Source organism: Lagenorhynchus albirostris, chromosome 19 (assembly GCF_949774975.1).
Source record: "Lagenorhynchus albirostris chromosome 19, mLagAlb1.1, whole genome shotgun sequence".
NCBI classification, from domain to species: Eukaryota; Metazoa; Chordata; class Mammalia; order Artiodactyla; family Delphinidae; genus Lagenorhynchus; species Lagenorhynchus albirostris.
In genome coordinates, this window is record NC_083113.1 from 40,527,625 (window position 1) to 40,671,803 (window position 144,179).

The 144,179-nt window shown below is 46.0% G+C and overlaps 1 pseudogene; it reads left to right on the forward strand.

Annotated features, from left to right (window-relative positions):
• The first annotated feature begins 18,346 nt into the window (after nt 1–18,346).
• LOC132509164 (ferritin light chain-like) lies at nt 18,347–68,674 on the forward strand (annotated as a pseudogene).
• The last annotated feature ends 75,505 nt before the right edge of the window (nt 68,675–144,179 follow it).

Sequence of the window (144,179 nt, forward strand, 5' to 3'; positions counted from 1 at the left end):
GTAAATAATTTAGCTCCCCAAGTAGTAGATCTAAACAGCCAACACAGCCTGCTGAGAGGAGGGCCGTGGAGGCTCCAGGGAAGAGAGGGCTCTGGACTGAGTCCCACGAGGGCCGGGAGCAGGGCTGCTGGCCGCCGTCAGACCTCCAGCACCTGCAAGGTCCCCGGACCACGGCAGGTACACAGGGGCTTTTTGAGTGGGTCAAACCAAAGGGAACAAAGGAGTACGGCTTATCCTCGGGGAAAACACACACGCACGCAACACATGAGCATAAACATGGTCCAGTTTTGCCACCACTGCCGGCTCCCCTGCCTGTCACCCACAGGTAAAGGAAATCCCTTCCCAGATCCCGGGTTTCTGCAAACATATACTAGGAAGCATCTTGTAGTAGTCACTTATAAATAACAGATAAAACTCAAAACAACAAGAAAAGTGGGGATGGGGGGTGATTTTTTAGTGTATTTCCAGGCTATCTCACTCCTTAGCTTCCTTCTGCAGGTCAATTCCCTCCTCTCTGACTTCCCATGACTCCACCTGCCTGGAAGGGCGGCTGGCTGCATCCAGGATCTTTATTTAACATCCCAGAGGCAGAAAAGAAAACCTCTTCCTTCTCCAGTATATATAAGACCTAGGGAAGAAACTTAATGGTTGGTTTGGGTCACGTGCCCAGCCCTTGGACCAAGCCTTTGTGGCCAGGGGAGGAGTATTCTGATTGGCTAGGCGTGGGTCAGCCATAGGCTCCTGTGGTCAGAGGAGCTGGTTCTGTAACTGACAACCCCACAAGAATTACACGGAATGGGCCAACGGGGTGTACCTCCCAAAGGAAGGAGTCTGCCATCATCATCATTAGCAGCAGGGGGAGGAGGAAGAAGGAAGGGAAGGAAGGTGCGCTAGACAGATAAGACCAATAGATGCCCCCACCCACCATATCCTCCCTACTCACAGAACCCTGCATTACTGCTGCAGGCACTCGGATGAAAGAACAGAAGGGACAATCACTCCGTAGCATCTTAGATAAAATATGCTTTCAACTGTTCTTCTCCTAGCAAGGAGGCCAAGTGCCACAGCAAAGAAAATATAGGCTATGGAGTTGGACAGATCCAAGTTCAAATCTCAGCCTCAAAACATGCTTGCTATGTAATCTTGGGCAAGTTGCTTAAATTCCATGAGCTCCATTTCTTCATCTGCAAAGCAAGCAGCAAGACCCAACACATGATATGTGCTGAGGAGTAAATGAGAAAAAACACATAAAAGACTTGGCGGGGCTTCCCTGGTGGCGCAGTGGTTAAGAATCCGCCTGCCCATGAAGGGGACACGGGTTCGAGCCCTGGTCCGGGAAAATCCCACATGCAGCGGAGCGGCGAAGCCCGTGCACCACAGCTACTGAGCCTGTGCTCTAGAGCCCACGAGCCACAACTACTGAGCCCACATGCCACAGCTAGTGAAGCCTGTGCGCCTAGAGCCCATGCTCCACAACAAGAGAAGCCACCGCGATGAGAAGCCCACGAACTGCAACGAAGAGTAGCCCCTGCTCGCCGAAACTGGAGGAAGCCCGCACACAGCAACGAAGACCCAATGCAGCCAAAAACAAATAAATTAATTTTTTTAAAAGCCTTGGCATACATTGTCTGACACAAAGATGTCAATAAACATTTGCTCAATGCATGAATTAATTAATTTGAACTTCACAGGTCAGAGGGGACTTGGCTGGCCTGTCCTACTTCCATCACTCAGGAGCAGAATGAGTTTTTCTTTTCATAAAAACTGATGGAGGCATAAAGTTCTAGGACAGGAAAAACTCCAAGTGGCCATGTGTGGGTCTTAGATGCTATAACTGTCCCCATTTTATAGATGAAGAAACTAAAGCTCACAAGACAAGAAACGTAATCCTCTAAAAGGAAATCATAGTACTCTGACCAAAAGGAAGGGAGGTAATATTAGAATAAGGGCCTATTTTAAACCGTGGTTACGCTGCCAGGAATTGGCTAATTACTACTCTCCATACACCAGCTGGATGACAAAACTGCCTCTCATCTGTGTGGAAAGCACACCTCCTCCAGACATCACTTGACCTGAGGCTCACCTTAGCACTCTAAGAAGAGAAGATAGGCACTGGGAGATCCTTTACAGATGGGGAAATAAGCTCAGAAAGTTTAAGTCATTCAATCATGGTGACATAACCATCGAATAGTCAAATCCACAGGTCAAAACTGGCTCAGTCTGTGAGAAGAAAGGTAGAACCGAAATAGCCACAGCACTTTCTGTTCATTATATATGGCAGCAAGCGATTGGCACTAATACAAGCATAAAGTCTGAGCACAGGAGTGATCTGGAAGGCAGTGGACACACCCTCTTCCCAACTTGGGAAGGCTCCTTCAGCCTCCCGGAGATGTGAGGTAGAGGCACAAGCAGAGTTACAGACACACCCTACAACCATCCCCAGCGCGGCAAAGAATGGCAAACAGACCACCAAATCGTCAACAAACATATCAACACAGGTGTGATTCTTTCTTTTTTTTTTTGGCTGCATTGGGTCTTCGTTGCTGTGCACGTGCTTTCTCTGGTTGCGGCGAGCGGAGGGCTACTCTTCGTTGTGGTGCGCGGGCTTCTCATTCCAGTGGCTTCTCTTGCTGAGGAGTGCCGGCTCTAGGAGCACAGGCTTCAGTAGTTGTGGCTTGCGGGCTCAGTAGTTGTGGCGCACGGGCTTAGTTGCTCTACGGCATGTGGGATCTTCCCGGACCAGGGCTCGAACCCACGTCCCCTGCATTGGCAGGCAGATTATTAAACACTGTGCCACCAGGGAAGTCCCCAGGTGTGATTCTTAAAAATGAAAAATTTTTGGTCTACAACATGTCTCACACTGTAATAAGGAATTTAAGACTCTAGTATGCTAGAGCAAGACGTGTAAATTGTGATAAATGCATCTGTCAATGAGGAGATGTTTCACAGTTCAAGACCTTGAGGTCTAAGTTTTGGACCATTGCATATGAAAAGGATCTGGCTACAACATCACCTCCTACACCTTCCCGGAGACTGGACCTTTCCCCACATATGTAAACAGAGGGACCATTTAATTTATTGTCCAGATCGAAACACTTTTAAGAGTCGAGGGGGATGTTACTAATCATGATGCCATGACCACAGATAAAAACCAGGACTGTCATGGTCAAACCAAGACAGTCAGCCTAGTTAGAAGGAACAAGTGAAAATCGTTCAGTCACAAAGAGCTAATGTCAAATGTTGTATGCCTTGCTGAAAACATCTCCCCTCTTTCCCAGTCTTTTTTGACCTCGATTTTTCATGTGATTCCTCAACAGAAATTGTTCAGAGGAAAGTGCAGATGAACATATATTCTGAGCAAAGGTCTTACATGATTGCTAATTTAGTTAAAATGGCTTTTGAACATTGTCTTTGGATAATCCAAGTTGCCTACAGAACAACAGCACGCTGGGAGGCTAATGGAGATTTAGCCACCTGCGGCTAGCTGTAGTTTCTTTGGGCTTCCTTTCTAAATCATTTTCTTTTCTGCCTTTGAATCCCTATTTCCATTTATGCCAGGTCTGGCCCAGTCACAGCTCCATCCCAGCCTCCTCTGAGGTCAGAAGGGCCCAGGTGGACAGCAGAGCAGTGGGATCTGGACAGAGCTGGGCCTACAAACCCTGTCACCCATCCAGACAGATAAAGAGCCCCTTGACACAGAATCCTGCAGAAGCAGCTCTTCCGTGGCAAGGATGTAGCCTATTCACATCCAACGCTGGCAAGTCTGACTTTCTAACATTCTCCCCACTGAGGTCTCACAGGAACCTGCAACCTGCAACCTGCAAGTCATTCAATCCCCCAACTCCCTTCCACTCGATGGCCAGAATTCTATTTTCTTGCCCCAAACATCCTTACTTTTTGATGACGGGGGAAAAAGTCAACAGAGGAGAGGAAATCTAAATAAAATGAGCTAAATAACACTGTGGCCACCTCTCAAAGGCGAATTCTGTGATTCAGCAGTGCCAGGCATGTTCCAGAACTGGGGATGACGCTTCCTTCGAAGATGGCCCCGTGGGAACCACGCCAACTTTTGCTGTTCAGAATTTGTATCCTCCTAAGTTCTTAGGTGTAGGGAGGAAAGGTTCATTTAAACAAGGATATCTGAAAGCTGTGGCCTGAGATTCTTCAAGAATTAGTGGCTCTTCCAAAAGTTTTCTGTAAGAATTAGTTAGGTGAACCTTAGAAGTGGGTTTCTGGAGTTGGGCCATAAAGGATAAGTAAAGGAGTGCAGGAGTTAGGCATAAAAATTGGAAAGAGTAAAAAGTCAACCAGGAAAAGAGACGGTGAGTATATCAGAACAAATTTATAAGTCTCTGCCATTTTGAAGGAGCATAAACAATTTCTGAGATGTATGGAACACTGGGTGATGGCAGAAGTTCAGACAGAAGCCAAAGAATCATAGTTTAGTGATCTTTAGTCTATGCTGCCTAGAGCCCCTGGGTTCCAGGAGATGCTCCTGGGCTCCCCTCAGGTGGGGATGTGACTGAGTGATGGGCCAAAGGGGTTCTGAACAGGGCTCTGATGCCCCCGCCCCACTTCATTCCATGTACATCCGAACTCCAGGTAAGATTTCATCTGAGTAAGAGTCAACTGCTGAAAGATTTGGTGATCAAAGATTCTAGTTTAATACCTGACAGAACTAAACCAGGGAGTGAATGGACTTGCCAAGGTCCAACACAAAAGTAATAACACAACCAAAATGCAATCAGATCCTCTGGCTCTGATCCAGTACTTTTTCTATTACACAACTTGATGTGAGGATCTTCCCAGAATCAAATGAAAAAGTGAAAGAGGCCAAAAATAGGACCATAATTTCTCCCATCGTTGGCCAAGAGAACTCTGGTCCTAAACATCACACACACACACACACACACACGCGCACACACACACACACACGCACACACCCTTCACCTAGGAACCTGGGAAACCTGTCACACTAACTTCAGCGCTCAGTGGTACCAAATACATGTGTCTTATAGGCAGGGTGTGCAAAGAATCATTTTGACCTGTTTAATCAACAGGAAATGGACAAAATATTAATGGTTATTTACAACACCCACCACCTTCCTGGTCCCCCAAAGACAGATACATTTATAACAGAACCTTCAATTTTGCCGAGCGTGGTGAAAGAAAGAAAGAAAGATCAATTGGTGAAGATAAAAAAAATTCCTAAATTGCTTGCAGTCAGGAGTCCAAAATCACAGTCTATGGACCAAACCTACTTCACTTCCTGTTTTGTTCTGTTTTGTTTTGTTTTGTTTTTCCAGTACGTGGGCCTCTCACTGTTGTGGCCTCTCCCGTTGCAGAGCACAGGCTCCGGATGCGCAGGCTCAGTGGCCATGGCTCACGGGCCCAGCCGCTCCGCGGCATGTGGGATCTTCCCGGACCGGGACACGAACCCGTGTCTCCTGCACCGGCAGGCGGACTCCCAACCACTGCGCCACCAGGGACGCCCCACTTCCTATTCTTTTAAATAAAGTTTTATTCAAACACAACTATGCCCATTCATTTCCTTATCTCTGGCTGCCTTCGAGTTATAAGGGCAGAGCTGAGCCATTGTGACAAAGAACCTATAGCCCAGAAAGCCTAAAAATATTTGCTACCTGGCCCTTTACAGAAAAGTTTGATGATCCTTTCTCTAAATTAAAGGTCTACAGAAATCAGAAGAGCCCAGGAGAGAGGAGGAAGCTGGAGGAACACAGCCTGAAAGGGAAGAACAAAGAAAGATAGTTGAGAGAGAGAGAGAGGGAAATAGGGGTGGGGTGACTTGGCAGCGGCCGTGGAGAGAAACTGGAAAATGAGATGTGAAGATGGATTTTTAGAGTTTCACTGTGGAATGTGCATAAATGTATTCCTTTGACCCCTGCTGAGAAGAGGGCTTCAGTTAAAACAACTCAGCATTATTTTTCAAAACTTTGAGAATGTATTTGTGATTTTTTACTGATGCCAAGTTCTGTGAGATTTGCCTACAGACAGAAGGTGCTGACTGAATGCAGGGACAACCCGAGGAGGGTTGGTTATGTTTGGGTAAAAAAAAAAAATGTTTCTAAAAAAGGCCTACTAATAAACGTACAGAAATTAATTGAGACTGTATCCCCCCGTCTCTTCTCAGGGCCGCCCCACCCTGGCCGTGAGATGACTACAGATGAGACGAATCCGTGGCGGGCTCAAGGCAGTACTGACAATGACTAACAAAGGAGCCCTGGATATGTTTTCAGATACTTCTGTTTATTGCCTCATTGAACCTGGAAGAGAACCCGAGCAGGACGCACTGTTATTACCCCCATTTTACAGATAGGAAACCGAGGCTCAGAGAAGGCAAGTGGCCACTGATAGAGCCGAAGTAGAGATATAAACCTGACTCCAAGCAGCCAGTGCTCATGGCTGGCCTCCTTCCCCACTTAGAGAGGATTCTGGGCCGCATGTTCAACCCAAAGATGCTAGCCAGATGCCTGCCCTGTTGTCAAAGTCCAACAGCCCTCACAGACCAGCTCCTGGAACGTCCTGAAGGTCTGGGAGGGGAGCCCAGCCCTGTTTTTCATCCTCTAAACCACACATTCCTCCTCCACTATTTTTCCCCTCCTTTTCCAGGGAACCCCTTTGTTTCCTGCACCACACCATGCTGTCCTGGCAATGTTTCTTTAGTTCCTACTCCCTTTCCGTGGCATTATTTTTATGCATTCACTCCCCAAAACTGAAGACTATTTATGAAGACACATATAGCACAATCACAAAATATTAGGGGTCAATGAGAAATGTGTGCTTGCGAGGAACTACAGGACCGGCCCTGATAAAACAAAGCATTCCATAAAGTCTCGTACTGTTGCAAGAGGTCAATCAGGCATGCAGTTTGAGTTTCCTAGCAGCCAGCCCGAAGAGGAAATCTATGTCCACCCAACTGAAGCAGCGTGATTTTTTTTTTTTCCTGAGAGGCACAAGTATTCCCTTTCCTAAAACAAGCAAGTTCCTTCTCCCACGAGTCCCCCTTCAGAGGACACCGTGGTATGGAATGAACATGATGGTCAGCAACATTTTCGAGTAAATCCTCTGAAAATTCTCACCAGGCCCTTCCTTCTTTACTCAACACGTTCAGCAAGATTTAGTCCACATTTAACAGTCATCTGTTGAGTGCCTACTCTGAGCCAGGCACTGCTCTAAGGATCAGGGGTTCATTGATGAACAAGAGAGGCAGTGGCGTTACCCCCATGAGGCGGAGGGTGGTATGGTAGCTGCCATCTAACCAAAGACCCAGTAAAAGCATTCAAACCAGAGGGAGGGCACAGTGTAAACGTCACTGTTCAGATGCGTAGCTTTCAGAGATCTAATGACATTGGGTGTGAGATACTAGAGAGAGGTCACTGGGCTAGGCGTGGCCTGCAGCCTCAGACTTCTGAGCGCTAGTACATACAAATAGGTGTCTGTATACATACGTGATGATACAGACAGACAGACAACATGAAGCATTTTAGAAACCTGCCCCCTCCCTACTGCCTTGCACAAGCCTGCCTGGAACACTTACCAGCCTGCTGGCCTCTGCAGGGTTCTAAGTGCTGACTTAGGGAAGGATGAAGGGACCATTATCCTTCAAGCAATTCCCCAGCAGCATGTAGCAGATTCTTGAACCTTGATTGTGTTATAAAAAGAACCTTTTTTTGAAAAAGAGTAAAATTGTTCCTCAACCATCTGGAACAGATGCTAGGGGCCAGCAAAAATACCTAGAGGAGATTTTTCTCCCCCAGTTTGAGTTTCACAAGGAAAAAAAAATACATCTCAGAATCTTTAAGGTTAAAAAAAAAGTAGGGGACACCATCCTCAGTCATCTTGCTTTAGATCTAAGACTCTGGCTTTCTTCAATTCTCAGGGCGATCGAATGAAATTCATTCTGGCAGGCGAGACGCCAGGAATTCCACAAGTGTCTGCGTCGCCAAAGGATGGACATTTTATCAAATGAACAATACTCTGAAGACTTCAGGCGTCTCAGTTTGCAATCTGTCGATTCGGAACTCGGAAAAGGGTGGGCTGTGGGGGCCTGAAAGCTGAGACCCTGTATCTGAGAAGAGATAAAACTTCAAAGCCATCCCATGGGAAGAGACTTAATTTCATAGTCAGCCAGGGAATGTAAGAGAGAAGGAAAAGGGGGATAGAAAACCTCACGAAGAACACATACTCCTAACGCGCTTCCACGGGAGGTGATGCAGGATCGCATTCCCATGGTGGAGCCGCACTGTATTTGTTTTAAGGCCCAAGTACAGCTGGAGTGTTTGTAAAAGGAATGCTACAAACATGAACCACGATTTCTGTCTGTAACTCCAGGTGTTTGCAGTGCATCAGGACTCTGTGCATTAGAACTCTTGGCTCTGGAAACAATTCGGATGTAAATTTCACCTCTCACCACACCCAAATGAAATATTTATCAAAAAAAAAAAAAAAAAAAACAAGGGAGAATAGGGAGAGCTTGCTTTGGGGAATTCTAATTAGGTCAGAGTCCAGTGTGAGCGCCATCCCTGCAGATGAGCAGAGTCAGGCCACCACGAAGGTCACCATTCCCCTGGGATACGAAAGGAAGAAAGCCAGGGAGAGAGAAAAGGATTATTAACAGAGCATCAGCTCTGTGCCAGACACTGTATTTGTTACCTATCGCTAATAACGAATCATCCTAAAATTTAGCAGCTTCATCACATTGATTTTTCAGTTTCTGAAGGCCAGGCGTGGCTTTGCTGGGTGCCTCCGGCTCAGAGCCCACCACAGTCTGCAATCCAGGTATCAGCAGGGGCCGCCATCGTTATAAGGTTCCACTGGGGACAGAGCTGGTCCCAAGTTCATTACCATGGCTGTTGGCAGGCCTCTGGTGCTCACCGGCTGTCTGCTAGAGACATCAGTTTCTTGCCACATGGGCCTCTTCATAGGACAGCTCATAACACGGCAGGTGGCCTCCATCAGAGCCAGCGAGGGAGAGAGTATAATGGGGTGCCCAAGATGGAGGGCACAATTTTTTGTCACCTAACCTTGGGAATGACATCCCATCATCTTTGCCATATTCTTTTCATTAGAAGCAAATCACTAAGTCTGGCCCCTATTCAAGAAGAGGGGATCACAGAAGGGCACAAACAGAAGGTGGAGATAACTGGGGGCCTCCTTAGAGCCTGCCAACCACGCAGGGCCAGGCTTTTCAGATCTGTTATTGAAAACAAACAAAACATTGAGGAAAGTATCCTTTTCCTAACTGTGCAGACTGCGTAGCTGAGGCCACGGATGCCTGAATAAACTAAGGACAACCTTACAGCTCTGCGTGCAGCAGAGCCAGGATTCAAACTGAAGAACCCATACACTCCCTGTAACATCACACAAAGGGAAGCAGAAAGCTACAAAGGGGATTTTCTTTTACTCACTTCCTTAGCAGTTTCTTCCTCATCATAGAGGAAACCACTTTCAAGGGCAAATTAATACCCAGTGTGGCACAACAGTTTCCCACAGATGTGTTCGTTTGATTTGCCGCTGAAATTCTTTTAAGATATTTTGCAGGGAGAGGTAAACTATTACATAAAGGATGGGTAAACAACAAGGTCCTACTATATGGCACAGGGAACTATATTCAATATCCTGTGATAAACCATAATAGAAAAGAATACCAAGAAAAAAGAATATACGTGTCTAACTGAGTCACTCTGCTGCACAGCAGAGATTCGCACAACACTGTAAATCAGCTATATTTCAATTAAAAAATAAATTTAAAAAAATTTTAAGATATTTTGCAGGAGACTCTATTAAACAGTTAAAAGTTTATCTGCTGTAGTGCAAACAGCAAGTGGGGAGGTGAAGTGGAGTGGGGATGGGATATGTCTCTATCCACTCAACCTCCCTCTAACTCTTAGAGCCCTGAGGATCTGAGAAGCCGGTTTGAAAACACACCAGTACAGTAGAAACTACAGTAAAATCTACGAGTACAGAGCTTTAGAGTCAGAAAATCATCATGTACCAGCTGAGAGGTATTAGGCAAATCTCTCCAATCTCAGCCTCCCTTCCCTCACCTGAACAGTGGGATATGGTAATGCCTACTCCACACTGTGGGATAAAAATCCCAGAGAGCCCTGGGTATGTGCTAGTTAATGCTACTTAACAAATGCTAGTTTGTATGTTCAAACTAAAGCATTAGTAAGTACCAAGATACTATTAGACTTGTCTTCTAGAAAGGGAAAAAAGCAAGCGCCTCAGATGCCAGATAAGATTGATGCTGTGAAACACAAAAGTCATGGGAAGAATATTAAATCCTACACATAAAGAATGAGTGGGATGTTTGCTTTCTAGCCATGAAGGGATAACTGATACCAGATTTTGCTTCTATTGTAAATAACTAGAAAACTGGATAGGACACATTAAATAACTGATTTCAGATGTAGGTAACAGGCAGTACATGACTGCTAGGCTTGAGGGAAGGGAAACAAGTGAGGTGAGGCCCATGGTGGCCCCGACTATCTTCTGCTGGGTGATGCATTAGGACACAGGGTAGAGGCATGGGACCAGGAGAGGGAATCGAAGGAGAACATGATACCTCACTGGGGTGAGACGACAAAGAGTTGAAGGTGACTGAGATCGCTGGAAGTTTTAGGTCAGGTACTGGACAGAATTTATCGAAGGAGAGAAACTCCAAAATCTTGCATAAGAGTCCTCTTGAGTCTTTGGCCAAATACTAAGCTCTGAATGCACAGGGCAAGACCCCAGGAGGCCAAGTAAGGAACTACTAACAGGAGAAAAGAACTTCTGAAAAACTCTGAGCTGACCTCCCCCCCGCCAAAGTCACACAGGGCCAAGAGTTCCAACCAGTGAGGGTGGAGAGACTTTGTTCAACTCTATGGGCATTCAACAAACAGAGTAAAAGGGCCACACTTTAGAAATATGGTTAATCTAGCCCTAGACCCACCCAAGGCTTTTTTTTAAAGCCTTGAGTGAGTTAAGAGCTCCTCAAGTCAATTCACTTTCTGCTGGAAAAACACCACTGTGAAACAGACGTCAAAATCTAGACATCCAAGAACTTAGCATCCATAAAGTAGAGCATACAATAAAAAAAAAAATCTAGACATGCAAAGAAGCAGAAAATGAGAGGCACAGAAGAAAAATCAGTCAAGAGAAACAAAGTCAAAAAAGACAGGACAGAATTAGCAGGAAAAAAATTTTTAAGTAGCTCTTAAATTCAAGGACTTAAAGAAAACCAGAATATAAGAACAAATAGAAAATCTCAGTTGAGTAATGAAAGCTATTTAAAACAAACAGACCAAAAAACCACACTACACACCTATTAGGATGGCTAAAATCCAAAACACTGACCATAAGAAATGCTGATGAGGTGTGGAGCAGCAGGAACTCTCACTCCGTTGCTGGTGGGAATGCAAAACAGTACAGCCACTTTGGAAAACAGTTGGGTGGCTTTTTTACAAAGCTTAAACATAGGCTTTCCATATGATCCAGCTACCCTTTTCTTTGGTATTTACCCAAATGAGTTGAAAACTTACGTCTAAACCAAAACCTGTATATGATTGTTTACAGAAGCTTTATTCATAATTGCCAAAGCTTGGAAGCCACCAAGATGTCCTTCAATAGATGGACGAATAAACAAACAGCATACAATGGACTATCATTCAGCAGGAAGAATACAATCAGCTATCGAGCCACAAAATGACGTGGAGAAATGTTAAATGCACATTGCTAAGTGACAGAAACTAGTCTGAAAAGGCTACATATTATGATTCCAACTCTGGAAGAGGTAAAACTATGGAGACAGTGGTTGCCAGGGGTTTGGAGGAATATCTGAGGGAAGGGATAATAGGTGGGGCATGGGGGGATTTTAGGGTGGTGAAACTATTCTGTATGATACCATAACAGTAGCTGCATGCCATTATGCATTCATCAAAACCTATAGGACCTGGCAACACAAAGAATGAACCCTAATGTAAACTGTGAACTTAGTTAATAATAATGTGTCAATACTGATTTATCAATTGTAATAACATTACACTAATGCAAAGTGTTAATAGAGGAAACTAGGTACTTGGGGGTGGGGGGTAGTATATGAGAACTCTGTATTTTCTGCATAATTTTTCTATAAGCCTAAAACTGCTCCAAAAAATAAAACATTATTTTTTTAAAAAAATGCAAATTCTAAAACTGAAAAATACATTATCTGAAATTGTTTAAATCCACTGAATGAAGTAAGTAGCAGATCAGACCCCTGCAGAAGCAGAGATCAGTAAACTGATACATGAAACAATACAAAGTATCTGAAATGAAGTACAAAGAGATGAAAAGGCTAAATAAAAGAACAGAAGCTCAACCATGAGACCATATAAAGTACTGTAATACACTTGAAGTTAGAGTCCCAAAGGAGAGGAGAGAGATTGGGGTAGAGAAAATATTTGAAGAACTAGCAGATGGAAATTTTCCAAATTTGATGACAAATATTAACTCATAGATTGAAGAAGGTCAATAACCCGCAAGAATTATAAGCAAAGAAAAAAAACACTAAGACTTACAATAATCAAACTGTAATAAACCAAAGATAAAAATCTTAAAAGCAGCCACAGAAGAGACACATAACATGCAGGAGAAAAAATAATAGTTTCCACTGACTTTTCACCAGAAATAATGCAACAGAGAAAATAGAACAATGTCTTTAAGGGGCTGAAATAAAAACAATCATCAATGAAAATTCTATATCCGGGGCAAATACCCTTAAAAATTACGGTAAAATAAAAAAATTATAAAATAGAAAAAACTGAAAAAATCCATAGCTAGAAAATCTATACTATGAGAAATATGGAAGGAAGTTATTCAGGAAGAAGGAAAATGATACCAGATGGAAATTTATATTTACACAAAGAAATGAAGAGCACCACAAACAGAAAATATTAAATATTTTTCCTCTCATTTCTTGATTTTTTAAAAAGATTATTTAAATCCAAATAGTAACAATGTATTTTGGGTTTATAAGGTGTAGAAGTAAAACGTGAGACTACAATAGCACAAAATAATGAGAAAAGAGCCTTATACTGCTGTATGGTTCTTACACTAAGTGTGAGGTAGTAAAATATTAAAAATGTAAGTCATAAGTTAAGGGTGTATACTGTAAATCCCAGAGTGACCACTAAAAATACAGGCCACAGAGTTACAGCTACTAAGCCCATCAAGGAGATATAATTACTAGAATATGTTCAATTAACCCACAAGGAAGCAAGAAGATTAAAAATATGAGAAATATAAATCCAAACACATAATTTAATTAAATGTAAAAGAACTAAACACTCCCGCTAAAAGATAACACTCATTAGATTGGATTTTTTTTAAATATCAGGCACTAACTATATCATGTATAGAAGTGTTCAAACAGGTTAGAAGTCAAAAGATGAAGACACACTGATTAAAAGAAAGCTGGAATAACCACACTAATATTAGTTAATATAGATTTCAAGGTAAGTATTACCAGATATAAAGAGAAACATTTAATAAGGGCAAACATGTCAATTCATGAAGAAGATATAACAATCATAATTGTCTGTAACTGAAGCAAAAATTGACAGAATGGGAGAAATGATAACTTTACAATTAGAGCTGCAAACTTCAATGCAGTTGACCCTTGAACAACATGGGGGTTAATCCAAGGACAACTTATAGTTGGCCCTCCACTTCCTAGGTTCCTCTGTATCCGTGGATTCAGTCAACCATGTACCATGTAGTACTGTAGTATTTATTATTATACTATTGAAAAATATCTGTGTACAAGTGGTAGTTCAAACCTGTCAACTGTACTTAGTTCTGGATAGACAAAGTACCTTAGCCCATTTGGGCTGCTAGAACAGAGTACCATAAACTGGGTGACATATAAACAACAGAAATTCCTTACAGTTCTAGAGGCTGGCAAGTTCAAGACGAAGGCACCAACAGATTTGGTGTCTGGTGAGGACTCATTTCCTGGTTCATAGTCATCTGTCTTCTTGCCATGTCTTCACATGGTGGCAGGGGCAAGGGAGTCTCTGAGGTCTCTTTTATAAGGGCACTAAGCTCATTCTTGAGGGCTCCATCCTCATGAGCTAATTACCTATGAAAGGCCCCACCTCCTAAGACCATCGTACTGAGATAATTTCAACATATGAATCTGGGGGGACACAAATATTCAGTCTATAGCAAGAAGTAAACAAAAAATCAAGAATATACAAAATGTGAACAACATTACAATCAACTCAATCTAATTCATAGTCTATCCAAGCGCACATGGAATAGTCACCAAAATAGACCCTACTGTGGGCCATAAAACAAGTCTCAAACTTAAAACAATTCAAATCCTACAGAGTTTGTTTTCTGCCAAATTAAGTTGAGTTAGAAATTAATAACAAGATTCCAGGAAAATCCATAAATGTTGGAAATCAAGCATTACACTTCTAGATAACCCATAAACCAAAGGAGAAATTGTAAAGTGAATTAGACAATATTTTAAACTAGAAAAATAAAAAACACAATGTACCAAAATTTGTGGGATGCAGCTAACGCAGGGTTTAGAAGTAAACTTACAGGTCTAAAGATTTATATTAGAAGAGAAAAATAAACATTACCTAAGCTTCAACCTAAAAAGATTTTTAAATGAGGAAATTAAACTCAAAGTATGCAGAAGAAAAAATAATAAAGAATGGAAAATGATATAAAAGGAAATAATCAAAACGTCAGGAAAAAAAGGCAACAAAAGTGGGTTCTTGGAGAAATTTAATAAAATTGATAAAACTCCAGCTAGACTGATGAAATAGAGTGAAACACAAATAATCAATATCAGGAATGAAAGAGAACATATCTCTACAGATTCCACATACATTAAAATGATAATGACAAAACATTATTAACTTCATTCTCATACTTTGAAAACCCAGGCTAACTGGATAAATTCCTTGGAACACACAAATTACCAATATTGACTCAAGAAGTAGAAAATCTAAATCACCATATATCTATTAAAGAAAGTGAATTTGTAATTAAGTATCTTCCCACAAAGAAAACTCCAGATCTAGATGGCTGTCCTGATGGTTTCATCAGATATTTAAGGAAGATATAATGCCAATCCTAAATAACCACTCTATAAACCTGGAGGAGGGGAACACAATTTCAGCCTCACTGTATGAGACTAGCATAAACCTAATGTCACAACCAGATAAAAACATCCAAGAAAAGAAAACTGCAGGCTAATATGCCTCATGAACATTTTATGAAAAATCCTTAACACAATATTAGCAAATCAAACTGCACAAAATATTACAAAATACAACACAACATGACCAAGTGAGATTTATCACCAGAATGCAAAGTTGGTTAACATTCAAATACCAACTAATAAAATTTGTCACATTAATAGAATAAGGTGGGTGGGGGAGAGCTATAATAATCTCAACAGGTGCTGAAAAATCTTTTGCCAATTTAGAGAAGAAAAAAAGCTCTCACACTAGAAACAGAGGAAATCTACTTAAACCTAATATTATCTATGAGAAGCTTACAACTAACATTATATTGAATGCTTTCTCACTTAGATCAGGAAAAAGGCTGGAATGTCCACTCTCACCAATTCTAGTACAGTGTTGCATAGAGGTTCTAGGCAGTAGAGTAAGAAAAAGAAATGAAAGGCATATAAAAGGAATTTAAAGTGAAGCTATTTTTATTTACAGACTACACAGCAGTGTACATAGAAAATCCTAAGGAATCCAAAACAAAAACTTATAGAACTAAGTGAATTTATCAGTGTCACGGGATCCGTAGACCTAAACATAAAAGCAAAAACTGTAAGATGTCTAGGGGAAAAGGAGGAACATATTTTTGTGAACTTGGGCTAGATAAACTTTTGTAGATAGGATACAGAATTCAGTAACCATTAGAAAACTGAAAAGTTGAACTTTATCAAATTGCTACTTTAAAAAAGATGTTTGCTTATCAAAAACACATTTTTAAATGATTAAGCAGGCTGTAAACTGAAAATATTCATAAAATCTGACGAAGTGTATATAGAGATATATGTTACATATCTCTAGCTCTGTATCTTCTACAATAAAAAACAACCCACGCAATAAATAATGGCAATTTCTTAAAGTATTAAACATATATTTAGTCCACAGCCAGCAATTCCATTCTAAGGTATTTACCTAAGAAAAATGAAAACACCTATCCACAAAAACTCTTTTACAAAACTTAATCATAGCAGCTTTATTCACAATAGCCAAAAACTGGTAGCCGCCCAGGTGTTCATCAAGAAGTGAAAGAATGAACAAATTGTGTTGTATTCATTCAGTGGAATAATACTCATCAATAAAAATGAACAAACCACTGATAGACACAGCAAAAGTATTATGCTGAGAGAGAAGCCTTCACACAAATGTACACATTGCTTGATTTCCTTTCCAAGAAGTTCTAGAAAAGGCAAAACATGATAGAAATCAGGACAGTAGTTATTTCTGAGAACTCAGAATGACAAGAAGGCCACAATGGAGCTTTCTGGGGTTATCGAAATGTCCTGATAAAAGTGTGGCTTACACGGGTATATATGTTTGTAAGACCTGTGCATTTCAATGTATTTAAACCTTAATTTTACAAAATCTTAACTTTTATTTTTAGAAATGGATGATTTTAAAAACATCTTGGGAACCTAGAAAAGCTAAACAATCTTGAAAAAGAGTAAGATAAGGACTTACACTCACAGATTTCAAGACTTATTATGAAGCCATGGTAATCAAGACACTGTGGTGTTGGTAATGAAAAAAGACACATAAATCAGTGGAACAGAGTCCAGAAAGATTCATACTTATATAACCAACTGATTTGGGGGTCAAGGAACCTAAGCAATTCAATGAGGGAAAACACAGGTTTTTTTCAATAAATAGTACTGCAACAAACAGCCTGGGGTAAATCTATAAGGGGTAAAAATTAACTGTAACTCTTGCCTTACACATACACAAGAGTTAATTCAACGTGGATCATACACATCAGTATAAAAGCTTAGAACAATAAAACTGCCAAAAGAAACCAAATGAGAATATCTTTGCAACTCTGAAGTAGATATGGATTTCTCAGACAGGAATGAAAAAGCATTCATCATAAGAGGAAAATCCGATACACTAGATTTTCTCAAACTTTTAAAAATTTATGAAAAGACATTATTACGCTAGGCACAGATCAGGTGAAAAGTCACAAATATATTCACAAAACATATATCTGACAAGCCTCTGGATCTAAAATATACAAAGAACTTCTCAAACCTCAATCATAAAAAGACAACCCAATTTTTGAAATGAGTAAAAAGTCTAGAACAGGCAGTTCACTAAAGAATACACATGAGGGACTTCCCTGGTGGTCTAGTAGTTAAGACACCGTGCTCCCAATGCAGGGGGCACGGGTTTGATCCCCACACGTCACGTGGCCAAAAAAAATCTATGTTATAAAAATACACATGAGGGCTTCCCTGGTGGCACAGTGGTTGGGGGTCCGCCTGCCGATGCAGGGGACAAGGGTTCGTGTCCCGGTCCGGGAAGATCCCACATGCCGCGAAGCGGCTGGGCCCGTGAGCCGTGGCCACTGAGCCTGCGCGTCCGGAGCCTGCGCTCCGCAACGGGAGAGGCCACAGCAGTGAGAGGCCCGCGTACGGCAAATAAATAAATAAATAAATAAATAAATAAATAAATAAATAAATAAAAAATACACATCAGTGTACGATAAGCACATGGAGAAAAGGCTCAACAGCATTAGTCATCAAGGAAATGCAAATTAAAACAAAGATGATATACAATTATGCACACACCATAATGGCTGACATTTCAAAACTGGCAACATCAAATTCCGAGAAGAATGTGGAGCTACAGGACTCTGGTACAGTAACATCCAGAAGGCAAAATGGCCACTTCGGAAATCCGTCTAGCAGTTCCCCATAACGTTAAGCATTCACCTGCCCTAGGACCCAGAAATTCCACTTCTACCCACAGGCGTACCTCAGAGATATTGCGGGGCCAGTTCCAGACCACCACAATAAAGCCTGTATCTCAGTAAAGCGAGTCATACAAATTTTTGGTTCCCCGGCTCAGGTAAGGCAGTGCACTCAGTGGTCCGCGGATCCGTCTCTTGCTTCAACAATGTTTGGACAGAAGAGGCCCAGGGACACCCCCCCTCCTCCAACTTCCGACCACCCTCCAACCTTTTTTCCAGTAGTCACCTTCAGAACCAACCTCTACACCTATCCTCAGCCTCCGGAACCAGCCAACACCATTTTTTGAGCTTAGCTCCTAATTGCCCGGCAACCATGAGCTCCCAGATTCATCAGAATTATTTCACCCAGGTGGAGGCTGCCATCCACTACCTGGTCTGTGTGCATCTGCGGGGCTCCTGCACCTACCTCTCTCTGGGCTTCTATTTCGAACGCGACAATGTGGCTCCGGACGCGTGGGCCACTTTTGTCCGCGAACAGGCCGAGGAGAAGCTGGAGTGCTCTGAGCGTCTCTTGAAGACCAAACCCAGCGCAGCAGTCGTGCCCTCTTCCAGGGCTGCAAAAGCCGTCCCAGGATGAGTGGGGCAAAACCCAGGACGCTATGGAAGCCGCCATGGTCCTGGAGAACCTGAACCTGGCCCTTTTGGATCTGCATGCCCTGGGTTCTGCCCGGGCAGTTCCCCAGCTCCGTGACTTCCGGGAGAGCCGCTTCCTGGATGAGCAGGTGAAACTCATCAAGAAGATGGGCGATCACATGACGGACCTCCGCAGGCTGCCTGGTCCCTAGGCTGGGCTGCTATCTCTTCCCAAAGGCTCACTCTCAAGCACGAGCAGGAGCCTCCAGAGCCCAGCAGCCTTTGAGGGGCCCCTCTGGCGTCCCCCTGGTGAAGGCTTCTGCCTGAAGTCTTTCTCCGCAGCCACTAGGAGCCCTCTCCCAAGCGGTAGCCCACACGTAAACAATAAAGTTTTTTGCAGTAGCCAAAAAAAAGTTACGTTTATACTATACTGTAGTCTATTAAGTATGCAATACCACTATGTCTAAAAAAACAATGTACATACCTTAGTTTTAAAATACTTTATTGCTAAAAAATGCTAATCATCATCTGAGCCTTCAGTGAGTCATAATATTTTTGCAACAGTAACATCAAAGATCACAGAGCGCAATAGCAAGTATAATAATGAAAAAGTTTAAAATGTTTCAATAATTTTGAAAAATGTGACACAGAGACATGAAGAGAGGAGATGCTGTTGGGAAAATGGCGCCAACAGACTTGCTTGCTGCAGGGCTGCCACAGACCTACTATTTGTAGAAAACCCAGTGCCTGCGAAGCACGATAGAGCTGAGTGCAACAGAATGAAGTCTGCCTGTATTTACTCAAGAGAAATGAAAATGTGCACAATAAGAGCTGAATATCCATAGATATATCCATAGAATATATCCATAGATATAGAATATCCATAGAATATCCATATCAGCTTTGTTCGTAATAGCCAAAAACTAGAAATGACCCAAATGTCCTTCAACAAGTGAGGGAATAAAAAATGGAGTTATAATCATACAACAGAAGTTACCCAGCAATAAAGAGGAAGGAATTACTGATACACGCAACAACACAAATGAGCCTCAAAGACATGATGCTGAGAAAAGCCAGCTACCAAAGAATACATCCTGCACAATTTGATTTACATGGAGTTCTAGAACAGGCAAAATTAATCTCTGTTGAAAGAAATCAGAGCAATGTTTTCCTGAGAGCCAGGAGGAAGTGGGTGGGGGAAGGATGGACCGGGAGCAGGTAGAATGTTTTGGGGGTGATGGAAATGTTCTGTGTCTTGACAGAGATGTGGGTTACGTGGCAACACGCATTTGCAAAAACTCATTAAACTGTAATCTTAAGATCTGTGCATTTCACTGCCTATTAATTATATGTCAATTAAACAAATAAGGGGCTGACATTTTTTAAAGAAGAAGATATGGGGAGAAAAAGCATATACAAGAGCCTGAGAAAATATCAGGGTGCAGTTAAGCAGTGATTAATAATGGGTGGGCATCAATGAAAGGTACCAAATCATGGTGAAATATTTGTTTTCTGTAAAAATGTGGGTTTTGCTAATGATTCATTTTTCAATGTTATCTATGATTGCTTTAAGTAATTTCTCCTCCTTCCCTTTTTTAGGCATGCTTACTTTGAAAAATATGTTAATTTTCTAGTAAGTTTGCAACACTTTCTTAAACATGTACAGTTGGTCAGTCAAGTCATAAGGCCACAGTCTGTCTTTACCACCTACCAAGTAGGCACAGTCACCCACCTGAGGCCCAGGTGGCCAAGGATAGACAGGAGAGCCCCTGAATGCTGAGCTGCAGCTGTAATAGGATGCAATAAACACGACCACAGCACAGATCGTTCTCTGATTCACCCTGAGTTCTTTAGCTCAACAAATTGGGCCTTTTCTGTGCTTTGGGCTCTAGTTTTCCTGAAACCATTTTCAGATGCTTTAAATATGGCAGTGTATCAAGAGGCAATGAAATAAACTTACATCAACTTAATTGGTGGATGGCAAATTTAAGCTAACTGTAGAACATGCATTCAAAAAACAACCAGAATGTTGATTTGATTGTAGGGAGTGAACCATTTTTCTCAGTGCTGTGAGGGGTGGTCTCATCTCTCCCCCATGTCTCTTCCATGGGCCTGGAAATTATCAAAGCAGGATCACAAAACGAGCAGTTGCTAAGGTGGCTCAAATCAGAGATGAGACGGACCATTTTTGCATAGTAACTCCCAAGAAACTTACCATGGAGAGGCCCATATTCACAAGGGGAGACATTGGCTGGTTTCTAAGATACTCCATTAGTGGGATTTGACTCTCCACCCCTCACCATTCTCTCATTCAAAGTGAAGCCAGATGACTGAATGTCACGGGTGATTAAAAGTGGTCGCGTCCTAGAGTAACAGGCGTGAGCATTAAAGGGCTTAACCTCTTGTAGCAACTGCAAGAGGTTGACTCCAAGAGTTCGCCTTCAACCACCCACAGCTGTTGGGAAGCAAGTTAAATAGAGCGGGTAAGTCACACCTGAATCCCTCCCTCCCCCATCAAACTGAAGCACGTAGACCCCGCACTACCCAAAGTATGGCCAAGAGCCAGGAGCATCAGCGTTACCTGGGAGCTTGTTAGAAATACAGGCTCTCGGGCCACACCCCAGACCTACAGAGTCTGCATTACTACAGAATCCCCGTGTGATGCATGTGCACATTGAAATTTGAGAAATGCTGCTGGGAGTTCATCTGTTTATATTTAACAAACACATATATAGCATTGATTATGTGCCAGGCACTGTTCTACATGCGTTAGAAATATTAACAGATTTAACCCTCACAGCAACCTTCTGATTGTCGGTACTACTGTCATCTCCATTTCAAGGAAGAGGAATATGGGGCACAGAGAAGTTAAGCGACGTGCCCAAGGTCACGCAGGTAGTAAGTGGCAGAGCTGGGATTTAAACCCTAGAAGCCTAGCTTCGGTGTCCGTGCTCTTAATCATTGCATTGTGTAGTTGAAATGATTCCAAGGAGAAATACAGGATTTTTTTTTTACATTTTTCTGGGATCCATTTGTATCTCTACTTGTATTTGTATGTCTATAGTTAACTGTACTGTGATTTGATGGTGGACTTTAACACACCAGTTTTTCCACCCTAAAGGGTGCAAGACTGGGGTACACTTATCTGAGGTGCTCCCCCCAAAAGGATACATTTCTCCCATATTCTGTGAAATGGTACTGCTTGCCTAGTTTCCCCATTGAGGGTTAGAGAACTTGGACACATATTCAGCTAAGCTTACTAGTCAAATATCCATCTTTACAAACCTGGAGGGATTCCTTTACTAATAACATAATGACAGGAAATGACTGAATCCACAATACGGAAAGCATTAAAAGAGTTTAGTATCTGATGTATGTCAACAACTATGCATCAGACAAACTACAACTAATAGCCAACATCACTGCCGTACATTTCTAGTACCAATTCCCCCCACCAAAGAATTAGTGGAACCCTCAGGTACATGGAGCTCACGGAAATTAATCTGAAACAATATCAAAATTGTCCATGTCTCACATACAAAGGAACAGACTATAGACCAATTACTTCCTGTAAGTAGATCTGTCTGTTCATCTCAATAAAGGGAATTGCTAAACTTTCTAGTGTGGGATCTTCAAAATGCACACAATATCCTCCTGGATGGAACTGTGATCCTCTGCAGTGGTGGATCTCAAGTGCAGATCTTAAGGTTTTGGCACCTTGAACACAACTCTTAGGCTGTGTGCTACATGAAAACTCTCCCTTGTTATATGGGAAAGCTATTCATGCTAGACTTCCTTCCTGAAATGTCCCCCGGGTATTACCACTGTTAGCACTCCAGGTTCCCTTATGTTTGGGCAAAAGGCTCAAAGAGTATTTTTGACTGACTAGATTATTCCCTGAAGAACCTACTTGTTCTTGCCTGAGAACAAAGTTATGACCACAACCAATGGCCTCACTCCAAGTACACTTTCATCCTCGTCATCATTTATATTGATGGCTCCTAAAAGTCTCCGAAAGATACTTTCTGACAGGCAGCCTGGTGTAAGGCAGTAATTTAAAACTTTGCCTGCATATTAGAATGGCCTGGAGCACTTTTCAAAACTACCAATGTCTAGATCCCACCCTGAGTTTCTGATTTAACTGGTCAGGGTGAAGCCTGATCTTTGAATTCCCACAACCACGGTCACTGTAAGGATTAAATGGGACACCAAAAATGAGGCAACAAACGCAGTGATTGACACAGCTATCTACTTGAAAATGCCAACTGTCCTCTGCCACCCGTGCCCTCCCAGTTTCTGCCGAAACAAAGGGAATCCCTAAAATATGGCTCTACTTCAGGGGTAGCCGAGCACATTGGAACAACTCATTATGGGAGAAAATGAGAGTCGGGGGCGGGGGGGGGGAGTAGCCAGCCACTGACAGGGGACCGAGACACAGAAAGATTTTTTTTTTAAATAAATTTATTTATTTATTTATCTTTGGCTGCATTGGGTCCTTGCTGCTGCGCGCGGGCTTTCTCTAGTTGCGGTGAGAGGGGGCTCCTCTTCGTTGCAGCGCGCGAGTTTCTCATTGCGGTGGCTTCTCTTGTTGCAGAGCACGGGCTCTAGGCACGCAAGCTTCAGTAGTTGTGGCTCGCGGGCTCAGGAGTTGTGGCCCACGGGCTTAGTTGCTCCGTGGCATGTGGGATCTTCCTGGACCCGTGTCCCCTGCATTGACAGGCGGATTCTTAACCACTGAGCCACCAGGGAAGCCCCAAAGATTTTGTCTAATGCAGGGCAAGAGGTCAGGAGAATGAAGCAAGAAAAAGTCAGATTTAGTGAAATCTGATCACCTGGAAATTTTTAAAGGGGTCATTGCCAACTCTCACGTGGCTGCATGGAGTACATTTCACTCAGAAAAATTTAGGGGTGGAGGAGGCTCCCTTTCGCTTATAATCTATATTTAAATAGAAAGTTCAAAGCTGAAGTTGGGGGCGAGAAAGAGGAGCTAATGGAAGTTAGGGAATCTTCTTGGGAGGAAACAGCTCCTCTCAAGCCTTAGACAATGTCCTGTCCTCTCTACACATCCCTCAGGGAAGAAAAATAGAGAGAGAAACAACTAACACATGACAAGCAACTTCATCACTTTCAATACTTTCAACAATAAAAACTGCTAGGGAAATACTCATGCATCTGTTCAACATACATTTATTGAGCACCTACTATGTGTCAGTCTCTGTGCTAAGAATAGTCTGATTTCATAAATGACGAACTAAAACTAAGTAACTTGTCTAAGAAGAGGAAATCACAAAACTGGGGCTCCATTTGAGGTCTGACCCCAACGAACATGTAGAGATAATTAGGTCCCCAGCCTTCGCTGGGAAATTTAGATGTGATATCCCTGGTTTGCAGCTCTTACGTCTGATACTCCCTTCCTCCCCACCAACCCCAGCAAGTTTCCTGCTGTCTTACTTCGGATTTTACTTCAAGGATCAGCTAGTACATCCGCTTTTTCTACAGGCCTTTCCTGACTCCACACGAGTTGACTCTCCATTTGTAGACCTCTGGCAGCTTGTGAGTGCCTGTGTCATGGCAAAATTATTCCGCATTATGATCAATCACTTGTCTGTCTTCTCCACTGGCCCACGAGATCCTCAGAGACAGGGGTTACTCATGATCCCTATTTCCTTTCATAGGGCCTAGCACAATGCCTGATGAAGAATCGGAAAGGAAGGGAGGGTGGAAGGAAGGAAGGGATTCAGTGAAGTCTTTCTAGAAGAGGTGAGCAACTGAGCTGGATATAGATTCGAATCAACGTGGGAGGGACTGAATGTTGGCTTCCACTTGCTGGAGGACTTGTTCAAGGGAAATCACCAGGAAAGGAATGTGGTGCTGTGTGGAGAGCACATCGGGACCTACTACCCTCCCCGGACGCAGGGTTTCAGGCCGAGCGGCGAAGCTAAGAATGTAAGGTCCGAGGAGGTCTTGCGGGACTGACAAACACTCAGCCATCAGCCACGGAACGGGTATGAACTGAGCACCTACTATGAGCCAGGGGTTCTGCCCAGCAGAGTGAGAGAGACCAGCACAGGCCCTGCTGTCACGGAGCTCAGGGCCCCACAGGCCAAACCTGTTCTGAGAGAAGAAAAAAGAATCAATCAAGGTCCTCACCCAGGCAGTGATGTAATTTAAGTGGAGTCTGAGGGCAACTTATCTTGTTCAGAGTGAAGCATGATCTGAGAGGAGGAAGGGAGGGCGAGAGAGAGAAGAGGGAGAGAACATGGGAAGAAAATGATGAGAAGCTCCAAATTAGACTCTTAGCTCTGTGGGGGCAAAGTTGGATTCTGTATGGCCCCGTCTCATGCGTTTTGTGTATTCCAGCACCCAGGACAGTACCTGGCCATGACAGGTGCTCAAGAAATATTCGTGGAATTTTACTGTATTGAAGCGAATTAAGGGAGAGCAGTAGAGGAGCCCTTAACTGGGTGTCATGGTCCCTGGTGTCCAGTCCTTCCTGGCTCTGCCACTGACCAGCCAAGTGAGCAGGCACTTTGATAGCTTCCCTGTTGTTTGTTGCCTCATCTGTTGGAGGTACAGGGGATTTCAATTTGTACCCTAGTTTTCCATAGCATTTGACTATTTCATATGGTCAAATTAAAGCCTGCAGAGCCAGCTAACTTGGGACAATGTTAAGTTAAATAAATATAAACAAGTCTCTTGACCATGGGACATCTCAGAGCCTTGAACATGCCTGGGTGAATTGGAAGCCCCGAGAGGAAGATAACATATGCTGTGGTTCCCAATTCCTTTGACTACAGAACCACAACCTTCATTTTTTGTTTTTCATTTTCAATCTTACAGAACCTCTCCAGCCCTAATGGCGTCGTCCGATGATGTCATCTAATGATGTCATCCAACTTCACCAAGACAGGGATGGCCATGTGGATTTGGGGATTAGTGAACAACCAGATTTAGCTGATGCAGTGAGTCTAGGTAGGAGGAGAGGAATCTCTTGTCTGTGGGATGGGGAAAGGGTGGCTGCAGGAGACCTGAAGGTCCAGTGAAGAAGTCCTTGATTTCCATGCGGGCTGAGACTTGGAATCTCACTCAAGAAAAGCAAGCCATCCTCTGTGTGAGGCATTGATATTCTGGCGTGGTTTTTAATTTCCCGTCCCTGGGATTAGCTGTGTCAGGGAGGAATCCTTTGGCCGCCTTCTCTCAATACATCCCGGAGCTTTTATTTTATTACCAATTTCCCTACATTGTATGCTTTCTTTGAGAATCATAACCGTGCGAATATTTGACAACTGAGTGGTATGAACATCTTGAAATATACAGTTTTCCCCAGAGTTGCATTTCGTACTATAATCCGAGGTGATCTTGGTTGCCAGAAACACTCACGCCGTTAATGGATTTGGAGGGAAGATGCTAGTAATGAGATTTTCAAATGCGAATTGTTTTGCTTTCAAATATGGGGTGAAATCCAATGAAATATTACCTTCGACACGCTGGTGCAGTAAGTCCAGCTGATCAAATGAACGCTCGGTGTGTGCTCCGTGTCGGCCTTTTCTGTTCCAAACAAGAGCTAGAAGGGGATCCGTCTTATTTTCTCCTGGTAAGATGGATCCTTGATCCCCAAAGTTGTCTTCTGTATTTGAGGGTACACACTTGGCCTCTTCACATCTACAATCTTGAGAGGTTTATTTATTTCACTCACTCATTCAATAAAAACTGACGGGGAACCTACTATGTGCCAGGCAGCTTTGTACACTGAGCGGTACAGCAGTGAACAGTATTTTACAATATTTACAGATGTTTCTGTCATCACAGGGCCTACAACCTGGTGAGACACATACACATGATAGACAAGTAAACACAAACATTTAAATGTCAGGTGGCAGTAACAGCCTTGGAGAAGAATAAGCAAGGTGAGGGTTAGAGTATGATGGGACGGCTCCTGTGTTAGCTAGGGTGCCAGGGGCTGCCCTTCCGCGGAGGTGACTACGGAGCAGAGACCCTGGAGAGAAGAGGAAACTGGAGGCCCACGGCTGCTCCAGACTCCAGAACTCTGGAGCGATAGCGCGGAGCTTTGGGCGCAGCTTTGCCTGGTTCCAGATTGGATGTTCCTTTCATAGTGTCATCCAGCCTCACTGGGAACCAGATAGAGAACCATCAGGGCGAGGCAAGAAGTTGGAGATGATGCCAGGATCTGAAGGAGGTGATGCCATGATACAAAGAAAGGAAATTCAGGCAGCTGGCAGGCAGGGCACAAGGAAGATGGGCAGCTGTGCTGGACCCCATCTGTCTGGCCTGCCTCTCCCTGACACCCCACACTCAGCAGGTCAAAGCTGGGCTCCTCGTCCTTGCCCCAGAGTCAGCCCCTCTCCCTGACTTCTCCAGCTCCATGAAAGGTACCCAGCATCTGCCTGGTCATCCAAGTGTGGCTGGCTCATCAAACTCCCCTGCCACCCCCGTTCCCTCCATGCTCCTCTTGTCACACCCTCCAGGCCTCCACAAATGACACTTGGGACACCTCCCCCAGCCCTCCACCCTGGAAGTCTAGAGGCTATGTCAGAACACTTACGGAACCATTCTGAGAGCACAGTCTTCTTGAATTTATAGTACAATCTCCTTTAAAGGGGCCAGCAGAAGAGAACCCAGAAAGGTGCCACTTCCAAATGGGGCCACTTGAGAAATGATAGCGATTGCTCCAGAAATACTTCTCCACCCCGCTGCTGTGCCGTCAGCTCACCCGGGATTCTCTGAAGCAATGGGATGCAGAGATCTGGGAGATGGAGCCGTCCTTTCAACAGAAAGGAAAGCTGGCCGAGGAACCCTTTCATCGTGGTTTCTGCGAGACTCTGCCTTTCATCTGGGTGAGTGGTGAGTCCGAAGGAGGAGAAGTGGCTCTATTGAAGTGACGCCTCCGAAATGGATGCTGGGTACCAACGGAGCAAACGCCTCTTGGAAAGGAGGTGAAAGCTCAACCAGGAGAGCACTTTGCATTTGGGTGGGCGAGGGCAGAACATGCTGGAGCCCACAGGAGGGGAGGCCTGGAGAGGAAAGGGCTTGGTGCAACGGGCCCTGCGGGCGCCGCTCCAGAGCCCCTCGGCCCACCCTGGGGGTCACTGCCAACACTCCTACACACGGCAACATCTCCCTGCATCTCTCTGCCCGAGGGTTTCTGCTGGCTGCAGGAGGGTGCTTGGCCCACGTACAAAATAAGCCAGAGTGCAGGGGAGTTACAAATGAGACCCTCAGCCAGTGAGGGGTAAGAGCCGGTGGATCAATGCCTCAGTTCCCTTGCCCCTTGGTGAGACAATCCTAGGTGTGTTCCAGACTCTCCAGAGGGTCCCCAGTGAGAATGAACCCAGTTATTAGCTTTGCTCTCTTCCCCGTCTGGCCTCCCCACTCGCTCACAGTGCATTTTGGGATCGCATCACAGATAAACCTCATGTACCCATCTCTGTCGTAGGATCTGCTTTTAGGAAGAACCAAGCTAAGACAATGGGGAAACCGGCCCAGTGGTAAGGAAGCCCCCAGCAGTCTGAGGTGTCCAAATGGGCTTCCTTCTGGCAGGCATCAGCACCAAAGGACAGCCAATTCCAAGGCTGTGGGGAGAAAGGTAATGAGCCTCTATGAGAAAGAATTAAATAGCCTCTAGAGAAGGTGCCTTGCCAATGTAACACTGTCAATAAAGTTTGGGTGCCCCAAAGCTTCCCAGGAGACACATGCACTCAAGAACCCTGTATTAGTAAGCTAGGGCCGCCCCTGGAGGCTAGAAATCTGAAAGCAAAGTACTGGTAGAGTCAAATTCTTCTGAGACCTCTCTCTTTCGCTTGAAGATGGCCATCTCCTCCCCGTGTCTTCATATGGTCTTTCCTCTGTGTGTGTCTGTGGCCTAATCTCCCCTTCTGATAAAGCCACCAGTCCTATTGGATTAGGGCCCACCCATATGTTTTACCTTAATCCCGTCTTTAAAGGCCTTATCTATTGGGCTGGCCAAAAGATTCTTTCAGTTTTTTCCATAAGATGCCTCTAGTGACATTTAATTGTCTTTAACTTCATTCAAAACAATTTTGTTAGATTGTATGTGACAGCTGTCATATCAGCATGCATTTTTTAAAAGACTTATCAAAATTGTTGAAATTTGTGTAGCCATTTAAAAAAATATATTTTTAATTTTATTTATTTTTGGCTGCACTGGGTCTTTGTTGCTGCGCGAGGGCTTTCTCTAGTTGTGGCGCATGGGCTTCTCATTGCAGTGGCTTCTCTTGTTGCAGAGCACAGGCTCTAGGCACACGGGCTTCAGTAGTTGTGGCTCACGGGCTCAGTAGTTGTGGCTCACAGGCTCTAGAGCTCAGGCTCAGTAGTTGTGGCACACGGGCTTAGCTGCTCCACGGCATGTGGGATCTTCCTGGACCAGGGCTTGAAACCGTGTCTCCTGCGTTGGCAGGCGGATTCTTAATCACTGCATCACCAGAGAAGTCCCCTGTGTAGCCATTTTAATATTGAAGATGGAAGAAAAAAAAGCAACTTTTTCGGCATATTATGCTTTATTATTTCAAGAAAGGTAAAAACATAACCGAAACACACAAAAAAGATTTGTGCAGTGTATGGAGAAGGTGCTGTGACTGATCAAACGTGTCAGAAGTGGTTTGTGAAGTTTCGTGCTGGAGATTTCTCGCCGGGCGACGCTCCACGGTCACGTAGACCAGTTGAAGTTGATGTCGATCAAATCGAGACATTCACTGAGAACAATCAACGTTATACCATGAGGGAGGATAGCCGACATACTCAGAATATCCAAATCAACCGCTGAAAATCATTTGCACCAGCTTGGTTATGTGAATTGCTTTGATGTTTGGGTTCCACATAAGTTAAGCAAAAAAAACTTTCTTGACCATATTTCCACATGCGATCCTCTACTTACACGTAATGAAAATGTTCCGTTTTTAAAACAAACTGTGACGGGTGATGAAAAGTGGATACTGTACAACAATGTGGAACGGAAGAGACCGTGGGGCAAACGAAATGAACCACCACCAACCACACCAGAGGCCGGTCTTCACCCAAAGAAGGTGATGTTGTGTATATGGTGGGATTGGAAGGGAGTCCTCTATTATGAGCTCCTTCTGGAAAACCAAACGATTAATTCCAACAAGTACTGCTCCCAGTTAGACCAACTGAAAGCAGCACTCGAAGAAAAGCGTCCAGAATTAGTCAACAGAGAACGCATAATCTTCCATCAGGATAAGGCAAGACTGAATGTTTCTTTTATGACCAGGCAAAAACGGTTACAGCTTGGCTGGGAAGTTCTGATTCACCCGTCATATTCACCAGACATTGCACCTTTGGATTTCCATTTATTTTAGTCTTTACAAAATTCTCTTACTGGAAAAAATTTCAATTCCCTGGAAGACTGTAAAAGGCACCTAGAACAGTTCTTTGCTCAAAAAGATTAAAAGTTTTGGAAAGATGGAATTATGAAGTTGCCTGAAAAATGGCACAAGGTAGTGGAACAAAAGGTGAATACATTGTACAATGAAGTTCTTGGTGAAAATGAAAAATGTGTCTTTTATTTTGACTTTAAAACCGAAGGCACTTTTTGGCCAACGCATACAAACACTGTCACATTCTGACGTACTAGGGTTAGGACTTCAACTCACGGACTGTGTATGAGAGGCGACACAATTCAGCTCACGACAGACTCAGGAGATGCCCACTTCCCAGCCGAACAGAGAAGGACTCTGAATCCACCATCTGTGAGGTTCCTGGATGTGACAGCTCTTGGTTAGAGCGCAAAGCGACAAAGCATAATGAGGCCTGAAATGAGCCTGTCAGAAACGAGGAGGGGGCAGGAAGGGAGGCTGTGAAGTCTAAGCCACAGCAACTATTTGACCCACCAGTGGGTTGGGTCCTATTTCTAGGGAAATGAGCTCATTATGCTTAAATCTTTTTCCAGCTCCTGGTTGATTCATGAAGTGGTTTTGAATGTTGATAATCACTTCATGAATCACTGACAAACACGACAGCCAAATACCTGGCACTTGGATTGCTATCTCTCCTGATGAGCATTTCTGTCATGACGTGGGTGTCCCCCCTCCCGGCAACCAGGTGTGCAGATGAGAAGAGTCCTCGTTCATGTGCCGAAGTCTCCTGCTTCAGTCATTCCGCCCCAGCCATTCTGTCAGGCACTGACTCACCCCAAATATTTAATGATCATTAATGAGTTAATTCTGCAAGGTTCACTTTGAAACCCTCATGACATCGGGCATGAAGGGATCAGGCATTAAGTCCTGCAACACCGTTTCCGGGGAAGTAAAATGGTGTCTCTCAGAGCGTGTCACGGTGTCCAAAGGAGGATCTGCTTCAGCCCAGACTGCGAAGGAGACACGGCCACTGCCTCAGGCAAAGTGAGAATACCTCTCTCTCAGGCAGACCACAGTCCTCAAAGAAACAGAAACTGAGGGATCAGACTGGAGAGAGATACAAGAGAGCCACCATGTTGCATTTGGCTATTAGAGAGGATATTGGAGAGACACAAAAGATGCAGCCTCCAAACCTAAAATCTTCTTGAACACTTGAGACATAAAGACCAGCAGCTCATTAGCAGAGGCAGACAGATGTTCCTCCCAGACACCTGCCCAGTTCACTCTCTCACTTCATTCTCCTCACCTCACCTGCCTGGCCACCCCTCAGAAGAGCTTCTGCAGGGACCTCTGTTGCCCCTTCCTGATAGCCTGTCCTCCACAGCACTTATCACCACCCGCCACCTTCTAGATACGTCTATTGGCTTATCTTCTGTCTCCCCCAGCAGTAAGTAAGCTCCACAAGGCAGGGATCTCGGTCTGTTCTGTTCTCTGCTGCAGTCCCACAACCTAAAAGAGTGCTCGGGATACAGATTAGGTGCTTAATAAACATTTGCGGAAAAAGTGAGTGTGACAAGAACTGTGTTGGGCGTAAAGAAGAGAATCTGTAGAACTTGAAAGAAGAGGAATGTTGTCTGAGTGATCGCTTCTATCTCTACGCCCGCTGCATATTTATGGTCTTTTGAAATCCTTGGTGAGGAGGAAGGGGTTCTTTGTACCCAAGTTGGTATCCAGTTCTCACACCCATGCGGACTCAGGCACCCTCAACGTATCATGTCAAAGCCTTCACTAAGGCTGAGGAGAAGATCTCCCTCAGATGCTGTGACAGAACCATGTTCGGGTAGATCCCAAATGACTTCTGGAGTCCGGACCCCCCTGGGTCCCTCTTCTTTATCTGTGTTTTGCTGTGCTGTGCAAGAATCTCTACATGCCATTCAAAATCCAATAATGGTTTTGCTGAAAAAGCCCATCTAGACTATCTACTTCCTCTTCACCGGAAAAGGAACTCCAAAGGCTCAGAGAGGGAAAGTAGTTAACCCATGTTCACACAGATTGCAGTAGAATCAGGACAGAAACCAAAGCCTTCTAATCCCCATGGTAGAGTGTATGCTTCCACCCTAAGCCATCCGCCTACCTTCCAGAGTTGAAGAATTTAACTGTGAGGAAGGAAATAACTGAGCATCCCAACTCAGCTGGTATGTAGACTAGAAGAAACCAGGTGGGTTAGATCACAGATTTCTGGGGCCTCTGGTTTGCCTTAAAGCACCATATATTTGACATAGAAGGTGTCCTGGAGGACATCTCACCCAAGTGCCCTGTTGTAAGATGGGCAAATAGGAGTTCAGAAAGTCACACAGGAAGGGAGTTCAAAGAGTTAGGGCCAGACCTCCAGCCCCCGCCCTCAGTTTAGGCCATTTTTAATCTCATCTTACCAACCTGATCAGCAACTACAGATGTGGGAAGAAAAAACCTTAAGTGTCATTTTGCCCAAATGCCCATTTTCCAGATGAGGGGACTGAGGTTGAAAGGAGCAGGTGAGTGTCAAAGTCTGGAGCCTAGGTCTACACTTCTTTTCCCCACTGCCATCCTCACTGGGGGAAGAAGCGGGGCCTCCAGACCATACTCTCAGGGCTGCTGAGGACACTACCTAATGTCCACGGGCCTTGGAGTCTGGAACATGTGGATTCCAGTCCCAGCCCTGCTCCATGCCAGCTGGGTGACCTCAAGTGGGTCACTTCACCACCTGGGCCCACAGTTTCCTCGAGTTCTTAAGTGTCTTAGAAATGTCAAAATATGACCAGCTCTGTGAATTGCCAAGCACAGAATAGTCACTCTGTGTCCGTGTCCTTTTTTCCTATGCCTTTTGCTCTCCACCTTTTATCCCATTGGGTAGTGAGATCTTCATTCCTTTAACGTAACTATTTCTGTTCGTGTTAAAATGGGAACAAAGAAGTGTCTGTAAATCAGGGGGCGTTGGAACCAGGCCTTGAAGGATGAGTGGGAATTTTCTACGTAGACAAGCGGGGGAGAGAATTCCAGGATGATAGAATCACTTATACAAAAGCATATAGGTCCGAGAAAAGGAAACCCTCACAGGAGCCTGAAGGGGAGGAAACCTGGGGTGGGGTGACTTGGCTGAGATGAGAAAAAGAAAGGTCCCTGTGGAATAGCTGTGGGAGGCCTGGAACGCCACACCCAAGAGACTTCGTGGTGGGGAAGGATGGGGAAGGATGTGATGTGTTTCAGTGGAGAAATGATGAATTTCTTTGAAAGGTCACTCACTCGGGGCAGCAGCTAGAAAGATGAAGGGTTGGAAAGAGAGAAGGAGGTGAAGCAACCACTGAAGAGAGTCGTGGCAAAAGCCCAGCTGGTATACAAAGAGCCCAGGGCTTAGAAGGCCCGGGTGGAGGGGGCATGGCTGAGGCAGATGGATGGCGCCTCCCGCAGGCTGCCTGTCCCCTCTGCACGCCCCCTCAGCGTGACCTCAGAGGTGATGTCTCAAGCAGAGGGCTGTGCCCCGCTCCCCACGCCAGCAGGAGATGCCCCACAAGTGCCCTCCTTCCCTCATCACCCTCTCCCCTCGCGCTTCCTGGTACCTGGCAGCCAGCCTTCCCTAGCTTTATTTATTTTCTTTTCCTGCAACATATCTAGCATCTCTTCTTTGTTATTTCAAAGTACCGTCCAACAGAGCTCAGACTGGCATCCCTCATCCTCCCACCAGCCTCCCGAGCTCCTCCATCGTCCCTCCAGAAACCACGGCACAAGCACTCTTTACACACAGCCTCCTCATCAACGGAGCCCGTATCTCCCTCTGGTTTTCAGCTTAAAAGAAGTTTCTAAAAACCCTCATCTACAAACAGCCCCCCCTCTTTGCAATAATATCCAGGTTGTATTTTCAGCCATTGTCTCTTTAGACCAGGGACTGCATTTGATTAAATCACGTGGTACGTGTATTGCCGACCCCCTCCCAGCCTGCATCAGCCTTTGATGGGAACTATCTTATCTGTAATCAGTTTACTGGGTTATGGACCCAAATTTCCTCTGCAAAACATCAGGCTGGGAGGCTTCGCCCACCCCTCCTCCTAGGAATGCAGCTCGGCTTTGATAAACCTGAGATTCCATTCCCTAGAACTTCAGAGTCCAACAGAGCCTTGGTTCCAATCCAACACTCACCATCCCAGGGCAAAGCTAATTTTAAGTTTTATTTCAACACACTGTAAGGTGACCACGGTGTTCAGCAAGACGAAAGAGATGATTTCAACAAACAATGATTGTAAACCTACAATGTTCCAGCTGTTTCAGATAAGCATAGACTGACTTCCTGGGGCTCACATCTGGGTGGGGGCCAGGAGAAAGACTGAACACTAAATCGTTTACCATTTGATGTGATAAGTGCAATATTATGAGTATGGGAAAGGTATTCAGCTGACTTGGTGATACCCGCTCTGTGTTTTTTGTTAAAATGCTAGGGCTTCCCTGGTGGCGCAGTGGTTGAGAGTCCGCCTGCCGATGCAGGGGACACAGGTTCGTGCCCCGGTCTGGAAAGATCCCACATGACGCGGAGCGGCTGGGCCCGTGAGCCATGGTCGCTGAGCCTGCGCATCCGGAGCCTGTGCTCCGCAACGGGAGAGGCCACCACAGTGAGAGGCCCGCGTACCGCAAAAAAAAAAAAAAAAAAAAAAAAAAGACAATGCTAGTGAAGTTATGGTAAGATTTATAAGAGAGCAATGAGAAAACACACTCAAAGAATCAGAATAGCGAGCATAACATCCCCTCCACCCACCCCCATAATCACGCTCCTAGGAATTTATCCTAAGTTACAACTAAAAAAAAAAAAAAAGATACTTAAGGATGTTCAATATATTGTTTTCTAATAGAAATGATAATTGAGATACATCAGCTCAAGGATATAGTATGTAGTTATTTAAATAAATTATGGAGACTAGTCATCAGAACTCTATTTGGGATCTAATTTCAAGCAAAAGGAGGAACACACAAAGTTACCTTCAATAACTGCCTGTGGGGACTTCCCTGGTGGTTCAGTGGTTAAGACTCCACACTTCCAATGCAGGGGGCACAGGTTCGATCCCTGGTCAGGGCACTAAGATTCCACATGCCACGGGGTGTGGCCAAAAAGTGTGCAAAAAAACCCCCAAACCTGCCTGTGGATTCTGCACTCAATGTCCTCACCTTCTACTGGGTTTCGCTTTGAACACCGGTAGTCTGAAGGGTCCTTCTCTCCATGCTCCCGTTCAACTCTCAGAACAACCCTGTGACCTTGATATTGTGCTCCCCATCTTATAGATAAGGTAATAAGGCTCAGAGAGGCTTAAATGACAGGCACGCAACATCTAAATCAAGGAGCTCTAACCTAGGTCTCCTAACTCCACATCCAGGGCTCTTTCCTGATTTCCATCATCTAGCCAGGTCTGAGGACCAGGAAGAACCACTAATGCTATGGGTGGGCAGTGAGACACTGGGACCATCTGTCTGCTGCTGGAAAACGCCATGAAGAAGGCCACAACTCCTCACAAGAACACCTGGATGTGTCTTTGTCCCAAGACGTCTGAGCCGGCCAGTGGGGATGGAGAGGGCGCCTTTTCCAGCCAAACCGCAGCTGCTGAAGACGAGCTTGCTGAGAGGAAAAGCATGTAACCAACATGCACCAATTTATGCAACTATATCAGGGCTAGGCAATGGGAGGCAGGGACAGAGGGACAGAAATAACCATCTTTGCTGCCCCGTTGCTGAGTAACCACCAAAAGCAGGCATTTAAGAGTGTGTTCATCCATTCATCCGTTGATGGACGCTTAGATCGTTTCTACATCTTGGCTATTGTGAATAACGCTGTAATGAACACTTAGGAGCACAGATATATCTTTGAGATCCTGATTTCCATTCTTTGGGACAAATAGCCAGGAGTGGACTTGCTGGATCATATGTAGTTCTATTTTTAATTTTTTGAAGAACCTCCATACTATTTTTCATAGCAGCTGCACCATGTTACATTCCCAACCACAAGGGTTCCAATTTCTACATGCATACAAAGGAATATTATTCGGCCTTGAAAAATAAGGAAATCCTGCCATGTGAGACAAAATGAACACAACTGAGGTTGTGCTAATAAGCGAGCCACAGGAAGACAAATACTGTATAATTCCACTTATATGAGGCATCTAAAATAGTCAAACTCAGAGAAGCAGAGAGCAGAAGGGTGGTTTCCAGAGGCTGGGGGAGAGGGAAATGGGGAGTTGCCATTCAACAGGTACAAGGCTTCAGTTAAGCAAGACAAATAACTTCTAGAGCTCTGCCATACGACATCGTGCCCATAGTTAACAATAACATATTATACACTTCAAACTTTAAGAGAGTAGATCTCATGTTGTGTTCTTATCATACACACATAAAAACCACAGTACGTACATCTGAGTTAGGTAGACATCTAGACACCTGAGCTTACCTCTGTTTTCCCCTTCACTTGCTGTGGTGACCTTGGGCAAGTCCATCAATCGCTCTGTGTCTCTGTCTCCTCATCTGTAAAATAAGGAGAATAATAGTACTTACCTCATAGAATTATCATGAAGTTCAATGTTTTTCTGATATTAATAAGCTTAGAACAGTTCCTAGAATATACTAGGACAGACATCATCTTAAGTGCTGGCTATCCACTTCTCAACTTATCCTCAAGACTCCCTGTAAGGAAGAAACTGGGATTTCCATCTTACAGGTGAGGAGACTGAGGCTGTGGGAGCTTAAGGTTATATGCAGCAGCACATGCATGAGGGACCAGCGAATGGCATCAACGGTAGGCCCTGCCAAAGTATGGAGAAGGAAGAGATTCCGCTGGTTATGTAAACCTGGAAGGCTTCCTGAAGGAGATGGCATGGCATCTGAGCTTTAAAGAACATGGAAGATGCGAACCAATGTTTTGAGTTGCTGATGGTGGGGACAAAGCACAGTGTTGAGAGGATGGATGGAAGTTCAAGAATAAAGAGACCGGTAGAATAGGCCTATTCTGTCCTGGGCCTCGAATGCCTGGCCAAGGTGTCTGAAGATGCTTCCTTGGCAGTGGTGAGTCAGAAAGGCTGTGGGGCAGGAGTGGGAACAGTGTGTAAGGACGATCATCCGTTCACCTGGTCACCATGGGCCCATCAGGAACCCACTTCAAGTGCCAGTTTGTACCCCTGGCCTCTCTCTCCACCATTCCCTCCTCTGAACAGGCTCTGAGTGAGGCTGAAGGCAGAAACCAATGAGACACAGTCCCAGGAGTCAAGGCTGTCCTGCTCTAGCCCAGCACTTCTTAGACTTTTAATGTGCATCTGAATCCCCCCCCCACCGAGTTGATTACAAACAGATTCTGATTCATTAAGTCCGGGGCGGGGCCTGAGAATCTGAATTTCTAACAAGCTCCCAGGTGATGCTGATCACTGGACCATGCTTGGAGTAATAAGAGTCTAACGTGTTTGCTCCCTTTCTAGTTTCACAGTTGTAATCCCAACAAGTAGCACAATGCCTGGTCCAAAGCGGGTGCTTCATAAAACGTGTTAAACTGAAAAATCTTAATCACTTTTACTCCTGTTACCACTGAGTTTGATTAAGGAGACCACTTCCTCCACACACACACACACACACACACACACACACACACACACACACACACACACACACACACACATCAGTGGCCATTTCGTCTTCTTTGGCACATCATCCCACAACCTAACTAGTAGAATTCAACATCCCTTTTCCAATCTATCACACTGTCTTTTTTTTTTTTTTTTTTTTTTTTGCGGTACGCGGGCCTCTCACTGTTGTGGCCTCTCCCGTTGTGGAGCACAGGCTCGGGACGCGCAGGCTCAGCGGCCATGGCTCATGGGCCCAGCTGCTCCACGGCACGTGGGATCCTCCCGGACGGGGGCACGAACCCGTGTCCCCTGCACCAGCAGGCGGACTCTCAACCACTGCACCACCAGGGAAGCCCCTATCACACTGTCTTTATGAATGACTTTAAACCCTTGGGCTCTTTTCTTTCTGTTACAAAAATGATGCATGTTTATTGAAAAAAACAGAGGAAAAATGAGCAAAAAGAAGAAGAAGCTGCGACCTGATACACACCCTTTCTGACTCTGTGCGTGTTACAGAATGGAACATTCATTCCATTGGGATTTTAATTATCTTAAACTATGAAGGATAACTTCCCATGTCAAAAATATCATTTTAATGGTTACATAACATTTCATTATTTTAAATTTTCATAAAGCACACGTTTCACCGATGTAAAATATAGTGACGTTAAAAAATAGGACACAAGCTCCATACTGAACGACCAAATGAAGAATGTAAGACGAAATGTTACAATGCCTATGGTTTGCTCTAAAATCATCCAGTGAGTGGGAAAGCGGGAGACGACGGAGCCAGAGCAGGATGAGCCATATGTAGGCCATCGTTAAACTGGCCTGCATTATACAGCCCTCTCACTTTTGCATGTGTTGGTAACTTTCCATAATAAAAGTTTTAAAATAAAAGCAAGGTCCAAATGAGGTCTAGGAACATGTACACGCTGTTATATTTAAAAAGGATAACCAACAAGGACCTACTGTATAGCACAGGGAACTCTCCTCAGTGTTATGTGGCAGCCTGGATGGGAGGGGAGTCTGGGGGAGAATGGATACATGCATACGTATGGCTGAGTCACTGTGCTGTGCACGTGAAACTATCACAACATTGTTAATTGGCTATACTCCAATAAAAAAGGTTTTTAAAAAAGTACATAACTTCCATGATATTTTTTAGTCACTAAGATTTAAAACTCAAATTTATCTAGATTATTTGTATTAATTTTTTTAATACATCTTTATTGGAGTATAATTGCTTCACGATACCGTGTTAGTTTCTGTTGCACAACAAAGCGAATCAGCCACATGCATACACATGTCCCCATGTCCCCTCCCTCTTGAGCCTCCCTCCCACCCTCCCTATCCCACCCCTCTAGGTCATCGCAAAGCACCGAGCCAATCTCCCTGTGCTATGCCGCTGCTTCCCACCAGCCAACTATTTTACATTCGGTAGTGTATATACGTCAATGCTACTCTCACTTCGCCCCAGCTTCACCCTCCCACCCCATGTAATCAAGTCCTTTCTCTATATCTACCTCTTTATTCCTGCCCTGCAACTAGGTTCATCAGTACCATTTTGGTTTTTTTTTTTTTTTAGATTCCATATATATGTGTTAGCATACGGTATTTGTTTTTCTCTTTCTGACTTACTTCACTCGGTATGACAGACTCTAGGTCCAGCCACCTCACTACAAGTAACTCAATTTCATTTCTTTTTATGGCTGAGTAATATTCCATTGTATATACGTGCCACATCTTCTTTATCCATTCATCTGTTGATGGACACTTAGGTTGCTTCCATATCCTGGCTATTGTAAATACTGCTGCAATGAACATTGCGGTGCATGTCTCTTTTTGAATTATGGTTTTTTCGGGCTATATGCCCAGTAGTGGGATTGCAGGGTCATATGGTAGTTCTATTTTTAGTTTTTTAAGGAAACTCCATACTGTTTTCCATAGTGGTTATATCAATTTACATTCCCACCAACAGTGTAGGAGGGTTCCCTTTTTTCCACACCCTTTCCAGCATTTATTGTTTCTAGCTCTTTTGATAATGGTCATTCTGACCAGCATGAGGTGATACCTCTTTGTAGTTTTCATTTGCATTTCTCTAATAATTAGTGACGGTGGAGCATCTTTTCATGTGCCTCTTGGCCATCTGTTTGTCTTCCTTGGTAGGCTAACTCACTGTTTGTTTTTTTGATATTGAGCTCCATGAGCTGTTTGTATATTTTGGAGATTAATCCTTTGTCTGCTGTTTCATTTGCAAATATTTTCTCCCATTCTGAGGGTTGTCTTTTTGTCTTATTTATGGTTTCTTTTGCTGTGCAAAAGCTTTTAAGTCCCATTTGTTTATTTTAGTTTTTATTTCTATTACTCTAGGAGGTGGGTCAAAAAAGATCTTGCTGTGGTTTATGTCAAAGAGTGTTTTTCCTATGTTTTCCTCTAAAAGTTTTATAGTGTCTGGTCTTACAGTTAAGTCTTTAATCCATTTGGAGTTTATTTTTGTGTATGGTGTTAGGTAGTGTTCTAATTTCAGTCTTTTACATGTAGCTATCCAGTTTCCAAAGCACCACTCATTGAAGAGGCTGTCTTTTCTCCATTGTATGTTCTTGCCTCCTTTGTCATAAATTAGGTGCCCATATGTGTGTAGGTTTATCTCTGGTCATTCTATACTGTACCATTGATCTATATATCTGTTTTTGTGCCAGTACCATACTGTCTTGATTACTGTAGCTTTGTGGTATAGTTTGAAGTCAGGGACCCTGATTCCTCCAACTCCATTTCTCTTTCTCAAGATCGCGTTGGCTATTCAGGGTCTTTTGTGTTTTCATACGAATTGTAAGATTTTTTGTTCTAATTCTGTGAAGAATTCCATTGGTAGTTTGATAGGGATTGCACTGAATCTGTAGATTGCCTTGGGTAATATAGTCATTTTCACAATATTGATTCTTCCAATCCAAGAACATGGTATATTTCTCCATCTGTTTATGTCATCTTTGATTTCTTTCATCAGTGTTTTATAGTTTTCTGAGTACAAGTCTTTTGCCTCCTTAGGGAGGTTTATTCTGAAGTATTTTCTTCTTTTTGTTGCAATGGTAAATGGGAGTGTTTCCTTAATTTCTCTTTCTGATTTTTCGTTGTTGGTGTATAGGAATGTCAGAGATTTCTGTGCATTAATTTTGTATCCTGCAACCTTACCAAATTCATTGATTAGTTCTAGTAGTCTTCTGGTGGCATCTTTAGGATTTTCTATGTATAGTATCATGTCATTGGCAAATAGTGACAGTTTTACTTCTTCTTTTCCAATTTGTATTCCTTTTATTTCTTTTTCTTCTCTGATTGCCATGGCTAGGACTTCCAAAACTATGTTGAATAAGAGTGGCAAGAGTGGAGATCCTTGTCTTGTTCCTGATCCTAGTGGAAATGCTTTCAGTTTTTCACCATTGAATATGATGCTTGCTGTGAGTTTGTCATATATGGTCTTTATTATGTTGAGGGATGTTCCCTCTCTGCCAATTTTCTGGTGAGTTTTTATCATAAATAAGTGTTGAATTTTGTCAAAAGCTTTTTCTGCATCTATTGCGGTGACCATATGGTTTTTATTCCTTAGTTAATGTGGTGTATCACATTGATTGATTTGCGTATACTGAAGAATCCTTGGGATTCTGGGATATCCCTGGGATAAATCCCACTTGATCATGGTGTACGATCCTTTTAATGTGCTGTTGGATTCTGTTTGCTAGTATTTTGTTCAGGATTTTTGCATTTAAGTTCATCAGTGATATTGGTCTATAATTTTCTTTTTTTGTGATATCTTTTTCTGGTTTCAGTATCAGGGTGATGGTGGCTTCGTAGAATAAGTTTGGGAGTGTTTCTCCCTCTGCAATTTTTTGGAAGAGTTTGAGAAGGATCGGTGTTAGCTCTTCTCTAAATATTTAAGAAAATTCACCTGTGAAGCCATCTGGTCCTGGACTTTTGTTTGTTGGAAGATTTTTAATTATGGTTTCAATTTCATTACTTGTGATAGGTCTGTTTATATTTTCTAATTCTTCCTAGTTCAGTCTTGGAAAATTGTACCTTTCCAAGAATTTGTTCATTTCTTCGTGGTTGTCCATTTTATTGGCATAGAGCTGGTTTTAGTAGTCTCTTATAATCCTTTGTATTTCTGCAGTGTCAGTCGTGATTTCTCCTTTTTTATTTCCAATTTTATTGATTTGCGTCCTCTCCCTTTTTTTCTTGATGAGTCTGGTTAAGGGTTTATCAATTTTGTTTATCTTCCCAAAGAACCAGCTTTTAGTTTTATTGATCTTTGCTACTGTTTTCTTCGTTCCTATTTCATTTATTTCTGCTCTGATCTTTATGATTTCTTTCCTTCTGCTGACTTTGGGTTTTCTTTGTTCTTCTTTCTCTAGTTGTTTTAAGTGTATGGTTAGACTGTTTATTTGAGATTTTTCTTGTTTCTTGAGGTGAGATTGAATTGCTATGAACTTCCCTCTTAGAACTGCCTTTGCTACGTCCCATAGGTTTGTGGTCATCATGTTTTCATTGTCATTTGTTGCTATGTATTTTTTTATTTCTTCTTTGATTTCTTCAGTGAGCTCTTGGTTATTTAGTAGCACACTGTTTAGCCTCTATGTATTTGTGTTTTTTACAGTTTTTTTCCTGTAATTGATTTCCAATCTCATAGTGTTGTGGTTAGAAAAGATGTTTGATATGATTTCAATTTTATTAAATTTTCCACGGCTTGATTTGTGACCCAAGATGTGATCTATCCTGGAGAATGTTCCATGTGCACTTGAGAAGAAAGTGTATTCTGCCACTTTTGGGTGGAATGTTCTATAAATATCAATTAGATCTATCTAGTCTATTGTGTCATTTAAAGCTTGTGTTTCCTTACTTATTTTCTCTTTGGATGATCTGTCCATTGTTGTGAGTGGGGTGTTAAAGTTCCCTAGTATTATTGTGTTACTGTCGATTTCTCCTTTCATGTTTGTTAGCATGTGCCTTATATATTGAGGTGCTCCTATGTTGGGTGCATAAACATTTATAATTGTTATATATTCTTCTTGATTTGATCATTATGTAGTGTCTCTCCTTATCTCTTGTAACAGTCTTTATTTTAAACTCTATTTTAGCTGATACGAGTATTGCTACTCCAGCTTTCTTTTGATTTCCATTTGCATGGAATATCTTTTCCCATCCCTTCACTTTCAGTCTGTATGTGTCCCTAGGTCTGAAGTGGGTCTCTTGTAGACAGCATATATATGGGTCTTGTATTTGTACCCATTCAGCCAGTCTGTGTCTTTTGGTTGGGGCATTTAATCCCTTTACATTCAACGTTATTATCAATATGTATGTTCCTATTACCATTTTCTTAACTGTTCTGGGTTTGTTTTTATGGGTCTTTTTCTTCTCCTGTGTTTCCTGCTCAGAGAAGTTTCTTTAGCATTTGTTGTAAAGCTGGTTTGGTGGTGTTGAATTCTCTTAGCTTTTGCTTGTCTCAAAAGCTTTTGACTTCTCTATTGAATCTGAATGAGATCCTTGCTGGGTAGAGTAATCTTGCTTGTAGGTTTTTCTCTTTCATCACTTTAAGTATATCCTGCCACTCCCTTCTGGCCTGCAGAGTTTCCACTGAAAAATCAGCTGATAACCTTACGAGGATTCCTTTGTATGTTATTTTTTGTTTTCCCCTTGCTGCTTTTAATGTTTTTTCTTTGAATTTAATTTTTGTTAGTTTGATTAATATGTGTCTCGGTGTGTATTTCCTAGGGTTTATCTGTATGGGACTCTCTGTGCTTCCTGGTGATTATTTCCTTTCCCATGTTAGGGAAGTTTTCCCCTATAATATCTTCAAATATTCTCTCAGACTCTTTCTTTTTCTCTTCTTCTTCTGGGACCCCTATAATTCGAATGTTGGTGCATATAATGTTGTCCCAGAGGTCTCTGAGATTGTCTTCAATTCTTTTCATTCTTTTTTCTTTATTCTGCTCTTCAGCAGTTATTTCCACCATTTTGTCTTCCAGCTCACTTATTCGTTCTTCTGCCTCAGTTATTGATTCCTTCCAGTATATTTTTCATTTCAGTTATTGTGTTGTTCATCTCTGTTTGTTCTTTAGTTCTTCTAGATCTTTGTTAAAGATTTTTTGTATTTTCTCAATCCGTGCTTCCATTCTATTTCCAAGATTCTGGATCATCTTTAGTATCATTACTCTGAATTCTTTTTCAGGTAAATTGCCTTTTTCCTCTTCATTTATTTGATCTTGTAGGCTTTTTACCTTGCTCCTTCATCTGTGACATCTTTTTTTGCCTTTTTTTTTTTTTTTTTTAATGAGTGGGATTGTGTTCCTGTTTTACTGGTTGTTTGGCCTGAGGCTTCCAACACTGGAGTTTGTAGGCTATTGGGTAGAGCTGGGTCTTAGTGCTGAGATGAGGAACTCTGTGAGACCTCACTCCGATGAATAGTCCCTGGGGTCTAAGGTTCTCTGTTAGTCCAGTGGTTTGGACTTGGAGCTCCCACTGCAGGAGCTTCCACCTGACCCTGGGCTTGTGAATGAAGATCCTACAAGCTGCATGGGGCAACAGAAAAAAAAAGAGAGAGAGAACAATAACAAAGTAAAAAGTAAAATTAGACTAGGAAACTAACAGATATGTTAGAAAGAAGGTAAAAATAAAAATACAGATGAATCAACAACTGGAAGATACATCAGTACCACAATATTAAAAAAGTGGAGGAGGAAAGAAGGGTGGGGCGGGGGGGGGGGGCCTTGGCTGTGGAGGGCGGGGCCAATGCTCAGGACCCACAGGGCTGGAAAAGGCCCTGGGGGCTGTGAGGGGCGGTGCTTAGGCTCAAGGAACAGAAGGGGCCCAGGCCTGCCCACCACCCCTGGTCTCAGAGGGCAGGGGACCTCACCTGGGAGCCCAGTAGGCTTCCTGGGCTCCAGTTGGTGGGGTAAACGCCCTCCTCTCCTCTCCTGCTCTTCCGGTCTGGGGTCTGGGAGGGCCCCTCTCACCTGCCTCTCCTGATCTCCTGGGTCTCCCTCCTATGTCCCCAGGACCAATGTGCATGGGGGGTGGGGGGGGGAAGGGGGGCCCTTGGAGGGCAGGGGAATGGCCTGGGAGCTCAGCAGACTCCTCGTGTCCGCGTGGTAGGGGCAATCGCCCTCCGCTCCTCTCCCGGTCTTCCCAGAGGCCCCCTCCCGCCTGCTTCTCCTGATCTCCCCAGCCTCCCTCCTATGCGTCCAGCACCCACGTGACCTGGATGGGGCTTTGGAGCAGGGGAACCGGGGGGAGCTCAGCAGGCTCCCCGGCCCCAGTGAGCCAGGCAATCGCCCTCCGCTCCTCTCCCGCTCTTCCCGGAGAGCCCCTCCCACCTGCCTCTCCTGATCTCCCCGGCCTCAGGGGCACCGGTCTTGTCTGGCCTCCACTTCTCCTCCCTCCTCCATCCCCCTACGTCCTACCGGTTCACTCTGGGGTTCCTCCCCTCTCCTTGGGGATTAGAGTTCCCCAGCAGCAGCTGGCAGGCACCCTAGTTGTGAGGAGACGCTAACTCCACGTCTTCCCACACCGCCATCTTGACTCCTTCCCTTTTTTCCATCTTCTGTATTAATTTTAAATTATTTTCTCTTCAAAATTTCTTAGGAGCTAATTACTGTCTTTGTTACAAAACAAAAAAAGAAGAGGTCTAGGAAGAGGATTCTGAGACAGGGATAGAGATGCAAAGTGTTAGAAGTTAGATTTTCACCCTCCAAGAAGGAACAATGTTTCATTAAGGACCATTTAGCCTGTGGCTTCAAAATTCCAAGATCCTAGAGCTATTGAATTGCACTAGAATAATCCGCCTTTCTTATTTCTGGTCCTGTCAGGATGGATTTGCATTTTAAGTGCATACTTGATGTCATGTCTAAATTGGAACTAATTGAGACGTGCAGGAATGTGGACACGTGCAGGAATGTGGACGCGTGCTCCAGCCTCGATGGGGACCACAGGGGGTTTGCCCATTTAGAGCCCTGCAGACAGATGGGGGTTCTGGGAAGCAGGGGGCACAGCCTGCCCTATCTCTAGCTTGTATGAATCTTAGATCAGTTCGCCTCTCCGAGCCTCAGTTTCCTAATCTGTAAGAGGAAAGGATTTGAACCACCTTTAATTTACAACCTCTCTCTGCTCAAAAGTAATGAGGTTCCACTATGGGAACACCTTCACCACTCTGCTGTGCAATATGCAAATCAGCTAAACTTGGTAACTGGACAAAGCTGATGAGAACAATTTAATAAACTTTGATAACATTGCACAAAGTAATTGTTCAATTTTCTCAAAGGGAAACTCCGGGGGGTGGGGAGCAGGGGAGCCTTAGCAATTACCTGTTTGTTAATCACCTCATCCAGTAGAAGCCAAATAAGAATGAAGACTGTGTATGTGGGGGGAGGGGGGTGTTTGTTTTCATTCTGCTTAACTGTACTTTCATCTGAACACTTTTAAGCGTTGCTTTTGTCTTCCTCATCTGGATGTTGACTGAGTCCTCTTATCAGGATTTTAATTAACACCAGGTAGAGAAGGGGAAGCGGGATGATACACTATGACTTCTGTGTGATTTAACGTCAATGCTGGAGACTCTTCTTCGAGGAGCTGTTGAAAGTGTCTTATCTCATGCATTCCAAGGATGGCTGTTTCATGTAAATGTCATTTCTGCTGTCCAAAATGTTACAACACACGCAAGCACAACAGAACTACTGTCTTGTTCTAAGAGACACTCGGGAGCTAGCAAGCTTTTGATCAAAGGCACGATTCGAACATCAAAGTAACACCTCTTCTGTTAAATTCAGGAATCAAGACTCAGAATAAAGGGATGGAGCCTCTGGCTTTAGTGATAGCCTAGCCTCCTATGCTGGAAAATGCTTAAATTTCCAAGGTTTAATCCATTTGCAGACAACTGGCCGGGAAGGGGCACTTGGAGGTACGAGCACATTTACTGCATCCTGTAGTCTACGTGCTTGTATTCAGTCTGTACATGTTCACCTGCTCCTGTGTAGGCTTCTCTCCTGGGACTAGAAAACTGGAGCTGCCATGACCCTCCCCACACAGAGGCAGTGGCTAAAAGCCCTTGGAGCAGGATGGAGCTCGGCTCAAAACCACGCTGTACCACTGGCCAGCTGTGTGACCTTATGTAACTTACCTTGACTTCCAGACCACCATGTCTATATACAGATGGTCCCCAACTTAGATGGTTCCACTTAAGGTTCTTCAACTTTACAATGATGCAAAAGCAACATGCAATCAGTGGAAACCGGACTTGGAATTTGGAATTTTGCTCTTTTCTCGGGCTAGATATATGTGGTACGATACTCTCTCAAGATGCTGGGCAGCGGCAGAGAGCTCACAGCCCACCCCCCCCACCTCAGCCACGCAATCACAAGGGTAAATAACCCATCCACGTATAACCATTCTGTACCCAGGCAGCCATTCTGTTTTTCACTTTAAGTACCACATTCAATAAATTACATGAGATATTCAAAACTTTATTAGAAAATAGGCTTTGTGTTAGATGATTTTGCCCAACTGTAGGCTTATATAAGTGTTCTGAGTACATTTAAGGTAGGCTAGGCTAGGCTAGGCTATGATGTTTGTAGGTTAGGTGTATTCAATGTCTTTTCAACTTACAATATTTTCAACTTATGATGGGTTTGTCATGATGTAACTCCATATATGTATATATAAACACACACACATATATATATAAATAATATGAATGTCAAAAACATTATGTTGCAAGAAAGAAGCTATAGTCTTAGAACAATGATCATTTCAACGGGGGACATGGGGCATGGGAGAACTTTGTGTGGGATGGGAATGCTCTATCTTAATCAGGGTGGTGGTAACATGGGTGTACACATGTGAAAAAGTCACCAAAACATACTCTGTGAAATGTATACCTCAGTTAAAAAGGTTACATCAAAATACCATCATATCTGATGCACAGAATTGTTGTGAAGATAAAATGAAGATAGTCCATGGAAAGTACCTCTCCTGTTGGCCGGACTGAGTAAGTACAGTGAAGAATGGTTATGATGACTGCTTATGTTGTACTCATCATTAATGTTATCCTTTTAGTGGAGTCACATCTGACACAGAAATTGGCGTCTACAGTTCGGCACATAAGTCTTTTCTGTTAAAATCGTCCCCTGAGAAACCCTTAAATTGTCCCTAAACTACAGTTTGCCTCATTTGGTACATACAGCCCTGCCCAGTAAAAGATGCTTCTATGTATAATGGAGTCAGTAATGGGCAGCAGGTAATAAAGACGGCTGGATGTAAGAAGCTCACCTCTGTAGACAGTGAGACCACAACCAGGGGCTCAACCTGGAAGAGGCTCACGGGTACCGAGAGCAAGGGCAGACTAGCCTCATGGTCACGTCCCACCCCTGCCTGGAAATGGGCTCATTGAGACTGGCAGGTATAACCACCAGACCAGGCAAATTGCTAACTGCTCGCTCGCTCTCCCCCTCTCTCTGTCTCTCTCCCTTCCCCTCTCTGCCTCTCTCCCTCCCTCCCTCTCTCTGTCTCTATCTCTACCTGGATCTTTCTATTTTCCTTTCTCTCTCTCATTGAATTTGCATTAGTTAACGAAGCATAAGATACCACTTCACTGTACCGTATTTCCAGGCCTCCATCCCCAGTGCTGAAACACTGAAAGCTTTGTCTGGTCTGACTCAGGGGATTCTTCCCAGTTCCCAGAAGGAAAGAGATAAGAGGTTAACATTACACCAAACTGCATATTACTTTGCTTGAAAATAGAACAGCCGTCGCAGTACTGTTGGGTAAATCCACCATACTTCATATTTTGGGCTGTCTTTCTCAGCGAATCATTTTGCAAGCTTTACACAATCTCGGGTACCCTTGCACAACAGATGCCTAGACCTGGGAGACCATGTAGACAATTGCATCTCGGATCCAGTGCTCACTGTGGACAGACCCAGGAAGCAGCCGCCCACTGCCATGCCCTCGAGCACTGCCCTACACTGTGGAGCCCGCAGGGAACCACAGAGGAGGTGTGTTATTACCAGAGGAATCAGACCAGCCAGGGCTGCCCTGTGAATAGAAACCAAGGAGGGGGCCGGGCCCGTGGCTGGAGGGGCTTGGACTCTAATACTGGTGGGCTCCAGCCCCTCTCTTAGCGCGGTGCCTGACATCCCATTAGCCCACTTGGAGAGCCTCTATGGAGGCCTGGACAGGTGTTAAATTACCTTTCGTCACCCCACGGTGTGTGAGATATGCTGCAGAAGCAAATGTCACATCTCCTGAAGCAGGAGGCCCTGCCAGGGATTTTCTCTGAGCACAGGGATCCAGAGACTCTTTCACTTTTGACTTAGAAATGACCTGGATCAAGCACCCGGCTTTCTAAACATGACAGGATGATAAAAATATTCTCTGACAGCGTCTCCGTGTGAGACAGAAGGCTCCGAGCTGAGCTCCAAAGCTAGAAGAGTGAATGTCATCCCTTCTCTTATCCAATGGCCACTTATCATGCACAAGGACCTGCCCAGGCTGGCAAAGGGGCCATGGGAGATCAATAATGATTAGAAAAAGAATCTAATGTCTGTCTATAGAGCATTAGCCTTATTTTTATTATTTATTCATGTATTTACCTCCCCTCACCCCACCCCTATCAAGCACACTCTGAGCAACTTGAGGGCAGGAGACCACGTCTTTTTATCCTCATAACTCTACAGCCAGCAAAGCATCTTTAATAAAACAGTTTCTTGCTTTAAAAAAAAAAGAATCTGAAATAAATCACACCTACTCTCTAGGTGTTTAAGGCTTATGTGAAAAGATGGAACATGTGAACATGAAAAAGTAAAGTTCAAGGACATCCAATTATTTTCCACAAACCTACACTAGGTGTCCGTCATGCGCCAGGCACTGCGCACCCTTTGGAAAATCAGAATGAGTCTGACATGGTGACCCCTGCAGCGAGTCACATCCCAACAGTGGAGCTGGGCAATTAAACACATCATTATGCAGAGTGACAGGGAGTAAGAGAGGTGTATCAACAGCCTGTCCAAGCAAAAAGAAGTGTTAATCATTTACACCTGGGTGTGTCCGAAAAACATTTGAATTCTGGCGTGCTGAGTAAGTAGGACTTAGCCGAGGAGGCAACGTGAGGAAGGGCATTCCAGGCACAGAGAATAGCATGAACAGTGGCAGGGCGGCTGGACAGACACAAAGTGCCATGGCGGGAAGGCTGGAAAAGGTCATGAAGGGCCTTGCGCCCAGGTTTAGAGCTTGAACTTGGCCCAGGCGGGAGGAGGAATGGGGAGATGAGAGGGCAGCCCGGCATCAGTGTCAGGTGTGGCTGGGAGGGTAGGAGGCAGGAGGTGCGGAAGCCCGCGTGAGCGCAGTGCGGCTGAAGGGGATGAACAGGGCTCACGGGCAGCTTCCCGGTGGCATTTGGAGCAGAAGAATTCTCAGTCCGATTCCATGATGGAATCAGCACCGATTCCCTACAGAAGCTCCCTCAGCACTCACTCCCCCGGAACCTCAAGAAAAGTGTTAAACCCTTTCCCTGCGTCACGGAAGCTTTCTGCTTCCCTTCCTCCCAAAGCCACAAACTGAAGACAAGAGATTCTTAATCACACACCTTCTGATTTCCCAGTGTACTTTTCCAACCAGTGAGAAAATGTTCCTCACTGAAGGGTTTGCTTTGTTCTTAAAAGAATCAGGCCATTTTTCTCTCCAGAATCTTAAGAACAATTACAAACGTGAAAAGACATGGTTTTCCAATAAGGGGATAAAAAAGAAGCGGAAGATACAGTTCTTGCCCTTGAAAGATGAACAAGGCAGGTTCTCTTTACCCCACTGAGGAGCAGCAAAATCTCTGGATTGCACCAAACAAGGGACGGAGCAAATCCAGAGGCTGCCCCGTCTTCCTCAGGCCCCTCGGGCTTAGGACTCATATTCAAAGTCACCCATCTTTAAGCCAACAGCAAGAGAAGTAGTTTCCCTTTCTTACCACCTCATCTGATGATGTTTGTCATTCATCATGGAAAATGAAAAGTCATTCACATGGCTCCCCAGTGCCTCCCTCCATTCATCAGAGGAGGCCAAGTTGGCCAGAAGGTGTCTTGTCCTCTTCCCAAAGGACCTTAGTTTGAGTCCAAGTGAAGCAGAAGCAGACCCTGAGGCAAAGAATCAGGCTCAAGAGCGTCATCGGTATCATACAATAAACACAGAAATGGAAACAGAGCAGGTGACTCCACTAAGGTCTCACCCAACATGATGGTTAATGTGCATGTTTTTAACTAGGAAACTTCAATGGAATGGGATACTATCAAATATATGTTTTTCTGAGTTGGTTGCAACCACAGGAGGATTCTTTCCATTTCACACACACACGCACACACACACACACTGAATTGCAGGTGGAAAAGAAAGAAACTCTCTGTTAACAAGTTCCACAACCTGAAGTAATGACAAATGTCACAATATCAAGCTTTTCGATATCCAGGGGGATGGAGCAGAGTCTAGTCTTCCCGGGGTTGCTCACGATCCATCTGATAGCAAGCCCATGACTCACCTGGCTCCTCCCAACCTCTTCCTCCAATCACTACACACCCACCATGTGCCGGACGCTTCAAGCATTGTCACAAGCCCTCACGGTAGCCCTGGAAAGAAGAAAATGCCGTCTGCGTTTTACAAACTGTGACTCATCGGCTACTGGTGGAGCCATGATCGAAACCCAGACCTGTGTGAGTCAAAGCCACCCTCTTGACAACACAACACATTCCTCATTAAGAAGGAATTGTTCTAACGTTAGTGCTGCCTGCCTTCTTCATTCATTCATTCAGGAATCTCTACGGAGCATCTCTTTTGGACAGGTCCCCCCTTGGAGGAGGTCAGCAGTGGGGAAATCATAAAGAAATTATAAAACTCCCAGCGTTCCTATGGGACAGGAATTGAACTTAGCTCCAGACGGGCATCGGGCATTAGAGCAGAAATCACGCAGGGCTGCCGTGACTGTGCATGTGTCTGCCTTTGCATGTTGGATGATGTCCACAGTACTGATCAATGCTGATCAATCCTCATATCTGACAGATGAGGAAACTGCAAGTCACTGAGTGGATGTGACTTGCCTGTGCTTCACACTGAGTCAATGACAGAAAGTCAAAAAGGAAACTCAGGCCTGCTGACTCCCAGTCCAGTGCTCTTTCTGGGACCAGGGGATGAGCCGCCTTGGGGAGATCTTGCCAGCTGCCTCGTCATGTCTACTTCCAGCTGTGCCGCTCTGACTCATCCCTCAGACTCACCTCCCCTCTCTCCGTCTAACCCACAGACGCCCTCCCCTCTCCAGGCCTCCCAGGCAGCCCCCCTCCCCTCCACAGCCTGTCCCTTGATTCGGCTCAGGGGTGGGTCTCATCCTGTTCAGTGATGACCAGGATAACTAATGCCCATCAAGCACATACAGACCCTCTGAGCAGCCTGGCCAACAGTCTCACTTTAGGGAGCAAATAAATCCCACACCTGTGAGAGACTGATGGAGGGCAACGCATCCCCAAGAAGCCACTCGGGAGACATGCCGTGTTCTAGGACTTTGCTGTGACAACTTTGCAATGTACTTGGGCCATGTGAACAAAGGCAGGTCCGTAACAGGCAGGCTGCCCTGCCCTCTGGAATGAGAAACCACCCAAGCTCAATAGAGGTTCTTTTTTTTTTTTTACATCTTTATTGGAGTATAATTGCTTTACAATGGTGTGCTAGTTTTTGCTTTATATCAAAGTGAATCAGTTATACATATACATATGTCCCCATATCGCCTCCCTCTTGCGTCTCCCTCCCACCCTCCCTATCCCACCCCTCTAGGTGGTCACAAAGCACCGAGCTGACCTCCCTGTGCTATGCGGCTGCTTCCCACTAGCTATCTATTTTACATTTGGTAGTGTATATACGTCCATGCCACTCTCTCGCTTTCTTAAAATAAGAACAAACTTGAACACCCGGTTGATGGGGGCGGGTTAATGGGAAAGGAAGAGCATGGTGAGGCAGGGAGGGAAAGGAAGAGAAAGGAAGGGAGTTTTGCTCAAGATCTATTGATTTTTTTTAACTCATAATGATAAAAAGATTTTTAAGGATATTTTTGGAATTTAAATGCTATGCACTAATTATAGCTTTCTCCCTTTGATGCTAACCAGGGGATTGGAAACTTTGAACACTTCGGGGGTTATTTTGCCCCAGACTTGATGCCTAGTGGTGTGTAGGAGGTAGAAGACAGTGGGCTTCAATGACTCTCTGCAGTGGGTGGTACGGGACGGTGAGCCGTACATCCTATAGAGGAGAGGTGGGACCCAGCCTCAAGGATTCAATTACTGTTGGTTAACTCGATGTCGGTTTTCTCAGGGAAAAGGACCGGGAGAGAGGGTGGAAGGGCTCTGCCAGCCAGGACTAAGAGTTTGAACTTCACCCTGTAAGCAAAGGTGGCACATGACCATTTAACCAAGGGAATACCATGAACAAACCTGTGTTTTGGAAAGCTTGCAACGTGGAGCCTGATAGGGGGGCAACATACCCTAATGGTCACCTAGCCTCAGAGAACACTGGCTCTGAGGCCACACCCAGTGTGCATCCGACTCTAGCTCTTCCTCCTATCAGTGGCGTCACTCCGGGCAAGTTATTTAACCTCTCCGGACCTTTGTTTCTCGTAAGTAAAATGAGCATATCAACTACACCTATCTCAGTGGCTTGACCTAGTGGGATAATCTATCTAAAGACCTGTCACATATATACATCTCCATAAATGGTCCCTAGAGTTTTCTGTATTCTCTTCCTAAGTCATAAATGTACAGAGAGAAATTAGAGTGGCTGCTTCTCAGTGACTGCCCCCAAGGCCAAGCCTGTGTCATCCACACTTCTAGGAGCCACTCTCCTCCCTACAGCCCTGTCTTCTGTTCTGAGTAGGAGCTGTTATTTTCCCAGCCCTACCTCTCAGCCACAGTGATTGGCCCAGGGCTTGGACATGGGACCCCTAGTCTGACCAAGCAGACTCTTTTCCTCAAAGAGCATTAACTGAGACTGGAGAGAAGATCCCTTTTCCTCTCACTGGCGAACTTTTGAGATGTGAGTCTGGAAGCTGCAGGTGACCCTGCAGGTATGGAGGGAATTGACAAGGAGAGAGTAAAGGTGAGGACAGAGATGAGACACAGAGGGACAGTCTCTGTGGCATCTGAAGACCTATTTCTCTGCATGGACTTGCCCTGGTTTTCCGTGGCCTGATTTCTCATTTTGTCCTTTGATTCTATGAGCTGTTCTAAAAGCCTTCTAATCAATACTATTCTTTGCTTAAACTAGTTCAACTTTGGTGTCCACGATTTGTTACCAAACCCTCTGATTTAATGTGACCATTGACTGATCTTAGCTTCAGCACATCCCATTAGACCTCTGTAGTTACCCATATTTCCCCAAACCACCTCTAACAAATATTTTGTTTCCTTATGATTTGAAGTACATTAATCTCTAAAGACAAAACATATCAAAATGAAATCAAATTTCATTGTAGTACACTTAATGAACCAACTCTATTAAAGACTAAAGCGACAAAAGTAGTTCTGTCCCAGGATATCCGGGTTATTTGTCAGAACCTCCAGCATCCCGGTTGACCAGCCCACTTGAGTGTAGTTAATCTCCAAAGGCTGATAATCATCGAATATTCTTTACTTATATTTATTGTCCATTCCCAAACTGACATTCCCCATTGAACATTTAATCATGGATTGCTTAGTTAAGCATTTTCTCTGTTCAGAGGAGCACATCAGAAATTGATTCCCTGATAGAATGAAGCAGGAGACGAAGCACACATTCAACAACAAGCACTTAGACCTCTCCTCTCCTTTCACCTCTGTGGTTTGGACACTTCATTCACCAAAGTAAAAGGTAAGGACTTTCAGACAGAAAACCAATTTGGAGGCTGGAATCCAACCAACAACCGTGTCCCAGGGCAAAAGGCCAGTCCAAAGGGGCCCAAAATCCATCTCTCAGCACCTTCCAAACACTACAGCCCACCCAGGTCAGCGTCAAAGAAGCTGGTTCTTTGTTCTCAAGGCCCATGAGGCTGACAGGTGAAAAAGTTTCACTGGGGCAGAGGAAATGAAATTGAATTCAAGTTGGAGGTTATTTGTCTTCCCCATGACCTACGGTGGTCTCAAGCGTCAGCACAAGTGCCAGTGGTCAAACTCACATCTGTGAGTCAATTACTGGGGACCTGAGTTCAAAAACAGTTCTGACGCATTAGATTTAAAATGGTTTAAACGTATTGAACAGAAAGGAGAAAGAAGAGGGAACCAAACCCCTTCAGGGATTTTGTTTGAATCTACAAAAAGGCTGGATTGAAACCTGCAGAGTATTTATAAAGAAGCTGTAAAATCTTTTATTCGTTTGAAAGGAGTTGGAAGAGAGACACAGGAAGTGAGGCAGGAGAGACACTGCCGCAGCAGCGGGGGGAGGGGGAAACAACATTGTAACGTTGGCCAAAATGATCATTTTCGCCAGTTGGGAGGGCGTTCACCCTTGCCATCACTGGTTCGTGGACAGATCTGAGTAAGAGTCCCACCGCCACCACTCACTAGTTCTATAAAATGTCACTTCCATTCTAGGAACCTCAGTGTCCTTACCTGTAAATTGGAAATAAACTCCACACACAGGGTTTTGTGATGATCCAAATGAAATAATAAATGTGAAAGTCCTTTATAAGCTATTGAGAGCCACGCAGATTCTAGTTATACTTATGATTGGTTTACTTTAAGTCACAGGATATACCACCCATGGAATGGAAATCCTGACAAAGAGCCCAGGGCAAAATTCGGATGAGAACAGCCAAGACTGGAAAAGATAAGGTCCAGGCAAAAAGCAATTTCCATTAGAGTCATTTGTTAAAGTCTCAAGCCGTTAATCTTGTGCCAAGTTCTGAGGCCCACAGATCCGCAGGCTTGCCTTAGCTGAGTAAGACAGGTGGCTGATATTAGATGATCACCTATGAGTGATTTCTCAGTTCTACTGCAAGTTCTAATTATACTAGATCTTAGTGGCCAGAGCCAGTTGGAGTTATCCAGATAGCCGTTCCTAATAGTTCTGCCTCTTGTGCATACCCTAACTAGTGCCACTGCCTCCTAGTGGTGTGTTTTTAAATTGCAGGCATAATCTGAATCAGAACCATGGCAGCCTCTCTAGCACTGCTTCTTAACCTTGGTTGCATGTCAGAATCACCTGAGGATTTAAAAAATACTGATGACTGAAGCCAACCTCCAGAGATTATGATTTAATTGGTTTTGGTGCATCCTGGGCATTGAGATGTTTAAAGCTTCCCCAGGTATTTCTACTGTATGGCCAAGTTCAAGAACCATTACTCTAGAGCAGAGGTAAGCAAACTTTTCTGTAAAGGGCCAGATAGTGATTTTTTCAGGCTGTTCAGGTCATATGGTCTCTGTCACAACTACACAACTCTGCCCTCATAGTGTAAATGTGCCATAGACAATATATAAACAGATGGGCATGGCTGTGCTCCAACAAAATTTTACTCACAAAAGTAAGTAGCAGGCCATAGTTTGCCAACACCTTCTCTAGAGATTCGTTAAAGTGAGGTCTGAGGACCCGCACCATGGACAGTACCTGGGAGCTTGTTAGAAATGCAGAACCTCAGGCCTCAGCAAGATCCCCAGATGATACGTATGCACAGCCAAGCTTGCGAGGCACTGCTGCAGAGGGTACACTCTGTGAATCCAGCCCTGCCAGCATCACAGCACTGAAGTGCAGAGTTCCCATCTCTGTCAGCATCTCCCGTGCCTGTCACCTCTATCAGCCTGGCTGTCTCCTAGCTGCCACATTTCTGCAGCATCCTTTCCTTGGTGACTCAGACAATCTGAGTAGCTGTCTATATTTGATTATGGTGTTTCCAAAGGGTCAACACAGCCACACATTCAGTTTCTATTTTTCATAATAATACATGGAGAGGACGTGGCTGTGGAGCCATGCCAGGTGATATGCCCCTTCTCTCAGGAACTATCCATTTAAACTTGTCAAATGTCATACAGCTCCCCAAACACCCCCTGCTGCTTCAAGCCTCTGTGCCTTATATATGGTATTGTGCTTTTGGGGAAAGTCGTGTGAGTCATCTTGCCACCACGCAAATTTACCCAACCTTAAAACAAACAGACGCGGGTGAGACCTTCTGACCACTCCCGTCCAGACTGAATCACTTCTTCCCCGTGCTAGCCCCATGCCCTGTATACACCTTTGCTCTAACCCTTAGCACATCTATGGTATAATGAGCTCACCAGTCTGTCTCTCCAGATGATGCTGAGCCCCTTCTGGCCAGGCTCGTGTATCATTCCCTTCTGCATCCATGTGCCTCAAGCTGGGCTTTGCTATGATAAATGCTTGATAAATTGATGTTGGTTTTAATTCAACTGACCTAAAAGTGAGTTAACATTTCTTTTGTAACTGGCATGCTAACCTAATCACCACAGAAGCCTTTTAGTGAGGAATATGGTTCACAAAAATGTTGCTCTCTAGCACCAACTTTGGGAAATGTTGCCTCTTAGACAATAGCCCTGGTGCAGATCACACACTCGATAGCTTGTGATATCCCCTAGAACTTGAATTATGGCTCCGGCCCTTGCCCAGCAATAAGGAAGAGGTGGGAGAGGGGCTGACAGGATGAATTTGGTTCCTACCAGCCTGAGCCATCTTTCCTGAAAGATAGTTGCAGGACTGTCTCAGGGACACATTAGAATTCCCACCTGACAGAGGAGGAAACTGGCTTAACATGTTAGGGCTTTGCCACTGAGTTAGTGACACAGCCAGGGCCAAAATCCAAATCCAGAATTGTGTCCAGCACAGCCAGGCAGCCTCCTTTACAAGGAGTTTCTCAGGAGGTCACCATCTGTCATCGTGTCAGATTATTTTCCCACCTGGCCCACCTAAACCAGACCTGGATAGGAGGGCACAGAGAGAAGTCTGTATCTTCAGGAGAACTTCGCATCTACATCAGAGCCACAGAGTGGTCAGCAATGAGATGTTTTTCCATTATAGGCACCAGTCCAACTTTTGGCTGAATGAGAAGTCGCTCCAAAATGCTCACCTGTCTCATCCCTCAGTCTGTTTGGAGCTGACATTTTGGCAAGCCTTCCGCCCAAGAATCCTGCCGTTTGGACAAAGCAGCACAGCCAGGGTAGAGTCTTGGCAGCAAATACGACATTGGGGACCTTACTCCTGACTCCCTGCCCTGTCCTCTCTCTGGTCTACTCGGGGAAGCCCCACCCTCCCATGTGCCAACGCCCCCGTTGGACAGTCAAGATTTGTGCACAAGCACACGCGCACCTGGATGAATCCCTGCACGTGTGAACAAAGGGGAGGCCTGACTAGTGACCCCATCACACTTATCGTGCAACAGCTTGAGGAAAGCAAGGAGGGAGCGAGCCGGAGGTCTGTCTGCCTTTGGCATCGCCTACCCTGGGCTCAGCCAAAAGTGAGGAACCCATGCTAAGCCATGAAGTGGCGCTGAAAAAGCTGCCTCTCCTTGCCGGGCTTCAGTTACCACGCCTCTCAGAGGAACACGTTAGACGCGGAAGGAGTAACAGCTGCTACTGATTCACACTTGCTGTGCGCTCTGTGCTTCACGTGCGAAGCCATCCTCCAAAAGGGAAGCCCTGAGTCGGCTGGGTTGGTGTTGCCCAGAAGCAGACCCTGAGACAAAACTGAAAAGCACATGGCTGATCTGAGAGGTGATCAGTAGGGAAGTGGGGAAGTAACACAAGAAAGGTACCCAGGCAATCAACGGTGCGCTATTAAGCCAGCTACACGGTGATGACTGGATCAATCCGATGGGGACGCTCTGTGGAGTAACAAGCCTGCTGCTTCTACCAACAATCCCACCCAAGGGACAAGGGAGCCGCAGTACTTATACTAGACTGAACCGACAAAATCGCCATTATCCGATCATGTCTGACCTACAGGAATGGCAATTTCATGTGGTTCAACATAATGTTAATTCCAAGTGTTGCTGGTTGAGAACTGCTGGGCAGGGGAAGGGAAGTGTTGATTACATGGCACTCCCCCCACCACCCTCCATCACAGAGGAGCTTTTGGAGTTCTAGGGGAAATCCCTTAGGCGTGGAGATGCAGATACTGCCAGTGGGATGGGAACGCACTGAACAGTCTTGGTGGGCCATGACCGGGGCCCTGACAGCGCATACTGCCCTGACCTGGAGAACTGGGATCCAGTCGGGATTCAAACCCAGGGTGTCTGTCTCTGTAGCTCATGTATGTAGCCCACATACTGCCTCCACTCAATTTCTAAGACTCTATCATTTCCCTGAATTACAGAGTCCTATGCTAAGATTCTAGAAGTCTTCAACTACAAAGTCTTCAACTCAAAGACACAAAGTCTTAAACAGCAGGAGAAGCCAAGCCTATTAGCCACGGTTGGGTATTCACTGATCTGTTACACAGGCACTCCGCAAGTATACACGACGTTCCAGCTTCTGCGCTGGGCTCAAAGGCTCCATGGCGAGGAATACTGCCCTGAGAAGACGGATTAACACCAACATATATAAAGAGATGGAGTCAGAGCAGTGCTAGAGCTGGTGCTGGAGGCCAGAGGAGGGCGTGGCTTTTGGAGGGAAAGAAGTGGCCTCCTGCATGAACGTACACGGTCTGAGCTGGAAAGAGAGCAAGCCAGGCCAGTGTATGCGCATCTCCCCCGAACAGTCATTCCAAGCGGATGACAAATGCGCTTTGTAGAATCGGCTTTACAGAGTTGCTCAGGACCCCAATTCTTTCAGTGTTGCCTATTAACTTGTGTTTCAAACTTTTAGGAATGAGTTATGACATACCACCTTGAAAATTCAATTACCTCAGCAAGACATTCAGCATAAATCAAAGGTATCTACAGCGTGGAGATGCATTAGAACTCGTGCACAGAGGGGAAGCGACTCGCCCAAGGTCGCAATGCAAAGTGTAGGATCGGCTGAGATAGATTCCTAACCCATAACGTTGCCCAAATTGGCATGTGTTGGGAAACAGAGCACTTGCCTTTTCAACAGATGCTCTCCATCACTATCATCAGAGTACAAGAGAGAAAAGCCCTGCGCAGGGAATCAGAGACCCTGACGTGGACTCGGAGCTCCCCAACAGCCTCAATGTCTGATCAGTAACATGCGAATCACTGTGACTGTCCTGGAGAACTAAATGAGGTCATGTCAGAAGACATTAGATTAAATGGTACATAGTCCTGCAAATGCAAGGGGTTGGTCATAATCTTTACTATTCCTGATTAGGGGTTATTATTGTTTGTTGTACCCGGAATGATGACAGCTAACTTGATTCCTGTTTTTAAGGTATTTTTGTTCAACTTAAGAACGTTTAACAAATTTTTGTTATACTTCATAAAGTATATTTGAAAAATTCAAACACCACAGAGAGTTTAAAATGAAAAGTAGAAGTCCCCCCCATAGCAACCCCTGTTGATGTAACAGTTTCTGATAGACTCTTCCAGAAAATGATTTCTGCATATAACACTATGCATGTGTGTGTGTGCTTTCCATTGTTCTGCACATTGCTTTTTTTTTTTTTTTCATGTAACAATACACCTTGGACAGGTGTTCATGTAACAATACACCTTGGGCTGCTTTTCCTAAGCAGGAAAGAGCGTGCCATTAATGGATAAACCAGAAATCATTTAACCAGACCCCTGTTGATGGTCATTTGTGGTCTAGTTGGGGATTTTTTTATTACAATAGAGGTGCCATGAGCACCTCATACACGCATTAAGAGCATGGCCAGGATCAGAGCTCACACCTGAGCACATGTTCTTAGACCCGAAATTGCTGGCCAGACACCATGTGCATTTAAAGTCTTGAAAGATGTAGTTAAACTGTAGTTCAGACAGGTCACACTAGCAACCCCCCACACACCCTTCTCCCATTTTAACTGTACGTGGAAGTGTCCCTTTTCTGAATCTCTAGTCAACCCTGGAAAAGACAAAACTTCCTAATATTTGTCAGTCTGAGAAGTTGAAAAATGGCATCTTTTTACTATTTTGATCTGTATTCTCTTTTATCACGACTAACAGTGAACGTCTTTTTATATGTTGATTGGCAATTATTGTGCAGTGTTGTTTTCTCTAGAAGAAGTGTGTGTGTGTGTGTGTGTGTGTGTGTGTGTGTGTGTCAGAGAGAGAGAGAGAGAGAGAGGAGGTGGGAGTTCCCGTATTAACTGACTGTTTATAGAGCCCTTGCCCTTCTTAAACTTTTATTTTTCATATCACTTTATATAACCCTCTTATAATTCAGAAGAGCAGCCTTGGGTGAAAAGGCAGAAACTGTTTCTTTCCTGATACACTGTTACTTTTATTTCTTTATCATGTTTTTGCCGTGGATTTTTTTAATGTATAAAATAGCCTTCTAACTGATCCTCCCACTTCCACACTTGCCACAACTGTGATCATTTTAAAACTGAAGACAGATCACGTTGCTTCTTTGCTTACAACCTTGCTGTTCTTTTCCATCATTCTTAGAATAAATTCCACAGTTCTGCCTTGACCTAGGAGGCCCCTCCTGGTGTAGACGCTGCCTGTATCTGCGGCTTCACTACGCTGTCCTCCTCATTCCAAGCATACTTGCGCTCTTTCCCATATCAGTTCTTTCTACCTTGCTTTCTCCCCTTCTGGAATGTTCTTTCCTCCTCCCATTCTTCAAGGTCACAGCTTAAATGTCCCCTCTCACGCAGACTGTAAGTGATCCCCCCAATTAAAGGCACGTCTTCCTCTGCTATTTTCTACCTCAGCTCCTTGTTTGCCTCTCTGGTTGCATTTATCACAACATATAGATACCTATTTGTTTGCTTCCTTCTGCTTTCCTCTCCAGAATATAAGCTCCATGAGGGCAGGGCCTTGTGGGTCTTGCTCACCACTGCATCCCCAGCGCCTCCATCAGTGCCTGAAACAATGTGGGTCCTCGCCACCTATTTATTTAATGCATTAATTAATGTCTAGTCAGATTTATCATTCCCTTCCTTTATAGCTTTTCACTTTTTCTGGGCAGCTTGGGAAGGTACTTATCTCTCCTTTCGTTTTCAGGCTTAAAATCATTCATTGAGACTCAGGTTTATTCTGTTACAGGAACTGTTTATATGCACTGGGTTACTGGGGTGAACAAGACGAGGCAACACAGCTGCCCTCCAAGGGCTCGAATCCCAGTACAGGGATGGCAGACCAACCACAAATTGCGACTGGAGGAAGAAATAATTTTAGAGGATGGCAAGAGCTATGGAGAAAATAAGGCAGGAGAATATGAAAGAGGATGGAGGTGGCCGGGTCTCGTGAGAAGGAGGAAGCCATGGAAAGAGCCGAGGAGGAGCCTGCAAGCGGGATAGCAGCAGGTGCAGCTTCGGTGCACGAAGGAGCTTGCTGAGTCCGGAGAACAGACAGGAGAGAGCCGCGCATCCTCAGAGCAGAGAGCAGGGCAAGGGAGGTGGGGCATCGCTCACAGAGGTGGGAGGGGCCTCCGCTGTACATCACGGAGGCGCTCTTCTAAAGGCAACGGGCAGCCACTGCGGGGCTCCAAACCAGGGACGGGCATCCGACTTTGGTGTTTAGAAAAAAATCACCCTCTGATCCATCTAGTGAAAGAAACAAGGAACTGGAAACTTAGCTTTATAATTTTTTTTTTCTCCAAATGACTGGTCAGTTGTCCCATTTATTAAATAATCCATACTTCCCTCCCCTGGATTTAAGTGGAAGTGCTTTTTAACATATACTAAAATTCCCTTGGGTATTTAGTATATATGGGGATGGGGGGAGAGGGTGGTCCCTTCTGTTCATTTGTTTCCTGAAACCAAACATATTGCTTATTGTACAACAGCTTCAGGATACATTTTGAGATCTGTTGGTACCATCCCTCCCTTTATTACTATTTTTTACAGAATTGCCCTATTTTTGCACATTTTCCCCCAGGTGACTTTTGAATCCTTTTGACAAATTTTGAAAGTGAAATCCTCTTAGTGTCTTAATTGGGATTCATTGGGTTTATAGATTAACTTATTAATAAATAGAGTAAAGAGAAGTTACACCTTTACAATATTATGATTTTCTACTAATAAGCACGACCTATATCTACTTGTTCCCACAGTGTTTTCAGTTTTTTCATGCACCAACTTAACAGGTATTGATTTATTAAAATAACATATAGGGCTTCCCTGGTGGCGCAGTGGTTGAGAGTCCGCCTACTGATGCAGGGGACACGGGTTCGTGCCCTGGTCCGGGAAGATCCCACACGCCGCGGAGCGGCTGGGCCCGTGCGCCATGGCCGCTGAGCCTGCGCGTCCAGAGCCTGTGCTCCACAACGGGAGAGGCCGCAACAGTGAGAGGCCCGTGTACCGCAAAAAAAATAAAAATAAAAAAAATAACATATAACTTGCTTGCATAAGCTCATTATAGAAATTTAGAAAACAGAAACATAAAATATAAAAGAAAATACAGAAGCAAATAAAAATTCCATATAATTGCATCACATACAGAGCTCCATTGTTAACGGGCTCTTGTGTGTGCAGCAGGCATGTGGGGACGGGGGCATTCTCATACGCATACTGAGTTTTCCATTGTTTAAAAATGAAACTTCACATTTGGTCCCATGAGAGTAGATAATCTCTCAAGCACAATTATAATGACTGCCCAAAATGACATCACATAAATATGCTATCATTTATTCAACCACTCTTCAATTGTTAAACATTTCAGGGATTTTTTTGCAATGTTTTGTTCTAAGCGGTACTGCAGTGAACACACTTGTAAATAGGTATTTGTTCTCCTGATTATTTCTTAAAGATGGCTTCTTTGACTTCACCAGTGGGTTCATGTCCCTTGCTAGTTTTCCCCGTTGTGCAAGATCTCTTTGTCTAGTAAAGATTCGGACCCTTTTGTCTGCCAAACATCTGCTGAAGTTTACCTAGCTTGTGGTCAGCTTCTTTTTTTTTGTCAATCAAACACTAAACTAGGTATAATACTTCTGTGAGGGACTCTGCAGATGCAATTAAAGCCCCATGTCAACTGACCTTAAAAAGTAGAGATTATCCAGATGCGCCTGGCCCAAACAGCTGAGCATTTAAAAGCAGAGAGTTTTCTCTGGCTGGCATCAGCAGAGGAAGTCAGAGAGTGTCAAAGCATGAGGGGGATTTGATGTGCCTTTGCTGGTTTGATGTTGGAGGCAACCACACGAGAAGAAACGCCTACAGCCCTAAATTGCTCAGAGAAACCCCAAGTGATGACCAGCAAGGAAACGGGACCCCAGTCCTCCACCCACAAGGAACCGAATTCTGCCAATACCCTGAATGTGCCTGGAAGCAGGTTCCTCCCCAGAGCTCCCAGAATATGGGTCAGCCAAGCCGTCCCCTTGGAATCAGCCTTGTAACGTGCTAAGCAGAGAACCCGCCACACCGCGCCAGACTTCTCAGCTACAGAACCACGAGCTAATAAATGGGTGTTGTTTCAAGTCACTACAAAGCCACAGAAAATGAACACACCATCCAATGGCAACAAAATGCCCCTCTTGCCACAGGCCTCACTGTGCTAAGCAGGGCAGCCAGGATTACAGGCTCCACTCTGTCTGCATCTTTGCAGGAAACTCCCCGTCAAAGATCAAAAGTTAGCACAGCGTGGCTCATGACAGGAAAACCAACTGCTCCCCGCCTGGCCCTATGCCGCCTGATCTGAGGGGAAAGGGAGCGCTATCTGCCCATAGAATAGCGTCCCTGGGAGCAGGGACGGCAGTGCAGCGAGTGTGACCCATTAACACATCAAGAGGACGCCAGGGGAATGGCGTCGCAAAGGCCCCACTTTGATTTTTGCAGGCATCTCGGGGAGGAAGGAGGCAACAGAGGCTGTGTTCTGAATCCAAAGCCATCTATTTCTATGCCTTCAAAAGGGAAAATCGTCTAAGCCCTCACAAGGGGAAGAAAAGAGAATGCAAGTTCCCGAATCCAGGCAGCCGCAAAGAGGGAGTATGGGACCAGGGAGCCAGGCAGCGGGTACCACCATCCGCCCCCTGAATGTTGAAATGCTCTCCCCACAGACCTGACAACCACCGGCGCTGCATACCCGACCATGTGAGATTTAGACATATTCAAGTTTTCTGAGCCTCAGATTAGCCCTTGTAAGAGCTCCTCTTCTTCAGAAGCTGGGAAATATTTTAAGTTAATCAGGCCCTAAATTCAGGCATCTGGGGAACGCCGCAGCACCGGTAGCTCCTCCTGTTTGCCACACTTGTCCCATCTCCTGCTGTCCTCTCTCTTCCCCTCACAGTGCTGGTGAAATGCTTGGTAAACTTGTCCCACAAGTGAAAGGGAGATTGAGAGAGAACGGAACAGTTAACATGACACATCACAGCAATATTATAAAACACTTTTCCTGACAGTGGCAGGCAAATACTCCATCTATCCAACCACAGCCTTTTAAAAATTCCCTACCCTCCCCCCAAAAACTTTTAGTAAGTTCTTAGAATATATGGAACACTTGGCTTGGTTCCTGCCCTACAAGAACTCCCAGCGCTAGGGAGAACTAGTTCTGAACCCCAACTAGGATGACAGAGGCTTGAATTCCAATAATAATTACTAACACGTGATGAGCACTCAGGACGGCCTCCACGCCAAGTGTTTTCCGTATGCAAACTCATTCATGCCTCATGAGTCCTTTACTGTCAACACCATTAACTACTCCCACCTTACAGATGAGGAATCTGTGCATTAGCGAGGCTAAGGCATTTCACCCCAAGGAGGTCCTTCTGGCTCATCCTCTATGTTACTGGGAATTGGGTCTACGCAGAAATTCCAAGCTGGATGTTTCCCACACTCACAGTCCAGTTTAGGGAGATATGCTGACCACATGGAACAAGGGACAAGGCTGCAGGGCCTCCAGGAAGGGCAGGCAGGGGTCAAATATACATCTGTGACTTAGGTCAGGTGGCCCAGAAGCAGACCTGGTGAGGAGAATTTGTGTGCAAGAGATTTATTAAGGAAGAAGGAAAGGAAACAGGGGAGTGAGAGGAGGACTTGATGAGAAAGGGAAGAAGCCAAGCAAGGGTGTGATTCAAGGCCAGCTCCCAGCTTCCGCCTGATCCCATGGGGGACTCCGGAGCACAAATTACATCTGGGGTCTGTCCTGCTTCCCGGCAGGGACCTGGCCTTTTATACTCCAGCAATGGATTCTCATTGGCTGCAGGATGCCCAGGAGGCAGTGGGACTGCCAGTAGCTCAAGGGAAGACCTCCTGGGAGAGTTAGAAACAGGAACGTGCAGAGCCCTGACAGTGTCCACTACAACCTATTGGGTTGGCCAAAAGGTTCGTTCAGGTTTTTCCATAACATCTCACAGAAAAACCCGAACAAACATTTTGGCCAACCCAATATTTGAATCCTGATCCTTCTCTCTAGCTGTGTTGCCTCAGACAAGTTACCTAACCTCTCTGAGTCTTAGGATCTGCATCTGCAATAAGAATAAAGATTCCTACCCCTCCCTCGCAGAGTTATCACAAGGATTTGATTCAACAAAATGAGGGTGCACGGTCTAAAATCAGCACCAATCCCCCATGATGTGGCACTGGGCAAATGGCAATAAAAATACTCATGTAGACCCAGGAAAAGACAAAAGTCCACTGAACAGCTATGAGTAACTCACAAAGACTTGCACACACTGTCCTCGGCACCAGCCCCCATCCTTCTCCACCAGTGAGAAGGCTGTTTGGTAAAACTGCCTTAGCTGTGCCCACACGAGCCGAATTGTCTTCTCATCAAACCCACACCCTTCTCCCCTGAAAAAGAAGCTCCCTCCTAAGAGTTTAGAGCCGCCCCATGCAGAGCCAACTACCCTACCGCCCACCAAGTGTCTGTGACCTGCATCTTTGTTACCACCCAGAGGACAGGACCGGTAACGTTTACAAAAAGGGCCCCATTTACAAGGGGGAGCGCAGAGAAATCTGTCCAGGGCTGGCAACTGCTGGGGCTCCCTAACTAGCTCCATTGTTTTAGTTCTCTAATTAAGTGGCTCTGCTCACACCGCCAGCTCCCCTTCCCAAGAATCCCAGCTATATTGAGCAGACACATAGAAGCCAACAATTAAATTGTCTTATCAAATTTTCACAGCTTAAGTTGTTCAATTGCATGGGAAATGATTAGTGTCTGTAAATAGAGGAAGAGAGTGGCAGGCCCAGAGGCTGCAGGCTGGAGCTGGGGGGAGTGGAGGGCAGCCCCCTAGAAGGCGTGGGGTGCGCAGACCACACCAAACTCTGAGCAGGGCCTCCTGTGAATCCTCAAAGGGCCCAACAGGCCTTGTCTTGAGCACCCAGGAAGCGAGGAGCAGCAGAGATTGACTGACCTCTCTGAGATCCCCAAGACAGCCCTGGACTTGGAGACAGCAGGCAGTGTCCAAGTTCAAGGCCCCACGGCCAACCAGCTGGAGGTAACAGGCAGAGCCACTTACACGACCGAGCCTCAATTTACTAACTCCGTCTAGACTAGGGCGGAGACCTGATTCCTGGTCACACCTGGTGCTTCCTCAGTGCTCCACTGGGGGTGGCCTGGTCCTCAGAGAGAGTTCTCCGTGTAGCTGTGTCTAACACACCTTCTGCTTTGGACTGGTAAGCGGTCTGCTATACAGATCAGACCCAAAACGGGCCCCATTCCTTCCTGCCCAGGACGGTAGGCGCCCCCCTGCTGTTACCCGGAGTTTGATTCTAACCTTCTGAATCGGTGCCTGACCATTGGAGGCTGTGGGCCTACTGGCAATAAGACATTCTTGTGGTTGCTGGAAGAATTGTTTTTTCTGTTTGAGATATTAAAGGAGAAAGCCTAATGCGTCTCATTTTCCTGGAATGTCTCATTTAGATTCGCTATTTGGATGGTGATGGTCCAGCCTGCCCGCCCCAACACACACAAAAATCTACAAATTACACAGTCACATGAACAAAACATTCAGCCCCATTTTGACCTTTGGCTTGGATTCTGACAACCATCACTCCCTTTGTATGAGATTTCGTCCCTCTGGTTATTAAAAACAAAATCCATTATTTGTTTTAGCTCAGTCTCCTGAAAGCATGGAGGAACTCTTACAGGGACCCAGGAGCGGGGTAGGGGTAGGAAACTGGGAGAAAGGCCTTTGGGGGTGGGAATCTCCTCTCTATCAGATCAAGATGTTCGATAAAACCTGAGGAAGCAGAGTTTAGAAGCAGCCTTGCCCAGGTCCAGCCGGGCAAAGACAGCCAGTGGCCAAGACACACGATCACTAGACGCATGATCTGAGGCCAAAAGCAGGAGAAAGCAGAACTCCCAGGACAGATGCGCCCTGGATGGTGGGAACGGGTGGAGGCTTAGAGTCAGTCTCTGTCCAGCCCAAGTCCACGTCCCTTGAAGCAGCACCTATCCCATCACTCCTCAGCCAGCTGGACGGATCACAGTGCATCGGCCACAAGAACCACAACCCTCTAGAGTTTTACACAGATTTCTTCATCACTTCAGGGCACTGTCGCAGTCACCATACCTGTGACCCTCTTGGTGCCCCTGAGAGGTAGGTAGGGTGGCTTCTCACCAACCCTACTTGGTCTCACAGGAAGCATCCGAGTTCAGAAGTTCTACCTCTGCGTAATCCATCCTTCAGATACAGAATTCAAGTCTTAACAGGCTTCACCGAGGTGATGACAAAGCTCTAGATACTCCAGGAGTAGAATTCAGGGTTTCTAACTCTGAATACACCCTTTTGCTCCGTTTCAAAACACTTTGGGGAAAGACCCACGTAAAGCTCACAGGCCACCCAAAATCCGTTACACCCAGGTTGGAAACTTAGGAACAGACTCTGGGCACATGTACCCTGGAGAAGGGTGAAAAGCATGATGTTTTCCTTTCTTCCTGTGTATTATTTATTGAGTTATTTATTGAGTTCCTCCTATGTGTAAAGACTCTCCTTTTCTCAGCTTTAACAAAGTGATGCATTGATGTCTATATTTTGGTAAAGTGTCTGAAAGCTCTGCTCACATGTCCCTCCCTCCTTTTCCACTCATTTCCCTTTTGCGTAGGTGCTGCCCTAACGCAGGATGACGGACACATGGCAGTGATGGCATCAGGGGGAGAAAGGGAAAGAAAATATAATTTTCTTCTAAACATACACAAATTTACAACGTGAGGATCTTCTACTTTTTGATGGATTAATCATGTGTATTCCACACAATGAGTAGCTAAGTTAGAAAGATCAATGTGTTTGACCGACAGTGCAACATCTTTGATTACTGACCCCATGCTGCTGGGGACGGGTCACCAGAGAAGCAACATCTGCACCGACTGGGACTCAGAGATGAACAAGAGCACAGAACACGACCTTGGGCAGATTTGCTTAGCTGTGGAACAGCCAGACACAGAGGGGAGAAAACCCACCGGACAAAGAACGTGCACAAGTGTCAAGCTCAAAGCTAATGGAAACCCCGGCATCTTATCAAGCCAACATCTTCCCCCCCCCACCCCGGCCATTCAAAGACAACAAGCTGAGAATCTCCTGGGGGTCATGGGTGAATCAGAAAGAAAACTGAGCAGAGAAAGAGGCTAGAAACAAAAGATGGAGAGTTGAGGGAGGAAGACTCAAGTGGGAGGTGTGATACGGAAGAACCCTTCCCAAGGTCATGTGGTGCAGTGCGCCTTCATCAACTAAAGAAAAAGCCAACCCAGGCATAAGGTCAGGGAGGGCACACAAGGCTGCCCAGTGACACGTGTCCCAGGGAGTAGGAACTTCCCAAACTTGATCCCAGATCCCCCACTCACTGTCATGGGACCCTGGCTGAGCACCAGAGACTTTATCCACGTCCCAGAGTTTCCGTGCGTATCGGCGGGCTGACACAGGAAAGCACCTATCATGGGTCCTGGGACAGAGTGGGCATCCTTGGTCCTCACCACAGCCCTGGCACTGCTGAGTTGCTGATAAAGAGCCTGACCTGGCCGTTGCAGGGCTCACTCCACTCTGCCATCAGCTGCTGGGATACTTTAGAGCAGCAAGTGCTTCTGTCAAATTCAATACGCTATGGATCGCTCACACAGGAAACCCATGTGAGTGGAGCTTCCCTAGTCGAAATCAGAAGACAGAGTTCAGCCTCGTACTGAAGCCCTGCCCACCCCACACCCCCAACCCTGGCCCCGGCAGTCCCTCGGATCCAGGGCTCTCCACACTCAGCTGAGAAACCTTGAATTTATGATATACAGGCAGACCTCGGAGATATTGCAGGTTCAGTCCCAGACCAGCTCATTAAAGCAAATATTGCAATAAAGCAAGTCACAGGAATCTTTTGGTTTCCGAATGCGTACAAAAGTTATGTTTACACTATACTGTAGTCTATTAAGTGTAAAATAGAATTATGCCTTTAAAAAACAGTGTACATATCTTAATTTAAAAATACTTTATTGGGACTTCCCTGGGGGCGCAGTGGTTAAGAAGCCGCCTGCCAATGCAGGAGACACGGGTTCGAGCCCTGGTCTGGGAAGATTCCCACATGCTACCGAGCAACTAAGCCCGTGCACCACAACTACTGAGGCTGCGCTCTAGAGCCGGCGAGGCACTACTACTGAGCTCGCGTACCACAACGACCGAAGCCCGCGTGCCTAGAGCCCGTGCTCCACAAGAGAAACTACCGCCATGAGAAGCCCGCGCACAGCAATGAAGAGTAGCCCCCGCTCGCCACAACTAGAGAAAGCCCGCGTGCAGCAATGAAGACCCAACACAGCCAAAAATAAGTTAATTAATTAACTTTTAAAAACACTTCATTGCTAAAAAATGCTAAGCATCATCTGAGCCTTCATGGCGTCGTACTCCTTCTGCCGGTGGAGGGTCTTACCTCATCACTGATGGCTGCTAACTGATCACGGTGGAGGATGCTGACGGTCGGGTGGCTGCAACAATTTCTTAAAAGAAGACAACAGTGAAATCTGCCACACGATTGACTCTTCCTTTCACGAACAATTTCTCTGTAACACGCAATGCTATTTGATAGCATTTTACCCACAACAGAACTTCTTTCAAAATTGGAGACAATCCTCTTAAACCTTGCCACTGCTTTATCAACTAAGTTTATGTAATATAGAAATCCTTCGTTGTCAGTTCAACAATAGATTAAGTTCTCCGTCTTATATGGGTGCAGTGTGAGGTGTCCCCAAACAATCACAATAGTAGCATCAAAGATCACTGATCACAGATCACCATAACAAATATAATAATAATGTAAAAGTTTGAAATATTGTGAGAATTACCAAAATGTAACACGGACACACAAAGACAGCAAATGCTGTTAGAAAAATGGCATCGATACACGTGCTTGATGCAGGGTTGCCACAAACCTTCACCTGCGGAAAACACAGTATCTGCAAAGTGCAATAAAGCAAAACGCAATAAAACAAGGTATGCCTGTAACTCTTCACAAGGCAGTGTGCTCATTCAAAAATGACAGAATAACTTAAGTTAAACAATATTTGTGCAGCTACTATTCAGAACTTTGTCAGGTCCATCTCACAGACGGTAAAACTGAGCCTCAAAGAGGCTCATCAGCTTGTCCAAGGACACACGTACAATGGGTGATAGAAGTGGGACTCAACCTCAGATGCCCACACTGTGAATGCATTATTCTCTCTGATGCCAAAATTCCTTACTAGCCCTTCTCAGCCTCCTGAAGAGGAAATGGGGCTGAATTGACAAAGAGTAGCTCATTTCCCCAGCTCCCCCAACCTTTCGCCTCCAGCTGACACCACCATCTGGTTTCCTTCGGCATCAGAGACTGGAGCTCACAGACGGCCTGGAGTATCGTTCACACAGAACGTCACTGTGGGCCCTCAGCCTTGACCCCGGCAGAAGCACGCAGGCTAGAACTGTTAGTCCCTTCCTGGGGCCTCACCTCATCCATCAGCAGCTCTCTGGGCACCCGTCCCTCCACCCTCCATGCAAGGCAGAGCCAAGATGGAGAGGAATGCCCTCAGCAGGCCATCCAACACACTCAGCTGTTCCCAAGCTGCCACGCCTTTGCAGAAAAATCTCCCCGACCTTGTCTGCAAACATGTCTTTTCCAGTGCAGGGCTTGGCCCAGGACTCAAGGATCCTAAGAAATGCTGTGAAATTCAGTTCTCAGTGGGTCAGAGCTATAACGGATGCTGGGGAAGAGGCAGATGTGTTCACACACGTAAGAAGACCCACTGTGTGGTATTCACCATGCTACACTAGGTTCCGGGGACACAAAATGGAAGGACACATCTCCCACAGAACATGAGGACCCAGTGAATCTTCACACATCATTTAGTCTCACCTATCTATTCAAGATATGAGAAAACGGAGACCCAAGGATGAGGGATGGACCCGAGATGTTCATGTGATCCAAGCCAATAGGGTCCCAGGCTGAGACGGTTGAAGCTGGAGCTAGAGGAGAAGGCTGTGCAGATGTGGCTTCTGGCCAAGGTGAGGACTACAGTGAAAGAGTCGGGGGCCTCGTGCAAGATGCAAGGAGGCATCCCTGTCAGGGCCTTTCTACACAAGTGTATCTATGGGAGGAGAGATGTATGGGGAGAAACTCTTTCTTCAAATCTGTGGCTACTCCAGTGCTTTCCAGTAAACCCCTCAATCCCTTAAACCAGATGGAGTTGGGTTTCTGTCACTTGCCACCAGCGTGTTCTGGCTAACTATGAGACCTTGCTGTGCCCATCCCCCCCCACATCTGCTTCTGCTCTGTGACTCAGCTCAACCTTTCTGTCCCTCACCTCTGGCCACTGGCACTAGGCTCTCTCCCATGCTGTGGGGCTGGGGTTCCCTCCTCCAGTTCCCATCTCTCCCGGGATCTCCAGAGCTGCTGAGTGGAGCCTCCTCGAAGCTTGGTGCCCAGGCCCCACCATCGAGGGTTTGATGACCTATGGTGAGTTGAGTGGGAAAGAGGGAGAACACAGAAATATGCATGAGTTCAGCTCAGGAGGAGGTGGACCGTGCTGGAATGCTGGAATAGCCAAATGTCGTCTGAGCAGAGGGACGGTGTCCTTCACGCTGAGTGATCAAGGAAGGCCATGGAAAGGATGAAGAGCTAAAGGGCACTGAGAATGAGCAGATAAGAGTCTAGAGTTCACTCTGACATGACCAGTAAACCAAAGTGCATTCAGGGGCTCTGCCTGCAGACCCCACATTCTGTTCCACCATGGTCTCTTCTGCCTGCCTGCCCAGATGCACAGGGCTGCTGTGACGTCCTTGACTAAGCTAAAGATTCTGCCAGGATGCCCACTGCCTCATCTCCAGACCTGGAGGCACCCGGCCCCAGGGCACCGACACTGAGCCCATCACTGAACCTGAGCATGGGGCCCCGCCCACCTTCTCCACGTTGGGAGGAAGGGATGTGAGAGCCCGTTTCCTGCCATCGGGCCTCCCCTCTTCCATCTGACGGGATGAGATAAGGTGGAGATGGGAGGCCTGTGATGGCAGCCGTGGGGGAAGCAGCCTTGGAGGCCAAGCAGATTATCTGGGGAGTTTGGACAAACTATTTGCCAACATGGCTTCCACCTTGAGCTGATGCTGGCAGAAGCCCAGCGTCTCAGACTGCAAGAAACTGGAAAGGAGCATTTGTCAACTCCGTTCTACTTAAAAGGATGGTTCTTCCTCAATCAGGCACACGTGACACAGCCGTGGGGGCAGAGAACTAGCCAGCAGCGACCAGAGGCGGGACAGAGCTTGGAGCCCAGGAGGAGTTTAGTGTTGCACATCACACATCACAAATTATGTTCCCTGCACATTCCTTGGAAGTTTGGAGGCATAAACTTTCCCCCTTGCCTTTCCTCAAGTGGATTCCAGGAGCTGGCCCTAGTGATGTCTACATTTAAGCAACCGTGAGACTAGGTGTCCGCAGCCCCTGGGGTCCTGATGAGATGAAGAAATGGAGTGGGCTGTCTCCAGGCAAGGAGAGAAATGGAGAACTGGGATGGCATGGGGTGAGCAGCAAGGAATCGCAGCAGAAAAGGGAAACGGGATCTGGTAGAGCTGGATCAAGTTAGGGTTTGCAAAGCTAACCCCAGGCAGTGGTGCCTATGAGTGTGGGCTCCGGAGTCTCGTCAGCAGGGTACGAACCCCAGTGTGCCCTTCAGTTACTCTGTGACCGTGTGTGAGTTCCTCAACCTCTCTGAACTATGTTTCTTCAACACATTGGTATCAGGAGTCTTCGTGTGTGTGTGTGTGTGTGTGTGTGTGTGTGTGTGTGTGTGAAAACTATAAAAACAAAAACTTTTTTTTAAAGGGAATTTACTGGAGGGTTACAAGATCACTCACAGAATCAAAGGCAAAACCAAAAAATGTATCGTGCCTTGGGAAGGACAGGAGCTAGGTGGCTCCTGAGTGCCAGCTGGTGGCTTATCTTTCCATTTTTTTAAATTTATTTGTTTTTGGCTGCATTGGGTCTTCACTGTTGGGTCTTCGTTGTTGCGCACGGGCTTTCTCTAGTTGTGGTGAGCGGGGGCTACTCTTCGTTGCAGTGCGCAACCTTCTCTTTGCGGTGGCTTCTCTTGTTGCAGAGCACTGGCTCTAGGCACGCAGACTTCAGTAGTTGTGGCGCGTGGGCTCAGTAGTTGTGGCTCACGGGCTCTAGAGCGCAGCCTCAGTAGCTGTGGCTCATGGGCTTAGTTGTTCCACGGCATGTGGGATCTTCCCGGACCAGGGCTCAAACCCGTGTCCCCTGCCTTGGCAGGCGGATTCTTAACCACTGCGCCACCAGGGAAGTCCCTGGCTTATCTTTCTAGAATGTTGGAAGATACGGTTGGTTTTATTCCCCTCCCCCTCCCTCAACCTTGGGCAGAGTGACTGACAGTTCCCCACAAACGTATCAAATGAAGTGGAGGTAATTCAATTCCTCCAATGGGAAAAATCACACTTATGTTTTGACAATTTACATTCATGTGTCTTTCTTCATGTAAGAAAAGTATTCAAACAAAGCTTTTAGTCAAACTCCCAAACTGTGGGGAAAAGCTGGGCATTCTACCGAAACAACAGTGGACGGGGTTGGCAGAGGTTTTTTTTCTTTTTTTATACATCTCATTCCATCTTAATACAGACTCTGGATTAGATGCTGATTAATTTGGCACTAAGGGCTGCTGTTAATCAGTTGTCTGTCAGCAATCGTTTCTGGCCACCTTTAAATTATAAAGCATGGTGGGATTAACTGTACTTTTGCAAAGTACCTCTTTACAAAAGTATAAGTAAACTCCAGGTGTACTCCGGGAGTGACATCACCCCTGTTCATACTCACTGTGATTCTGGGGGTTATGACAAGGCTGGGCTCAAGCTGATGAACTTGGATGGAATCTGCCTTGTTTAACAAGGATGGAATCTGCCTTGTTTAACAAGGCATTTTGAGACCTGGGATTTCCTGAGCCAGTTTCCAGAGGGACAACAAAGCACTTGGTAGGGTCATACCAGGCAGGAACCTTGGCTGAAGCTGGGGATGGGCTTGGCCTTCTGCCCCACTGGAGAGTGATCAGGTGAGCGGGGCCCACAGCCGCCCCCCCTGCAGGACTCGCAGCCCAGGACAGCACAGCCCGGGCCTCCACTGTCTGGGAGGTCTCAGCTCATCTATCTGCCCATTCACTGGGGATACCAAGAAGGTGCGGGTGACGACAGGAAGGGGAACTGACCGCCATCGGGTTCCTAACAGGCGCCAGAAATTGTCTGGCGCTTTTCTGGGGCTTCCCTCTTGATTATAGAAACATTAATAGAAAAAATATACATATATTGGAAAATTTTGAAGAAAATAGAGTAGAAAAACAAAATTACCTACAACTCTCAGGGACAGTCATGAGCATTTTTTTTTTTTTTTTTTTTTTGCGGTACGCGGGCTTCTCACTGTTGTGGCCTCTCCCGTGGCGGAGCGCAGGCTCCGGACGCGCAGGCTCAGCGGCCATGGCTCACGGGCCCAGCCGCTCCGCGGCATGTGGGATCTTCCTGGACCGGGACGTGAACCCGTGTCCCCTGCATCGGCAGGCGGACTCTCAACCACTACGCCACCAGGGAAGCCCAATCATGAGCATTTTTAAATATCTGCTTCAAGGTTCCCCAGGTGGGGATGGGGAGGGTGTGCAGGTGTGTTTATCCATATTGTTTCCAATACCTTCCATGAAATAAACAGGGAATAAATAACTAAATTTATGTGCATAATTAGGGTCATAATATATGCATATTTTTGCATTCTGCATTTTTCACTTAACGTGATACTGTATTTCCCCCTGTCATTCTAGTCTTCAAAAACAACATTTTAATAGCGTGTGCTTTGAGTATAAAAGGGATATAGACCCCTGGTGAAAAACTTTGCAGCGTACGGATCGGGATTTTGCCCTACCTATCTCACCAACAGACCATTATCACTGTTTACCATTTTCTTACAGTCCATCCACTCTTTCCTATTCATAGATCAATTTACATGTGCCTGTACACGGATGCATATATTCATGTACTTTTACATATATGTGTTTATACAACTTTGCATCCTCCTTTGTCACTTACATTATGTGGCGAGTTGTTCTTGTGACTTATATGTTATTTTTAAAACCTTATCTTGATGACAAATTAATATTACATTATGTAGCGATGCCGCAATGTGCCTCGCTAACATCCAATTTGGGGACATTTGGGTTGTTTCTAATGTTTAATATGACAAATAGTTCTGGGAAGAACATCTTTCCACATGAAACTTTATGTCTGTCTCTAATGTTTCCTGGAAATTTGGGAAATTAATTAATTAATTAAAACTTTGGCTTAGTTTTATGTTAGGCTTAAAAGCCTGTCTTTCCTGCCCACCCCCAGTGCTAAGTGCTAAGTGCTAAGTGCTAAGTACTGAAATTCTCATTAAATAAGGCAAGTGGTTTCTGTTTTGATAGAATGCTTCCAGGGACGGGGCACTCACTACCATATGAGTCAGGTCCTCCCACATTTGGGCATCACAGTCATATAAAGGTCCTTCCTTATACCAAACAGACGTCGGCAGCATGGGACAGCTACACATTGGGGACATGGGGCACTAGCTAATTCCTTCTGAGTTCTTCAAAGAGTTTCAGATATTTCTCTACCCTCTCCCTCCTCTAGGCTAGTAAGCTCAAGTCATTTGAGTTTCCTTCCAAATCCTGGTAGTCTGCGGCCCCTCCCCACCATGGGTCTTTCCTCTGGTACCCCCTGGTGCCCTCATTCCTCTTCCAGAGAGGCCCAGCCTTTACAGGGTGTCCCCCTCACTCTTTCTCCAGCTCACAGGTATTTAGGGAAATGACTCTTAATACCCCTATAACTGATAAGGTGTAGACATGTCACAGCCACATCCTGGGGACAGTAACTGCACCAGGGTTCAGCTCACCAACCTCCTTTGCAGCCGGACTGTCCCGTTTCTCGGTCCTGCTCCATCAGCTGTGTGACTCTGAGCGTGTTCCTGAACCTCTCTGGGTCACCAAGGTTGTGGGAAGGATGAAGTGAGATGACGATACATGTGCAGAGCTCACATGAGCTCTGGGACAGCGTCTGTGCTCAGTGCTGTGCGGTCTACCCTGTTTGGTGACAGATTCTCCACCTGGGCAAGCTCAGAGCAACATTCAGGGAGCATGCCATTCAATGGCCCCCTTAGAGTTTACAGCGGCAAACTCTCTGGTCCCAGGGAGTCTGTGAGCCCAGGAGTCTGGGTGAAGTACCCTGTGGTTTCCAATGTGCCCACAGGCTGCTGTACACAGTGGGGAAGACTGGGATGGGGAGCTGACCAGGCAGGACTGATGTGCTCAGGCCTGCTTATCTAGAGCATCCGTACTGGGGACACAGGGCCTGTAAGTCAGACATGCCCAGTAAGTGGCGAGGCTTCAGGCATGGCTGGTTCCAGGTCACCCACTCAGCTCTGCTTCTCAGGAGCTGAGCAGTCTGTGCAGAGTCATGTGTGTATATATGCACACACACATGCGCGAGTGTGCATGAGTGCACACACACACACACACACACACACACACACACACACACACAAAACACTCTTCGGAAGGAAGCTCCCAGACTCGGGATCTCAAGATGTACAATCAGCTCCAGAAATGGAACAAATGAAAATTCAAATACAAAAATGGAAGAAAACGGGCTTTGGTTTAGCATTCCAAAAGAAATGGCACTTTTGTGCTTTGGCGATTGGGTCAGAAATGAACATATTTGTAAAGTTTGATTAAAATGTACTTTTAGGAGAGGAATGAAAGCGTGGTTGGAACTGCTCTGGCAGCTGTGATGATGCGTCCTGCTGCTGCCCACCCACCTCCAGTTCTGATCCAGGTCGGATAACAACCATAAAAGAGGCAGCTCAGAGGGAGATCAGAGGGCCTGAGATGTTCCTGCTCTCTGGGAAGTCATCAGACCCACAGCTCGGGTGACATCGGGGACAAGCCATGTCAGGAGGGAGGCTAACTGCTTAAATTTCATTAACTTGGGGCCTCTGGATGGAGCTCACGAGACATCAGTCAACAAAGACACTAAAATGTCTTTCGAACACTGTTTAAAGCATTGATTTTCATTTTCTCCCTGCTATTTTCATGGTTGTTATTGCTGCTAAGATGCCTGTTTCATTATTCTCTGTGCTGTACCGGGGCAACCGAAGTCCAACAGAAGATGCCTATCACACGGCCATTCATTCTGTGCAGAGGGCTATCCCTCCCCTACCCACTGGGTAAACTCCTATTCATCCTTTGAAACCCATGTGAAGAAACCTGGGAGTCATTCATCTCTGAGAGCTCCCCCTCTCACAGCCTACCGCCAGGTCTAATTTCTTTCACATCTTGAATCCTTCCCATCTCCCTCCATCCCCACTGCCCCACGGATAGCCCTCATCATGTCTCCCCAAGATACAGCCACCTCTCTGTACCAGATAAATACTGAACGATGGATGTCACAAATGTAACCCCATTTCATCCTCCCAGCCATCCTGTGGTTGTCACTGGAGACGTGAGTAAACCACGGGTGTGCAGATCCACCACTAACTGTCCAGTGACCTTGGGCCTCAGTTTTCTCATGTACAAAGTTGGGTTACATTGTCTCTAAGATCCCTTGTAGTTCTAAAACTCCACACCTCACAGTTTCTCGCTTTAAAAAAAAAAAAAATGTTCCCAGTGGGATCGTGTTTTCAGTTTTATATTTGGAACGGGGAACATTTTCAGACGAATGTGGATCAAACGGATGACATGATAGGAGAGTGAAAAGCCCAGCGGGAAACAGATGAAGGAGTAGGTGTCAGCCAGTTTTTGAGAGGGGAACCGTGGGAGTGGAAGGGGGCAAACAGCACAATGGCCTGCACCCCTTTGAAAGAACGTCATGTGCGAGAGGCCGCACATGCCTCCTCTGCCTTCAGAAAGCAGATTTGAACTGATCGCAGGAACTTTTCAAGAGGCATGTTTCAACTGAATTTACAAAATGACTTTCTAGGTCTGCACTCCTGAGAGATGAAACGGCACGAGGCTTAGAAATAAAAAGACCAGGTTAAAAAAAAATGGCTCTGCCGCCTCCAAGCCCCATCTTCCTGAAATTCCTGAGCCTCAGTTTCCTCAGCTGTAAAATGGGGCTAAAAGTAAACCTACCGCAGGGGACTGTGGTGAGAATTAGAATACACAATATTTGTGATGTGCTTAGCACAGTGCTGGTAATTATAATTAGCTGCAGTTATTATTATTACTACTATCATTATAATTATTGTTATTTTTAGCAAAACAACAAGAAAACCAGTCTTTTTCTTTTTTTAGACCGTTTTTTTTCTCGTGGTCCCTAAAATGTCCACACTGAGGTGAGTCCTTCCTTCACGAGCAGGTGGAGGTTGCCCCTTCCCACGTGAAGCCCCTTTGGTGATACCAGACACGACCTCTCAACAGAGCCCAGAGGAGCATTCAGCAGCACGGCCGGCACTCATCGCCAAGCCAGACCTGCTTCGAGTCCCCATTCACGGAACGCACCCAAGCAGTTCACCCACGTTTTGAAACCACAACCCTCCACGCCTGGTCCTGGACGCAGCCTGTGCTCCCCACTTCCTTGAAGGCATCAATACCAAGAGCACACGGCTTCTCTGAGAAGCAGGGACAAGTCTGTTCACGCGCTGCAGGATGTGTCATGGAGACAGACAAGCCGGGAGAGCTTGGGAACGCGGGTCAAGCGGGTCATCTATTAACCGGCGCGGCACGTAGGCCTCACAGAGGGCGGACACCATGCCGAGACCGGCGCCCAGCTCCACTCGGAAGAGCACCGGCCCCAAGATACAGAAGCAACCGCCTGGCAGATTTCCACATTACAAATTATCTTCCACACTCATCCCCTTAATTCTGAAGCACTGAAAGTCAAAGTTCCCTTCCCGGCATCTCCGAGAGCCCTGGGAGAGCGGTTCTTTTCTCAGAGTGGAAGAATGAAGACGAAAAGTTGTTTTGCGCTCTCCTGTTAAAGCCCACACTTCCCACCATTCAGGAACCCCCCAATTCATATTCTTTTCAATATCCTTAGAAAATAAAGTTCGTTGTGTTGGCGGGGGATGACAGCAACTTGACAGGTGAGTAAGAGCGATTTTTGCCCTGGGCACTTCTATTAATGTACCAATATATCTAAATTTTTGAAAAACCTCTTTCCCCATGCACTTTTTTTTTTAACAATAGTAGTAGCAGTATGATTCAAACTTTATTTTATTTGAAGCCAGTCTGTTTATCGAACAAAGATCTAGGTTTGGGAAACCATGAACACCCTGAATGGAGAAGTACATGGCTTCTTTTAATTTTAAAATCTTGGTTAAGAATGTGAACTTGAGATTTGGGACTTCCCTGGTGGCACAGTGGTTAAGAATCCGCCTGCCAATGCAGAAGACACGGGTTCGAGCCCTGGTCCGGGAAGATCCCACATGCCACGGAGCAACTGAGCCCGTGCGCCACAACTACTGAGCCTGCGCTCTAGAGCCCATGAGCCACAACTACTGAGCCCACGTGCCACAACTACTGAAGCCTGCACTCCTAGAGCCCGTGCTCTGCAACAAGAGAAGCCACCGCAATGAGAAGCCCTCTCACCGCAACGAAGAGTAGCCCCCACTCACCGCAACTAGAGAAAGCCCATGCACAGAAACAAAGACCCAAGGCAGCCATCAATCAATCAATCGAACAATCGCTCGCAATCTTTAAAACAAAAGAATATGAGCTTTGCCACCAGGCCAGCAGGGTCTCAGCCCCAGCTACGCATCAGAATCACCCAGGTAGCTTTTTCAAATGCCAATATCTGACTCCACCCCAGACAATAAAATCAAAATCTTTGGGCATGTGACACAGTGCAGATAAATCAACCCAACCCTGGCTCTCCCGACATCAGCTGTCATAGGAACAGGCACTGGCTTCACCAGCCACAGAATGCGAGGAGGAATACGCTAATCTCGCAGGGCTGTTGCAAAGTCTAAAGAGGTAAGCTCATGTGAAGTGCTTACTTATAGCATGTGCCCGGCTTCGCACAAGACTACATAGATAGTGAACACTGATTCTGGACCGTGTGTGACACTGTGACATAACTGCATAGATGGAAAGTTCTCATGCTGAGCAGCGCAAAGCAGGGGCCCATGCCTGAGCCCCAGTGTCCTCATCTGTTAAATGGGATAATAACAGCGGCTACCCCGGAAAGTCACGTTGAAGATTCAGCGATGCAAGTTACATAAAGCTTAGCACAACTCACGATGTAACACACACCAATACAGGTTGGCCCTCATTAGAGGCAGACCTCAGAGACATTGTAAATTCAGTTCCAGACCACTGCAATAAAGTGAATAAATATCACCATAAAGTGAGTCACATGAATTTTTTGGTTTCCCAGTGCATATAAAAGTTGTGTTTACACTATACTGCAGTCTATTAAGTGTGCAATGGCATTGTGTCTATAAAAACAATGTACATACCTTAATTTAAAAATACTTTATTGCTGGATCATATGGTGACTCTATTTTTAGTTTCTTAGGGAACCTCCATACTGTTCTCCATAGTGGCTGCACCAATTTTCATTCCCACCAACAGTGCAGGAGGGTTCCCTTTTCTCCACACCCTCTCCAGCATTTCTTTGTAGTCTTTTTGATGATGGCCATTCTGACCAGTGTGAGGTGATACTTCAGTGTAGTTTTGATTTGCATTTCTCTAATAATTAGCAATGTTGAGCATCTTTTCATGTGCCTGCTGGCCATCTGCATGTTTTCTTTGGAGACGTGTGTATTTAGGTCTCCTGCCCATTTTTTGATTGATTTTTTTTAATATTGAGCTATATGAACTATTTGTACCTTTTGGAGATTTAAGTCCTCGTCTGTCACATTGTTTGCAAGTATTTTCTCCCAGTCCACAGGTTGTCTTTTTGTTTTGTTTATGGTTTCCTTTGCTGTGCAAAAGCTTATAAGTTTGGTTAGGTCCCATTTGCTTATTTTTGCTTTTATTTCTTTTGCCTTGGGAGACTGATCTAAGAAAATATTGCTACGATTTATGTCAGAGAATGTTTTGCCTATATTCTCTTCTAAGAGTTTTATGGTGTCCTGTCTTATATTAAGTCTTTAAGCCATTTTGATTTTATTTTTGTGTATAGTGTGAGGAAGTGTTCTGACATCACTGATTTACATGAGGCTGTTCAGCTTTCCCAACACCACTTGTCCAAGAGACTGTCTTTTCCCCATTGTATATTCTTGCCTCCTTTGTTGAAGATTGATTGACCATAGGTGTGTGGGTTTATTTCTGGGCTCTCTATTCTGTTCCATTGATCCATGTGTCTGTTTTTGTGCCAATACTATGCTGTTTTTATTACTTTGTAGTATAGTCTGAAGTCTGGAAGGGTTACGCCTCCAGCTTTGCTTGTTTTCCTCAGGATTGCTTTGGCAATTCTGGGTCTTTTGTGATTCCATATAAATTTTATGATTATTCTAGTTCTGTGAGAAATGGCATGGGTAATTTGGTAGGGATCACATTAAATCTGTAGATTGCTTTGGGTAGCATGGCCACTTCTTATTTTTTAAATTTATTTATGGCTGCGTTGGGTCTTTGTTGCTGCACATGGGCTCTCTAGTTGCGGAGAGCAGTGGCTACTCTTCGTTGTGGTGCGCAGGCTTCTCATTTTGGTGGCTTCTCTTGTTGCGGAGCACAGGCTCTAGGCGCACGGGCTTCAGTAGTTGCGGCACATGGGCTCAGTAGTTGTGGCACATTAACTCAGTTGTTGTGCCTCACAGGCTCTAGAGCGCAGGCTCAGTAGCTGTGGCACATGGCCTTAGTTGCTCCACAGCATGTGGGATCTTCCCGGACCAGGGCTCGAACCCATGTCCCCTGCATTGGCAGGTGGATTCTTAACCACCGCACCACCAGGAAAGCCCAACCATTTTAACCATGTTCATTCTTCTGGTCTGAGAGCATGGGATATCTTTTCATTTCTTTGAATCACCCTCAGTTTCCTTTATCAGTGTTTTATAGCTCTCAGTGTAGGTCTTTCACCTCCTTGGTTAGGTTTATTCCTACGTTTGTTTGTTTTGACGCGATTTTAAGCAGGATTTTTTTTTTTTTTTTACTTTCTCTTTCTGATATGATCCCACAATCTCACTCCTGGGCATATATCCTGAAAAGATGAAACTCTAATTCAAAAAGATACATGCACCCCAATGTTCGTAGCAGCACTATTTGCAATAGCCAAGACATGGAAGCAACATAAGTGTTCATCAACAGAGGAATGGGTAAAGAAGATGTAGTGTATACATATATATAACGGAATATTACTCAGCCATAAAAAGGAACGAAATACTGCCATTTGCAGCAAAGTGGATGGACCTAGAGATTATCATACTAAGTGAAGTAAAAGACAAACATAATATGATACCACTTATATGTGGAATCTAAAAACTAATACAAATGAACTTATTTATAAAACAGAAACAAACTCACAAACATAGAAAACAAACTTATGGTTACCAACGGGGAAGGGCGGGAGCGGGTGTAAATTAGGAGTATGGGATTAACAGAGACACATCACTAGTTATAAAATAGAAAAACAACAAGGATTTACTGTAGAGCACAGGGAACTATATTCAGTATCTTGCAATAACCTATAATGAAAAAGAATCTGAAAAAGAATATATATATATATTATATATATGAGAATCACTTTGCCGTACACCTGAAACTAATACAATATTGGAAATCAACTATAGTTCAATAAAAAATATAAATAAATATCAAAAAAATAAAGAAATCCATTATCCAACAAAATGCTGTATTGCTAAAAAACGCTAACCATCATCTGACAACACAGGGTTGCCACAAACCTTCAATCTGCAGAAATACGGTATCTGCAAAGCACAATAAGGTGAAGCACTATAAAACAAGGTATGCCTATATTGCGAAAAGTGATACGTAACCTAGAACTCTCCCGCAAGCAGAGGTCAGTGCCCCACTAGAGAGATGGCGTTAAGTGACTTGCCAAGGGTTACCATCTGGTAAGCAGAATCCTCAAAATTTGCGTCTTTTCTCCCAAATCCATGTTTCTCCCTCTTCATCGATCGCCGTTGTTACAGGGGCTGGGTTGCTTCCTCAGTGAGGGCTGAAGGCCTTAGCCTGCCATTCGAGCCCTTTACAGATGGGCTCCAAGCAGGCTTTTCAATTGTATCTCCACTTCTATCCACCACTCCTCAAATGTGCGCCATTTATTCTCTCACCTCTGAGCCTCAAGGCACACTTCTGCACGCGCTCCAATCCTTCCCCGCCTCCAGAGCCTGGTCCAGATGCCTCCCTGCCATGATCTGCCTGCCAGAAGCGCACCCCCTTCTGCTGAGGCCCCGTAGCACTTTGTCAATTATCTTAGTCGTTCTGATAGCCCATCCTGCTTACGAGGCATATCTGTCCTAATGGACTGTGGGCTCTTAGGAGGTGGGATTTCTCCTAATCGTGTCTGTTCCGGCCTGCTGCCTTCAGTAATTCAATCTAACACCTTCTGTTTTTAAGTGGGGGTTAGGGGAACACATGTTTGCCATAAATCAACCCGTTTGACTCCTATGAGATGTCACAGACACACTTAACATTATTAATTTTCCATGAGGCTCAGCTGTGAACTGTTTGGCAAACTGTCCGTGATGAGATTTTGACAGTCACTCGTGTTGGAAATTCAGAGCAGCAGATGGGTGTGGTAACCCGCATTTGGCTTAAAGTGTAGTTCAGTGTTTGTGCGTTTTCACAAACTGCAACTTTAGATTCATGCATAAAGGAGAGAAAGAATACAAAATCAAGTTGTGCATTTCAAGGAGCTGTGTTAATGCTTTTAAACGGGAAGCAAAGAGAGAGCCCTGCAGAGGGGGGCCGGAGCCATGGGATTAAGTCCCCATCTCTGCACCACCTGGGCTGAAGCAGTAAGTCCTCTTCCAGTCCTCTTCAGTGACCTGAAGCAGTAAGTCCTCTTCCAGGGCCTCTATCTGCTCAACTGTCAAGTGGGGAAGTTGGACCAGAAGACGTCTGGCTCTTGTTCTAGGTCCCACATTCCAGGACTCGTTGGATACCAGCTCAATGGAATTTGTTGACTCTGGGATTTGTTTTGTGGGACCAGCAGGGATTGAGAAAGCTTTGAGGGTTCTTGGCCCTAGAATGACCTCTGTTGCTGACCAGAGGCCTGAACCTGAAGTCCCTTTGTTTTCTGGATTCATTTGCAGACAAACAGATTCTAAACTGTCTCTGCAATAAGGAAAATGCTGCCCCATAGGAGCAGGGCTTTAGGGAAATAGATCAGGTTCTATTTGTTTTGCAGAAATACATCCAGGCCTTAATAGCTCTTAACTCCCAGCGGGATTACTAAACCTTCGCTCTCGGGGATCAGCCCATCCAACTGCCTTATTTTATAAATGGGGAAAGTGAGGCCCAGGGAGGAGAAGTGACTTGCCCAAGGCCGTAAAGGGCAATGGGGCAGAGCTGAGGCAAGGATCCTGTTCTCCTGGTTCAGGGACTTCCTTTCCTACTGGCCCTGTGCTGTGGAACTTAATGCAGGTGTGGCTGGGCTGGGGAGCCCTCCTGAGCCCTCCTGGAAGGAGGGGCTGCATACGTGGAGCCACGTGAACCCCTTATCTCATCTCTCCTGGGGTCGAGCAGGTCAGAGCTGGAGGGGCCCCTGGAGAATGTGTAGTCCTGTGGTCTCCATCCCGGGAGGAGCAGGCAGCAATCCTGGGGTAGGAAAATCTCCATCGCCAACGTGATGGTAGGGTTACATGAGGTCAAGAGGGTGGGACCTCTGCGACGGGATTATAATGCCCTTATAAAAAAGGATCTCACCTCTCCACCACAGGAGGACACAGTAAGAAAATGGACACCTACAAACCAGGAAGGACGCCCCCCCCAGATACCGAGTGTACCAGCGCCTTGATCTTGGGCTCCCACATGCAGAGCTGTGAGAAATCAGCATTTGTTACTTAAACCCCCAAGTAATTTGTTACAGCAGCCCAAGCTGAGGCACTAATCTTACACACCCTCTTCATTTTATAAATGAATAGACTGGATCCTCAAGAGGGCAAGTGATTTGCTTAAGGCCACGTGAGACCCAGGACATTCTGCTAAACCATGATCCGTTTGTCTTTCCGTCTCACTCCCTTTCTAAAGGGTCAGAAAATTGTCCACCCTTATGGGCACGTCCGGAGAAGGCTCCAGCCACTCCAGTCCTCTGCCGAGCCGCTGGAAGGCTCAGTCAGGAGGACTCGAAAGGTTTCGTGTTTTCAAAAAGCTGAAATCGAAAGGTGCTATCATTTTCTTGAAATACATTCTTTTGAATAAAATGTCTATTCTGGATGCCAGCAGCAAGCTTTGAAACATGTTCAGGATGACATGATTGATAACAAGAAGGCTTTTCCAAGGTGTTTCTAATTTCATCTTCCTGGTTAAAGAATGTGAACTTTCTAACATGATGTACGGCCTAATAAGAAGGTGTGCTCCGACCAAAGTTATTTATTTATGCTTCCATCTTTGACAGAAGAATATTAACTACTGAGAAAATCATAAAGCCAATTAGCAAAAGCTGAATAATGTCCATGTGAGAACGTGAGCGTAGAAACACAAGATACTTCTCATCCGAATGGCAGATCACAGACATTTTCTGCCCTCCTCCGGGAAGCCATGGCCAGGGCACAGCGGCTCCTTTCTCTCCAAGGTGCCCTCAGGTTGGCCTTGATGAAGTCCTGTCTGGGAGCTGATTCTGGGATGCTCAAGAGAGAGTCACCCTGGCCGTTGAATTCCCTCCCTGTGGGACCTGCAGAAAAATGCGTTTCTGGGGCTTCCCTGGTGGCGCAGTGGTTGAGAATCCGCCTGCCAATGCAGGGGATGCGGGTTCGAGCCCTGGTCCGGGAGGATCCCACATGCCGCAGAGCAACTAAGCCCGTGCGCCACAACTACTGAAGCCCGCGCGCCTAGAGCCCGGTGCTCCGCCACGAGAGAAGCCACTGCAATGAGTAGCCTGCGCACCGCAACGAAGGGTAGCCCCCGCTTGCCACAACTAGAGAAAAGACCGCGCGCAGCAACGAAGACCCAACGCAGCCAAAAATAAATAAATTAATAAATTTACAAAAAAACCCCGCATTTCTGCCCATCCTGCTACTCAGCCAGCTGCCCTCCAGCACTGAGCGCAGATGAGGAGAACAACAGGGAGAGGCGGAGCTCCAAAGATGGGCGCTCCTCTCCTCTGCTTCCAGAGGGAGTCTGCTGCTGCCAGGGAAATGGGGGTAACAGCCCCCGCCCCCTGCCCCACGCCCCCTCATCTCCTCCTACTCGTCTGCTCTTCCTGACAATGTTGCTCCCAGGAGCTGCAGAGTGAACAAATCTTCAGTGAGCACCTACCATGTGCCAGACACCAGCAATACAAAACACACACAGTCCCTGCTCTCCTGGGGCTCCCAGGCCACAAGGCATCACGGCAGGACGCCCCTGGGGACTCGGGAGTGAGCTCATAGGCTGAGATGATGCTGTTCCCCGCTCCTCCAGTCTACCTTGTCTCTGAAGCTGAGGAAAGGAAGTGGGGATGGGGCCTGACAACAGCTTCCAAAATTAACAAGAGGTTAATTTCCCCAACACAAGCTGCAAATCTCCTGTTATGCTTCCAGAAAGGAACAACAAACAACCTGAGATTTCACTTGGAGGCTGTAAATTAGTCTTTTCCCCAGCACCCTGGGCACCAATCTGTCACCTTGCATTCTGCAGCCCAGTGCTAATTTTTAATAATTTCTTGACAACCGCTCACTCCACATTAAATACATGACACTACCACGGTGCAGTTCAAGAAAGCAATGGTCTTCCAGGCAGAGAAAGACGTCCCTCATCACCCTACTCCCCACCTACATAATTAGCCAATGGTCAGATCTTCCTGGAAACTGACCTGTATGTTTTTTCCATCACAAATAACTGGTCTTTCAAGAAAATGGCCCCTCTCCAACCTGAACCACCAATGGTAACGAAAAACCCAAGCAGGGCTCTCATTGCCCTCTGTCCACTGACCCCCTCACCTTGTCTACGGGCCTCACTAAAGCGTGGGAATAGGTTTTTCATTAAGACTCCCCTGCCCGGAATTCTGAAGATTCCCAGCTGATAAAGCTGGTTGCAAGAACGAACAGAGGTCAGACCTAGGGTTGTAGAATCCTAGCCTGTCTGAGCTGAAAGGAACCTTGGAGACAGTCCCACACCAGCCCTTGATTTCTCCTTTTCCAGAGAAAGAAACTGCCTCTGCCCACACAGCAATCAATAACAGGGCTGGGGCGGGACCCCCACCCCACCCCCGCTCTGGGCCACTAGATCATTTCCACCAAACCACAGCACACTCCACATTCAAGTTTGCTCATTTCCTGGCCCCAATTTATCATCCTGGGATTTAACACCCTAAATAAACTGTGCAGAATTCCCAGGAACTCTGTAAGAGTCCAGTCCCACGTGTGTGATGAAAACCATCAGAAACTGCAGACAAGATGTTCACACATGTGACTGTGGATAGCACATCTCTAAGCCCCTCCAGACTGAAATCTTTGATGTCACTGGTAATCTCTTCTTCCAGGATAGAGTACACAGAATTTCCATTTCTCCCCAATGACAAGTAGGAGTTTGCAAAGTTATAAACTGTTTTTCATGACCAAAAGGATTAGTCTCTCTATATCCCTACCTCATGAAATGCAAGAGGTCCAAGAGATCATTTTCAGCCCAAGGAATCAACCACGAAGTTGAACGCAAACATCGTTATTCATTACTCAGCTGGATCTTCTTTGAGAGGGATTTCATCATAACACGATTTGGACAAACTCGCAGAATAATATTAAAACCATAAACTATGTAGAAGTACACATGGTGGCAGGCACAGGATCTAAGTTGGGAACGCTGAAAATTATTATCACGTTCCAAATTTAGTGTCACAATGTCTAAGCACAGCTCATAATGTTACCTATCAGACTGTTTAGGCATCTTTATTTCTTGTCGGGAAAAAAAAGTTGTCTCCTGTCTTGTTGGACAGTCTGAGTATCTATCTTACATCAAAGACAACAGAATATGTAATTTTACGTATTCCTGTACCCATAATTTTAGTACAAAAGGACTTTGAACTCAAACTGAATACTCTTTTTTTTTTTTTTTTTTGTGGTACGCGGGCCTCTCACTGTTGTGGCCTCTCCCGTTGCGGAGCACAGGCTCCGGACGCGCAGGCTCAGCGACCATGGCTCACGGGCCCAGCCGCTCCGCGGCATGTGGGATCCTCCCAGACTGGGGCACGAACCCGCATCCCCCGCATCAGCAGGCGGACTCTCAACCACTGCGCCGCCACGGAAGCCATCAAACTGAATACTCTTGTTCAGAAGTCCATTTGTGAAAGTCACAGCAGAGCAGCAAATGAAGAACATTATATGTTACATGCAACTTATCTTGCCTTTTTTTTTTCCAGTAAGACTGAAGAAGAGAAAAAAAGTGTCAGTGTTTATAAGTAACTTCCTAAAGTCTGAAGAATTACCCCTTTCGTCATTGTAATTTGGTGATCAGCTCCTTAAATGTGTAATAAACTGTTCGTGGGAAATGGGACTTTTTATTTGTCACGGAATTTGCAGAGAATATATCAGCCCACTGGAGTTCTTGGCACCATGTGGGTTTTCTGGGTTTGAACTTTGATGGTGCACCAGGACCAAAGAAATGGGGCAACGGTGCAATAAGCCACACAGAGAAAGACAAATACTATATAATCTCACTATATGAGACATCAAACTCCTAGAAACAGAGAGGAGAATGGTGGTTGCCAGGGGCTGGGGGAACTGGGGAGATGTTGGCCAAAGGGTACCAACTCCCAGTTATAAAATGAATGAATAAGCCCTGGGGACCTATGTACAGCAGGATGATGACAGGTAACAATACTGTATCATAAACTGAAAGTAGCTCAAATGGTAGATCTTAAATATTCTCATCACAAAAAAAAAAAAGAAATGGCAATTATGTGAGGTGATGGAGATATTAACTAACCTTACTGTGGCCCTCATTTTATGACATATACATGTATCAAATCATCCCATTGTACACCTTAAAATTACACAGTTATATGTCAATTTTATCTCAACAGAGCTGGGAAAAAAGATAGCTAGATGGAGATGAGCATCAGATGACAGGGCTAAGATATGTGGGTACCACCTAAGCACTAGAACTAGGAGAACATCTTCTCTTGGTCCTGCCACTTACTGGGCCTATAACTTGTAGCAAGTTACTTAATAACCCAGATTGCTTCCACTTTCTCGTTTCTAAAACCAGGATAACAATAATAATACCTCCTTCATAGAACTGTGGAAGTACTGGGTTGGCCAAAAATTTCATATTACAGAAAAACTCAAACCAACCCAACAAATGACTAAGAGATCTTAGCTGGGCTTCCCTGCTGGCGCAGTGGTTGAGAGTCCGCCTGCCGATGCAGGAGACACGGGTTCGTGTCCCGGTCCAGGAAGATCCCACATGCCGCGGAGCAGCTGGGCCCGTGAGCCATGGCCACTGAGCCTGCGCTCCGCAACGGGAGAGGCCACAACAGTGAGAGGCCTGAGTACAGCAAAAAAAAAAAAAAAAAAAAAAAAAGATCTTAGCCAACGGGTCCTGGATCATAGTAAACCCTCAAAAATGTTAGCTGTTTCTCTCCTCCTAACACCCAAAGAATCCTTTTCTCCCGGTTCCTAACTTGCCTTTGATATCTTCTCCTTTGGCTTTTCAAACATTTAAGTGTCAAATTTCAGGAAACTGTTGGGTCAAAATCTACACGCACTGTTAAGACTGCTAATGATTCCAAATTGCCCTTCAAAAATACTAGTACATTTTACACTACATGTGCACACAAAGTTGACAGGCGAAACCAATAAGTAATTTCAAAGACCATGAGAAACTTACTAAGTGCACGGAAGCATCTGCTGTGTATTTATTTTCAATGAAAGAAGCTGCAATTATTTTGATAGCTGTGAGAAGTGTTTCTATATAAAAAGACATAAACTATCTTGCTTACTCCACTCCAAAAAAAGAAGAGAAATGGGGCGACCATATCATGCCCCTCCCACCCCTCTTCCTTCATCCATTTGTCTTGACCTCACCGTATTTCCGTGAAAGAACAGAAGGCATTAATCGAGTCCCTTCATGGTTCCTTACCAAACCCAGCTTCAGCTGGTCCCACTTCTCCCTTCTTGCCTCTGCTCACAGAAGAGGCTCTGTCCTTCCCACAGACCAGTCACTGCACGTGTGTCAGGACCTAGCTCCCTCTCGCCTCTGACCTGCCTTCAAATCTTCAATGTCCAGACATTCCTCCCTGGATTCCGCATCCTGCATCACCCACCACTCCCTCACCCCCACTCCCAGCATCCCCACCAGTACAAAAGCACGCACCTGAGCCTCCCATCTTGAGCCAAGAACACACTCTCTTTTTTTGGGGGGGGGGCATGCCCTGTGCCTTGTGGGATCTCAGTTTCCTGACCAGGGACTGAACCCAGGCCACAGCAGTGAAAGCACCGAGTCCTAACCACTAGGCCCCCAGGGAACTCCTGAGAACACTCTCCCTTGACCCCACGCCCCCATCTTCACTCAGGAGGCAGCCTCACACCAGCCCTGCTCCTTCACCACCTGTTCATGAACAACCCACTCCCCTGGGGCTTCTGCACCCACAACTCCATGGAAACTGCCCCTCCTAAAGTTACCACGGTACCTCCTTCTTTGCTCGGATTTGAATGACGGCACCCCCCAGCATTCAGCCCTCAGACCCACTGGCAGACTTCCGCAGCCCCGTGCCCACGTTCCCTCAGCACTGACCATACCTGAGCGTGCAGTCCCCACGGCTTCAACCACAGGCAACCGCACCCTGCCCGAGGGCCTTTCCTGGTCACTGGAGTGTGCTCAGCTCACACGGGCAAACCAGAAGGGCCGGGGGTCAGTACCTCCTGGAAGCAGCTCTCAACCCATGGCTGACGGGATCGGTGGATGAATACCCCAGCCCCCTCACTGTTTTGGAGGGATAACCTTGAGGCATGTACTACAATACCTACCAGAGTTCCCACACTGGGTTGAGCCCCACTGTGATTATTTAATGCTCTCTTGTCTGGAGTTGCTATGGACCCGAGTCATGCCCCCCCACACACACAAATTCATATGTTGAAGTCCTAACCCCAATGTGATGTTATTTAGAGATGGGGTCCTTTGGGAGGTAATGAGGTTTAGATGAGGTCATGAGGGTGGGGCCCTCATGATGGGATTAGTGTCCTTATAAGAAGAGACACCAGAGATATCGCTCTCCCCCACACTCGCCCCCTTTCCCTCCCTCCCCACCTTGTAAGGACACAGTGAGGAAGTGATAATCTGCAAACCAGGAGGAGAACCTTCAACAGAACCCAATCATGCTGGCACCCTGATCTCAGACTTTCCACCTCCAGAACTGTGAGAAATAAATTACTGTGGTTTAAGCCACCCATTCTACAGTATTTTGTTATGGCAGCCTGCACTAAGACAGGGTTAGAAGAAACAGACTGAAGCCAGCTGGTTCAAGTGGCAACAACCCAGGAGATACGAACCCAGGAGGCCTCGGCAGATAGACAAGTTGATGAAACAATAAAAGGGGGATAAGGTACTTTCTATCTCACAGGGTGGTTGTGAGGACTGAAGCAGATGCCTCACACCCTCCGCTCAGCTCGCATGAGGGCACATATCAAAGGCTGGGTAAGTGGGACAGTTCTTACTGTTCTTATTGCAGGTCACACAAGGAAACATTCTTAGAATCATAAAATCTCGGAGAGATCATCCAGCTCCTTTGCAGGTAGGGAAACTAAGGCCAAGGCAGGAAAACTGACCTGCCTGGCATTTTTCCACCATTAAACTTTGTTTTTATAAGATTTACAGACCCAGCAGTAAAGAAGGAAGGTGAGATTTAACTGTACCTTGACAGTCAATGAGACAGGAGCGCACCAATAAACCTTCTCAATGCCAAGGCTGATGAGCTTTGGTCCTGATTCTGTGACTGCTTCCCTCGTCTGATGCCGCTGGTCTCTCCTCCTATTGAAACTCTCCTGACTTGGTTTCCATAAAACGACGCTCTCCTGATTTCCTAGGAAAGAAGAGTAATAAGAAAAAATTAAAAGGCAGAAGGGAAAGTGACTTAGGGTGGGTTCCCTAGAAGCAGAGCCCATGGCAGGATTGGGGTAGCCCTGAGTCCGTGAGGAGGGCTCTCAGGACGCGGGGAGTGAGGGAAGCGGGACAGAGGAGGAGCTAAGAAGGATGCAACCTTGAGCAGAGGCTAGCCTGATCCCGTGGGGAGCCCTGGAGCATGAACTGCACCAAAAGTTTGCCCTACCTGGCAAAGGAAACCAGCATTGTGTGCCTCAAGTTAGTCAGTGCCCTGAACGGGCAGCCATGGCAGGAACAGGGGGCGTTCCAGGGCAGCTGCTCACCCGGCAGCCCCCTTTTGGCTGAGGGCAAGTCTGCAAAGAAGGGGGCAGCTGGGAGTCATTAGCACCCAACCTCACAGCCGCTGGTCGAGCCCCAATTGCATCAAAAGGAAGGGAGGGAGGAATGAGGGAACGAAGGAAGGATGCATTAAGTGATCACCAGAGAAGTGCTCTAGAGGCAATAACAATTCTCATTATTGCAATCTTCCTGAAAACCCAACCAAGTCAGGAGGTAGGTGTTACCAGCTTCAGTTTACTGATGTGGAAAATTTGGGGGGGGGGGTGTTTCCGAGATTTTGAAGGAACAATGAAGTGACCCCCAGCCCCAGAAAACGACCAACCAATGTGAGAAAGTGTCAGATTATTCACTTTTAAAGAGCAGCCCACAGAGCCCAAAAGGACCTCAACAAGCCCTAGTCCTAGAATTAAGAAGCAGGTATCCAAGACCTGAATTCCCTGTACTCCTTAACCTTTCCAGGCCTCAGGTTCCAAGTCTGTGAAATGGGCAGGACGTGAACTGACTGTGGCAGCCTGAGGGTGGTCTCCAACAACCTCGACACCGTAATCTCTGGACCCTGTGAATGTCCCCTCGCATGGCAAAAGGGACTTTGCAGATGTGATGAAATGAAGGATCTTGAGATGGGGAGATGATCTTGGATTATCCAAGCTCTAGGTGAGCTCTAGATGTCATCACAAATACCCGTACAGAGAGAAGCAGAGGGAGATTTGACACAGAAGAGAAGGCTGAGTGAGGACAGACGATTCAGAGGAGGAAGATGCTAAGCGACTGACTGAAGGAAAAGGCCACAAGCCAAAAACTACAGGAGCCTCCAGAAGCCAGAAAGGCGAGGAAGCAGATTCTCTCTGGAGCCTCCCCAGAAGGAAGCGGCCCCGCCAACGTGCTGATTCTCAGCCCCGAAGACTCTCCTGGAGCTCCTGACTTCCAGACCTGAGGATAACTTTGTATTCTTTTAAGCCACTGAGTTTGTGGTCATTTGTTACGGCAGCGACAAGAAAATGAATACTGAACATCATTTCACTCTTAGGAAAATTGTGAAACAAGCTAATGTTCCCAAGGCCCGGGGTGAGGCCCGGGGTCAGTGGAGACCTTGGGGGGAGTGGGGATGGGGATTACAGCTCGAGTTGCCCAAATCACAGCTGCTGGAATCCACCGCCTGCCCTGGAGGCTTCCTGCGCGGTGCCACAGCACAACTTCCCGCTCCGTCAGGACCAGGGCAGGAGAAGGATGGAGTTCAGGAAATGTCTGATTGGCTTTGAGTTTTGGGGTTTGCAAATCAGGCATCCTGAGCGTGAATAAGGCTGACTCTCAAGCTGGGTACTGATGGGGGTGGTGACCTACAGAAAGACCTGCAGGCCTGGAAAACGTGTGCAGCCCCGATGAACAAACACCTGGAACACTCAGGGTACTTCTTGGGGCTCCAGGGCCCCAGCTGAGAGCAGGATGTGGAGTCAAGGGAGGAGAGCTGTCCCCCCACCTCTGCCACCAGTTTGCCCTGTGACTTTAGACGGGTCCCCCGACCCTGCTCTCTGGGCCTCCATCTCCAGTCTGAGACAGCAGGGGGGTGACGCGGGTGAGCGCCGGGGAGCCTGCCTTCTCTGATGCTGGGTCATTTCACATTCTTGGTCAGGCCCGCAGCCAGGAAGGTTGACCCCACTGGACGCTCAAGATTTAGAGGATCACAGAGCCAAAGGCTCAGGAAAAGCAAATCCCAGGGCCTCCCAAAGACAGTTAGAGAGGCAAGACGGAGGACGGACTGTCAAAATATTTTGTCTAAAAACAGGCCGAGGCAGCCTGCAAAACGCATATTGCCCATGCATCCCACACAGACAGAAACGGAAAGGAGGGTGCAGCCCTAAAACAGATACATTCTCAGAAACAGGAGAAAGTCTTCCTCTGGTGGCCTGTTTTAGCCAAAAAACACATAAATCGATTCCCAGGGGAGTACGGCGATTGAAAAGGGATCGGCGCTCTGGAAGCGTCTCGATGACAGCACTGCCCAACGAGCTTCCAAAACTCCATCTCAAGGGTGTGGGAAGAGAGAAGCCTCTTAACCAGAGTGGAGGGAGCTGGGGGTGTTGTTTGCACCCTGTAACTCCTATGACAGGAGGAGGAAGCTGAACTTGAAGAGGAAAGTCACATGCTCAAAGTCAGAAAGCTACAAAGCAGCTGAGATGGGATTCAAAATCAGGACTGTTGAATCCCAAGTCCCCCAAGTTCTGAGCCGCTAGGAAAACTGTGGAGATGAAATCAGATGAATTCCTTATAGTAGGCCAACCTCAGTCATTAACGGAAAGTTCTGGAGGTTCTGGGTGCATGCCTAAACTTTGTGATGCTTGTGGTAAAAGGAAGTTATCATGCTGGTCTACAAGCCAAGTGTCCATCACTCTAACAAGGACAAAAACAAGGATGGAAGGCTCAAGCACGGCCTAGGTTGGTCCTCCAGGCCCCTCCAAGGCCAACAGGCACTGGCTTGCTCTCAGGAAGGACTTTTTATAAGTCAGAGCAGACGGTGGAATGGGTTACCCTAGAGGTAGTGAGCTTCCCATCACAAGGGGTATTCAAACAGAAGATCTTTCCAAACCACAGACTTGACAATATCAACCTCAAGGTTTCAGGCCTTTCCCATCTGCCCTGCCCCAACCCCAGTCTCATGCACACCCCTTTTCCACCAGCATCTTCTCTACACACCTGAACTTCTCACCTCTCAGTCATCAACCACACCGCCCCCTCTGCTGAAATGTCCATGAGCCTTTTCTATACCTGGGGATTCTAAAACGCTTTTGCAGATCTGCTCCAATGCCTCTCTTTGGCCAGCCACACCCTCAAGCCATTTTGGGGACCTTTCCTCTGCATTCCCCTGCAATTGACTTTATTTACATCCCTCCCCATCTCTTTGGGGATCAGCTAACAACCATGCCTTTGTTCCCCTCATTACCAGCACCATGCCTAACTCTAAGTAGGCCCCCGTGCATGGGTTTTGCACGAGAGCACCCAGCTTGTGTGGTTTGCGCTCTCCAGCCAAGCTTGCTGCCTTTCCACCTTCCCAGAGGGAAAACCCAGGCCCTGACACACCCACAGCCCTGCCCTGGCTGACCCGGAAAGCTCTAGGCCCACGGGGGGAAGCGGGGAAGCTTGTGGTCAACCTTGAAGCTAAGACCATAACAATTTTATTTTTAAAAATTTTAAAACTCAGGGAAGAAACAATCGGGAAGCTCAATTAGGGGCCTCTGGCCTCAGAAATCATAAAAGTCAGTGGTATTTTAAAAATAATACCTTCCTGACGCTCAGGGGGCTCATGGAGGTTCGCTGGTCCCCAGCCATTTGCACTGCCTCCCCCTCACACATTATAACGGGTCTCCCCAGCCTCGCTCTCAATTTCTGCTGTTCCGACACTGAAGACAATTCTCTGGCACACAGCCGTGCAGACCGGACAGTGAGTACAGTCCCTCTCCTTCCTCAGAACAGGAATGCAGGGGACTGGCTCTCGGTAAAGAACCCACGGACGGACGGAAGTCACGGCCCTTCTCTTCACATAAATTGAACACGGGGAGCTGCCCAGGGCCCCCTGAGGCAAACCAAGTCCAGTGGAATGTCTCCTATCAGGTCATCCCGTGGAAAACCCCAGCAAGCTCTCACGGGGCCTCAAGGACACAATCAGGGGTGACCTCCAAGTGGACACCAGTGGATTTGATAAGAATGAAAACACCCTACACTGTGTAGCACTTAGTTATTGCAAATGGGTATCACACACACCCCTCTCATCTAGTCCTTCCAGGACGTGTCAGAGGAGACGCCATCGGTCTCTCCCGTGTGACACATGGAGCCTGCATCCCGGAGAAGGAGAAACAATTCTCCCAGACCAGTTTTACTGATTTCTAACCCCGAGCTCTCCCTTCGTTGTCTTGAGAGTTACCACCAGCAGCATCCTTTTCTCAACTCTCCCTCCACAATACCCAGCCCAGGGTCTGCACATAGTAAGAACTCAGTGCAGTTAACCCTTGAACGACACGGGTTTGAACTGCGTGGGGCCACTTACACGTGGATGTGTTGCACTAGTAAATACCGCAGGACTACACTACCCACCATCGGTTGAATCCGCGGATACCAAGAAACTGTGGACAAGGGTGGCCGTTATGAATGATAAGCGGATTTTCAACCGCACAGAGGGCCGGCATCCTTAAACCCCTCCTTGTTCGAGGGTCAACTGTAAAGTTTAACTGAGCTCATGTAATTGTGTCCCTGTAGTGAAACAGAAAGGCTGGCACTCGGCTTTGGCACCGATACATTTTAAGGCGCACAGGAAAAGGCATTCAGATTGGGGGGTGGGGGTGACACTGAGTGCTCCACTTACAACCCAGCACAGGCATTCACGGAGCTCATGAACGGAGCCAACTGTACTCTCCTGACCTCAGAACGATCCACCATTTCCCTGGAAGGTCACACAGTGGCCAAGTGGCAGGAGCAGGTTTTGAATCCAGGCCACCTGACCTCAAAGTCCCTGCATCAACTCCCAGAGGGAGTCTGACTGCCTGCCCATCCCAGCCCCCACTCTTCTCTTTCAATGCCACTGTTCACCCCTGTCATCTCCATCTCTTGACTTTTAGGTATTTACATCTTGTTGCTCACCTCCACTGAGATGGTCTGGGTTGAATAGCTTTATATCCATCATTTATACCTTAAAAGAAATGAGAGTGAGTGGAAATATTAGCCCTTCAGGAGGACCTGGGTTTTCAACCATCTCTTCCTACGATCCCCAGCACAGAGATTCAGAGGGTCGCGGGGGGGTGGTATTTCAGACAGGCCCTGCCCAGGAAGGCTGCTCGTGGATTTGGCAGGGAGCAAGTGCAGGGGAGTTTTGCCAGGGCTGCCCCAAGGGAGTGCAGTTTTTAAATCCTCATGAGTGGTGATCCTTGGAAGTCGCCTGGAAGTTAACAGAGCAAGAAGCACAAACAGCCCGCTCTTTGCAGAGACATAGGTGGGGCAAGTTCAGTCAGAGGACCGAAGAGGAAATGCAGAGCTGCAGTCTGGTCCCCCACCTGATCAGTCGCCCACATGCACCCCAATTCTCCCAGTCAGAGGGAGGAGGACGCCAGGCCTGCTAGCTTGAAGCACTCCATTGGGAAAAAAAAGCTTTCCATGTGAGGGACTGCACAAACTCCTCTGCCTCTCTCTTCTACCTCTTCACGTGACAAGGCAGAAGGCCATTTATCACCCACGGTCTCGCCATGCTGGGGTCGGCCCACGTGTATCAGTCAGGAGAGACCAAGGTTAGCTGCTGTAACAACTGCCCCACGCTCAGTGGCTCACCCCCACAAAGGGTTTGTCATTTCTACATTCAGGGCAGGAGAAGGGAAGGTAGCAAATCACACACTAGCCCTTAAAACTGCCCAGAGTGACACCATAAGCACTTCATTGGCCCCAAGCAAGTCAGAGGCCCTGCCTAACTTTAACCGGTCAGAGAAGTACAATCCTACCGTTTGCCCAGAGGTAAACAAAATATTTGGTGAGGGGCTTCCCTGGTGGCGCGGTGGTTGAGAGTTCGCCTGCCGATGCAGGGGACACGGGTTCGTGCCCCGGTCCGGGAAGATCCCACATGCCGCGGAGCGGCTGGACCCGTGGGCCATGGCCGCTGAGCCTGCGCGTCCCGAGCCTGTTGCTCCGCAACGGGAGAGGCCACAGCAGTGAGAGGCCCGCGTACCGCAAAAATAATAATAATAATAATAATATTTGGTGAATAGCGTGAAGGACTATAGCACTGTAACAGTAATAATAACTATGATAAAATATTCAAAGAAGCTGACGTTTACTGATACTTACCACATACCAGGCACTGGGTAAAGTGCTTTCTATCCTTTATTCCATTTAATACTGGAATGGATGCTGGTGAAGTGAAGGGAAAATACAAACAAGGTAGATGCTAATATTAGCCTGAATTTATGGATGAGGAAATGTAGGCTCATGAATTCAAGGGACTTGCTTGAGGTCAGATAGTTGGAAAGTGGTGGATCTGGGACTCGAACCCAGGACTCCTGAGACCATGCCTGCTAATTACGGCCCTGCTCCCAAATACATATTTAGGGCCCTCCAGAATGGTGGAAAGGCAACTACACCAACTTTGAGATAGAAACACTGCTTTCTTATCCTAGCCCCCATCATATGTAGCAGGTGGTCTCCAGGTCCAGGAACAAAGTGCCTTCCTTTAATGAAACCGATTCAGGTCTGTCTCTCATCCACCCAGCTGCCCGTGGTGTGCCAGCCCCCACACAGGCAGGTGTAACCTCTATCTGCCTTGATTCTCAACATGCGCCTGGCAGGTAGGTCCCTCTGTCCCCATTTTGCAGCTAAGTAACTCGAGGCACACAACTGATTAGAGCAGTTTTGAACCCAGCTCTAGCTGGCTCGGAGGCTTGTGACGACCTCTCCATGGGGAGGTCAGCCCAGGCAGGTGTGTGACTGTAGAGGACCGGCCGGGCATGGGGGTGGGGGTGAGAGCAGGGGAGTCCCTGAGTTCATATAAATGTGGGTGTACTTCTTCAGCCCAGCCCCTCCCTTCCTCACTTCAAAGGGAGTGAACCCTAGACAGGGTGGCCTCTGCCAGGTTGTTAAAAGCCCCCACTGGTGACTCCTTTCTCTTGGCGTAAGGCACCTCTGCCTCTAGAAGTCTTCTCGGGAAGACAAAACATTAAGTCCCTGTCAGGCAGTGCAGTCAGTACAAGGAAAGCACGTGGCTTTGGAGCTCAGTGCAAATAACATCTATACCACCTGGAAGCTGTGTGACTTTGGGCAAGTCACTTAACCTCTCTGGGCCCTGGTTGCCACAAAATGACAGAGTTGGGCTGCATCTTCCTGAGGATTTCATCCCTGATCATGTTTTAGGAACTAACGATACTCTGATGAACTCAAGCAAAGGCCAGGGGGTGAAAAAAGGTTCATGGGCGAGTCAGGGGATGAAACTCCATGCGACAGTGGAAAGCAGCTAACGGTTACAAGCCACTCCTCTGTTAGGGGTGGCTGCATTGAGCGCATGACCCTCATTACTGCATGTGGTTCCCTCTACCGCCCCGTGAGAAAAGAGCTCTTATTATCCACCGTTTACCAGGCAGAAATCAATAGAGCAGGACTAGTCCCCAGGCCTGCAAAGACCCAAGTATGTGCTCAACAGCAGATAGCTAAGTGCGTTTGTAGGGGAAGGACTGTGAAGGGATCTCTTTGCCACTTCTTTTGGTTTTTAGTCTAGTAATTGCAAAAATAATACAAGCTCATCCTAAATTCTAACAATATTTATATTTTAAGTGAGCATCTTATCCCCTGCCGGCTAATTCTACTCCAAACAGGGGTAAGCTCTAGTAATGTTTTCGCGAGGTTCCTTCCAAGTTTTCTCGATGCCTCTACATAGGATTATACAAAGTAGGATTTGTTCATCATTTACTTAGGGCCTGCCGACAATAGTTATAATAGTCACATTTACAGAGCCCTTCCTGGGGCCAGGTTCTATACCAGGTGCTGAGGACAGCTGTGAACAAGAGACACTTCCCCCACTCTGGGGGGCCGTCAGAAATACTCTGCAGCTTACCCTGTCCCCCACTTACCAAATTACGAATCACCCCACTTATCCCACTTACATCCTGGGCCGTCATGCAAATCACGAGATCTACCACATTTTTTAAAACGGAAAATCTCCTTGTGTTTTTTTTTGTTGTTTTTTTTTTGCGGTACGCGGGCCTCTCACTGTTGTGGCCTCTCCCGTTGCGGAGCACAGGCTCCGGAGGCGCAGGCTCAGCGGCCATGGCTCATGGGCCCAGCCGCTCCGCGGCATGTGGGATCCTCCCGGACTGGGGCACGAACCCGTGTCCCCTGCATCGGCAGGCGGACTCTCAACCACTGCGCCACCAGGGAAGCCCTCTCCTTGTGTTTTATAAGTGTATTGCACTTGATTCAACCAACCCTGTACTGATGAATATTTAGGTTATTTCCAATTTTTTGCTCTCACACAAAAAAAATAATCCACATTTTTAATGCACTCATGCTAGCACTTACATAAAGTTTATAGATTCCTCGAACGTAAATGTTTATTTTATCTAGACGATAGTCTTTTCATGGTGGGAAGCTTTGGAGTGGACAGCAGGTTCCAAGCAGGACTGGGGGGCACCATCTACCCCTTAGGGGATTGGGCAGGAAAAGCTGCCACCCAGCTTCTCTCCTTCATTACAGAACTGAACTCTCAATAGAAAGGGCACATCCTGACCTTGAAAATCCCCCTTCAGCCCTTGCTGATTTCCCATTATGGGCACATCACCTGCTCATCACAATAAATGCCTCCATCTACTGCGGGGATAGGGAAAGCATAACCGGAAGAAGGATCAGGTTCAGGCGGAGGATAAACAGCCGTTGCTCGTCACCACAAAGCGCTGGAGCTGCTGACCCGCGGCTTGCATCCCCTGATGCTCACGAAACCCAAAGCCAGCTCTCTGGTCCCTGAGGGCAGGGCTCAAGGCGGACACTTCTCTTTCCCCCACCAGTGGTTACACCGGAGCCTGACTACATCGTTAGTGCTGTATCAATACTCCCTTGCAACGGCCTGATTACTGACAAGTGTTAATTACACCTGGAATGCACACGTGGTGGCTGGGCGTCTGAAAGAGACCATCCTCCTGCGATCCTGCTAGGTAGGAAGAGAGGGCAAATGCGGTGTTATAGGAGTACTTCCAACTATTCCAGCAATGGGGGTGGGTCTGGGAAGGCATCCTGGAGCGAGAGAGGCTGGAAGTGGGACGGAGGAGTGGGGAGAATTTGGATAAACACAGATAGGAGGAGAGGGCGTGCCAGGCAGGGGAAGGACCCAGACAAAGATAAAAAGCCTTAAGCAGTGCCCTGCGCCTCATCAGCGCTATGCAGGGATGTGCTAGGGCCAACTCCTGCCACCAGAGGAAAGCTTGCGTGTTGCCAGCCCAAACATTACCGCTTGAAAGAGCGGGAGTCCGTACACCAAGGCAATCAGCAAACACTGTAAATCAGGACTTTCCTTCTTCAGCCGGTTCACCAGCACGCGACTCTACATACGTGTACTCTATCATTACAGAAAGCCACAAAAGCATTTAAGCAGGAGGGTGACACGGTCAGGTGTGCATTTGTAAAAGGGTCACTCTGGGGCCAGTGTGGGAGGGACAGTTTGGGACAGGAGTGGAAGTAAGGAGACGGCCGGGAGGTCCCTTCAGTTGTCCAGGAGAGTGATGTGGAAAGGAGGCAAGGGACAGAGTCTATTTAAGAGGGAGGACTGATGCCTTGGTGACTGGTGGGATGTGCAATGTGGGGGAGGGGGAAGGGAGGTACCAAGGCCATCTGAGCTTTAAATGATGAAAAACCTTTCTCCACTTGGCAAATGCCTGGCCTTCTCCACCTGATCTCCCACCTCCCCAAAGGAGAAAGAAGATATGTGAGGCTGTTTCTAGAAAACTGCGAGGGGCTGGTCTGGTGCAGGCTGGCAGGAGAAGGGAGACTTCTTACTCTTAGCCTAAGGGAAGCAGTTTCCTCCTTCATCACCTCTTCCCCTTCCCTACCTCCTCCTCACTCTGCAACAAAGCCCTCGTAAATCTGAGGCATAGATATGCCTCATCACTGCTGGTCCAGCCCCCCATCTGCATCTCTGCTTGGAACTCTGAGCCCCACAGATACAAACACCCAAAGTTTATGAGCAGTGCCTGCCATTAAATCTTCGCCAGACATGTTTCTGATATAATCCTCTCCCTGCACTGTCTGCCTTGGGGTATAAAATCCAGGAAAGTTGAGGAAAAAGGAAAGGGCTGGCTGTAGAGAAAGCACACTGGCTGCAGAGATGGACCCGGGGTGGAGCTTGGCTCTGTCTCTGGAACCTCTCAGAACCTCAGTCTCCTCTTCTGAAAAATGGAGCTGCGGGACCTCCCTGATGGCGTGCAGGGGACACGGGTTCGATCTCTGGTCTGTGAAGATCCCACCTGCCACGGAGCAACTAAGCCCATGCACCACAACTACTGAGCCTGCGCTCTAGAGCCCGCGAGCCAAAACTACTGAGCCCGTGTGCCACAAATACTGAAGCCTGGGCGCCTAGAGCCCGTGCTCCGCAACGAGAAGTGCGCGCAGCACAATGAAGGGCGGCCCCCACTCACCGCAACTAGAGAAAGCCCGCATGCAGAAACAAAGACCCAACACAGCCAAAAACAATAAATAAATAAATTTATTTTTTAAAAAAACAAATGGAGCTGCACTCTCCAGCTCAGAGGACTGTTGTGAGAAGGAAGTGAGGAGTGGTAGGGTGGGCCCCGCACACGGAGCCTGACAACAGCAGGTCCCCACTCTGTGCAGCTGGTCAGGGGAGAGAATGTGGATTCTGGAGACAAACAAGCCTGGGGTCTGGCCAGCTCTCCAGCTGGCTCTGTGCTGTGTGCCTCTGGGCCATTTACCTAACCTCTCTGGACTGCAATCTCCACCTTTATGGTTATTGTCTTGGGCCAGCCAATCAGCATCCACGCCTCAAGTAGCCTTATCTGTAAAATGGGGCAATGCTGTCTGCTCATCACAGAGCTTAGGTGAGACCCAGCCTCACATAAAAGTGCTTTAAGAAACCCTCACACTACACAGATGCAAGATCTTATTCCAAAAAAATCTTTTACACATTTTGGCCGAGGGAGGAAGAATCTGTAAAGCACAGAAGACACTATCTGCTGCTGCTTCCAAGCCCAGACGCTAACACTCGCAAGTGTCCATCATGTCGGCACCCTGAACACACACTGTTGAACCCGTACTCTCCAGTCACTGGCTACACAGATACGAATGCACAGCCCTCGATACTGAGGGCCCCATGCCCTGGGCCACACAGACAAGTTGACAGGTTATGTCGGCAAGCAAGTTCGCCAGAGGACAGAGCCAGATGCCTTGAGAGCACAGAGCAGGGCAGCTAACTTTCGGGAAGCACAAAGAGAGGATGAAACGCCCCCCCACTGCTCACCCTCCACACCTGAATGGCGGCCTGGTGCAGACAGGTGAGGCGAGCTGCTCGGATGGTCACGAGTGTAGACAAGGTTCTAACTCAGCCCGAAGGACCTCTCGCACCCCAAACCTGAAGTGAGGGAAGCCCCCACTCCTGGGAATGCTTAAAGGTAAAACGTCCCTGCTGCGTGGAGCATGTGTTATTTTTGTCACCAGTATAAGGGACCAAGCCCTTCCCAGGTGCGAGGTGCTGTGCTACCTTGGAAAGCCCCGGCTCCTGCTTCAGTGCCCTTTCCCATGGAGTCACGAAGCATCCTGTGAGGCCAGCCTGGGCTGCAGTGGGGGAAGACTGGCCTGGCAGGGGGCTGACCTGACCTGACCTGCGAGGCCACACCAGCTGGGAAGCCCCTCCTGCCCGGCCTCCCAGGTCCTGACCTTGTCTGTCAGGTCAGGGCCCCGTGCACATGCCCAAGGGCCTCCACCCGCCTCGTCCTCTCCCAGCACCTCCTGCAGAGAGGCAAGACCCCACCTTCCTCACAGGTGTCCGCAGAACCCCTCACTCTGCCGGGGAAGCCGCGTTTCTCTCTTACCATGAGAGTCGCGCCTTGCTTTTTATCCTTTAATAAGGTTACAGTAGGGCTCCGGGGAGACGGATTTTGGCCTCAGGCTACATCTGCCCTTCATTTAAAACCACCCTGACTACCGCCAGGATGGAAAACAAGTCTCCGAGCCTCTCTTTTATAGTCTTTGTTAGATCCAAATCCAGAGTTATTTTTGCCCGTAGATCGTATCAGCCTGGAGCCCATTTGCCTCCAGAAACTGACCCTCTTGCTTAAAAAGCAAAACTCCACCCGCGGCACGTCAACCAGTCCAACTCTCGCCCATCCCAGGCTCCTGGGAGCAGCCTCCAACTTACAAATGCCATTTAAGAACATCTTTTCTCTCCTCCAGGAAGCCTCAGGCTCCCTCCACTGCCCCCCAGACCTGCAGCATCCACATTCTCTTCATTCTCAGGCGGGCATGCGGTTTCGGATTAGAGAATGTGTTTTTATTTTCCACTAAAAATATACGGAGGGGGAGCTTGTTGTCTTTCATTACACCGGGTCGCCTGACAAAGAGCATCTGGACAGAGGCGAGGCACGTTGAAAGGGGAAACCGTCGTTTCCAACAGAATAAAAGACAAAGTAAGAAAAGCACCTCCAACCCAGCAGCGCTCAGAGGGAGCCTTCCTCCCCTCTCCCGGCGCTATCTGGGCCCTGACAGTCTTGTGCTGCTATTAATTTACCAGGCTGGGCCCAGACCCCAAGGCCAGGCCTGCCTGCTGAGAGGCAGAGCTAAAAACAGCTCCAGCCTCTGAAAGGGGCCGGCTGAGCGTCTAATCGCTCAGCTTTCTCCTTGCCCTCCCTGCAGACTCCACTCGGGAGACAGGCCGCCTGGAGCGCAAAGGCGTGCTTTGATTTGGAGAGGAAGAAAAAACGAAGGTTGTGAGGTGTGGAGACAAAATCGTCCAGGCAACCGACGGGAAAATGCCTCTTGGCTGCCACCGGTGCAGGTGTGGCTCCTTTTACCACGGGGCACAGGCGGCGCGACCAGAGGAGGAGTTTGTGGGTGCGGTGAGGGGTGCCGCTTGCATTGGGAGCCTGGGAGCAGCGGAGTGGGATGTTCTCACCCATCCCCGTGTCCCGGTCACAGAGGAGCCCTGGCCACAGCTGTGAGAGGTTTCCTGTTATAAAAGAAAGTTAGCAGGTGGCTGACGGAGTTCCTTAGGTCCTTTGTATATTTCATTTGGGCCAGGATGGGGAGGGAATAAGCATCAATCATGTGCATTTGGCAGAAAGTTGCCAGACCTTCATTCATCTATGCATTCCCTTAGCCTACATTTATTATTAATAATCGTGGCACCATTAGCGGGTTTCCATTGTGGACCAGGAGCTGTGCTAAGCACTTTCCCTTGGGTATCTGATTCAGGCCTCACAGCTTCCCTGTAACACGGACATTATTACCCCCATTTTACTGATCATGAAGCAGGCTCAGGAAAAAGACAGTGGCTTGCCCCAGTCCGTAAAAGCAGAGATCCAAAGCCAGACCTGACCAACTCCGAAGTCCAAGCTCTTTACCATGAGGATCTCCTGCGTCCCTGTGTGCTCTCTTTACCTGGCCTTGTGGTAGTGCTGGAATAAATGTCTGATGCAAGAAAGATTTCTGGAATGACATATTACAGGTCCAGCCTGGACGTATGGGTACTAAAAACTGGATTCTGTTCTCACCTCTCACTGCAAGACTCTCCTGGGCAGAGGGTAGCAGAGAATTCAGGCTGAGTGAACTTCCAACCAGGCCAAGAAGAGGGCTGGCCAAGGGGACTCTGTTAGCAAAAATGGTCCAGTTCTCTACCCCTCTCGTGACCGCATCCTTTGCAAAGTGATTTAGCAGTTCATCTGATCTGGAGACAGTGTCTCTTTTCCCATCCTTGAATCTGGGCTGGTCTTGCGACTTGCTTCGGTTAACGGAATGCAGAGAAAGTGATGCGCAGAGCCTAGGCCTCGAGAGGCTTGCGGCTTCCGCTCTCTCTTTCTCTGAATCTCGCCATTATCACGTGACAGCCCTACTGGCCTGAGGCAGGATTAGAGGCCTGGGTCCCAGTCACCCCCATGACCCTAAGCCACAGCCTTCCAACCACCACATAATGAGGCCCCTGTAGACCAGTCTAACCTCCAGCCAACCTGGCACCTAACCACAGACAGATAAGTGAGTCCTGCCAAGGCCAGAACTGCCCGATGGACGCCACAGTGCCGACCTGCAGAACTGTGAGCTAAATAAATGTTGGCTGTTTAAGGCACCAGGTTTGGGGGTGGCTTGTTACCCACTGAAAGGTAACTGGTACATTGCTCCTCTGTTTTCTAAAGCCACAGGACATGTGAGCAGAGGCGAGAATAGCCCGGATGCCCCAGGACCCACCAGAGTTGGGCTGTTAAACCAAGGATGTTTCTGGACCCCTGGGTCTCACCTGTAACCTCTTGTTTATCTCTTTGCTACCTCTTCCCCTATTGGATCTAATTTTGAAAGAAAGAAAAGATCGCAGATGGAAGGCAGCGAAGGGAGGCCAAGATCTATCGGGGGTCAGTGTGGAGGGAAGGAACGTGACACCATGAGCTGGGCGTCCCTACCGCTCTAACACCCACATGTCACAGTCTGTGCCCCAGTGTTTTTCACCCGTGTGACATCAGACTTTTGTAGTGTACATATATCAGAGAAGACAGTGTGTGGGGAAGCTCTGGACCATGGGGAGAGGAGTTTCCTAGGGCTGCCGTAACGAATTAGCACAGACTTGGTGGCCTCAAACAACGTAACTTTTCTCTCATAGGCCTGGAGGGCAGAAGTGCACAGTCAGGTGTCAGCAGGACGGGATTCTGCTGGAGACTCTGAGGAAGGACCCTTCCATGTCTCTTCCTGGCTTCCGGGGGTTCTTGGCATCCTTGGCCTGTAACTGTACCACTCTGCCTCCACCCTCTCATGGCCTTCTTCCTGTGTCTCTGTGGGTCCTCTCCTATTCCTACAAGAACACTAGGAATTGGGGTTAGTGCCCACCCTAGATCCAGGATGACTTCACCTGGAGATTCTTACCTAATTATACTTGCAAAGGTCCTATTTCCAAATAAGGTCACGTTCCGAGGTTCTGGGTGGACATGGATTTCGGGGAGACGCCATAGCGCCACTGCCTGCCCCTCATTGCTCCTGGAGGAGCACGGCCTGCAGGGACGTTGTTCGAGGAGCCACCCCCACTCCAACCAGTCCACATCCATTCTTGGGGTGGTGCTTATTATGCTCCAGAGTTTGTCCTTTTCCAGCACAAGCCTGAGATACTGGGGATGCAGTCCCATCCCGAGTGCTCCCTTGTGGCTGCCCTGTTGCAGAAGGGCAGCGCTCACACCCTGAGCTTCCCTCCCAGATACGCCACTGGCAGAAATGAGGGCTTGCCTCACAGTTCTCTTATTTCTAAGGAAAATGCAAACAAAGATGAAAGCTGAAAACAGAGCTTTTGTTCCTCAAATCCCAGAACGGCCTAGTCGACCACCTGGAGGAGCCACAGGAAAAGCCCTGCCGGCTCCCCCTGGGAGGAAAAGCCCTGCCGGCTCCCCCTGGGAGGAAAAGCCCTGCCGGCTCCCCCTGGGAGGAACGGCCCCAAAGCCTGCACGGTGAGGACGGGCCCACAGCCTGGCCTGCAGCCAAGCCGGCATTTAGCCGTCCTCCCACTTATTCTCCATCATGTATGCACAGGGCTGGGCGCTGGGACATTGTTCCTGCCTTTCTGGAGCCCAAGTTCCAGCAGTAGGAACAGACAGGACCACTCAGGATAGGGTAGGTAGGGGCTAGCCCAGGAGGGAAAGGCTTCTCATGGAGACAACATCTGAGCTCGTGCCTGCGGGACCCTGAGAGCACACAGCAGGCGGCGAGGGGACAGAGCAGTCACAGCAGGAGGCCTAGCTGGTGCGCACGCGCGGTAGGGCCCATGGGGACCGTGCACCCCAGAACGGCGTGCTCCTGCAGCAGAGGGTGCGAGCGTCGATGGGCAGAAGCAGGAGGCCATAGTGGGAAGGAAGTTTAGTGCAAGCGTTATCCTAGACTGGGTACCCTGGGACCTGGCAGTGGACAGTGACAGTAGCCAGGACCCACACCCTGTTCAGCCCTGCCCCTGGGGTCCCGGGAAGATGCGGATTCAGAGAGAGGCTTAAATTACGAGATGACACCAAGGTGTGTGATTCGCCCCGCAGGAGCCAGGTCACTAATTCCCTGGTTCGTCTTTCCCCAGGAAAGACGCATTCAGAAAACATCAGAAGCAGCAACATTACAGCTTCCCAAGTGCTTCCCTCGAGGCCCATCTGCCTCCCAACCCAACTCCCGCTTCGGGGAGGGAAGGCGGACAGCAGGAGGAGAGAAGTCTTAGGAAACTTCACCAGGGGAAGTAGTCTGGCCCTTGATTCTGCCCGTTCTTATCTCATCCCTTGACATTCCAAACAGGCCATAACCAGACTTCTTGGAGCCTGAAACAAACCTCAAAAATCCCAAATTCTGGACTCGACCCACACACAGAGTCCATCAGGCTTGCTCTGCCTGTCTCCCCATCTTGACCTCTGCTGCTGGGACTTAACATCTCCAAAGCCTGAGGCCTGCTTTCTTAGGAGGCTGCTAAGGTTAGCTAGGGAGATCCCACCCACCTTAAGTGCTATCAGCTCCTGGAGAGGTAAACAGAACTTGGAGAAAAATCTGGACGCCCGTCTGCCTCCCCACCCTCAAGTTCTTTTTCACATTATACTTGCTTGAGATTGATAATGTCACACCCCAGCTATGGGATCTTTGTTTAAGAAGCTTTGCTACTACTTGGCATCATTCCCTACAAGCTCCAAGACTCTCTCGGCTCTAGACCTTGAACACAAGCCTTGAACTAGTAATGAGGGAGTGGGAGTTGGTAATTGGCCAGGCCTGAAATGCAAGGCTTGGGGACCTCCTGGATGGAGGGGGACCCACAGTGGAAGGCAGGTCCCTACAGGCAGGTTAGAGCTGCACCATAAGAGGGCAACACCTCAGAGAAGGAAAAGGAGGATGACGGGGATGCCCCAATCTTGCCATCACGGCCAGCCTTGGTGACCAACATAGAAAATGATCAGATTTGTCCAGTATGTCCTCTGCCTGTGCACATGCTAGACCCTCTGCCAGGCACATCACCCCCTCTTCTCTGCTTAGAAATCTCTTCTTCCAAGATGTAGCTCAAAGGTCACTTCCATGAGAAGCTCTCATGACTCCCCCAGACCCAGTTATCTGTCCCCTCCTCTGCACTCACACACCACATGCAGCCTCCTCTACAGAATTCATCCTCGATTTAGATGTCTGACCTTTACCTCCTCCAAACTGGGCTGTACACTCCTCCCTACAGGGTCCCAGACTTACTCACTGTTGCATCCTTAAGACTTCTCATGGAGGCTTGCCTTTAGCTGGTACTCAGCAAGTTCGGGGGGAGGGAAGGAGAGAGGGAGAGAGAGAGGGAGCGAGGGAGGGAGGAAGAAGGGAGAAATTCATTCAAATGATGAATATTTGTAATTTAAAAGAAAAAGCATAGGAGCTGCATCTTTCACCTCACTGTCAACATTCCAGTAGGAAATAATATCTTTATCACTGCTGACCTCGATCTCCAGCATCTAGGAGATGCTCAAGGGCTCCCCTGACACCTGCCTCCCCAGAGGAAGGGCACTGGTGAAAGCCAGGGTCTCCGCAGTGTTGACCAGGAGGTTGTCTGTGTATAAGGAGAGAAGTTAAGACCTTGGAGGAGGCCCCTCCTGCCCCTTCGAAGGCAAAGAGGAGGCAGAGGGAGGCGCATGGAAGAGAGCGCAGCTCACAACCAGCTGCCTCTGTGCTTAGCAAAATCACCCTTCCACACTCACTGGGCCCCACCTCCAAGGTATTGAGACCAGGGCCCGATATCACCATGACAGGGACTCCCCTTCCAGCATCTGTGGCCCCTGAGATCACCAGGGTAATGGAATGAAGCAAAGGTAAGTCTGGCTCTCAGCAGCTGGGAAGTATTCTTGGTCCCACCTGCCCACCTGTCAAGCAGGGAAAGGCAACCACTGCCTGAAGTCCAGCTCTGGGGGAAATTGGGACAAAGCTTGCATTATGTCAAATTTCTCTCTCTAGTAATTTTACCCCTCCCCAGGTTTTCTCCCAGCTTAGCTCCCCTCCCGTCACCATAGCAACTCACATCCCCTGACAAGGGTCAAGGGCATCGGCAGGAACTATGGGAGAGGGGAACACGTACACACAGTCTCCACAACCAGCTCCCATGTTCACCCTCAGAGGGCCCAGCTGGCGATCCGACCTTTTTCAGTGGGTTCTTGGCACCTTGGATCACATAGCACCTGCCCATGAACTGGGAAGCTGTCCCCAGTCCTTGATGTCCCCAGAAATCTGTTGAGGGTGACTTGTACAGGACCAGGGGAAGCTGTTCAGGACTGCTGCATAGATAAGTGCTAGAAGCTGGAGGTCAAGTTGCTCTAATTAACACTTCTTCTCCATCTGTCCTCTCCCACCAGATGAGGCCTCCCCGCTTTGTCAAAATGCACGTCCTGATTTCTTCAGCAGCATGACCCAGCGAGAACTGCACTCCCTCGGGGTCTCAGAACACAGTCCCGCTTGGCACGGAGGTCTCCATAGTTCAGAAATATTTCTGACTCATTGATCCTGGATATGGGGAAATTCCCAAGAAATAATCCTTCGCTAAGATTTTAGGTAAAGCTGGATGCTTTTAAGGGGCCCCTCGAATGACAAAATTCACACCAGGCGGAAAATCCTGAGGCCCAGCATGAGAAAATGATGGGTCAGTGACAGTTATAAACCGATTCCACCCTGGCAAGCACCCCGGGTTGCCCTGGTGATAGGAAGGACAGAAACAAGATGAGGGTATGAACTGTTGCAGTGGGTGAAAAGGTTTCTTAGATAAACTTTAGTGAGACATCCAAAACTGATCTTTCATGCCGCTGCCAACATCCCGAGATAGCAGTTGTCCTAAGGCTGTGAGATCACCCCCCTCCCCAGGCCTCTTTCTTCTGCATTTAACTCAAGGACCACAGAAGACACGGTCTCACTATAATAGGGCCCTGGAACACATGTGAGGTCCACAGTGGCTCTCTTTGATGGGTATCAATAGATAAGGCAAATCCCAAAATTCTCAGAGGTGTCCTTGTAGATCTGGGGGAGATTGCAGGAGCCCTGTTCTGTGGCTGCCAAGTTTCTGAGACCGGTTGGACTGCAGGGTATTACTGCGGAAAGCGGTGGCTCTCTACAGCAAGAAGGCAGGTCTGGGCTGACCTGGAGAACACAGGGAGCGGGTACGGGACAGTGGGTCACAGGCCTTCCCAGACCCCACTCTCGAGCAGGTGCTCCGCGGGGCCGCAGCATTTCTGCTGAGTGAGAATCCGCATGCCGTGGCTCCCCCAGGCACCCAGGTCCCCATCACAGAGGACCACTCAGGGATGCGGTCCAGGCCTCCATTTCTCTTTCCATCAGAGACAAGGCTAAGAGTCACTTCTCCATCAACTGCTGTGATACTGAAAAGCTGCCGGGGTTCAGGGCCCAGGATCTCGCTGGAGGGGGACCCCCTGGAGAAAAGTGAGCTGGCATTGTTCTCTGAGGTCAGTGGTTTTCAAACTGCTCTAAAGTGCCCCCCACTCCAGACAGGCTGAAAAGGCAGAGCTGACAGCCCCCATCCCCCCTTCCACTGCTCACCTCACTTTTCTGCATTTTACACATTGAGTGTGTCTGCAGGGGATTTTTGTTTCAAAACGAGATTCCACTACCTTAAAAAAAGTTCGGAAACCCCAGTTTTGGATTTCCAAGGCAAAACAATGAGCCATTTCTGGTTTTTACTGTCCCTTGAGCATTAGGGTTTTGTAATTGCATTGCCTTTTTATTATTTTTAAAAATTATGAAAACTGGGCCATCAGACCAGGCTCTTCAGACAGTCGCAAACTCGGTCCTGGGCTCTGCAGGCTGATTTATGGTCACACGGTTATTTGTATGCAGAACACCTGCCCTCAGCAATTGTGGCTTAGCTCTCCTGAGGCGCAAGGGATGTACAAACTGGGAGATATTCCTAACACCTGTGTGTGTGTGTGTGTGTGTGTGTGTGTGTGTGTGTGTGTGCATGTGTGCGTGCATGTGCACGTGTGTATGTAGGCATGTGTGTACAGTGGTGGCAGGGAGTGCATACTTTAGGAGTATCTGTTTGGACCTTCTCCCCTGCATTTCCCTAAGCTGTTCCCTGAATTCCAACTCTCTGCATTCCAGGAATCAGCCTACCTAATTCATGGAGCCAGTCCTGGTTTGGGAAACAATGAGGAGGGTCCCCTGCCCATTGACCTTGAGGGCCCACAAGGCAGAACTAGGGCCACCTAGAAAGTTAGAGAGAGGTCCACCGAGTCCCGTGGAAGGAAGACCCCATGGCAATGAGAGCTGTCGGGGAAACAAAGGCAGGAGGCTTGCCTACTCCCGGCTCCTGACCCAGGGCCCCATCTCCCCCCACCACGCCTGGCCAGAAGCAGGGAAGGGTTCAGGGCATCCGCTGACAGTGTAGTGAGCGAGGCAAGGATGGGTTTGAGGGGATCCATGCCTTCTTCAAAGAGGCAGGGGGTTCTGCCTTTGCAGCTCAGGCTCCTGTCGACAAGAGAGACGCCAGACTCCCCCAAGAGACAGAAGAGGCACTGAGGGGGGGCTCAGCCCAGGAAGATGCAGGAGCCAGATGACACTTCCTACCACGCTGTCGTGAACCCACTGCTGCCGGGACTGCTCAGCAAAGAGCTCTGCACCCTGGCTCCTGGCCAGGTGCTCAGCCCCATCCAGAGGCAGGTGCAGGCTCCCCAGGAGCGCCAGCCTTCAGGGGGGATCCTGTATGGGAGAGGAGGTGCGAATTTCGGCAGCACTGCTCTTGTGTGTGTATGCGTCTATGTCTCCCCAAACACACAGGGTAAACGCACCAGGATAAAAACAGATGGCGGCTCTGAAACGGGAGTGGCGCTGCCTCACGACTGTACTGCCGGTTACCCCTCAGAAAACAGAGCAAATGCTTCCCCACGAGGGACTGATCAGGGGGAGGGGCCAGCACTGCCACAGCCTGGCCTCTGACGCTGGGGAAGCTCCTCCAGGCAGGGGAGCGTGTGGGTGCCACATAGGCACCGTGCCCTTGGTCACCAACGAAACCTGTCCCCACCTGGGGCCCCGCCTCAGGCAGCACCGCTGGGACCCTGCAATTTCCTAGGCAGGCTGGAGTCTCCTGTTCCCCCAGGCACTGGTGAGGAGGACTCCACGGGCCTTTTCGATTCCTAACCTAGAGGCCCTTTGTCAAATCAGAGACTACAGAAACAAGTCATCGATGGAGGGCTCCTGCTTGGAACTATGGACTGTTCCCCACCCAGAAGTCCTGAGGGGCTGTTACCTGCATCAAGGTCAGTGTCAGCCTCAGTCCTGATGAAAGCATTAGGGAAGATGGACTCACAGCAAACATGCTCTCATTCATTAACTGAGCCAGCAAATCCTCATGGAAAAGAAAGTGAACGGAGTCAGCCAGCCAGCCATGAAATCCATTTACCAGAGGCCTGATATTCCCCAGGTTCCGTTCTAGGCCTGGGGGGTAGAGTGGGGACCGAGACACCCAGTCCTGGCCCCTGTGGAGGAGACGCAGGTTTCTACAGCATTGGGTGGATACTCGTGCCATTTTCTAGACTGGGACTCTGAGGGACTAACCCTCTTGGGAGGGGAAGGGGTTGGGTTTTGTCCCGGACACACTGAGTTTGAAGAGCCCGTAAGATGCCCAGGTAGAATGACCAAGGAGCCTTGGGGTTTGGGGTCTGGAGCAGAGAGGACGGGGCCAGAGAGGCCTGTGGGAGTCCTGAGTGTAGGTGGTAGAGAGGCTCTGTGGTGGGTGAGCATCCCTGGGGGAGCACAGATAACGAGCTTGAGAAACACCAATTCTCCTGGGATAAAAGCGGGGGAGAAAAGGAGTCTGAAAAGGAATGTCCAAAAAGCCAGGAGGAAACCAGAGAGGATTCTCCGGAGGAGGGACACGTCATCTGAGTCCACTGGTGCCAAGAGGTCTATCAAGACTCCCTGGAGATCCTAATGAGACGAATGTCAGTGTGATGCTGGGGACATGGCCCAGTCCTAGTGGACAGAGTGTGAGAGGCGAGGAGAGGCACGGGGCAGGAGCTGGGGGGAAAGTGGGGTCAAGGAAGAAGTATGTTTGGGTTTTGTTAGGATGGAAGGACTTGGCATGGTTCAAGGTTGTTGAGAAGGAGAGCAAGTTAAGAAGAGAGAAGGGTCTAGAAAGAAAAAGATGGCCAAGCCCAGGCAGGGAGAAGATGCTGTTCAGCCCACGTCGGAAAGGAGGAAGGACGGGGTGTCTGCGAAAGCTTCTGGGTCTGCAGGTAGCTCTCATTTCCTGTCAGGAGGCGTTTCTCACAAAGACCTAGGACAGAGGAGAAAATGGAGGAAACAGAGGCTTTCTGAGGACAGGTGACCTGCTCACAGTACAGGTCTAGAGAGCAGCGGAGCCAGGATTCAAACCCAGATCCACGTGGCACCAAAATCTCTGCTCTGAATTCCACACGCCCAGGAAAAAGGACAGAAGTAGCTTATTTCCCCCTCTGGATCCTTTATGTGAGTTTCCTTTGGAAAGTTAACTCTTGTTGGAGGAGAAAAGGAAGAAAGAAAGCCAGGCCAGCTCTGTCCTTGTGCTCTGGCTCTGAGGAGGGTAGGAGCCGGGAGAATTAGTACGGCTTCTAGCATTTCCTTAGAACAGGCCGGGAGTCTGCGGGGCCTTCCCCTGCAAATGATAAAGCAATTCATAAAACAAGACTTGCAGGGGAGAGCAGTGAATCTCGGGGGCCCTGCTAATTAAAAAGCCCATATTATATTACTTCCTCGAGTCATCTTCTAATTTTTAGGATTACGGTACATTGATTAATTTATACAAGTTTTTAATCCCTCTGTGCTTAATGAAGTCCAGGAACACGCGACCAGGAGCATAACTGAGCTTCATATTATTTTATTGGGGAGAGCGATGGCCCAACGTGTCATGGAGAAGTTTGTGAGGGTGGAGACGTTAACCGGCTCGTGCTGTTAACCGATTGCTTTCCAAAGACCTTCAGGGACTCCCCTGGGGCAGACACGGCGCGAGTTAACCTTTCTAAGCCAGGCCGTTCTGCGGCTCCTGGTGGCCTGTAGAGAAAAGCACCTCATCTTTGGCATGGGGTGCAGTGCCCACCATGGCATGACCACCTTCCATGTCTGCTCCCCACTCACCCCACACGTGCACCACCCACTTGCTCCAAACTGCCCCACCTGTGCCCCTGCTGTAACGTCTCCCCTACATGCCCTTCCCTGACACAGGCTCATCTCTTGATTGAGGTTCAAGTGCCACCTCCTCTGGGGACCCTTCCCTGAACCAGTCCTCAGCAATCTAATTCTGGCTCCAGGGACCCTCTCCTGCAAGAACATTCAAGAATTCTAGAACTCCCCACAAATCCGCTGGCTTCTGGTCCAGCACCTGGGAGTTTGGGTCCCACACCCTCTAGGGGCCAGAACTGGAGTTGCAGGTGTGAAACTAACAGACGACTGCCCCCTTTTCCTGAGTCTAGAAGAGGCCAGGAGGACTCCTTCACCCCAGAGGACTGACCCAGCTCTGGTTCCTGAGGAAGCGGAGCCCAGACTCTGAGTTGCGTTTTGATCCTTGCTTCCTCTATCAATTCATCCTGCTGAAAAGACGCAAATCTCTCTGTCTGTCTCTGCCTCTCTCCTCCCCATGGAGAGAAAAGAAGGTTCATAAAACAGTGTCAGTCAAACCAGCGAGAAGGTAAAGGGGATTTCCTGGAGCTCTTGGTGTCCCTAAAATCACAGCCCAAAAGTAGCTCACCATTCATCAGGGAGAATGAGAGTAGGGTGGTAGCCTAGCCTCTCTCTGAGACTTTCTCCAAGCAACGTTTGTTGCCCCCATAAGAAGCCTCTCCACGGGGTTTTTTCAAGGAAACTGATTGCTGCCTAAAATTATTTTGCCATGAGATAGGAGGAAAATGAATTTTGTGCTTAAGAAAGAATTCAAATCCTGAACCAGGATTCAAGGTTAAATAATCCTATGCTTTTGTTTTGCAGATGAGGAAACTGAGGCAGAGAGTGAGAAACAAAGTATCTGTGGTGGAAGAGATCCAGGGTCTTTGACCCCCAAATCCTGCTACTTCCCACTAATGAAAAGTTGCTGACTGGGGATCCTGAAATAAATCAGGCCTTCACCCATGGCATCCTGTGTCCAAAGGGAAGCAGAGTACCCAGCCAAGGGCTGGAAGGAGCATTTGTCCAAATGACCATCTTCTACTAGGGGTTCAACCTGCACCCAGGGCTCACAAGTGCATTCCAGGATTTTCAGTCATTATAATAATAAAACTGCCTGTTTCCATTTTATTCCTTAAAAAGCAACAATCGAAATTATCAGTCAGGGCTTCCCTGGTGGCGCAGTGGTTGAGAGTCCGCCTGCCGAGGCAGGGGACATGGGTTCGTGCCCCGGTCCGGGAAGATCCCACACGCCGCAGAGCGGCTGGGCCCGTGAGCCATGGCCGCTGAGCCTGCGCGTCCGGAGCCTGTGCTCCGCAACGGGAGAGGACACAACAGTGAGAGGCCCGCCTACTGCAAAAAAAAAAAAAAAATTATCAGTCAAATGTGGGTTTTTTTCTTTAAGCACCTTTAGGCCGGCCCAGGGGGCCTGTGCAGAGGTGGGTGGAGGACAGCTGGACGTGGGGCCCAAGCTCAAACATCAGGCCCTCTCGCCCTGGTATATGGAAACACGACAGCAGCATAAAGGGAGGATAATACTGCGAATTCACCTTTAGATCATCTCAACCAGATCTGGAAATTGCATTCATCAGAACAAAATTCTAAAGGAACGTATCGGACTTCCCCGGTGGCGCAGTGATTAAGAATCCACCTGCCACTGCTGGGAACATGGGTTTGAGCCCTGGTCCGGGAAGATCCCACATGCCGCGGAGCAAGTAAGCCTGTGCACCACAACTACTGAGCCTGCACTCTAGAGCCCACGAGCCACAACTACTGAAGCCCGCGTGCCTAGAGCCCGTGCTCCGCAACAAGAGAAACCACTGCAGTCAGAAGCCCGCGCACCGCAACAAAGAGTAGCCCCCTCTCGCCGCAACTAGAGAAAGCCCGCGCACAGCAACAAAGACCCAACACAGCCAAAAATAAAGAAATTAATTAATTAAAAAAATTAAAAAAGGAAAGTATCAAGAAGTCTCCATAACTTCAAAAGTCATTTTCTAAAGAGGAAAGAGAGTAACCGTTCTGTCCAACTCTGTTCTGTTCTGACTTTGTATATTTATTAGAAATAAAAAACATCTACAGCCCAAGGTATCTTATTAGTGGAGACAGGCTTGCAAACCCTTGCTCTTATCACGTTTTGGAAACAGAACACTAAAATTACTTTTAAAAGAACAGCTTTAATTCTGAGAGAAACTTCCAGCATGCCAAATGTCAGGTCTTGAAAACAACATATGCCTGCTCTTATGCTGTAACGTACAGTTAACTTTTGGATCCCATTAAATATACAATTAGGTCCCAAATCCAAACATGATATCAAATGTCAATTTTTAATCTAGTTGCTAACAAATCAAGCTTTTTCATCATTTGTCACATATTAGAGAAAGATCAAAATTCGCCTGTTTTTATATTATGAATATTAGTTTCAATTTTATTTTAAATGGTTTTTAAATCCAATTTTAATAATTATATACTGATTTAACATCATTTCTTACTGAAAATCACATTTTTAGCCTTTTACCACATGAAAATATTGCCTTAAAAAAGCCATTTGAAATTTCATAAGGGGGTTTTCAACATTATTTCTTACTGTGGAGAAAATCTTGAAGCCAACAAACGCTGGGAAGGGCAAGTCTCGATGAACTCACCTCCAAATGTCTCCTAGTGAAACCACAAGGCTGGATTCTCTAAACTGCCTCAAAATTCTCCACGCCCTGGGATGCTCCAGCCTGGATTGCAAACGGCAGATGGTGAAGTCACCTGTTGTCCATCGTGTGGGACCTGCCCAGGAGGCTCAAAACCCAGAGAAGAGGAAGGCGCTTCCTCCCGCAGAGCTAAAGGCAACACCTAAGAAGTCTGGGCTCAGCCATCCTGGCCAGAAGCTTCAACCTTTGAGCACCTGCGTCTGCGACCTCATTAAGTCTCATTAAGAACATTCACCTGCCTGGCTGGGAGGGACCCAACTTGGTAGAGCCTTAAAAGCACCAAAATCTTGAACTCTTTCCTAGGGAAATGATCAGATGCAGACCAAAGTTTAAGCACAAAGATATTCACTGCAGTGTTTTTATAATAATAACAAAATTCAAAAACAACCTAAATATCCCAAACCAAGGGACCATTTAAGTGCATCACTGGTGCAGGCATCCACTGGGAGGTGGCTGAGCTCACATAGTGTGTTAGCCATAGGCACACCAATTCAGCTTGTCTGCTGCAGAATCCCAGAGCCTGTTACACATTACTTACCAATGTCTGTGTTATAAGGTAAAATGTACAGCGCATGATGTTTTGGAAGGATAGGTTCAAAATTCCATATTAAATTTGACCTAGTGGTTAAGGGCACAAACTCTGCCGCCTACTGTGTGACCTTAAGCAAGAATCCCCTTGTCTATAAAATGGCGCTAATTTAAGTAGGTCATTGTGAGAATTAAATGAGATTAAAATATATAAAATGTTTAGGGAGGAGGAGGGCTGTTGCTCAGTTTGTGACTCAGGCACTTCTATCCCTCAATTGGAATGATCCCATTTTTCAGATAAGAAAACTGAGGCACAGAAAAGTGACAATTTTGCCCAACATTGCTCTGCAAATTAGTGATGGAGCTGGTTCTAGAACACAGGTCTCCTGATTCCCCAGCTCTGTAAAAATTAATTCAAAATCCTGCCTCCTCTATAGGTAGTGAGTTCCCCATCATCAGAAGCAATCAAAACCAATGCTCACTTCTCAGAACAGCTACAGGAAAGATTCCTTCAGCATGCATGAAGTGTCTTCTAAAGATTTCTCTAATGCTGTGATTCTATAATTCTAAACCTACCAGACTTTAAAAAGCCAATCATAAGGACAACACCACCTGACAAAGTGTAAAAGTTCAGAAGAGAAGAAAAAGATCTCATTTACAGTGAAGAAAAAAGGAAAGAACTGTAATAGTAGCAGAAATAAACCTTCTCAAGGCAGAAAGCGCTGAAAGAAACATGATTAAATTTTGTGCTTCCTGCCCCACCCCCTTTCCTTCAACGGCTTTGCATGTGTGTGGAAAGAATACTTACTGTGAGATCTACCCTCTTAATAAAATTTTAACTGTACAATATATTGTTGACTATAGGTTCAGTGTTGTACAGCAGATCTCTAGAGCTTATTCATTTTGCTTAACTGAAACAGCACTATTCACAATAGCCAAGATGTAGAAACAGACTAAATGTCCATTGACAGATGAATGGGTAAAGAAAATGTGATATATATATATATATATAGATGCACACACACATACATACGACCGAGAAGTCCCTCAACCTGCCATCTGCAAGCGGGAGGCCCTGATTCCGCTCACATGAAGTATCTAAAATAGTCAAATTCATAGAACCGATGGGTGGAATGTGGGGAGGAGGAACTAGGGAACCCAAAGAGGCAAATGTTAAATCTAACGTGGTTCCATATTGCAATTATCTACAAGGGAAGGAAGGCTCAGTCCTCTCTGTGGACCGCTACTGGAGGGCGTGCTTTTTCAGGAAATGTAAGTTGCACCCTCCTCTGTTTAGAACATCGAGTGGGAACGGCTGCCATCTTCTTTGCATGCAGCATCCCTCCTCATAGTCACAAAAAGCAACATGGAGCAGAGATTTATCATTCCTCATTTTCAGCTGAGGAAACAACCTCACAGAGGTCAGACCACTTGCCTAGAGTCCACAAGACTTGGATCTCCAGTGATCACACAGTGGACTCCACGGCGATGCTAAGGAGAGACCAGAGGGCTAGAGACAGCCTCCAAAGTGAGGCCCCTTCGTCTGAGAGAGGCCAAAGACCACTCACACCCGGACATCCTCCAATCTGCCTTGGCTTCCCAAAGCATTCAACCCTGCTGGCACTGGTATGGGCAAACAGGAGTGTCTGGTGCCAGGAAATTACAACAGAAACCATCCACAGAAAGTTCTATCTCTGTTGCCTGCCTCCTGGTCTTCTGGGAGCACAAGAGACAAGGAAAGAGGGACCATTTGATAAAGAGGCCCTCACTCCTGGAGGCCTTGAGCAGGGCTTCATGAATGTGGACGAGGAGGTGGTTTTAGGTGGACACAGGGACACATCACAAAATAACACGGAATCACACAATAAGGAAGCCATTTCCTCTTCAGAAGTCTCTTTTATCTTGTGCTGTTTTTAAATATATTATGAAATGTTTAAGATACACAAAAAGGTATTAAGAAATACTACCCAGTCACTCAGGTACCTACTACCCTACTTAAGAAATCAAAACTTATTAATATAGCTGAAGTCCCCTGGTCCCCCTCCCCAGCTCATCACTCTAATCTTACCTCCACCCCCAATGGAACTACTACCCTGAACTTGGTGTTTATCATTCCCATGCATTTCTTCATACTCCACTATATACACTCGTGCCCCAATGGGATACATACAGATATACAAAGATTCATTTTGAAGGACTAGATCATGCAAATATAGAGACCGAGAAGTCCCTCAAGCTGCTATCTGCAAGCTGGAGGCCCTGGAAAGTTGGCGATGCTGTTCGGGTCCAAATCAGAAGGCCTGAGAACCAGGGGAGCCAATGGTATCCCTCAGGCCAAGTCTGAAGGCCTGAGAAGCAGGGACACTGATGTCAAGGGCAGGAGAAGGTAGATGCCCCAGTTCAAGCAGACAGAGCAAATTCTCCTTTCCTCCGCTTTTTGTTCTATTCAGGCCCTCAACAGGTTGGACGATGCCCACCCACTTTGGCGAGGATGCTTCTTTATTCAGTCCACTAATTCAAATACTAGTCTCTTCTGGAAACACTCTCATAATAGCTTTTTACCAGCTATCTGAGCATTCCCAGTCAAGCTGATATATGAAATTAACCATCATGCAATATTTGGTAGTGTTGCACGTTTCTTTAAAACTTTATATAAGTGGTATCACACATACATGTTCTTCTTCAACTTATTTCTTCACTCAACCTCACATTGGTGGGATGCATCCCTGTCAATAGATGTCACTCTAGTGGATTCATTCTCTTTTCCGTAGAGAAGGTGGCCCATGTGCCAAATCCAGCTGGCCACCTGTTTTTGTAAATAAAGTTATTGGAACACATCACGCTTGTTCACGTTAAGTCCTGTCTATAGCTGCTTCCCCACTACAACGGCAGAGTTGAGTAGCTGTGACAGAGATTGCATGGCCTTCGAAGCCTAAAATATTTTTCATCTGGCCCCCTACAGAAAAGGTTTGCTGACCCCTTCTGCAGAGTGTTCCGTTACGATGCTTATTCAGCTAACTTATTCATTCTTCTATTGATGGAGACTCAGGTGGTTTCAATGTGATGCTGTTGTACACTGTGGTCATGAACTATCTTGCACACATCTGTTTGTGAACTCACGTGAGAGTTTCTCTAGAGTTTCCATCGAAGGATGGAACAACTAGGGCTTAGGGCTTATGCATGTTAAACTTTTCTGAAACTTTACCATTTTTTCTCCTAACTGCTTTTACTAATTTATACTCCCAACAGCAATGTAAAACAGTTCTGTGGCAGCAAATTCTCGACAACGTTCGGGACCGGGGCACACTGTTATTCATCTGATGAGTATGAAACGGTACCTGATTACAGTTGTCATTTGCATTTTTTTCTGATGACCTGCGAAGCTGAGCTGCGTTTGTCTATTAGCTGTGTGTGTTCTTGCCTAGCTTGCCCATTCATACCTCTGGCCCACTTTCCCACGAAGGTGTCTGTCTTCTAGTTGATTTATGGCAGTTCTTTCCAGATTCTGGATTCCAATCCTTTACTGGTAATAGTATTGCAAGTATCTCCTCCCAAGCAGCTGACTCCTCGCTTTCAGTGGTGTCTTTTGATAACAGAGGTTTAAAATAAATATTTATTACTAAAAACTATTGACCTTTTTTTATGGTTTGGGCTTTTGTGTCTTGTGGAATAAGCATACACATACACGTATACCTTGGAGGTGTTCTAGGTTCGGTTCCAGACCACTGCAATGAAGCGCATATCACAATTTAAAAAGTCATACAAGTTTTTTTTGGTGTCCCAAAAAGGTATGTTTACACTATACTGTAATCTATTAAGTGTGCAATAGCATTATGTCTAAAAAGACAATGTACATACCTTAATTTAAAATGCTTTACCCTACAACTACAGAGCCCACATGCCCTGGAGCCCGAGCGCCACAACTAGAAAGAGAAAACCCACACGCCACAACTAGAGAGGAGCCCGCGTACCGCAACTAGATAGAAGCCCATGCACCACAACAAAGACTCAACGCAGCCAAAAAGAAAGAAAATAAAAAATAAAATATTTTAAAAAATGCTTTAGAGAAAAAATGCTAACCATTATCTGAGCCTTCACTGAGTCATAATCTTTTTGCAAGAGTAACATCAAAGATCACAAATATAATGATATAATAATAATGAAATGATTATAATAATGTAACAAATATAATAATAATGAAAAATTTTGAAATATCGCGAGAATTATCAAAATGTGACACAGAGACACAAAATGAGCAAATGCTGTTGGAAAAATGGCGCCAATAGACTTGCCCAGTGCAGGGTTGCCCCAAACCTTCAACTGTAAAAAATGCAAGAAGCCAATGCGCGATAAAACGAGGTGTGCCTGGATGAATGTTTAACTGTAGGAAGTAAAGACAAAATGCTTTCCAAAGTTATTACCCTAATGGGGCAATGTCTCAGAGATCCTGAGACCCAAGATCCACCCTAATACTAGATATTTTCATACTTTTAATATTTGCCAATTGAGTGGATAAAAATGATCTCATTGCAACATTAATTTGCATTTTCCAGATCACCAATGTTAAAGAAATGTGAACCATCTCTGCGTATATATTGGCCTTCTATATAGTCTTATATGCAAAATGTTGATTCATGTCTTTTACCCATTTTGTTTTGGTTGTTTGCGGTTTCCTTTGTGATTTATAAGAGTTATTTTATATTCTTGATACTAATCCATTTTAGGTTGTGCACACTGCAAATATCTGCCTGCAGTCTATAACTTGTCTTGTCACTTGCTTTAAGGTGTCTGTTGAAAAACCAAAGTTCTCAGTTCTAATAAAGCCAAATTTACCAATCATTTTTTTTTATCTTGTTAAGAAATCTTTTCCTACCCCTAAGGATACCCATGGTAAATTCTTGCATATGTACAACAGGAGACTGTACAAAAATGTTTATAACAGCATCATTCATAAAAGCGAACACCCTGAAAACCAAATGCCCATCACTGGGAGAGCAGATAAACAAAGTGTGATATATTCACACATGAAATATTATAAAGCAATCAAACTACTGTGCAACATAATTATATGGGAAAATGTTAGCAATATAAAATGAACAAAATAATTCCCAGAAGATTGAAAATAGCATGATATCCTTTTTGTACAGTTAAAAACAATTAAATTAAAAACATACACTTTTAGAAAAACTTAATGGAATAAAACTATATAAAGAGAAAATAAATAGAATAATGAGCATACGGTTCACAATGATGGTTTCTTTCCTTGTGCTACAGAAACAAAGGAATGGGAGGTGGGGGGCCATACTTTTAGATGTAGGTTATTATCTCAAGGCCCTAGGTTTTGTTTTAGGTAGTGGTTTCATAGGTGCTTATTGCATTATTAATAATAGCTGAATATAACAATAAAAGCAAGTCAGAACAAGGATTATAAATTGAGGATTATAATTAATCCAATTCTGTACACCTCAAATTAAAAAAAAAATATTTCCTACACTGAACTCATGAAGATATCCTTCTAAATCTTCATCTAAAGGTTTCTTAAGTTTTGCTTTTTAGGTGTTTAATTCACCTGGAATTTATTTTTGTGTATGAGTTGCCCATCTGATTATTTTCCACATGGATAATCAATCGTCCCCACATCATTCATTTGTCTGCTATGTCATCTCTGTCACTAGAAGGTTTGTTTAGGTGTGTGTCTGACTCCTCTATTCTGTTTTGTTCATCTATTTATCTAGCCTCACGAGAATATTACACCTTCTTAATTACCATAGCTTTATAATAAGTTTTGGTGTCTGACAGAGTGGATATCCACCTTACTCTTCTCCAAAAGTGCCCTAGCTGTTCTTAGGGCACTTTGTTATTCTATATTCAATTTAGAATAAGCCCATGAAGTTCCACAAGTATCTTATTAGGATTTTTATTGGAATTGTATTAAATGTATAAACTAATTTGGGAAGAACCAACATCTCTTTAATAGAGAGCCCACATATCCTTGAACATGGTATAGCTCTCTGGTTATTTAGGTTGTCTTTCAGTGTTATCATTTTCTTTCCTAGATCTTATACAGCTTTCATTATATTTATTTGTAAGCATGTTACTTTTGTGTTGCTATTGTAAATAGTGTTTTAATGGCTTGTTGCTGATATAAAGAATACAATTGATTTTTGGATGTTGATCTTATATGCAACAAACTTAATGAACTCTCTTATTAATTCTAATTATAATCTTTAAAGACTCTTGGGTTTTCTTTACAGATAATCATAATTGTCCGTGAAAAGTGGCAGTTTTGTTTCTTCTTTCCAATCCTTACACCTTCCGTCTCATATTCTTCTTTCATTATGCTGGCTTAGACTGCCAATACAACATTGAAAAGGTAAGAAAAAGACATCCTTGTCTTCTTAATTTTAAAAGAAATGTGTATTTCTTCATTAAGTATGAGGGGTTTTCTAAAACAGGTTTTTGACATATATGCTTTGGCAGTTTAAAGAAGTTCCCCGTCACAAGGGCCGCAGAAGCGCAGAAGGTAGCATGCCCATATGTCCCAATTTGCCAAATTTATACTTGTCATCCCAGGATGATCATTAATAGTGTCCCCTTTCATCCTCAAAAGGGTTTTAGTTTGGACAATAAATTATATGCTCCCTCTAATAGAAGGGTGATGTTATACGGTGATGCTAGCAAGGCAATTTGATCTGTGATTACGAGATGAATAAGAGGACCTTGGAGGTTTGGGCAGCCTGCAGTTTCCAGGATGTTCTCTGCTTAACTGGGGAGTTTTCAACCTCAAGTAACAAAGCAATTACTACCTACTCCTTCCCTCTGCAAATTCATGAGGAGAAATGCTCCAGAGACAGGCCCAATATTGCCCAATTTGCCATACGAGAAGCAAGAAACACACACAAAATGGGGTAATTATCTTATCAAAAACCAGCACGATTGGCAATCTGAGAATGAAGCTGACAACAACCTGGTCTGTCACATGTTCTATTTTATCTCTTACATCCCCAATATAAATGCAAAACTGTGAAAACCAGGGGTAAAATTAAATGGCGATGGATCCATTCTGAGGGACTGGAGCCACTTATTGAAGACGTAAATTATAGTGCTGTCACCATCACCCTTCCTATTTGCAAATAAATGTTGTCATCTAATCATACAAGACTTGGAGATTGTTTAACAAATTCCTCTGAGGAAGGGCTCAGCAGCAGCTCGGATTCCCTGGACACCCAGATTCCATCTCTCTACTCTGGTCATCTCTCCAAAGATGTGGCTCTTTTTGTTTTGCACGACAGGCACTGTTTTCCCATTTTCTCAGCCTTTCTTGGAGATTAAACCACAAAGATCTGATGTATATCTTGACTAATTCCATTAAATTCCATCATTAAGGATGAGAGATGGAGAGAGGCAAGCTCTGAAAAAAGTAGTGAAGGGAAGTTTCTTTCTCGATGCAAGAGGGGTCACCAAGCAGCATGGCCAGGGATGGGGGCTCTACAGCAGAAAGCATCTTTTCCCCTTGATCGTGCCAGAAAGAAGAGTAACACAGAGACAAAGGGCAAAGTCTAGGAGTAAAGCCTGGAGGTTCCCAGGACACTTGGGATGTGTGTCTCTGAGTCTTTGGATGCCCCGTTTGCTACCCTATTTGGGACACTTGGAATGTGTATTTCTGAGTCTGTGGACACCCCATTTGCTACCTGTGCCCAGGAGACTTCAAGAACGACAAGTAATAAGGGCAAAGCTGCAGTGACACTAGCTGCATCCAGCTCATGCGTTTATTCGTTATCCAATAAATACCTATTGGTTACCGGCTTAGTTTGAATTCTTCCAGAAGCAGCCCCTCAGAAAGAATTCAAGTACCAGCCGTCTGTTTGGGAGGTGAAGACAATACCCAGAGAGGAGTACAAAAGTTAGTGAAGAAAAGGAAGGTGGACAGTAAAGGATGAGTTATCAAGTTCCCCCTATGGTGACCTCTGATATTCACTGTAGAGCCTGTGCCTTAGACACCCGTCCAAAGAGGGGAGGGAGCTGGAGTATTTACACACTCAGTCATTGACGGACAGCTGCTTTTTTTCCAGTCGTGTTTATTTCCCCACTTCTGGTCTTCCATTCAGTGGGACAGCGCAGGCTTCAGGAACCTCAGAAAGTCTTCAGGAACGAAGACTTGTAGAAACTGGCGGTTGGAAGGCAGGCCAAGTGACCTTCAACTGATGCTCTGCAATAGGGCAGGGCATCAATGTCCAATACCTATGTGCCGAGCTCCTACTGCACGCCGAGAACTGTGCTACATGCCATGGCTACAGCCATGAACAAGTGAGAAATGGTCCCTGACCATGTGGCGCTTGTTGGAGGCAAACAGCAGCTACCTGTCCCTGCACCTCCTCCCTTCTCTTCCCAGGACAGACGGGAGACCTCCGCAAGCCTGTGCCTTGGGGTTCACCCAGGGGTCACCTGTACCTTCTCTGAGTCGCTGACTTCTGCCCTGTCCTATGTCTTCATCTCCATCCCTCCCTCTCACCCAGCTCTGAAATGTCTCCCTTCCCTCATCCGCATTACCTGATATTATTAACAGTGATGAATAAGACCACTTGTTGACCACATACTGTATGCTCACCCCTGGGCTAAGTGATTTACGATTATTATCTCATTCATCTGCAAAACAAGTGTGACCTCCTGCTCCCAACCTGGCTCCTGCCTTATTCCACCTGCGTGATGGGGCCTCCTTGGAAAGCACCGTGACCTAAATCCAGGGCCCACAACCCTCTGCTCACTGCATTTGGGCCAATGTAGTCAGTCCTCTACCTAGGTGAGTGGGGCTGCGTTTGCCCAGACCTGCCTCCGTGATCTGCAGCTGAAGCGCCAGCACACCCTTCGCGCCCCAGAAGGCCGCTTCTGCTCCATTCCAGTGAGCAGCCCCGTCTCCCACGGGGGAACTACGTTCAGCATCCTCCCAGGTTAGGATTCCCAGAGGCAGGAGAAAGGGCAAAAGGGCTTCTGCAGTTATTCTTCGTTGCTTTGGACACATATCAAATTTGCCTCCCTTGCCTCTATCCTTCTACCTTTGCAGCCTGAAAATAGGGAATTGGACTGAATCAGTCATTCTCAAACGCTACTCCAATAAGTCATGAGTCTCCTTCTTGTGGATTAATCCATTACCTTGTCTCTAATGATGTATTTCCACGGCGCTTTCTAGACACACAGCCCCGATGATAAAGAAGCGGTTTTCGCGGTGGGGATTCAGGCAGAGTGGCGAGGCAAGAGGAGACTATTCGGGGATTGGAGGGATTCATTTGGCTGCCCCCTTGTCTGTTGATGCAACAAAGGAACTCAGACTCAGAGCCTGGGAAATTCAGGCCAAGAAGGGTCATGGCAACAAAAAGAAAGATAATCACTCCCTACTGGGGAAAAAAAAAGGCAGCAGCAGAGGAAGGCTGACCTGCTTATCTAGCATTCTGGCAGAACAGCGGACCACCAACTCAGACACTTCAAAAGACCCCTGGCTCAGCTCCCCAGCCCCTCCCCCGAGGCTCCTGCCGAGAGAACATCATAATACATCTCCTCATCTTCCCCTGCACTTTTGAAGTCAAAATGTGGTCTCGTTAATTAGATGTTAGCGGGGGCCCGGGGGCGCTGGAATCCAAACTCAATAAATTTCATTTCTGAAAGACAAAGAGGTCAAGTGCATATTAAACTTGAGCGCTCACGGAGCTCTGCAGGGCCACTTATTCAGCCGGGCTCCTCACGGTTTCGGCAGAGAGCGCGCCTGAGCGGCTTTGGGCGGCTGGCTGGGCGCGGAGGCAGGCCTGAACGTGTGCCCGTCTGACACTGTGGACGAAGAGGCGGGAAAGCCATTCAAATGTTTTCAACAGAAGTAGCCGGGTCCCGCAGTCTGAATTTGAAATTTCTTCCAGTATCCAACTCCTTTCATGAGAGGGGCCCGGTAAACTGCCTGGCCCTTTCTTTAGCCTCTGGGGCCTGTGGACCGGACGCTGCCTCTCACCACACTCTGCTATTCCCCGAGTTATCGCAGAGCCACGGCCACAGAGCCGGACGTTCTTCTGTCTGTCCTTCTCTCCCCATTTCCTTGACCTGAGCAGCCAGGAAACATGCACGTAGTACCTGCCAGCTCTGTGGCTGCTGGCCTCCGTGGCTAGAGGAAAACCAACACCCACTAGAGGTGCCCGTGGCCAAAGCCCTTGCTACCGGCAGTAAGCCTAGGGCAGGGCAGCCCGGGAGTCAAAGGCAGCCCGCGGTCAGTCCGGGTCCCTCCGCTTCTCCGCTTCGATGCTCCGGGCTTCTAGCTGGGACTCTCCCCGGCCTGTGCCAAGATTCCAACCAGCGTTCGGCCGCCTTTGTAAAATGAAACGGGCGACTTTCTCAGCAACGCCTAACTTGGCTACAAGTTTGTCACACACATGCAGGGTGGAGGTTACATTTTTAGGGATGCGCTGTGAAATCTCTGTTTTGTTTTGTTTTCTTCCTTCCTTTAGTGCGTTTTGATTGGGGAACGAAGGTGTCAGGAACGCATGAGGTGTCCACATTTGGAAAATTACTGAGTTGGCAGTTTAATTACGTTTGGAGGCCACTGAATAGGATTGTTTCCCTTTGTTTAGACAGCCTGAATCTCCTTAGTCCTGATTCGGGAACGTGATAATCCAAGTGTTGCTTTAACTTGAAAACTTACCAAACCACCACAGCAAGCTCTCCAAGCGACAAAATGTCATAGTGAGACACTCTAGTTTGGAAGTTCCTAAAAACCCCTATTTAAGATGGCTTTGTCTGGCAAAATCCACCATCGCCTGCTGCAGCGCAGGGCGGTGGGAACGTCCCTAATTACAGTTCTCCTGTTCTATTTCTGCAGCATGAAGTCGCTGGGCTGCAATCCTTCCTCATCTCTGCACCCTGGGCTCTCCACATAGAGCTGCTGTTTTGGAAAGAGGGGCCTTTTCTGTTTTGTTTTGTTTTTCTTTTAAACTTTACCAAGACGCAGTCTACTGTGGTAGAAATTGTTTTGCTGAGCCAACCTAGCAGCCTGGATTCACCAGCATTCAAACGCAGCTGCATTTACCAGCATTGTTTAAAATCTGATTACCCAAGGTAGGAAATCTCTAAGAGCTGTTTCTAGTTTAATCGCCTAATATTCTTAATGAAGAAATCTGGAGAAGCCATTTCCAATGATCAACTTGGTGGACTCCATCTGCCTGTTTTTTGCTTCCTAAAAATAATTTACCAGCAGCTTCAGAGCTGTGTCTAAGAGGGAGGCAAGCTGGTCAGTTAGGAAGGAGGTTCTCAGTCAAGGAAAATTTCCTTCTGCCTAGCGAGAGGACGAGTGGGGCCCCAGAAACTTGGAAGGCAGGAGAGATGGCTCAAGCTCACAGAGCCCCCTCCCCAGTGCAGTCCCTAGACTCCCACTGATGGCCCCGTGGGATGTGACTCAGAACCCAGATCAAGCCTTTCCTGACACTGGAAAGGCCCTTTTCCACCAGCCTGCCCACTGGGACAGAGACTTCTCTCAGGGTAAAGCTGGGCACTCAGTAGGGTGGGGTACTTAACCCAGAAGAGAAGCCTCTGGTATTTCCACAGACTGTCCCAGGAAGCTTTGTCTTGAATAAATTTGATCTTCTATACCAGTTGGGAGAGTTCAATTTCAATGTGTATATTATCCTATCCCCAAGTAGAACTCCCAAGTAGAAAGTCTGCTGTATGTGCCTTCCTGGGGCCTGGGTTCCATGGTAGTGTTCAACCACTGCGACGAAGTGTCAGAGTTCCAGACCCTGGAAGTTCCAGCAGAGCCTTGGGCTCCCACCCATTGGCTCCCACCTTTGCCCCTTACCTCTCCTGTTTCCTCATCTATCAGGCCCTGATCCTCTGGCTTTTTTATCCCTGTCTGTGGGCCAAAGGAGACTGTGTGTGATGGTTAGGTTCTAGGAACCTGACCTCTAAGTCCTCTAGGTCACAACCACCAGCCACCTCACCACGGTCCCTTGATGCAGATGTGTGCTCAGTGGTCAGAGATAACAAAGATGCCTTCTTTATTTGTCCCACATTTCCTGCAGGCTCCTGATGGACCAGATTGGGCCATAAGGATGGGAACTTTCACTTAAGCTAGAGACAGCAGGGGCGGTTACCTTTCCCCTTTCCCCTCCCTCACTCAGATACCAGCCCTCTAAACGTCCATGGCTGGGGAAAAGGGAGAGTAGGAGAAAGAAGGCATTTCTCCCAAGTGTCCCACAAACCAAAGAGTTCTACTATTTATCTCATCCCATTCAATGACGCTAGATGCTTCTGGCTAGATAACACTTTGCGATTTATTTCTCTTTTATAAAAACATTAAGTGATTGCACTTCTCCTGCCGGCTGTAACAAACAAACTGGTATCAGACTAGCCCTCTTGCTGTCAACAGCTAGAAAACTGTACAAAATACATGAAACAACTGTTTTCAGATATTGGATAATAGGCAGCAGAGGGTTGTGATCCATGAAGGAGGGAAATAAAGGAGGGAAACGGGAGCCTTTGTTGACCTGGTTTTCGGTTTGAACTTGCTGTCCAGACCTCGCAGGAAGATGGAGGCCAAACAGACCACAGTGGTCTCTGGGAGCTGAGGAGACAAAGACTGGAGTTCTGCTGAGGCACCTGGAACTTGCGGGGTAAAATACTGGAGAGGAGGGCGTGGCATAAAAAAGGAGCTCCAGAAATATGCATAAAGGTCCTCTTAAATCTTTGGTCAGGGACTTCCCTGGTGGTGCAGTGGTTAAGAATCCGCCTGCCAATGCAGGGGACATGGGTTCGAGCCCTGGTCCAGGAAGATCCCACATGCCACGGAGCCCGTGCGCCACAACTACTGAGCCCATGTGCCACAACTACTGAAGCCCGTGCTCTTAGAACCCACGCTCTGCAACAAGAGAAGCCACCACAATGAGAAGCCCGTGCACTGCAACGAAGAGTAGCCCCTGCTCGCTGCAACTAGAGAAAGCCCACATGCAGCAACGAAGACCCAACGCAGCCAATAAATAAATTAATTTTTTTTTTTTAAAGATTAAAAAAAAAATCTTTGGTCAAATACTAAGCTGCACTTACACATGACAAGATGCCAAAAGACTTGGCTAAGAACAACTACTGAATAATTGTGACCTGACTGGAGATCCTACAGTGCTGGGAAACAAAGTACTTCCAACCAATCAGAGTTGAGATAAATCACTGAACATCCTGGTCGTTCAGAGACCTCAGGGAGAACACACCTTACCGCTCTAACCAAGTGGACTATTCTAAAACAACCCTAAGAAAGCTTTTTTAAAACCCTGAAAGAATAAAGTTGGGTTTTTTTTAATGTAAATTAACTGTCTTCCAGAAAAAAATCTACACTCCTTAAAGGAAAATAACAAAATCCAATGTGCCATCCATAATTTCCAATATATGATCAAAAATTACTAGTCATGTGAAGAATCAGTACTGTGTGACCAATAATCAAGAGAAAAATAAGTCTAAAGAAACAGACCAAGAACAATAGAGAGGTTGAAATTAACAGAAAAGTGTTTTGAAACAGCTATCAGAAATCTGTTCAAAGATTTAAAGTAATTAGGGAATAGATTCAGAATTTTAGTAGAGGTATGGAAACTATGGAAAAGAATCAAAGAGAAATTTGAGAACCCCCAAATAAAATATCTGAACTGAAAAATTCAGTTGATGGGCATAAAAGCAGATTGGACACTGTAGCAGAAATAGATCAGTGAACTTTTAAAGACAGGGTAATAGAAGCTATCTAAACTGAAGCACAGAGATTTAAAAAAAAAAAAAAAAGGGCAGACACAAATACAGCCAACTGATCTTTGACAAAGGAGCACAGACAATTCAATGGAGAAATGATAGTCTTTTCAACAAAAGTTGCTGATACAACTGGATATTCACGTGCAAAAAAAAAAAAAAAATCTAAAAACAGACCTACATCTTTCACAAAACTTAACTCAAAACTATAAAACACAAAACTATAAAACTCCTGGAAGACAAAAGGAGAAAATCTAGGTGACCTTGGCTTGGCAATGACTTTTTAGAGACAGCACCAACAGTATGATCAATGAAAGAAAAAAATTGCTAAATTGGGCTTCATTACAACTTAAAACTTCTACTCTGCAACAAAAAACAAAAACACTGTTAAGAGAATGAAACTGCAAGCCACAGACTGGGATAAAGTCCCTGAAAACACATGTCTAAGAAAAGACTGGCATCCAAAATATACAAAGAACTCTTAAAATTCAGCAATAAGAAAACGAACGACCCAACTTTAAAATGGCCAAAAGATCTGAACACACAGTTCACAAGAGAAGATACATAGATGATGATAAACATATGAAAAGATGCTTAACATATGTCATTAGGGAATTGCAAATTAAAATGACAATGAGATACCACAAGATACCTATTAGAATGGCTAAAATCCAGAATATTGACACCACCAAATGCCAGCAAGGTTCTGGAGCAACAGGAATGCCCATTCACTGCTGGTGGAAATGCAAAATGATATGCTTTGGAAGACACTTTGACAGTTTCTTATAAAACTAAACATACTCTTACCACACAATCCACCAGTCATGCTCACTGGTATTTGCTCAAATGAGTGGAAAACATATCCACACAAAAACTTGCACTTGAATGTTTACAGCACCTTTATTCATAATTATCAAAACTTGGAAGCAATAAAGATGTCCTTCAATAAGTGAATGGATAAGCAAATCATGATACAGCCGCACAATAGAATATGATTCGGTGCTAAAAAGAAATGAGCTATCAAGCCACAAAAAGACATGGAGGAACCTTATTATAAATCAACTATACTTCAATTTTAAAAAGAGAAAAGAAATGGAGGAAACGTAAATGCATATTGCTAAGTAAAAGAAGCCACTCTGAAGAGTCTACATTCTGTATAATTTTAACTACATGACATTCTGGAAAAGGCAAAACTATGGAGACAATAAAAAATCAGTGTTTGCCAGGAGTTTGGGGGATGGGAGGGAGAGATGTATAGGCGGAACACAAGGAAATTTTAGGATGATGAAACTATTCTCTATGATATGATAATGGTAGACACATGTATCATACATTTGTCAAAGTCCATAGAACGTACAACACAAAGACTAAACCCTAATGTAAACTACAGACTTTGGGTGATATTGACACATCAGTGCAGGTTTATCAATTGTAGTAAATGAAGCACTCAAATGCAAGATGTTAAGACCAATAGTCAGAAAACTATAAGACACTGATGAAAGAAATCAAAGGTGAAACAAACAGATGGAGAGATATACCATGTTCTTGGATTGGAAGAATCAATATTGTGAAAATGACTATATTACCCAAAGCAATCTACAGATTCAGTGCAATCCCTATCAAATTACCAATGGCATTTTTCACAGAATTAGAACAAAAAATTTTACAATTTGTATGGAAACACAAAAGACCCCGAATAGCCAAAGCAATCTTGAGAAAGAGAAATGGAGTTGGAAGAATCAGGCTCCCCAACTTCAGACTATACTACAAAACCACAGTAATCAAGACAGTATGGTACTGGCACAAAAACAGAAATATAGATCAATGGAACAGGATAGAAAGCCCAGAGGTAAACCCACGCACCTATGGTCACCTAATCTATGACAAAGGAGGCAAGAATATACAATGGAGGAAAGACAGTCTCTTTAATAAGCAGTGCTGAGAAAACTGGACAGCTACATGTAAAAGAATGAAATTAGAACACTCCCTAATACCACACACAAAAATAAATTCAAAATGGATTAAAGACCTAAATGTAAGACCGGACGCTATAAAACTCTTAGAGGAAAACATGGGAAGAACACTCTTTGACATAAACCACGTTAAGATCTCTTTTGACCCACCTCCTAGAGTAATGAAAATAAAAACGAAAATAAAAATGGGACCTAATTAAACTTAATAGCTTTTGCACAGCAAAGAAAACCATAAATGAGATGAAAAGACAACCCTCAGAATGGGAGAAAATATCTGCAAATGAAGCAACTAACGAGGGATTAATCTCCAAAACATACAAACAGCTCGTGCAGCTCAATATCACAAAAACAAACAACCCAATCAAAAAATGGGTGGAAGACCTAAACAGACATTTCTCCAAAGAAGACATACAGATGGCCAAGAGACACATGAAAAGCTGCTCAACATCACTATTAGAGAAATGCAAATCAAAACTACAATGAGGTATCAGCTCACACCAGTCAGAATGGCCATCATCAAAAAATCTACAAACAATAAATGCTGGAGAGGGTGTGGAAAAAAGGGAACCCTCATACACTGTTGGTGGGAATGCACATTGATCAGCCCCTATGGAGAACAGTATGGAGGTTCCTTAGAAAACTAAAAACAGAACTACCATATGACTGAGCAATCCCACTCCTGGGCATATACCCTGAGAAAACAATAATTCAAAAAGACACATGCACCCCAATGTTCATTGCAGCACTATTTACAATAGCCGGGACACGGGAGCAACCTAAATGTCCATCGACAGATGAATGGATAAAGATGTAGTACATATATACAATGGAATATTACTCAGCCATAAAAAGGAATGAAATTGGGTCATTTGTAGAGATGTGGATGGACCTAGAGTCTGTCATACAGAGTGAAGTAAGTCAGAAAGAGAAAAACAAATACCGTATATTAACGGATATATGTGGAATCTAGAAAAATGGTACAGATGAACCTATTTGCAGGGCAGAAATAGAGACGCAGATGAAGAGATGGATATGTGGACACAGATCGGGGGAAGGGGCAGTGGGATGAATTGGTACATTGGAATTGATGCATATACCCTACCATGTGTAAAACAGATCGCCAGTGGAACCTGCTGTATAGCACAGGGAGCTCAGCTCAGTGCTCTGTGATGACCTAGATGGATGGGATGTGGGGTGGTGGGAGGGAGGCCCAAGAAGGAAGGGATATATGTATACATACAGCTGATTCACTTCATCGTACCGCAGAAACTAACACAACATTGTAAAGCAACCCAATAAAAAGAAAATACCAGAAAATTTAAGGTGTTAGTAAGGGGGTATATGAGAACTCTCTGTACTTTCCACTCAATTTTTCTTTAAATCTAAAACTGTTCCCCCACAAAGGTCTATTAGTTTGTTTAAATAAACAAAGCCTCAGTGGCCTCTTAGATAAACAGAGGGCCAAAAGAAGAGGAGAGAGAGATTTGGGTCTAAAAAACCAACCAAACAAACAAAAACCCAAAAAAACTAAAGTAATACCAAAGATTGTCCAAAGTTGATTAAAACTATCAATCCCCAGGTTCAAGGTGCTCAACAAAATCCAAGCAGGATACCCTTAATGAAAACCAGATCTAAGCACATCATAATAAAATAACTGAAAACCAAAGAGAAAGAGAAAGTCTTTAAAGGAGCCAAAGGGCGGGCAGGACACATTACAGAGAAGGAAATGATATGACTTATCATTGACTCCTCATCAGCAATAATGCAAACCTGAAAATAATGGAACATCTTTAAAGTGGAAAAAAAAACTTAACTGTAAGTTAACTGTAATTCCAAATTCAGTGAAAATATCTTTTAAAATGAAAATACAAATAGACATTTTTAAATAAACAAAAACTTTAAAAGTTTATCACCAGTAGACTTGAATACCAAAATAATTCTTTTTCTTTAGGAAGTTATTCAGGCTGAAGGAAAATTTCTCTAAAATTCAATTGACTGTTTACAAAACCAACAATGTATTTCAGGGAATATAGCATATATAAGAGTAGAATATATGAAAACAGTAGCATAAAGAACAGGATGGGCATATGGACGTACACTACCGCAAGGCTCTTAAATCATTCAATATGTGATTATTTTGTAAGTGATATAATATTAATAAATAAGTATAGGTAAAAATCCAATACAAAAGATAAAATGTCATATCAAAAAAATGCTCAATTAATCCAAAAGAAGGCAGGAAAGAAGACAAACAGAAAACAAATGAAAGATTGTAAGTTTAAACACAGCCATACAAATAATCACGTTAAACGTAAAGGCAGAGATTTTCAGGTTAGTTTTCTTTAGGCAAAATCCAATTATAAATCTCTGTTTACAAGAGATTCACTTTAAATATGAAGAAAAAGATAAGTGACAAATAAAAAGATGAAAAAATATATACCATGCAACAACACAAATTTACAGATATCAGAAATGAAATAGAAGACATCACTATCTACACTGCAACGGTAAAAAGATAAGAAGGAAACATTCTAAACAATTTATGCCACTAAATTAAATAATTTAATGAAATTGACAAATTTCTTGTAAAACATAAATTACAAAACTGACACAAGAAGAAACACAAAATATAACTAGCCCTATACCTACTAAAGAAATTAAATTTATTACCAAAAACCTTCCCACAAAGAAAACTCCAGATGCATAATGCTTCACTGCTGAATCATATAAAAACACGTAAGAAAAAATAATGCCAATTCTACATAAACTCTTCCAGAAAGCAGGGGAAGAAAATACTGACAAACTCATTTATAAGACCAACACGGCTGTGATACTAAAACCATACCAAAGGGAAATTACAAGAAAAGAAAAACCACAAACCAACATCCCTCATGAACACAAATACAAAAATCCTTAATAAAATGTTAGCAAACTGAAATATATAGATATATAAAATAATACATCATGACGAAATAGGTTTATCACAAGATTACGAGATTGTCTTAACATTCAAATATCAATCTATATAATTTGGCATATTAACAGACTGAGGAGAAACTGCTTACGAGTAGCTCAAAGGATGCAGAAAAGGTATTTGACAATATCCAACACTTATTCATGATAAAAATGCTCAGCAAACTTGGAATAAAAATGAACCTTCCTCAATCTGATAAAGGGTTTCCCATAGTAACCTTGCAGCTAATGTCACCCTTCATGGTGATAGACTGAATACTTTCTCCCTAAGGTAGAGAACAAGGCAAGGATGCCTACTCTCACCACTTCAGAATTTTATTGGAAGTCCTAATCACTGCATCAAAGCAGGGAAAAGAAAAAAAAAAAAGGTGTTCAGATTGGAAAAGAAGGAATGAAATTGTTTATTTGCAGGTAACATAGTCACGTATGTAGAAAATCCTAAGGAAGCTGAGGAAAAAAAAAACAGAACTAAAAAGCGAGCTTAGCAAAGCTGCAGGATACAGCCTCAACATCAACATACAATAATTAATTGTATTTCCATACTAGCAAGAAACAATTGGAAGCTGTAATTTTCGCAGTACTATTTATAAGAGCATCAAAAAACATGAAATAGGGATAAATTTAACAAAATATATGTAAGAACTGTAACCAAAACTCTGATGAGAGCCAGAACAAAACAATTTTGCAAAAGAAGAAAAAATTGAAGGACTTACACCACCTGGTTTCAAAACTTACTATAAAGCTACATTAATCAAGAAAATGTGGTATTCATATAAGGTTAACCATATAGCTGGAACCAGGAAGTCTGCATTTAAGGACATGAAAAAGTGCTCAACATTACGAGTCATTACGAAAGTGTAAATGGAAACTACAAGGAGATACTGCTATACAGCCAATAGATTGACTAATACAAAACTAACAATATCAAACTGTCAGGTAAGGATGTGGGGCAATCTGACCTCTCACACTTTGCTGACGGGAGTGCAAAATTACAAGAAGTTTGAGGGGCTTCCCTGGTGGCGCAGTGGTTGGGAGTCCGCCTGCCGATGCAGGGGACATGGGTTCGTGCCTCGGTCTGGGAGGATCCCACGTGCCGCGGAGCGGCAGGGCCCGTGAGCCATGGCCGCTGGGCCTGCGCGTCCGGAGCCTGTGCTCCGGGACAGGAAAGGCCACGGCGGTGAGAGGCCCGCGTACGGCAAAAAAAAAAAAAAAATTACAAGAAGTTTGGAAAACTTTGCCAGTTTCTTATAAAGTTAAGCGTATGCCTATATGCCTACCCTTCGACCCAGCAATTCTATTTCCAGGTATTTATCCAAGAGAAATGAAAATGTATGTCCACAGGAAAAAAATACTTATACAAGAACATTCATAACAGCTTATTCGTAACAGCCAACCCAAACGTCCATCAACAGGAGAATGGATAAACTGTGGTTTATCCATATAGTGGAATACTGTGGAGTACATATAGTGGAATACTACCTAGCAACAAAAAGGAACAAACTACTGATTTATGCAGCAAAGTGGATGAATCTCAGAAACACTGTGTTGAGCAAAAGAAGTCACACAAAGGAGTACACACTGTATGATTCTATTTACATAAAGTTCTAGAACAGGAAAAGCTAACCTATGGCAATAGAAATCAAACCAGTGGTTGCTTCTGGTAGAGGGGGTAGCAGGGAATGACGGGGCTGGGGGGGGCACAAAAAGCAGCTCCCTGGGGCGGTGGAGGTGTCCTATATCTGGACAGGGGTGGGGGTTACAGGGCTGGAAGCACTTGTCAAACCTGACTGAGCTGTACAGTTAAGATATTGCTATGCATGCCCGTACCCAACTAAGCATTCACTATGTAAATTATACTTCCGTTTTTAAAAGTTTTTTTACAAAGCTTCAGAAGTACAGGTTCAACACCTCCTATGAAACAACACAGAAAATTAAGAGCGCACCCTTGGACTTCCCTGGTGGCGCAGTGGTTAAGAATCCGCCTGCCAATGCAGGGGGCACGGGTTCGAGCCCTAGTCCGGGAAGATACCACATGCCGTGGAGCAACTAAGCCCATGCTCCATAACTACTGAAGCCCGCGCGCCTAGAGCCCGTGCTCCACAGCAAGAGAAGCCACCGCAATGAGAAGTCCGCGCACCACAATGAAGAGTAGCCCCCACACGCCGCAACTAGAGAAAGCCTGCACGCAGCAACGAAGACCCAACGCAGCCAAAAATAAACATAATTAATTCATTTTAAAAATAATTATTTATTTAAAAAAACCTTCACACACACACAAAAAAAGAGCGCACCCCAACTTCACTCTTCCCCTTGTATGGGCCACCTCCCATGTAATGAATGTTAACAGCAAGTGTGTCCTTCCACACTCCTCTCCATGCTTCTAAGACTCAAACAGTCAAATGCACATGTATGTAGGAAGGTGTGTGACACTAGCTTGTTTTTTTAAATAACTATTTCCTCTGCAGGTGTTTCTGCTACTTGTTTCTATCACCTAACCATACTCCAGGTCATAGCTACACAACATCCCATTCTATGGACAATGGCATTTATCCACTGTAGTAGATTTATCCATCTACTCACAAGTCTCCACTCCCTCCACCCCAATGATGGGCTGTCAGGCTCGCCCAAGTTTTTGTTATTACAAACAATGTTGCAAAAACTTCCTTCATCATACACTTAATCTCCCTGGTGCTTTTGTTTCTATAGAATTTCCCAGTGGGAAGAGTGAATAAAAAAGATAAGTGTGTTATTTGTTTTAATGGATATTGCCGATTACTTTTCACAAAAAGGTTGCAGAAATCTCATTTAGTGTTCAGTCTGATATATTTTAAGTTTCTGCAGACTGGCTTCAGAAAGGAAAATAAATTATGAACAAAGCATAATAATCATCTTAGGTAATTCATTATGCCTTGAAGGGGAAAATTCAACAACATATCTAAGCTCACAGATAACCAAGTTATTCTAGTTAAATATCTCCTGAGAGGTGGGATAGCATGACGGTTGAGAACTGAAGCAACCCTGGCCAAGGTACTGCCCAAGCCTGACTTACCTCACCTCTGTGACCTTGAATAAGTTAGTTGACCTTGAATAAGTTAGTTGTTTGCACCTGAGCATCCTCATAAACAAAAATGTAAATAATAATAGTACTTATATCATTGAAGATTTAATAAAGGTAATGTGAAGAACCCGGCACATGGAGAGTGGAGAGTCCGATACATGAAAAGAGCTCTGTAATGTTAGTTGTTATTGGGCAAGTCGCTTATCTTCTCTGGATCTCCATTTCCTTATCTGTAAAATGGGGACAGTAACACCATTGTCTCATAGGGCACATAAAGTGATCAGAACAATGCTGGTCTCATCTTAAGCTTTCAATAAAATGAGCTCATGTCATTGTTAAAATGCAATGCTCACATAGAGGAACCAGGCTTGTCACCTGCGGGAATCTAAATGTGGGGTGGGTGGCACTCACAACCTCCCAAAACTCACAAGAAAGCTAAGTTCCTGCCAGGCTGACGATGATATTAAATTCTTGGAAGGCACGCAACTACACTGATTGTGCCCAAGGGCCCAGACTCTGGACTAAAAGAGGGGTCTAAAAGAAATGTAGATTTCTAGAAAACAGAGTCCCTGCCCTGCACAATGCAGCCCAGAGTCACCTCCTGGGCCATGTCCATCAAGGGTGACCAATCAGTAGATGGTACCTGCATTATCAGCTTGGAGGTTTTCAACTCTGTTTATTAACTCAACTGCGGATTTTAGCTAATTTTTTTAAAAGCTCTAGGTAAAGTCAATGATTGTACTGAGGAAAAACAAGCATAAACAAGCCCATGTTATCTCTTTACCAGGATCGAACACACAAATAAACTTGGCATTGGTTTTACTAAAGACTCCTAGTGATGCTTTTAGCTGGAAGTTAAATGTCCCTTCATTTGGGGACAGAAATATCAGCCCAGGCAGTTAACTAAACTGATGGCTGTTGACACTAGCCTTTTGCCTAATGACGAGAGGTACAGAGGCCACTGTACCTGGATTCAGGGAAACAGCTGCAGAGAAATCCACGGCTGTGGATGGCTAGACACTCGAGTTTGTCCATGTGCCCTGAGGTGACCAGATCCCGTGAAGCTCCTCACACAGACCCTGAGCACACAACATTGATTCCCACAGGTGGATGGATCGTCCCCACCATTGGAACACCCATACCTGTTCCCAGAGAGCTTTGGTCCCGCTATCAAGGGACCAAGGAAATCCAATTTACGGTCGCAGGCTGCGTGTAGAATCTGAACAAAGGATGACGGCTACTCTTGGAAGCTACTGGATCCTCTGTACATGAGCCTCATGAACACGCCCATGTTCACGCTTCTAGTGTGCAAATCTCCCCCGATGGCCAGGAGAGAGCCAGGTCCCCTGATGGAGAGCCACATACTTCACTCAGAGGTGGATTTCTGCCTGCGCCTGGGGCCCCCTCACTGGACAATCCCCCTCCTCGAAGCAGCCCATCCTTTCCATGGAATGGGAGGGCCAGGAGGGCAACAAGTAGCGGCCACCTCAGAGACCTCCTGGCCACAGGAACAGAGTGACCTTCTGATGGCAGGACTCAAATAAAACATGATATGATCTTGTTTTGTATTTGAAGCTCATAAAATCAAGTCAAGTGTTATCATGTGTGTTTGATAGGGGGTGGGGCCCTAGAAAAAAATATCAATTATCCAGGTCCTTGACCGCACAATGAAGAAACTAGGATCAAATAAAGTCCACCAGGTAGCATGAATAACTAAAATGAAATAAAACAGTAAAAAAAAAAAAAAAAAAAGAAGTAAAGTAAAATAAAATACACTCCATGTGTTTCACATGACATCAAAACTGGATCCTGGCTCCCAATTATCTGATTAAAGGCTCATGAAACACCAGCAAATTGCTTATTGATTAGAGACAGAATGATCAAGAGCCTTTTAGCCATTATCCCCATCTCCTCCCTCCCGCTCTTGCCTACTTGTCCTCCACACCCACTCTCAGAGTGACCTTTTGAAGGTCGCTTTAGGCTGAGCATTTTCCAGGGACCCTGTTTCATATGTTACATGTATTATTGTGTGAGGACAACAGCTCCACAACCCACGTTATGGATGATGACACCAAGGCGCTGAGAGGTCAAGTGACTTCATCAAGGTCCACAGCTAGTTAGTAGTGGAGCTGGGATGCCGACCCATGCAGCCCGGGTCTATAGCTCACTCTTAGGCACTATGCTAAGTAATTTAAAGGGCAAGGATGCATTTTCTCTCGTGGGACTAAATATAGTTACTTTCATTTTCTACCCTTTAGAAATGCAACCCATAAATGGGTTTATTTTTCCTGCTGTGTCCCTGACACAGGACACATTGCTCTGGGCAATCAAAAAAGAGAGAAGGGAGCACTGGAAGACCTCAGCTGGGTGCTCCACAGTGCCCTCCCCCAGCTCACCACACCACCACCCAACCTTAACCTGCTTTCAAGCGGTATCATTGCCCGTCGTGTAAACACACTACTATATATAAAATAGATAACTAATAAGGACCTACTGTATAGCACAGGGAACTCTACTCAATACTCTATAATGGCCTATATGGGAAAAGCATCTTTAAAAAGAGTGGATAAAAAACAAACAAACAAACAAACAAAACGGGGGCTTCCCTGGTGGCGCAGTGGTTGAGAGTCCGCCTGCCGATGCAGGGGACAAGGGTTCATGCCCCGGTCCGGGAAGATCCCACATGCCGCGGAGCGGCTAGGCCCGTGAGCCATGGCCGCTGAGCCTGCGCGTCTGGAGCCTGTGCTCCGCAACGGAAGAGGCCACAGCAGTGAGAGGCCCGCATACCGCAAAAAAAAAAAAAAAAAAAAGA